The sequence below is a fragment of the Danio aesculapii genome, chromosome 12 (assembly GCF_903798145.1).
Source record: "Danio aesculapii chromosome 12, fDanAes4.1, whole genome shotgun sequence".
NCBI classification, from domain to species: Eukaryota; Metazoa; Chordata; class Actinopteri; order Cypriniformes; family Danionidae; genus Danio; species Danio aesculapii.
Window position 1 is genome coordinate 32,039,159 of NC_079446.1, and position 144,179 is coordinate 32,183,337.

The 144,179-nt window shown below is 34.7% G+C and overlaps 9 protein-coding genes across 13 annotated transcripts in view; 3 read left to right on the forward strand and 6 right to left on the reverse strand.

The window, feature by feature from the left end:
- Positions 1-278: 278 nt before the first annotated feature.
- Positions 279-42,697, reverse strand: nhlrc2 (NHL repeat containing 2). The gene is made up of 11 exons (XM_056469385.1): positions 42,533-42,697; positions 39,602-39,754; positions 28,120-28,575; positions 25,387-25,508; positions 25,122-25,251; positions 18,462-18,546; positions 15,142-15,373; positions 12,796-12,918; positions 8,483-8,692; positions 6,923-7,151; positions 279-3,554 (listed from the first exon to the last, which is right to left on the reverse strand). Exons 1-11 carry the CDS (start codon positions 42,693-42,695, stop codon positions 3,298-3,300), a joined length of 2,160 nt encoding a protein of 719 aa, XP_056325360.1. The 5' UTR covers positions 42,696-42,697; the 3' UTR covers positions 279-3,297.
- Positions 42,698-42,925: 228 nt separating this feature from the next.
- On the forward strand, positions 42,926-58,507 carry dclre1a (DNA cross-link repair 1A (PSO2 homolog, S. cerevisiae)). The gene is made up of 9 exons (XM_056469884.1): positions 42,926-43,541; positions 45,144-46,475; positions 48,289-48,422; positions 50,020-50,138; positions 50,295-50,438; positions 53,554-53,699; positions 54,152-54,306; positions 55,876-56,014; positions 57,991-58,507. Exons 1-9 carry the CDS (start codon positions 43,151-43,153, stop codon positions 58,200-58,202), a joined length of 2,772 nt encoding a protein of 923 aa, XP_056325859.1. The 5' UTR covers positions 42,926-43,150; the 3' UTR covers positions 58,203-58,507.
- Positions 58,508-59,583: 1,076 nt separating this feature from the next.
- plekhs1.1 (pleckstrin homology domain containing S1, tandem duplicate 1) lies at positions 59,584-64,853 on the reverse strand. Its single transcript, XM_056469610.1, has 14 exons — positions 64,798-64,853; positions 64,213-64,247; positions 63,974-64,071; positions 63,775-63,890; positions 63,537-63,689; positions 63,399-63,444; positions 62,712-62,789; positions 62,503-62,619; positions 62,329-62,393; positions 61,652-61,765; positions 61,492-61,548; positions 61,231-61,320; positions 60,251-60,380; positions 59,584-60,169 (listed from the first exon to the last, which is right to left on the reverse strand). The coding sequence occupies exons 2-14, from the start codon at positions 64,232-64,234 to the stop codon at positions 60,113-60,115; spliced, it is 1,143 nt and encodes a 380-aa protein (XP_056325585.1). The 5' UTR covers positions 64,235-64,247; positions 64,798-64,853; the 3' UTR covers positions 59,584-60,112.
- A 5,789-nt stretch (positions 64,854-70,642) lies between these two features.
- On the reverse strand, positions 70,643-79,450 carry plekhs1.2 (pleckstrin homology domain containing S1, tandem duplicate 2). Of its 2 annotated transcripts, none has more exons than XM_056469903.1 (13): positions 79,362-79,450; positions 79,223-79,259; positions 79,075-79,133; positions 78,879-78,997; positions 78,673-78,807; positions 77,292-77,379; positions 76,804-76,971; positions 76,381-76,506; positions 76,199-76,290; positions 76,048-76,101; positions 73,085-73,177; positions 72,846-72,978; positions 70,643-72,764 (listed from the first exon to the last, which is right to left on the reverse strand). In XM_056469903.1, exons 2-13 carry the CDS (start codon positions 79,242-79,244, stop codon positions 72,699-72,701), a joined length of 1,155 nt encoding a protein of 384 aa, XP_056325878.1. In that variant the 5' UTR covers positions 79,245-79,259; positions 79,362-79,450; the 3' UTR covers positions 70,643-72,698. The 2 variants fall into 2 exon arrangements, with proteins under 2 accessions (XP_056325878.1, XP_056325877.1); XM_056469902.1 differs by having other exon boundaries at positions 76,381-76,512.
- A 1,925-nt stretch (positions 79,451-81,375) lies between these two features.
- plekhs1.3 (pleckstrin homology domain containing S1, tandem duplicate 3) lies at positions 81,376-87,708 on the reverse strand. The gene is made up of 14 exons (XM_056469901.1): positions 87,609-87,708; positions 86,876-86,912; positions 86,674-86,771; positions 86,451-86,578; positions 86,237-86,371; positions 85,920-86,004; positions 84,961-85,134; positions 84,784-84,872; positions 84,643-84,696; positions 84,188-84,259; positions 83,983-84,096; positions 82,457-82,549; positions 82,228-82,360; positions 81,376-82,141 (listed from the first exon to the last, which is right to left on the reverse strand). The coding sequence occupies exons 2-14, from the start codon at positions 86,895-86,897 to the stop codon at positions 82,073-82,075; spliced, it is 1,266 nt and encodes a 421-aa protein (XP_056325876.1). The 5' UTR covers positions 86,898-86,912; positions 87,609-87,708; the 3' UTR covers positions 81,376-82,072.
- Positions 87,709-88,591: 883 nt separating this feature from the next.
- On the reverse strand, positions 88,592-96,257 carry plekhs1.4 (pleckstrin homology domain containing S1, tandem duplicate 4). Of its 2 annotated transcripts, XM_056469640.1 has the most exons (9): positions 96,197-96,257; positions 95,515-95,559; positions 93,339-93,433; positions 93,056-93,171; positions 92,729-92,863; positions 92,467-92,542; positions 92,286-92,345; positions 88,949-89,042; positions 88,592-88,855 (listed from the first exon to the last, which is right to left on the reverse strand). In XM_056469640.1, exons 2-9 carry the CDS (start codon positions 95,519-95,521, stop codon positions 88,836-88,838), a joined length of 603 nt encoding a protein of 200 aa, XP_056325615.1. In that variant the 5' UTR covers positions 95,522-95,559; positions 96,197-96,257; the 3' UTR covers positions 88,592-88,835. The 2 variants fall into 2 exon arrangements, with proteins under 2 accessions (XP_056325615.1, XP_056325614.1); XM_056469639.1 differs by having other exon boundaries at positions 88,592-89,042.
- Positions 96,258-100,752: 4,495 nt separating this feature from the next.
- Positions 100,753-104,854, forward strand: si:ch211-28p3.4 (probable E3 ubiquitin-protein ligase TRIML1). 2 transcript variants are annotated; one of them, XM_056469342.1, is made up of 6 exons: positions 100,753-101,022; positions 101,120-101,194; positions 101,268-101,501; positions 103,586-103,605; positions 103,846-103,988; positions 104,147-104,854. In XM_056469342.1, exons 1-6 carry the CDS (start codon positions 101,002-101,004, stop codon positions 104,722-104,724), a joined length of 1,071 nt encoding a protein of 356 aa, XP_056325317.1. In that variant the 5' UTR covers positions 100,753-101,001; the 3' UTR covers positions 104,725-104,854. The 2 variants fall into 2 exon arrangements, with proteins under 2 accessions (XP_056325317.1, XP_056325316.1); XM_056469341.1 differs by having other exon boundaries at positions 101,099-101,194; positions 104,147-104,853.
- A 1,975-nt stretch (positions 104,855-106,829) lies between these two features.
- On the reverse strand, positions 106,830-121,835 carry casp7 (caspase 7, apoptosis-related cysteine peptidase). The gene is made up of 8 exons (XM_056469728.1): positions 121,713-121,835; positions 120,645-120,755; positions 119,337-119,462; positions 116,044-116,189; positions 114,907-115,035; positions 112,097-112,272; positions 111,766-111,904; positions 106,830-108,530 (listed from the first exon to the last, which is right to left on the reverse strand). The coding sequence occupies exons 2-8, from the start codon at positions 120,752-120,754 to the stop codon at positions 108,304-108,306; spliced, it is 1,053 nt and encodes a 350-aa protein (XP_056325703.1). The 5' UTR covers position 120,755; positions 121,713-121,835; the 3' UTR covers positions 106,830-108,303.
- Positions 121,836-124,508: 2,673 nt separating this feature from the next.
- nrap (nebulin-related anchoring protein) overlaps positions 124,509-144,179 on the forward strand; it is a 35,842-nt gene continuing 16,171 nt past the window's right edge. The window contains exons 1-23 of one of the 2 annotated variants that reach the window (XM_056469726.1): positions 124,509-124,806; positions 125,309-125,403; positions 125,528-125,615; positions 128,693-128,797; positions 128,887-128,994; positions 129,084-129,188; positions 131,219-131,326; positions 131,413-131,517; positions 131,599-131,706; positions 132,197-132,304; positions 132,401-132,508; positions 134,726-134,842; positions 137,185-137,289; positions 137,401-137,508; positions 139,214-139,327; positions 139,447-139,545; positions 139,621-139,725; positions 139,831-139,938; positions 140,024-140,131; positions 142,152-142,349; positions 143,148-143,252; positions 143,399-143,497; positions 143,581-143,685. In XM_056469726.1, the coding sequence (XP_056325701.1) occupies positions 124,735-124,806; positions 125,309-125,403; positions 125,528-125,615; positions 128,693-128,797; positions 128,887-128,994; positions 129,084-129,188; positions 131,219-131,326; positions 131,413-131,517; positions 131,599-131,706; positions 132,197-132,304; positions 132,401-132,508; positions 134,726-134,842; positions 137,185-137,289; positions 137,401-137,508; positions 139,214-139,327; positions 139,447-139,545; positions 139,621-139,725; positions 139,831-139,938; positions 140,024-140,131; positions 142,152-142,349; positions 143,148-143,252; positions 143,399-143,497; positions 143,581-143,685 (2,481 nt within the window). In that variant the 5' untranslated portion in view covers positions 124,509-124,734. The remainder of the gene's footprint in view (positions 124,807-125,308; positions 125,404-125,527; positions 125,616-128,692; positions 128,798-128,886; positions 128,995-129,083; positions 129,189-131,218; positions 131,327-131,412; positions 131,518-131,598; positions 131,707-132,196; positions 132,305-132,400; positions 132,509-134,725; positions 134,843-137,184; positions 137,290-137,400; positions 137,509-139,213; positions 139,328-139,446; positions 139,546-139,620; positions 139,726-139,830; positions 139,939-140,023; positions 140,132-142,151; positions 142,350-143,147; positions 143,253-143,398; positions 143,498-143,580; positions 143,686-144,179) is intronic. The other variant, XM_056469727.1, reaches the window with a different exon arrangement.

Below are 144,179 nucleotides of genomic sequence, written 5' to 3' on the forward strand. Positions count from 1 at the left end.
TACGTAAAACATATGCTGGAATATTTGGTGGTTCATTCCGCCGTGGCAACCACTGATAAATAATGGACTAAGCCGAAGGAAAATGAATGAATGAATAATAAATGCTGCACAAAATGTTGTTCAATGTTAGCATGTTCTAAAGAGTCATTGAAAAAAAAGCTGAATTGAGCTAAAATGAAACATCTCTGGTGGAACAGATGGTCTGCTGTCATTTACGCATTGGTCCTTGAGCGTAGTGAAGAGGATATGAAAACGCTAAACACATAAATGCTGTGAAAATAAACTTTATTATCCCACTGCATCCAATTAATCTGTTAAAGTGCAGAATTTGGAGGCTGTAAAAAAGAGCTGCCCTCAGATGGGAGACAGATAAATTGTATTTTATTAAATCAGTTTATCAGCCACAAGAAAAGCAGGCAAAAACAGAAACAGGACAGTATTTTAGTGGTCATTTCTATACAAAGAATAACCTGGTCTGATTCACACTCTCCAAGCGCACGATTTCCAAGCTCATGATATATCAGCCAGCTTTAGAAATACACATTGTTAATGCATAACAGGCTGAGAGGATAATATTTCAGAAAACATTAATATTCAGATGTAAATGCCTCATGATTCCATTCAACAAAGGACGGAAAAGTGAAATTAATGTCACTGCTTGATTTCCAAAACATAAGTCATTAATATAAAGTGTATTGCTCATCGAAAAGGCACTTACGCCTGGTAAACAATAATAAATAATGGCAATAAAAATAGCATTAAGTCTGACTGATCATTTATAAGAACGTCTTACAGTATCATATGGTGAGGGAAAAAAAATTAAGTAATAATAATAATAACATCAGCCAACCCAACCATGAAGGGCTGTCGGAGCAGCTGACAAGGGCTACATTTTTACACTACACTGCATAATTTCATATATTATTGCGCGAGAGCATGTGAGAGAGTGAATGACGATGGCTGATAAAGATATCAGGCTATTAAACAAGGGCATTACACAAGCTTAATCATGTGAAACACCCCTAGCAGAAGCATAAAAATATTGCTGATGAGAATGAGGCACTTTGTTCAATATTTGTCAAGATGTAACAGTCAGATCCCGACTCCACAATTAGTACTTGCGATCCATCATTAGCATGATGACTGGCATGTGAATTGTCTGATTACTACAGTATGTGTTAGCCACAGGATGTGATTTGAGTGTTAATGGGATGTTCACCTAAAAATCATTCGCTCACACTCATGTCATTTGTGTCTTTCTTCTGCGGGATGCAAAACAGTGGGGGGGAAAAAGTTTGAGTCAGTGGAGCCCAAAAACTATTCTATTGGATCTCTGTTTTTTAAGGTTTTAGACACATAAATAATATAAATAAATTAAAAACAAATAAACGTGAACATGTTTGGAATGACATGAGGGTGATGTGGGTACATTTCCCATTAAAGAGTTTCAAACCCATTGACTTTTGTTCAGTTTCAGTAGATGAATGAAGATATTTTTAATCTGATATCAGAGAGATTCCGTCCTTCCACTAAAAGTCTGTTCCCTGAAAACTCTGATGGTTCAAAACTTTTATTAAAGGGTTATTTCACCCAACAATGAAAGTGACAATTACTTGCATTCATGTCTTTCCAAACACCTGAGACCTTAGTTCATTTTCAGAACACAAATTAAGATATTTTAGATTAAATCAAAGAGCTCTCTGGACTTTTATATAAAGCAACAACCCCGAGACATTCAAAGTCCAGAAAATCAACTGAAGACATTGACAAAACATTCAATGTGACTTCAGTGGTTCAAATGTAATCATATGAAGCTTCATGAACACTTCTGTCCACAAAAAAAACTGTAAATATGACTGTTCGCCTATATCTTCTTTTTTGCATTAGGTTGTCAGGGTGCGCATTTACTACAGGCAATACAATGCAATACTATTAGATTAGAAGTCTGTGCAGGACTGTTTTAAGGGAAAAAAAACAGTGCCACGCAGACCTCTAATCTAATGGCAGTACATTGTATTACCTGTAGTAAATGTACACAACCTGATGCAGAAGATATATATAGGACAGCACATCCAGTTCATCACTCATCGACAACCTGTCTGTCTAAGAGCCGTTATGCACATGGTGAGTGGGCAGACTCACGAATGAAATGCAAGAAGCAGATAGCACTGGTCCATCCATGCAGGATGTGTAAACTGTCCTGAGTACAGACTAACTTTGGTAAAAATGAATGAGTAATGAAAAGCCTCCACAACTCATGACGCTGCGCTCTCAGTCAAGGTAGGATGATGTTAAAAGTGCATATATGCTTTTCTAAAAGGACATCTGGAATTGGATAGTCTTTTGTTTGACCACCCGCTCCAGTTCAAATTACACGCCTGCATTCTATATGGAAAATGTATCCTAAAAAATTCAATCTCATTGGTTCTTAAGCATCAAGCAAACATGCTTGAGCTTCTGTGACTAAATTTGTATACTGTAAAGATTGTTCGTTGATCAATTTGAGAATAAAAGACTAAATCAGAAATCTGTTCATCTTACAAAGCTTTTTACTTATGTCTCTTTAGAAGACTTGGATAAACCTTAATTTACGTGAGCTCTCTGAACATCCATATAAAATCAACAATCCTGAGACATTCAAAGTCTAGAAAATAAACTGAAAACATTGTCAAAATATTCCCTGTGACTTCAGGGTTCAAATGTAATCATACGAAGCTTCATGAACACTTTTATACACAAAAAACTGCAAATATGACTGTTCGCCTATATCTTCTTTTCTGCATCAGGCTGTCAGAGCGCACATTTTTATTAACAATTTTTTCATCTGCTTTTTAAGGACGTCTGGAACAGGATAGTCTTTTGTTTGACCACCCGCTCCCATTCAAATTACACGCCTGCATTCTATATGGAAAATGTATCCTAAAAAATTCAATCTCATTGGTTCTTAAGCATTAAGCAAGCAAGCATGCTTGAGCTTCTGTGGCCAAGATTGTTCGTTGATCGATTTGGTAATAAAAGACTACATCAAAATTCTGTTCATCTTACAAAGCAATTATGTCTCTTTAGAAGACTTGGATAAACCTTAATTCACTTGAGCTCTCTAAGGTTTGCATTAGCAGACTTTCAACAGAAGGACAGCAATCTCTCATTTCAGTTTATAAATATCTTAATTTTGTCTTCTTAATTAAACAGAATTTATATGGGCATAGAACAACACAAGGGCGAGTAAATTATGACAAGTTTCATTTTTGGCGTGAACAAACCCCTTTATATGTGCTTTAAATATGCATGGCAGTTTTAAAAGGCATGCTTAAGTGTTATAGCAACAGAACCTTCCTGAGATGTGGAACCAATCAGAAGTGGCTGTTTGAAAGACAGTTCCTTCATCATACAAGCACCACCCTCAGAAATGCAGCAATAGAGCCAGATGTCGAGCGTCAGCGTCGGGTCAGGGGACACAGGGGCTACTGGGATGGACAATACGATGGAGATGGGTTCAGAAAGATCATCAATGCTCCCCATTACTGCTCGGCCTTCCAGTAACCACTCATTACCTGTCAAGGAAAATAACATAGTTTAGTGTGTGGTCGACGGATGATTCCTGTAATCTTTGATATTCCTGGCTGATGTTTGTTTGGTGAACCATGTGTTTGGGTTTAAAATGAAAAACCTACACACTTGCCAATGCAATTAAATATTTTTATGGCAGTCGATGGGGACTTTTCAGGATGCATAGAAATCAGAGGGAATCATGTGTGGAGAAAGGAAACGCCTTTGGTTAATGGTTCTGCAATGCAGCGTGTACCAGGTGTGTGTCACTGGCCTTGAGTCAAGGGCAGGCTACTAAGACAAGTGCCAGAGAGAATTAGGACAGTGTCCAATCAAATGATCCCCAGTGAGAGCAAAAAAAAGAGAGGACGAGAGCAAAGGCCTTTAGGGCTGACCTACGCAAAAAGCAAGCAGAGTGCACAAACCATGAACTGTCAGAAAAATGTCTTACAAAAGGGCAATACCAGTCATTTAGAGTATTATTTCAGGGGGATTTGTGAGGGCATATTTATTCAACGATTTTTTGTGTTGCTTTACTGTTCTTTTAGCAATTGGAAATCATTTTTGGGGCAAAATTATTTTATTAGAATTTATTATTATTTTAAATATATTATATTATTATATATTAATAATTATTATAAACAATTATATTATTTAAAAATATGCTATTATCGAGGAATATATTATTTTAAATGTATATTCAAACTTTCATTAAAAGATTTGTTTTTTTATTGTTATATCCAACAAAAATATTTTAGAAATTTTGTTTGGACAAACAGTTCACCCCGGCGCAATAGCCTAGTGGTTAGCGCGCCAACATATGGTGCAGTAGCACATCAGGGCGTCCCGAGTTCGAATCCCGGCACGAGGACATTTCCCTACTCTACCCCCTCTTTCTCTCTCCAACTTCGCTTCCCGTCTCAATACTGTCCTATCTAATAAAGGCCAAAAAGGCCAAAAATAATTCTTTAAAAAAAAAGAACAGACAGTTCACCCAAAAATTAAAATCTATTAATTTACTTAGAGCCATCCTAATATAGATGGTTTTTTCTAAATAACACTGTAATTAACGCATAGACTAATCAACTTTCTTATAATACCTCAATAACATCATTGGGAGCTACATGTATTTATTAATTAAAATTTATTTAGCTAAAATATCTCTTTAAGTGTCCATATACTTGCTGTTACAATTACACCATATTATTTAAGGAATACATTTTAAATAACTAAAGGCGTATTAGCCGTTACTAATAATTGAAAAAGTAAATGTGAATATACAGTGCTCAGCATATACGAGTACACCCCTCACAAATCTATCTTTTAAATTCATATTTTTAATAGGAAGCTATACAATATTATATTTGTGCATATACATTAGATTAGTCAGTATTGAAGACAAATCTGGAGCTTATCTAACAAAATAACTTACGATAACGGTCCAAAAACTAGTGCAGCCAAATTTATATGTTATAGAAAAATATTAAAGACAAATTTAAAAAAAGGAAAAATCAAAAGAAGCAAAAAAAAAAAAAAAAAAAAAAAAAAAGGAAATATTTGGTTGAAATTTTGTAGGTTGTAATTTGTTTGTGATATTTTGCTTGAAATTAATTGTATTATCTTTCAATTTCTAAATATGTTTGGTGACTAAAATATTATTTTAATAAAAATATCTGTTTAATAAATCTGTTTTGTTTAAATCCACCAAAATACATTGCCTATATTCACTGAGAAATGGAGAAAAATATTCATTTTCAAACTGGGGTGTACTCAATTATGCTGAGCACTGTAAATGTAAGCAGCGATTTAGAAAATATAATAACATTAAATTATTTATACATATTTAAATTACTTAAATATATAATACCTACACTATGGTTCTTTGTTCAGATGAACAGCATTTTTGTATCACTATAAATGTCTAGCATAGGTCTCAAACTCAATTCCTAGAGGGCCGCAGCTCTGCACAGGTTTGCTCCAAAAGAGTCATGAACACCTTCATTAGATGGATCAGCTTTGTTTGATCAGGGTTGTAGCAAAACTGTGCAGAGCTGCGGCCCTCCAGGACTTGGGTTTGAGACCTATGGTCTATATGGTTTCTGTTGATAATTGTAATGCATCCTTGCTCAATAAGTACTATTTTATAGACCATTTTAATGTTGTGATGTTATTGGCACATGAAAATTTCCTTCTTGTCGTCAAACTATTTCATTACTGTAACAAGAGGTGATTCAATCATAACCTAATGTTAAAACAGCTATCATAACATTATTTATCAATATGGGGACCCTTTTGGATTCCCGGAACGCTATGAAAATTAAAAATGTAAAACAGGAAATATGTTAGGACCATTGTTATTGTTTACATCCCTCAAAATGGTCTATTTATAAAGAATTTACTGACCCAAATCTAATCACAAAAAATTTTCAAAAAAATAAAAGAATTGGGACATATTTGTCTCTCTTGATGCCACTTTCCTGATTCCCTAATAATTTCTGACCCTGCTGATATAATTATTTACATAATGAATTACATGTTCCAAGAATTCAGACACCCATTTGTATTTACATCTAACAAACAAAACAATTACCACTGTTAACTTCTACTACACACAAAGCCACCCACAAACAAGCATTCTCTGTAATTTGGTCCATAATTACATTCAATCAATCAAAGTCAGACACAACTATTAGTCGCAGTTTCTGAGTATTTAACGCCCACTGACGCTCATGCTTTTTATGGTCCTAATGGGTATCTTTGTTGTCACTATGCGGAGTAGGCCCCTGGGACTTTCTGTCACTTCAGCTACAGCCACTTTCATGAACTAATTAGGTGCTTGTTTATTGTATGGTAAAATGTTCTGGTGCTGCTCATACACAAACAGCCAGTATGATGAGCAGAAGTCGTCTCCGGTGACTGAGTTGATTATCGCTCGTGAAAGATGTGCATTCGGACACGGTTGATGTCTTTGTGGCGAATAACCGAGAGAAAAGACGACAAGAAAGACAAATGTTGCAGCAGAAGGACAGAGGGTGAGGCAGAAATGTTGATGCTAAAAAAAGAGAAAGGAAAGGCTAAGATAGAACAAGAGGTTGACTATGCATTGGGATGCAAAGAGAGAAATTGTTTATTTATCCTTGGATCGACTCCCAGTACGGCCAGCTGGTCCCTAAAGCCTGCTGAAAATGTGTGAGCACAGCAATCCAGCAAACAAAACACTACATTTCACCCCATGGAGGTGCCCCTTAGGCATAGTGTACAAGGTGCGAACAACCCCCATGTAAATAAATGCGTTTTACACAATGTGCACGGCAAGTAATTGAAATGGAAAGATAGTAAAGATGCACTTATATAGGTATATTGGATTCCGTACCTTCTGCAGATAGGCTCCAGAAACTAGGGGCTTCTTCTGTTAGCTTGGTCCCAGCTGGTAACGCCAATTTCAGCAAAAGAGTGACTGACTGCCCTGAAGATATGCTGATTGATGGCATAGCAAGCACAGGGGCTGATTTGGAAAGCTTAGGGCACTTTTTGACCGCAGATGTGTTATTGGTGGTGGTTGTGAGGATCGCATCAACATCTTGTTGCCCTACAATGGGAAACTGGTACAAAAATAGAGAGCCAGTGAGCCAAAAATTCCTCCATCACACATACAAATGAAGATCTGCTACAAGGATAGGGCGCCTGTACTGAAATGTAAAACAACAAAGCTCCTATCCTGTTTTCAGTTCATTTAGACGTCATTAATTAATACTGTGATCATGTTTTAGTCAAGCTGCACCAAAGTTTGTTTACAGCAAACTGAGACATTTTTTTTCCAGTGTTCTGGGTTTGCTTGTTTGGTGTGTATAAAGGTTTAGTAGGCAGCGTTCACACTTTTTCAAATAAACATTTATCAGAATGGTAATGCATATTATGTATTGCTCTCATCATTAGACAGACTTAAGCTTGATTACATTATAAACAGCTATTGTAACAGCTACCTTTCTACCAAAAAAAAAAAATAAATAAATAAAAAAAATAAACTGATATTAAAAGCTCCCTACTGCAAGTTGGTTAAATGTTTGTGACAAATCCACATTGCTGTGATCAGATGCTTTCTTGTCTAGTGTTTTCTCACTGCTGTAATTTTTTGTGTGTTTGTTTTTTAAGAAAAAAATAGCACATTTCAAATGACTTTGGTCACTTTATTTTGATGGTCCATTTGTAGAATTTAAGTTACATTGCATCTACATGCCAACTAATTCTTATTAGATTATAAGTAGACTGTTAGGTTGGGGTTGGGTTTAGTGTAAGTTGACATGTACTTGCAAAGTCAGTTAGTTGAATGTCTTTTGAAGGAGCATATCAACAGATATTAAGCAGACTAAACAGTCTACTAATACTCAAATGGACCATCAAAATAAAGTGTTACCAAGGGGCCATTCACATAAAGTGTCTAAAACCCTATTGGAAAACACGAGGTAATTACTGTCTGAGGTAATTAGTCTTCCATTATAACTGAAATGCTGTACAATACATACACAGGGTAAAGCTTCTTGAATCTGAAAAGTTTTTAACTTGAGCATGAAAAAAGTGAGCATGTCACTTTCTATTTGCAAACATGTCTCTTTATTCATGAGTTAATGGCCCCTAAAGGCCCTGAAATGTTATGAAAAAAATATTAAATCACTCTGTGTGACTCTAGTGGCTCAACCTTAATTTTATGAAGTAACCGGAATGCATTTTGTGCACCATAAAACCGGCAAACAAATATAGCAACTGTATACTTCGATTCATTCACTTCCACTAGAAGTTAAATATCTTCAATTTAGTGTTAAGGATCAACAAAATTCTTAGGTGTTTGAAACAACACAATGGTGAGACAACATATTTTTTTACTTTTTTGGTGAACTAACCCTTTAAAGATCTTTAAGAATGAAAACTGACTCACCAAAGAGACAGTTTTGGTCTCTAGGTCCAAGACTTTGATGTGATGGTTGTTGGTGTCTGCCACATACAGCAGCTTTCCTCCCTCACCAACACACAGGCCTCCGGGTTCGTTGAAGCTGGATTCTAGGAAGCTCGGGCCAATCCCGTTTCCAGCCTTCCCTGTTCCTGCCAACACCATGCACTGCTTAGTCTTTGGATCCACCACTTTGATCTGCAACAGAAAAGCTCTTAGACTCACTGAGTTATCAGTAGTTAAAACTAGGTGTTCCCCTATTCAAAAACATGCACCGCTTATCTCGCATTGCAAATTGAATCTAAAAATAATTGAGGAAATCTGTCAATATTCCAAAATAAAATCAATTAAATTGAAAATAATATAGAAATAAGTGTTTTATTCTGTTATTGTGTTTTGTTTTAGTGTTTTTCATTAAAACAAATCACAATTAGGCTGCAACCATGATGGTTGTCACTCCAAAATGAATGTATCCCTATTTGGAACGCTGCAACAGTTTAATATTTTATCTAATCGAATAACATTCATTTTTTAAATGCTGCTTAAGTGCTGCTTAAATATGTATTGGGGCCACTGCACTAGAATTCATTTATGCAGATAAATCCTGAATATTTAAAAGGCTGTTACCTATAAATAATAATAAAAGAAATTACCACCGCTGCATTCCAATTGACAGGCTCCCTTGGCAGTGTTCACTTTCCCCTATTCCCTGAGCATGGGACATCCACTTAATTTACAAAAGGCACTCATTTGGAACACTCCCAAAAAGCCTTCACACATTTATGACGCACTACGCTTTTGTAAATGAATATAAATGTAAATTACCATATGTCTGTGTAATTAATAATGTAATTTACTTGTGTTTTAGAGACTTTTTAGACCTGTATATCAGTTGCTTTCTTCTGAAACAGAGATATAATGTTACATTTACTTGCATTTTTTTCTTGGTTCCAGCATTTCAAAGCACTACAGAATGGTTTTATGCATGTCAAATGTAGTAGTACATGTGTAAATTGTTGCTTTTATGACACACACATAAAGGTGTGTTGCTACATTTCATATTAAATGAACTTGCAAACTATAGACACAGTGCATCCGGAAAGTATTCATAGCACTTCACTTTTTCCACATTTTTTTATGTTACAACCTTATTCCTAAATGGATTAAATTCATTTATTTTCTCAAAATTCTTCACACAATACCCCATAATGACCATGTGAAAAAAGATTTTTTGAAATTGTTGCAAATTTATTAAAAATTAAAACCCTGAAAAATCACATGTACATAAGTATTTACAGCCTTTGCCGTGAAGCTCTGAATTGAGCTCAGGTACATTCTGTTTCTACTGATCATTCTTGAGATGTTTCAACAGCTTAATTGGAGTTCACTTGTGGTAAATTCAGTTGATTGGACATGATTTGAAGGCATACATCTGTCTATATAAGGTCCCAGGGTTGATAGTGCATATCAAAGCACAAACCAAGCATGAAGACAAAGGAATTGTCTGTAGACCACGGAGACAGGATTGTTTCGAGGCACAAGGCTGGGGAAGGTTACAGAAAAATTTCTGCTGCTCTGAAAGTTCCAATGAGCACAGTGGCCTCCATCATCTGTAAGTGGAAGATGTTTGGACACCATGACTCTTCCTAGAGCTGGCCGGCTATCTAAGCTGAGTTATCAGGGGAGAAGGGCCTTAGTCAGGGATGTGATCAATAACCCGATGGTCACTCTGTCTGAGCTCCAGCGTTCTTCTTTGAAGAGAGGAGAACCTTACAGAAGGACAACCATCTGTGCAGCAAACTAACAATCAGGCCTGTGTGGTAGAGTGGCCAGACGGAAGCCACTCTCTGCCTGGAAATTGCCAAAAGGCATCTGAAGGACTCTCAGACCATAAGAAACGAAATTCTCTGGTGTGATGAGACTAAAATTGAACTCTTTGGAGTGAATGCCAGGCGTTACATTGGAGAAAACCAGGCACTGCTCATCACTAGGTTAATACTATTCCTACAGTGAAGCATGGTGGGGGCAGCATAATGCTGTGGGGATGTTTATCAGCAGCAGGAACTGGAAGACTAGTCAGGATAGAGGGAAAGATGAATTCAGCAATGTACAGAGACATCCTGAATGAAAACCTGCTTCAGAGTGCTCTTGACCTCCGAATGGAGCAACGATTTATCTTCCAGCAGAACAATGACCCAAAGCAATTACACAAATTACACAAAATTCTGAAACCAAGAGGTGTTCGTTGCTTTACAACTGTGACAACAAATGTCCTTACTCCCATAATCAGACACTGCAGCTTTTTATGTAACACCTTTACCGTTTTGATTTAGGATATCACTTGGCTCGTTGGTTTGTGGGATTGGACTGCATTCTTGCCTCATTCAAATGGTTCAATGCAGCATTTGGAGGCAGTCTCAAATTATTGCTTTGGCGTGGATCAGAGCATCATTGCCCTGTTCATATACAGCCATGTGAAAAAGTTATGACACCCTATGAAATTCCAAATTTTCCATAAAGGTCATTCAGGTTGTCAGATTTTAAATTTAGATCTTAAATTTGGGAAAAAAACTCGATTGTACATGATTGTATGCCTAAACAATGCATTACACCAGATTTCAAAACAGGTGTGAAACGTGCTTTAATTAAATGATCATAATGATATTTGCATTTTAATCGTCACGTCTTGCACATTTGTATCCACAAACAGCTCCATACAAATCACATCTGGCACTAATTAAACACAATAATGGCACCTGAGTCTCAGCACTGTTATTTTATTCATATTTACTAGAGTACTAGAGTGATGTGCAGTGACTGGTGGGTAAATTTCCCTCTCTTCTTTCTATGAAGGGATACATCAGTGTTCCCTTGATCCCAATGTCGCTGCAGTGCTCTTCAAATGGAACGTGCACTTTCTTCAGACTGACATCTCACTTGGGATGGCAGAATACCCTGTTAAGTTCAATTTGTAGTCCATTTATGGATGAGTAGAATGCACAATTGCTTTTCTACAGTACATAAACACAGCAAAAACACAGCAATAGGAATATTCTCCCGGTTTGGAAAAATGTCACTGATTGTAACAAAACCTTGTCTAAAAATGAAACATCATATTCATTCTTACCAGCCCTTGCTATAATATACAGTTCAAAGCAAAATTATTAGCTCTCCTGTGATTATTATTTTTCTCTTTTTCAAATATTTCCCAAATTATGTTTACCAAAGCATGGAATTTTCACAGTATTTCCAAAAATATTTTTTCTTCTAGAGAGTCTTATGTGTTTTATTTTGGCTAGAATAAAAGCAGTATTTAATTTTTTTCCCGCCAGCCCCGGTCTGCCCTAATAAACCTGTTTTATCACCCAAAAAGATGCCATAGCCCCCGTTCTTCGCATACATATGCTTAGAACAGTGTATAAAAGCTTGGGATCTCGACAGCTTTTGGGCTGGAAACAGTCAGCATCATCTGGCAACACTGAGCGCAGATCTTCTTGTGCGCTCCCAAATAAACGCTGCTGAAGTGTGATTTAGTGCGTTTATGTAACGAGTATGTCTCCAACATTTATTAGATTTGCTAGGGATATTTATGAATGTCTCCAATAGACCTACAGAGCAGTATTAATGCATCCTGAAGTAAAGTGAAACGGCTATACGTCGTGTTAGCTGGCCCCACGCATCTTCCAGTCAGTCAGTCAGTCAGCACGTAACCTTAAAGGGTTAAAAAATGACGCACAGCACTACTACGGTCGGTTACAGAAAAGTTCACGCGGTTATAATTCACTTACCCTTTAATACGTTTTGGTGCGATTATCACCCGCTATTAAAAAAATAAAATGTTTTGAATGAAAAGCTGTAATATAGCCGTGGCGGGATGAATTTTGGCGTGGCGCCCCGCCATGGAAGAAAGAATGTAGCGAAAACCATGAAGCTGCCCCAGAATTTGACAAACAAATCTTGCCGCTTTTTTTTAAATGAAATGCATTTTTTTTCCCCAAACGCACATAAGATGGCACTTCTTTAATCCACATGGAAGTAGAAGGTGGTTTATAAACTTTCCACCTCAAAGTTATACATTTTATGGCTGTTAGTAGGGCTAGTCTGACAAATCTCAAATTAATGCTTTGTTGATCAAGTTGTGTAGTATCTCCTAAAAGGGTAAGCCTAGGCTCTCTAGGCACATTAGTACCTACAATTATGGCAATAACCTCTAGGACCTCTTTCCAATATTCTTCAGGGCAAGAAAGTATAAAGTTTTAAATAGACTATTAATTAGTATTTCTTGAAAGTACAATACTGACCTTGTGATTGTAAGAATCGGCCACATAGAGAACGCTTCTGCCCTCATCCCAGGAAACTCCTAATGGATGCTGCAGTTTAGCATCGATGCCTTTACCATCAACATCTCCAAATGCAAACAAGTTCTGGTCAAACAAAGAAAAAACACAAACTTAAAGAGCCATGCATGATTTCTTGACAGCTTACCCATGAGAAAAAACGTTACGCTTTACTGCAAAGTTGTGAGAGCATATAAATGAGCCATTTCTGTATATTTACTCAATCACAGCACAGCAGTGGTGGTCTAATGTATAAAAAATAAGCCACATAACATCACAAGGGCAGGAATGAAAAAAAAATCTCATTAATCCAGTGACCAAATATGGCAAAACCCAATCCATTCTCATTCTCTGCCAAGAAAATCCTGTCTACTCGAAGGAAATCTAGCAGATCTGAAAAATGCCTTGCCTGTTTCAGGAGTGGAGGAAAATAGTTTCTTAATCAGATCGCCTAGGATCATTAAATGATAAAAAATTGCTCCACGACTTCATTTATTTAACGTCTCCTCGCATTACACTAAGTTTTGGGATCTTTTAGTGCCAAATAAACTTGCTTTGCACTGGATGCAAATGTGAAATGTAATCAACTGTGATAATTTATGACCCCATAAAAATTCAAATCTCTCCATGTGTTGTATTTTTCCTAATGTGAACTAGATAACGACAAGCTCCTACCCTAATAAAGTGTGCAGGGAAGACAAAGTGCTCAGCAGGGAGAGAAATGATCTGATATGGATCAGAAAAAAAACATCTTGAAGAAGGAGTCGACTCCTCACGGAAAGAGAAGCTTAACACCTTTAAAATCCACACTTGGGATCTGTTTGCTTTAACCACAGACTGTGGCTTAGACATAGATCACAAGCTTTCATTTAACTGATTAAAATGGAATCCCAAAGAAGTTAAATGTTATTCATAATTTAATATACACATAACCACAATTTATATTATTATAAAAATAATCATGTTTATGTAAATACTCTAAATGGTGAGGACTTGTCTCCTCCTCAATCCCAGGTCTAAATGCAGACACAATGGAGCAGTGCAGCAGGTCTCTTGCCCTATCTATTTCAACCATTAGCCCTGCTGGTAATCTAAAGGCATTTTGAACATAGGTGAACACTAGCAGCACGGATATAGTGTCAATGTGCCTGAATGGTAACGAACTTAACTGATAAAAGACAAAGTCTGCCATTCTCCAGTTCTCGTACAGCTCTCCTGCAAAAAATGTTTTTGTAAACAAACAGCTTTGCTGTATTGGCCCTGACAGCATCGTGGGGAAAAACATGCAACAAACCCTGTGGATTATGGAAAAAAACACATACGACCCGTGCTGTGTGCAGACGCGGTCTCACCCAGTCATTGGGTCTCACAGCTTGGCAGGTCTGCCTTGCCTTTAGAAAGCATGTGCTCTCATGAATAATTAAGAAGCAGGGTCTTCTCATAGGATAAGAAAATGAATATGAATAATTCATTTATTTTCTTTTCTCATTTGTCCCTTTATTAATCTGGGGTCGCCACAGCGGAATGAACCGCCAACTTATCCAGCATATGTTTTGCGCAGCGGATGCCCTTCCAGCTGCAACCCATCACTGGGAAACATCCATACAAACACATTTACACACATACACTTCTGACAATTAAGCCTACCCAATTCACCTATACCACATGTTTTTGGACTTGTGGGGGAAACCGGAGCACCCAGAGGAAACCCACATGAACACGGGAACACGGGAAAACTCCACACAGAAATGCCAACTGACCCATTGGGGCATTTCTGTGTGGAATTTGCATGTTCTCCCCGTGTTGGCGTGGGTTTTCTCTGGATGCTCCGGTTCCTCCCACAGTCCGTGCGGTATAGGTAAATCGAATAAACTAAATTGGCCACAGTGTATGTGTGTGAATGAGTGTGTATAGGTGTTTCCCAGTACTGGGTTGCAGCTGGAAGGGCATCCGTTGTGTAAAACATATGCTGGATAAGTTGGTGGTTTATTCCGCAGTGGCAACCCCTGATGAAGAAAGTGACCGAATAAATGAATAAATATTTAGAATTTAAACAAATTAAAATTACAAAAACTAAAATGAAACTAGAAAATGCATATCACATAAAAATAATAAATTAATGCAAATTTAAAATATGAATGATTATTATACTAGTACATAAAGTACTTTTTATAAATACTAAACTTTCTATTATACTATCTATAATTGAGCATCAATATTTTATTAACCTATTATGGGGCTACATAAAGGTTATGCAAACATGTTAGACAGTTCAAGTTTAGACCTGTAAACATGTCACATAAAGCTTACCAGAGGGTCTCTCTCTCCCCCCACCACATGTTTGACTGCGCCATCCTTCAGTGAAAGGCTGCGAATGGTGCTGCTCTCACTGTCAGCGATGAAGAGACTCTCCCAGGGCTCCATCGGGGCAAGGGCCAAGCCTGATGGTTGCGCCAGACCTGCTTTATGAGGGTACGCGTTATTTCGGTTCTCCTCATTTCCACTGCCCGCAAAGCGCACACATGTTCCTGCTTTGCTGTCGCTGAAAAGCCATCAGATAAAGTCTGATTAGAACAATCATGTACCACTTACTTTGCCTGAATCCAAAACAATACTTGTGATAAAATGGACAAAATATCTACAGTTAAGATCTAATAGCATGTGAAAGTGCCAAAAAAGTATCATTATACTTCATTTTTCAGAAAAAATTAAATCATATCATTAAAACTTTTTCTGTGTTTACGTGCTGTAATCATGTCCTCTGTGCATCTACCAACAAAGAAAATGTAAGAAAAGAAATCCTACTAACTGCTTTGGTAAGCCTTTTTTCTCCAAACAGTCTGTTCAGATTTCGCTCTATAAGTAACACAGGAAGGGGATCTTATTATGCATTACCAGCCCTTAACCTGCATGTTTACACCCACTTCAGTACTTTATATTTAGAATGTCTGCAGCAGAAAGATAAATGTACCAATGAACATGAGAGTCTCCACAATATAATACCAGCATCCAAGCCACTGAGGTCATAGCGATCGAATTACATTTTTGAAGTAATTCTGCTTTTCCACTGCGGTTTTGCTTTCTTGGTTTGCATTACCACTGCAAACGCTGCAATGGTAAACTGCAAACCACTTAATGTGGGTGGGATTGCACATGTCGCAAATCTAATGATGCTGGTAGTGGCGATTCTGTCTGACCCATCAGTGATCAGAAGAGTACACAAAACATTTTGGTAACAGAACAGCATCCTTGGAACCTTATTCGAGGTGGTACTAAAAAAGTACCACCCCCAAAATTAGCTGTATTGAACCGAACCGTGCCATACCATGCTGTGGAAAAGTGCCTAAAATGTGTTGAAGAATGTAATTAAAATGTCATATATTTGGCAAAATATAATTTTTGCCGAATTGCTTAACCAACAATGGTAGTTCAACACAATTTCTGAAGGACGGGTCAATACCTGCTTTAAGCTACAACTTCATATATAATACAAGTCACTTATTTTTCATAATGTGCTTGTTAACATGATGTGGTGATGATGTGGCTAAAGCTGACTGTATTCACCGAGATCAGAGTGATGTCATTCATTTTATTCATAAAATGCTCACCTTCAGCATAATTCATCATCACAAATTTATTATGCACTGTTATATTCTGGTGACAGACTTTTTAAACTTTACAGATTTGAGAATTGTATTAATAATGTAATGTTTACTTGCAGGAGCCAGCACATCTGAATAGAGTTTACTCCACAACATCTATTTAAATATATCTACAAACGGTTCAGAAACATCTTGGTTTAGTCTAGAATTGGTAACCTCTTCCTCTCCATCATTGTCTGACTCTGTATCAACAACAATGCAAAATCTTTTGCAGACGTAAGTTTGTTATTTCCAGTAGAGCCACACGTGCGTATTCCAGGCATGCCTAGTTGAAAACATCTCAACTTTTCAGAATGTCACAACTTTGTTCCACACTTTGTATGGAATATACACATTTCAGTTGACTAATTACCTGAGAAAAACACATAACACCCAATCACTGCAGTGCTTTTTAATTTTCTTCAGAAATGAAACTTGTATTTGTGTGTGTTGAGCATCAGTTAGGACAACGTTAGCAGCTGTCAGCTTTAATTGTGGGGAATACTGGATAATTTTGAGCTTTTGTCAGCTTATTTCATCTTCCGGGTTTAAAATCATTTTGGGGGGGGGGGGGGGGGGATTCACATTAGTGATGTAGCGCGCATCTGATAGTGGAGTGATGATGCGTCCGTTTCTTATTATTGTTCATAGCTGAGTTTTCTTATCCTATGAGAAGACCCTGCTTCTTATTCATGAGAGCACGTGCTTTCCAAAGACAAGGTAGACTTGCCAAGCTGTGAGACCCAATGACTGGGTGAGACCACGTCCGCACATGGAACACAATATTTAGCCATTCATGAAGGGTCGCATGTGTTTGTTTCCATAATCCACAGGGTTTGTTACATGTTTTTCCCCGCGATGCTGCCAGGGCCAATACAGCAAAGCTGTTTGCTTGCAACAAACATTTTTTTTGGGAGAGCTGTATGAGAATTGGGGAATGGAAAACTTTGTCTTTTATCAGTTGAGTTTGTTACCATTCAGACACATCGCCTATATCCATGCTGCTTTCCTTTGGATTACCGGAAGGGCTAATGAAATAGAATAGAAACAATTGAAATAAATGGGGCAAGACACCTGCTGCACTGCTGTCCACTGTGTCTGCATTCAAACTCTGGGATTGAGGAGGAGAGAAGTCCTCCTCATTTATAGTTTTTATATAAACATGATTATTTTTATAATAATATAAATTGTGGTTATGTGTATATTAAATTCCGATTAACATATGTAGCAGGGCATTAAATGACTTATTCTTTGCATTTTAACTTCGTAAACTATAAAATCATGGTTCTCCTCACAATTTGTGTCTGATTTTGTGAGCCAACTGACCACAGTTGTTCGCTCCGCTCTCTTTCCCCTGCTCTCCCAGCCACACCCACTCCTCCGTCTGCTCGCAGAGTTTCCACGCTTATCATGATGCATTTTTAGAAAAAATTTTGAGGTAGACTTGAACCGAAAGAGAAGCCTTTTAAATTGCTTATTTCTGACATTTTGGCAGCATTCCCAAGTTTTGTTGTTTCTGTAGTGTTAGAATAATATGTAAAGACTCCACCCTGTTCTGGAAAGCAGCATCTCATTTGCATTTAAACATGCATGCTTACAATGCTTATTTTTGCTCACACCCAAATAGGGGCAATTTGGCAAGCTATAATAAGTGAGCTGTGGCCTATTTTGAGTTGAAACTTCACAGACATGTTCTGGGGACACCAGAGACTTATTATGCATCGTAAGAAAAGGGGCATAATACAGTATGTCCCCTTTAAAGCTGTTATCAGTGTTTACCGCGGCTCTTTAAACATCAAGAGAAATGCTACATCTGCGAACAGCACATAAAATTAAGAGTGCATTTTGTATCAGGACGATCAGAGCAATTTCCGCCAACAGTGAACTGTGTGGCTGCCCAGAAAATTACATCACTTGGGCAGCCCCATGGCTGCTTTATGTGAATGTTGCCTCGTCTGTACAGAACATGACACATGGAGAGGAGCTCACCTCCCTTTGGGAAGCTTTCCGTCCTCCAGGAAAAGAGCCCAGATCTGATGCGTTCCTGCCATAGCGATCCACAACACATCCCCTCCTGCATAAACACAAACACAGTATAGTAAACATGTTACCTTCTCTGAGATATATTGACGTTGAGTTGCTTGCTAAACATAACAGAGCCAATTCTTTATTAAGTGTGCATGAGACAAAGGTAAACAATATACTCAACCTGTAACACTCACAACCTTCATATCACTCAATATCCTTTTAAGCTGTGTGGCAATCAATTTATTAGATCTTTTTGAAGAGATAGTTCAACTAAAAATAAAAATGTCCTCACCATTTACTCATACTCAAGTGGTTCTCGAAACATTCATCCGAGTCTTTCCTCTTTTGAACACGAAACAAAATCTTCTGATTAAATTTGTAAACCTAGTAGCCATTGACAACCCTGGTATAGAATCAAAAGGAACACGGAAGTCAATAGCTGTTTTTTCTCCAACATTCTTCAGTATATCTTCACTTGAGATTAACAGAAAAAAGAAAGGAGGGTGGAGGGTGAGAAATTGATGACAGAATTGTATTTTTTGCTATCCCTTTTCATGCAAACTTTCCTTTTCACGCTCACATACGTCTTTCCGCATAGTAAACAACTCTGCTCATATCCATAAAAAGTATGGTATATGGCAGCAGATGTATATGTTAGGTGCCTGTCTCAAAAATATGTCTTGGTGCTCCTTTTAAAGTCATACACAAAACTTAAACATTGGCTTTACAGAGAACTAACTGACCAATGGAAAAGTCCAAATTAAAACATCCATGTATTGTCTCAGTACACGGTTACGGGACAAAACATGAACTAATAAATAAAAAGAATCATTGTAATCATTTAAAATAAGTAACAGTAATATTAGTTTTAGAAATATTTTAGAATAATATGGAAATGTTGATATGATTCATTTAAAATACAGTTTGTAAAGTAATATTTTCTGTCTTTTAGTAGATATATTAAGTATATTCTATATTGAGTATAGCAGAAATATTAAATATATTCTTTTAGTACATATACATGAGAGACTTACTTTTTTTACCAAACAAGTGGTTCTAATTGGAGTTGCACTGCAAACCTTAAATACAATGCAACAATAAGTTATGAATTTTTTTATTGGATGTGGTAAGTTTTTAGTTATTATACTCTCAAAATAGTTTCAAAGTTATGCACAGAAGTTGCAAGAAATGTCAACAGATTCTGTCTGGCCCTAATAATAATAATAATAATAATAATAATAATAATAATAATAATAATAATAATAATAATAATAATAATAATAATAATAATAATAATTCTTTCCATTTATATAGCACTTTTTTGGACACTCAAAGCGCTTTAGACATTTTTGAGGAAATCTCCTCATCCACCACCAGTTTGCAGGATCCACCTGGATAAAACAACAGCAGTCATATTGCGCCAAACCGCACACCAGCTAATTGGTGGAGAGAAGCCAATTATGACATGTGGATGGTTAGGAGAGGCCATGATTAACAGAGTGGGCAACTTTGGCCAGGATGCCGGGGTTAAACCCCTAATCTTTTTCGAAAGACATCCTCAGATTTTTAATGACCACAGAGAGTCGGGACATTGGTTTAACGTCTCATCCGAAAGACAGCGCTCACTGAGCAGTATTGAGTCCACATCAATATACTGGGGCATTAGGACCCACACAGACCGCAGGTTGAGAGCCCCCTGCTGGTCTCACTAACACCACTTTTGGCAGCAACCTAGCCTTCCCATGTGGTCTCTGCTGAGCCCTGCTTAGCATCAATGGGCAACCATGTGATTGACAGTTGCAAAGAGCTAGCTGCCGGGTGATATAATAATCTCAGTAATACATAAAATCTATTATAAAATTAGCAATAGAAAAATTATTTGTAATAAATTAACATGTTTTATTAAATATATGTATACAATATAAATAACAACTTAATTCAACATATACAATATGTCAGATGACAGTTTGTCCAGAATTGATCTAAATCTATCTCTATATTGATCTACTGTAGGACGTTTTGTGCAAACCTTGCTCTAAACTGCATTTTATCATTTTTAGAGTTTACTATTTTAGTATTTGTCTAAAGGATCAGAGCCTCCTTTCACTGACCCTTTGTTGAAGAAGAATGAAAATGAAGCCCTATTTTTGTGTCCTATTCGTGGAAAGGAAGCTGCGAAAGACAAGAACTGAAATGCTTTAGAGGACTGAAAATAACAAAGTATACAATGCAGTCCAGCACAGAATGACCTAAAGTGACGAATTTACATCTGAAATCAGCTTAAGTACCGCGTGGAGGTTGCACAAATACTCAAGAGTATTGCGCTGCGTTTTCTCCATCAGGAATCAGGAATAAGAGGCTCTGTACTTGTGTCTAACAATAGACCTCTCTAATGGTTCTGTGCTTATCAGGGACAATTTCTTTGCTGGGCTGGAGCCTAACAAGACGTATTCATGAAAGAGCGAGACAGAGGGAAAGAAAGAGTGAGGGAAAGAGAAATGGAGAAGGACTGAGATGGAGAGGAAGGGAGTAAAACTCTCCTCATGCAAGATTTCAAAGGAATCGGGGACGGATGGAAGGTAAAAAACGCAGAATGAGCCAAAGTAGATGAAATTTGTGATGAAGGACAAAGGCGCACTGCGGTATTTCCAAATTAAATTGAAACTCAGAGGAGGAAAACAAATGAGGCAGGAAAACGCAAACCAGACTTCTTTAGCCAGGTGATTAAACCAAGATTATCAATGATGAGGTGGCATATACAAAACTTAAAGCAGGTATTAGTTTGTCAGACAAAATGGGTTAGATAACGTCTGCTTGACCTTTTAATAAAGGAGATGTCATTTTTTTTAAAGTACAAAGTAACACACTAATATTTTGCTGGACCGTCTTTATAGTTTCATTGCAAAAAAATGGATTCTATCACAAATATCTAAAATTCTTAAATCAAAAAAGTATGTTCGAGACAAGGAAAACAATATTGTTTATCTAAAGTTGTTTTCAGAAATAATAAGTCAAAATTAAGTTCATTTTTTTGCTTTGGGGTAAACAAATACCGTATTTTAAAAAACTTTTTTTCTTACTAGAAAATGGTTCTTGGTTTAAGAATTTTAAAACATTTGTACTAATAAACAAGTAAGAAAAGCATTTTTGTGCAGTGTTTGATTGTGCTGTGCATTCATCATGGCATTGTTCTGACAGCCTTATGCAATTTGACTTTCAATAGGGTTCAGGTCAGTTGGTGACCAATTCATGTGTGAAAATAAAGAGTTCTTTCACAATCCTGGAATATAGCCATGGGATACATCTTCTGACATGGGTTGTTTAAAAAAAAAAATAAATGACTGCATCAGATAATAGAACTTTAGGCAAACATATGACAAGCCAAAAACGTATTAATCAGCGCAATAAAGATCCAATCTTAAGAGCTGCATGAAAAAAAATCCAAATATAAATTTTTCGTGAGCAAAAAAAAAAAAAAGGGCTAGATTTTAGAAGTATCATAACATCATGTTACGCATATTTCAAAATAGAAAGATTTGATGGTATAAAAAAGTATTAAGGATCACAGTGCAGCTTCACATACATATTAACTGTCACTTTAAATCTATCAAACCTCTAATTTTACCGGTTTGTCTGCAAGAATTATTTAATCATTTAAAATACAGCACTTATTCTTATATACAGAAAAGGGTTACAACACTTCAGATTATGTACAGTGTATGTTGTGTAATTTTTACATAATGAATAAATGAATGACTGAAAAATATAGATTATTAACAGATCATTACAATGGAACTTACAACTGTATAAACTTCAGCTCTGATAACTGGACTGACACAGTTTCAGTTTACTAGAACTTCTATGTTAAGCTGATTTGACACAATCTACATTGTAAAAGAGCTAAATAAAAGATGAATAAATTTTTTTCTTTTTTGCCGAAAATCATCCTAACAATCCATTACAAACCTTGAAAGTAATGGAAGGTTTATTTATCCAGCTTAATTCACAGGATACACACAAAAAAATACTCTTATGACTGGTGTTGTGGTTCAGACTCAAATATTCTATTACATAATTACTGTATATCTGTTGATCTGTTTGTAAGAGGCAGCTGCATTGCCTTGAACCATTTCGACTATTGAATGCAAAATAATTAAATAACATTTCGCTAAGCTCAAAGCAAAATGCTGAAAACATAATGAAGAAGGTGGATTTACATGAGATGAAATTGATAGAGATGAAAAATCTTAATAACAGTGCATGAACGCCGTCAACACTGACTATCTCAGAAAGCCTACTGGATGAAATTTCTAATTCAAGACATGAAATCTCTTCACTTTAAGAGATTCATTCAAAACGATTGCTACAATAATACAAGAATGAAATCATCACATTTTATGACTGGATCGGTGCTCATCAATCTGGCCAATCTCATGAACCGACAGCAGGTGTTTGTTTACAGCTTTACATACAGAAAAAGATGCGTACTGTGTTTTTGACAACATTGCAAGTTGACTAAAACGTGGCTGAAAACTTCAATTAATTTTTTTTTTAAATATATATTTCTAAACTTGAATATTTAATAATATACCATTTTGTAATATATTTATTGCAACAAAGTTGTATTCACAGGTGTGCATTTTTACTTCTTATGCATCAAATATGCACTGTTGAATTGTCAAAATGTTGAATTCTTCTTCAATCAATTGTTTCTAAATTGCTTTGTTAGTCATTTTTCTAGCCAATTTTTTATCTGTTTTATCTATTATTTCCTGTAAAACTTTTTCTGACCCGTCCACACTAGGGTTGGGTCGATAGATGATGCCATCGTCCATCGCCGATGGACGAAAGACATCCCAATGCTGAGCTGGCATTACGATCCTCTGCCCCACCCCTGCAGCAACCCGCTCGCGAAAAATACACACGGCCCCGTTGAAACTAATACATCTTAGTTTTAAAATGGCATTTTAGAACGAAAGCGATCTACGTCCACACTGTCGTTTCATCTAGCAATTTCTTAAAAGTCCTCCTTCCACACTATACAGCTGAATGCGTATCTGAGCTCCAGCAGTCAGCGAGTGCCTTGAACACAAAACCCCAGAGAGCTGTGCACGTTGGACAGTTTATCATCAAGGATGTACCGCTGGATCGCATTTCAAAATAGTTGTCAAACCTGTTATTTAGTTAATCTTGTCTCTATCTAACGACTCTTTGGTCTTTTGAATATATCAGGTAACGTGTCACAGTGCCAGTACACTGCTTCGATCTTTCGCTTTAACGCTTATATTTAGTAATTTTAGCGAAAACCTCAGATACTGTTGGTTGGACCATGTTGGTTGTGATTGACAGGTGGTAAACTGTGTGTAACTTATCTTTATTTTTTATGATTTGGTTATGGGTAAAACAAAGACCATGCGGGTCAGGTAGTTGAAACAGTAGGCTACAAATAATTAATTTATTATGAATTAATTAATTATTAATAAATAATTAATTCACCTATGATGCCATTGTCCATCACGATGTTTCACATTAGACATTGTACGATGCCAAATTGGTCAACATCGCCCAACCCTAGTCCACACTAAATGATTATAAGAGACATGTTTAAGAGATTATATGCAATATCCTTCATTTATTCTCTTAGGTAAGGAGAGATTTCCACTTAAGTATCATACTTGAAGGGGAAATGTGCTTAATGCATTATAAGGCTTAAAGCATCAGAATCGTTAAGTATCGGCTGCAAAAATCCTGATCGGAGCATTTCTAGAAAAAAACATACAAATATAAAGTATACAAAAACAATTGTATTTTCTTAGAAGAAAAACCTGCAAGAAAGCAATCTGCAGTTCAGGGAACAAACCTAATGCACAGCAGGGATCATCAATGAATGTGCTCCAAACACACACCGACTAAATCAAACACACACTCCACTTTAAACCTCTCTCACTCAACTGATGCAGGCCAACATCCGTTTCTTCAGCCGTTTAATGGAACGATATGACTGAATAATGCAGGCTGATTTAATAACGCTGGCAAATATGAAGCAGGAATTTTAATTACGCTTCAGAAGCATGTTAAATTCAATTTCCTAGACCTGTGGGATATCTTGTTGGCAAAAAGAGATATCACCGCAAAACGAAAAGAGGAAATCTTTGACGAAAACAGAAGCACCACTTCTTTGAAACCACAGCCGGCCACATGAGTGCTTTCTGATCATATCTTTTCTTCAGCGTTATGGGTTGAACTCAGGCAGCGCCACAACATTCGGCTCTGTGTCTCTGGTTAGCAACTGACGGACCACACAATTTACTCCAGGGCCCCTTCCAAACAACTAGAGGGGGTTTTAGCAGAACAAAGATCTTTTTTTGCATCGTATACACTTGTGAAAATCAAAGGCGAATGTGGTATCTACAAAGCCAAGACTTCTGAGAACAACCTGATTGAAGATTCCTAGATGGACAAGACAGATAGGGAGAAGATGTGAGAGGGAGAGAAAGGGGTTTGTAGAAAGTGCTCCGGGTGGAATAATAAAATGCAGAATCACAAGATATTACGCTTTATGAGCAATGCAGGAATAAAGGTAGATGGAGTGATCTTAAATTCTATAAATTCTAAAATTACCTGCGTTGCCAAGGGTAACATCCCAGGGAGAGCTGATTGGCTGTTGTGGTCCCAATGCTCCGCCTTCTTTATCAGTGCCTTGTACGCCAATGCCTGCTAATGTTGAGACTTTTCCTTCTGTAAGGTTGATCTGGAGAAGAAGAAAAAACTAATGAGGACAAACACAAGTGCTATCGTGACGACTGTTTTTCAAGCACCAATCAGAGTGGATTTGGGTTAGAGTTAGCAGCGGGAGAACTAGCTTGACCTGATTCTGCTGATTTACCTTTCTAACAAGGTGGTTTTCAGTGTCAGCCACGTAGACGGTGTCTCCCTTTATGAACAGCCCTTGTGGGGAGCTGAACTGAGCCTCGGACAAATTTCCATCTCGTCTCCCACTTGAGGGACCTAAAAAAAGGCAAAGACAATCCAGTGTAAAAGTGGACCAAAATAGCATCGAAACACTCACCAAGGAGAAAATTAGCAGCCTTTCTAAACTTATAAAACAGGCTTTGCCAACTGCTCCATATTTTATGAAAGCTTCCTGCATTTAAAGGGATAGTTCACCCATAGATGAAAATTCTGTCATCATTTACTTGTTCCAATCCTGTTTGAGTTTCTTTCTTCTCTTGGACACAAATGATGATGTTTTTGAAGAAAGCTGGAAACCTGTAACCACTGACTTCCATAGAATTTGTTTTTCTTACTATAGATGTCATTGGTTATTGGCTTTCAAGCTTTCTTCAAAACATCATCTTTTGTGTTTAACAGAATAAAGGAACTCATAAAGGTTTATGACCACTTGAGGGTGAGTAAATGGTGGGTAAAATCTTTTAAGGGAAAAAAAAAACTGCATTTCACATTAAATAATATTTAAGGATGTGACACTGAAACAGCTAAACAAATTCACACTTGAACGGTTGTGCTTAAAGTAATATATTAAGTGATTTAAACATTTTCTGTGGCATAAAATAACAAAGTTGCCATATTTTCAGACATGTTATATATATATATATATATATATATATATATATATATATATATATATATATATATATATATATATATATATATATATATATATATATATATATATATATATATTTATCTTTATAAAAGACAATACCCATTTTGGGCCCACTTTACATAAAGTGTCCTTACTATGTACTTATGTCAAAATATAAATACAATGTGTTCATAATGTATAGCAGAACACTTCTGGTGCCCTTGAGTAGGGTTAGGGTCAGTTTTAGAGGTATTGGTAGGTTTAAGCGTGGGTTAAGGTGTAAGAGATGGTCAACAATGTAATTAAAGAAATTAATATCAGATGTATTTATTCAAGCATAATTAAAATGTAAAGGCATGTTTTTACACAATAAGTACGTTGTAACAAATTTCTAATTTCAGTATAAGTACAGATTAGTTAAGGCCACTTAATATAAAATGGCACCCCAATTGTAGCTTCAAAGTGGTTAAAAATTAAATTTTTCAAATTTCAATTTGTTCAAATTTCAATTACCACAAATAAAAACATTTGCAATTCTGATCAATTGTTATTTTTTTGGCAAAATAACAAAGATATAAATGTCTATATCCATTTTTAAATTGGGACGAAATGTTATGAAACCTTTATATGATAAAAGATTAACATTTACTCACACCTATAACAAAAAAATACAGTAAACCCAGAGAAACAGATTTTTTTGAATAGTTGCATGTATATAAAATAGTGCTGTCAAAATATTATTCACATCCGAAATAAAAGTTCATATTTACAAAATATATTTGTGTGTACTGTGTATATTTTTGTGCATATAAATTGGCCTGATTGTTTGTGCATATAAATTAAAACAATTGTTTTTTATATATATATATATATATATATATATATATATATATATATATATATATATATATATATATATATATATATATATATATATATATATATATAAATACAAATGAATATTAATAAAATAAATGTATATGTAAATATATTTTGTTTGTAAATTTTTGTATTTTATGTACAGTATGAGTGTATATTTATTCATATATACATAAATCGACATCATACACATGTATATATTATGTAAATACAAACTTTTATTTAGGATGCGATACACATAAGATTAAAGATATAAGATTCTGATGGTAGGATAACCTTGAAAAAAATATAAGAGTTTCTCAGTATTGTTACTTATATACTGTATTACTTGCCTAAAATAAGTTATTTTTAAATGTCTGGGGAAAACAGCTGTTGTTCTTTTACCCAGACATTTAAAAAAAACATATTTTTAATATTTTAACACAAAATATTTTATTTTTAAGATACTTTTAAAATGTTTTGGAACAGTAACTATGTCAGGCTAAATAATTAAAAGGAAAGCACTGATTTCTGCTGTCTTTATTAGTTTCAAAACACAGATTTCTTTAAATTTTAAAAGGCATTTTTTCCTTTCTTTGGATATAAAGTAAAGCCACTGCACTCTTCAGGTCCATAGCGTGCTTGGATGTTGGTTAATGAGCAATTTGTATTTCAAATGTTCCCTGAATCATTGGTAAACCTGTAGCTTTTGATGTGGAGGGTCCTTTTCTGCTGGAGACACTTTTACCCTAAAAAACTAAATAAAATAGTCATAAAAACAACTTAAATATACCGTAGGAACGGTATAACAAAAAATAGCCATTTGACTATTTCAAACCACAGTAAACCTTGAAAGTTACAGTCCCATGACTAGGATGCGATTAATCGTTTGACAGCACTAATATCTAACCTATATATCTATATTTAGATGCCTTACATTCACTGTTATATATTATTTTTTGTTCTATATATTAAAAGAAAACATTAGAAGAAACATTGGAACAGTATAATAATAAAAATATACTCCAGATACTAAAAGGTTCCTGTTTCTAGTGCAATAAATCATAGTCTCTTAATTTCTTAAGAAAATAAACAGCAACCTCAGCATCTTTTGAATTTTGTAACTCTATCCAAGTGTGCATGAAGAGGCCTCACCTCCTACAGTGTGCAGCACCTGCCCAGTATTGGAGACCACTAATACCCTGTGGTGTCCTGTGTCTGCAATAGCCAACTGCTTGCCGCTGGGGTCTATGGCTATTTTTCCAGGGAAAGAAAGGATGGAGGGAGGCAGTGAGTCCCTGTACAGTTTGATTCCCACATTATGGTCCTTGAGGAGCCCTTGTTCTCTATAGTGTTTCAGAGCCGCAGCAGTGAAAAGGAAGAGATGTTCTCTGTGCCCTTCACCAACCAAGGAGAAAAGCAAGTTTCCTCTAGGTCCCAGCAGCACCAGTGTGGGCCAGCAGGACACCTCCAGCTCCTGCCACAGACGGGCATCGCTGTCATTCACTACAGGATGACTGATGTCGTATCTCAACACCGCACTCTGTACGTTCTGCAGGACTTTCTCATTGGGGAATTTAGCCGAGTGAACACCTACAACAATCAGGCCATCTGCAGAAATGAAAAAGAAATTAATTCACAGGCTTTGATACTAATGTCAAAGTAGAAAGACACTCTGCACTCATTGTAAGTCTGCACTCATCAGTATGTGAATCTATATAATGCAAGTGTATTGTGGATACAAAGTTGACATTTCGAAAGTTACACAAAGTAAATATTACAGAAATCCACATGACCCCAGTTGATGTACAGTACCAGTATCTTATTTATTTATTTATTTTAACTATAGATTCTATCCTAGTACTGGGTTGCGGCTGGAAGGGCATCTGCTTTGTAAAACAAATGCTGAAATAGTTGGCAGTTCATTCCACTGTGGTGACCCCTGATATAAATAAGGCACCAAGCCGAGGAAAAAATTAATGACTGAAATGAACTATAGATTCCAGCAAACTTTCACATGAGCTCTTGATATGTACAGTTGAAGTCAGAATTATTAGCCCCCCTTTAAATTTTTTTTCTTTTTTTAAATATTTCCCAAATGATGTTTAACAGAGCAAGGAAATTTTCACAGTATGTCTGATAATATTTTTTCTTCTGGAGAAAGTCTTATTTGTTTAATTTCGGCTAGAATAAAAGCAGTTTTTAATTTTTTATGAACCATTTTAAGGTCAAAATTATTAGCCCCTTTAAGCTATATATTTTTTCAATAGACTACAGAACAAACCAGCATTATACAATAACTTGCCTAATTACCTTAACCTGCCTAGCTAACCTAATTAACCTAGTTAAGCTTTTAAATGTCACTTTAAGCTGTATAGAAGTGTCTTGAAAAATATCTAGTCAAATATTATTTACTGTCATCATGGCAAAGATAAAATAAATCAGTTATTAGAAATGAGTTATTAAAACTATTATGTTTAGATATGTGTTGAAAAAAATCTGCTCTCCGTTGAACAGAAATTGGGGGAAAAAATAAACAGGGGGCTAATAATTCAGGGGGGCTAATAATTCTGACTTGTATATATATTTACAAAGTTTTAAATTATTATTTAAAGGTCCCGTGAAATTAAAATAACGTTTTTTAGATGTTAATTTCAGTTTGTCAGCTTTAAGGATATCTATTAACTTCTGTGCTCCAAAACGGTGACAAAATTCCCATTTATAAAATATAAAATTGATACAAGCAACCAAAGCCTGCAGTTTGTCTCTTCCACCTAAATGGATCAACAATTTATTTCATGTCACCTCATATTTCAGTTTCTCATCAAATCTTGACCAATCAAATGCTCTCTAGTATCTGACATGCCCTGTCCCCATCAAGACACTTCTCATTTGCTTTTGATTTTATGTGCTTAATCTCAACAACTCTTACAAACAAAACACTATTGGCTGTTCTTTTTAAAGGGGAGGAGCTACTCGATGTCCCACCCTCTCTTCATGTTTCAGCTGAGATTACGTCAAACATGGAATAAAAAAGTGCACATTTCAGACATTTAAAAAAAAAAAACATGCATTAGAAAAGATGGTCGTCTTCACTTTTGCATTTCTCACATAGGTTTCACGATGTTCTTACATCACACTTTACAACATTGTTTTTCTAATGATCTTTTTTTGGGTTTATCTGGTTTATCTTTTCTTTAAAAGAAAGAAAAATTCATATCCTTATGAAGAAAATCACAAGACCACATGAAAATGAGCAATTTCTCTGGAGTTATTGGATTTATTTATTAGGAATGGCTTTGACTAAAACGTCAATATGTGTTTTATTTTATTCTGACAACATTTCATATAAATTTCAGAAAATTACAACTGGTCAGAATAACAACTGTTTTCATTTGCTGTGATTTAAATTCAGGTTGCCTCACAGAAAGAAGGTCGCTGGTTCGAGTCCCGCCTGAGCCAGTTGGCATTTCTGTGTGGAGTTTGCATGTTCTCCCTGTGTTCATGCCACCGTGGCGACCCTTGTTGAATAAAGGGACTAAGCCGAAGGAGAATGAATGAATGAATGAATGAAATTCAGGTTTATTCCACCAAATATTTATTTCTTAACTCTTTTGAAGTTAAAACATTGATATTGTGAATATAAAGATGTATGAAAACATGGCACCATTTTGTTATTTTATGTAAAAAAAAAAAATAAAGATAAATGCTGAAATGACAATATTTATATGTCATCAGTAGTTTTTGTGGAACTATATTTTTTTTATGAATCGTTTATTAATCGTAGATAAGAAAGAAAATTTTGAAGTGGTCCCTTGATTATTTCTATAGCTGTAAATCAAAGAATTTTAAGTTTCATGTGGAGTATCGCTTAAAAATGGACTTGGAAGAGTAGCAGAAAAATCAACAGCACAACAAATTATGACATTTATTTCTATTAATATTAATAATTATTATTCATTCATTCATTTTCCTTTGGCTTAGTCCCTTTATTCATTAGGGGTCACTACAGCGGAATGAACTGCCAACTTATCCAGCATATGTTTTACACAGCAGGTGCCCTTCCAGCTGCAACCCAATACAGGGAAACACCCACACACTCTCACATTCACACACATACTCTACAGCTAATTTAGTTTATTCAATTCATCTATACCACGTCTTTGGGGGAAACCGGAGCACCTGGAAGAAAACCACCGCAAAACACGGGGAGAACATGTAAACTTCACACAGAAATGCCAAATGACCCAACCGGGACTCAAACCAGCGTCTTTCTTGCTGTGAGGCAACAGTGCTAACCACTGAGCCACCGTGTCACCCATAATAATAATAATTATAAGAATAATTCATATTATTATGCCGTTTTCAGCTAGAACCTTTTTAAAGACAATCTGTAATTGGGATGAATCCCCTTAAATACTTGTTGGCTTTAAAAGAAATTTTATTAAAATACCCTGAAGAGGTTTCATAGTTATTCTGAAAGAGAACGTTTATAAATTAATAAATGTTTAATCTTTCTTAATCTTGCCCTAAATCAAAAGAGAATGATAAAAGAAAAATGCCACTAATTAAATTACTTAAATTTATATTTTGCCTAATTAAGGTTTTTGCAGACAATTTTTGTTCATTCTAAGACAATCCATTCAGGTCACACAAAGCTGTTCATTCTTATCTCCTCAAACATTGTGTGGAAGCATGTTGCGTTGGTGTCTGCTTCTGGCATGTTTTATCTAAACCCTTGAATACTGAATATCCCAAAGAACCATCTTTTGTCTGTGTGTCAGGGCTTTGAATGTTTTCAATAGTACTAAAACTCAGTCTTTGTGAGTCACAGTTTCCTTTTTAAATTCCTTCAATAAAAGAACAACAAAGTCTATCGAGCAAGAAAATGTCTAAAGGGGACATGAGAAACAGGATTTTGCTTGCTATAAGAGACCTAAATGTACTAGACATACTGTATCAATCGCATTGCACAACACACCCAGCAGAAACTGGCCAACCAAACCAACCTTGTTACTCATTAGTAGGGCCAGACAGAATCTTTGTTACTTCTGCAGAGAATTTGGTAAAAAAATCTGCGGATTTATGCAGATTTATTTTGAGAGTATGGTAACAATAAACTTAATATATGAAATAAAAATAATAGCTTTTTAACTTGTATTTAATATTTACAATGCAAAGCTATCTAGAGCTACTTATTTGGTAAACAAAGCAAGTCTATCATATAATATATCTACTAATAGACAGAAAATATGACTTTAAATAGTGTATTGTAAATAAATCAAATGAACACTTTCATATTAGTCAATAATATTACTGAAATTAATTTAAAAACTGACAAAATATAAATTTACACACATTCACACAAGTAAATAAATAGACTCAACAATGGGCTAAAAATCTGCAGATTTCTGCACGCACAGATACCGTGTAGGCCTAAAATATCCAAAGAGGTTAGCCAGTAATAACATAGGTCATTTAAATTGAACAGTCAAAAACTTGCAGCACTGTGCCCTAATATACAGGATGGGATAGGTCTGGATATTGTGATCTACAAGTGTAGCATATTAGATCATTATTATTATTATTATTTTTTTATGGATGGCAGTGATAAATGTAAATCTGCATTCCATCAGAGCTCCTGTTACTTTTAACTTAAGTTATACTGTCAAATGTGTATTTCTAAGAGACCAAATTTTTAGTAAGATTATTCATTCATTCATTTATTCATTTATTCATTCATTCACCGCCAACCGCCACCTTATGCAGCATATGTTTTACGCAGCGAAATTACCATACACTCTTGCATTCACACACATACACTACGTCCAATTTAACTTTTTCAATTCACCTATACCGCGTATCTTTGGACTGTAAACCCACGCCAACACTGGGAGAACATACTAACTCTACACAGAAATGCCAACTGACCCACCTGAGACTCGAACCAATAACCTTCTTGCTGTGAGGCGATAGTGCTATCCACTGCTCCAACATGACTTTAGTAAGATTAATAATTAATAATTAGAACTTATAGCTGGGGAGGTTGGGAGTTCATCCGCCCACTGCAAAAAAATGTCTCTTTATCCCAGTCATGACTCTTTTTTTGACCGCTTTGCCATTGCAAATTGCGAAAATAACCATTTGACAAAGGCTTTAGGACTAAGCGGAATCCTTTGCTGTATGTCGCTCAAGCTTCACTAGCACTCATGCTATTCACTGTCACCATCCATGTTTTTAACTTCAGCAAATCAGTTTTTTTCAATGCAAACAGATTTCATGAAAATCCAGCAGGAAAATGTGCAATCGGAATGGAACGTGATTAATCAGAGAAGTCATCTTTCACTGTTGTAATGTTGTTAAATAGAAAAAACATTTACAGGTCACTTTTAGAATATTTTTGGAGCTTATTCTTGAAACTAAATGACCGATAAAAGACCAAAAGAAGCCCATATTAGATAAGTTTCTTTTAAAGGGGACCTATTATGTAAAAAATCACTTTTATAAGGGGTTTAAACACAGGTATGTAGCAGTAAATATTTTACCCCTTTTTCTAGATTTAAGATAAGTCTTTTGTGTCTCCAGAATGTGTCTGTAAAGTTTCTGCTCAAAACACCCATCAGATTATTTATTATACCTTTCAGGATATTGGAGGTTTCTGCTCTGAACACAATGTAGCTGTTTTTGTTGCCTGTGCCTTTAATGCTAGTTCTCCCCCTCCACAGTTCCCAAGTGCCTGTCAGAGCGTGCCTCAATCTTGACAGTGACAGACAAAAAGGAAGCAGAGCTCACATAACGTTTGACCAAAGAGCTTACAAAAGAAAATTTTCATCATAGATGCCCTTTAAATAATTCTATTTTTTAATAAACACACTTCATAAAAACAGTTAGCAAAAACACTTTGATTGACATTCTCCATTTGTACATGTCATCAAAGGGGGAAAGTCCTACCCATTAGTGACCATCTCTCCCTCATTAGCATAGATAGCCCTGAGTCAGAAACAGCCGTCCAACATTCGAGTTTCAGCACTGTACCTGCCAAAGATAATGTCAGCAACTAAGAGGAATTATACAGTGCTGAGCATATATAAGTAGAACCCTCACAAATCTATCTTTTAAATTCATATTATTACTAGAAAGCTATACAATATTATATTTGTGCATATACATTAGATTAGTCAGTACTGAAGCCAAATCTGGAGATTAACTAACAAAATAACTTAGGATAACCGTCCAAAAACTAGTTCTCCCAAATTTATATGATATCCTCTTAAGGCCCATGGTGTTTTTTTACATGTATTTTTTATTTCTCTTTGCTATTTGGGCTTATTGAAACCGGATTAGAATAAAAATCTAAGTATCATCTTTTGATACGATGTATTTTTAGAGAAAAATTATGTCTATATATGTGGACTTGTGGTCCGAATTTACATCAAACACTTTTTTCCTGAATTTGTTTTAATGCATTTTTTTAACCTTGCTTTGACCATCAGAGAGAAAAAAATACATTTTTCCCCCATTTTAGACAGTTAAAAAGAGTGTTTGGGACATTTCATATGCTGCAAAACAGTTGCAGGATGACACTGTATGTCTGTAACAAAATATAAACATTCAAAGTAATTTAAATAGCCACTTAAGAGTTAAAACGTGCTGTTCACGTATGTGGACTCTCAAGCCCTAGGAGATAACAGAAAAATATTAAATACAAATTTAAAAAAAAAGAGGAAAAATCAAGAGAAGCAAAAAATAAAATAAAATAAATAAATAAAAAATAAATCCAAACACTTTAATTGTGACATTTTTTTGCAATATTTTGCTTGAATTTATTTTGTATTATCTGTCCATTTCCAAATATACTTATTGACTAAAATATCATTTTAATAAATGTATCTTTTTTGTTTAAATGCACCAAAATACACTGCCCATATTCACCAAGAAATGGTTAAAAATGTTACTTAATTATGCTGAGCACTGTAAATGTGGAGTTTTAGGATGCACAAATGAACACCGTTGTCTCCAAAGACTACCTTTTTCTGAGCCACATTTTTTGACATTTTCAGTGTTTCACAAAGATCACGCTAGTCCTGTTTTTGAATCTGGCTGGGAGCACAATCTCATGTGAATTTCAAGTGACAGTCACCAAAAACAGCACGATTTGAATCAAAGCCTAAAAGGGGCCGTTTTAAAGAGATATAAAAAGTTATTTGTGTGGTATTTAGAGCTGAAACTTCACATACTCTAACACAGTGTTTCCCAACCCTGTTCCTGGAGGCACACCAACAGTACATATTTTGGATGTCTCCCTTTTCTGACCCATTAACTTCAGGTGTTGGAGTGTCTTCTGATGTTATGATGAGTTGATTCAGGTGTGTTTGATTAGGGAGAGGTTGAAAATGTGTACTGTTGGTGTGCCTTCAGGAACAGGGTTGGGAAACACTGCTCTAACACACACTCTACACACTCTAAGGACATCAGAGACTGATTTTACATCTTGTAAAAAAAGGTACCCTTCAATGCTAAAACATAATTAGGCTATTGTTATTATCCATGAATTTTCACATTATTTGTCACAATTAAAATTTTGAAAGCAAAACAAAAAAAGCATTTTATCATAAATAATAATATTATTCAGATGGTCAAATTATGATTTCTGAGTCAAACAACTGTGCAGTGCTGTGGCTCTACAGGAACTGAGTTTGACACCTGTGCTCTAAGGTGGAAACGGGGCCTAAATTTTGGTTACCTGGATTTTCAATGTTCACAATTTTCTCGATTTTCAAGTGACACTTCTCATATTTAATTAAAATACTAATTGAATTTTGTCCGTAATATCCCTATAATATATATATATATTTTTTGAGGATGAACCAAAATACCATGACAGGAGAGTAAATGATCACAGATAGTAATAATAATAATAATAAAAGTGTAGCAAGTGTAGGCCCCTATAAAAAGAAACAAGAGTATGAATCTGAGAGGTACACATCCTAAAATGGGCAAATGCATGCAGAACGTTAAATCCAATCGAGAGAAACACGGGGGTCTTGATTGAGAGCTTATGCAGCCCCTAGGCATTCCATTATAACCAATGCGCTCTGTTTGTCTGTTTGTTCCAGTCTCCTGCACTGTGATATAGTGTGCGCTTGACTTTGTCTAATTTAGCAAAAATGTCAACCAAACTTCTCCGCCTTGTCACTGAAAGTGACATTTTCCCATTGTGTATCCCTGGGGTAAGCAACGCAGCCACTGATGATTGAAGTCGACGGACGGTGGTTTTTAAATTCCGGTTTCAGTCGTCCATCAGAAGATTAAAATTCATAGGATCAGCACTAGAGACAAGAAGCACATGCACGGGGGACCAGTGTCCCTTTTCAGTATGCTTTCAGTCTGCTTCCCCTGCACATAGAAATGCATTTGAATCACATCTGGCACAGTCACAATGTGATCAATGTTTTTCTATACTTTTCCTCATGTCTCCCTTGCTGATTTCCCCTCAGGGGATTAAACACATGGTAGAACCAGCACTTCTACTTATGATGAGAAATATGAGAGTTAAGGTGTTGTAAACTATGAAAAAAATGCAGGGCTTTCTAAATGACAAGTGTTTCTTTCATTTTTGTTTCACTGCAATTGAGTACAGATCAGACTGTCAAAATCAGACTTATAATTGTTGATAATACACGTGTTGCTAGTCTTAAAATATTATAATACAAAAAGGGCACCTGATGAAAATCGACTTTTGTAAGCTGTTTGGACAAAACTGTGTGTAGGTATAGTGTGTATTATTAAACACAATAAGTCTCTTCTTTAAATTTACTGACATAAAAATAGGACCCAAGTCCCAATGAGACGTACTGTAGGAGTGCGGTTTTTCCCACTGATCGATTGATTGACAAGGGCCATGTTTCTATAATGTATACACATGTCCACAGACATTTTTTTGCAAAGAAACTGGGATTTAAACATATGTGACAACTCTCTGTGATTAGCTGCACCTCGATAATTAATTTTATGAGTTTAAAACGTTTTTAAAACGGGGCAGAGTTTGTAATAAAGACAGTAAAATCGCTGTGTAATTCTTAACCGCTATAAGCACCAAAGCTGCATGGTGTCAGTAAACATCAATATGTGTGTGTACTGCAAACAGCATTTGTGTGAGACTCATCGTTTCAGAAAGGCTTGAAGAGACTACCACAAATACATCAAATAAACTTACTTTGTATTTTTGACTCGTGACTTCATCCATGTCTGTTTCAGGCACTGACAACTGTTTATCTGACGTAATGCATGAGAAGCAGGCACGCACGTGGGAGCGGTGGACGGGAATAAGTAGCTCACTTGCATTTAAAGCCACAGGTTACAAAAACAGCTACATAGCCCTCAGACACAAAAATTGCCAGACTATACATTATATTATAAATAATCAGATGGGTATTTTGAGCTGAAACTTTACAGACACATTCTGGAGACACCAAAGTCTTATCTTACATCTTGTAAAAGATAATTACATTTCATGACTCGATTGGTACTCGTCAATCTGGCCGATCTAATGAACTGAGCGTAAGTGTTTGTTTATGAGTGTTTTGAAGTGCTGTGATACGAGCAGATCGATCGCCGCTATCTATTGTCTCAACTGTATGGCCTCTCCCGGAAGCTCCGCAATCATAGGCCTCTTCGTAGTGGCGCTGTGATGCCCTAGAATTAAATAAAGTACCACAAAAATCATGGCGACAAAAGCGAATGAGCAAGAGAACAGATCGCAAGAGGCACGGTGATGTTCTAAGCATTATATGTGTTAGATTAAATGAATAGTGCAGTAAAGGAAATCCCCGCTCTTTCATCGAGCTGCTGTGATGTCTGGAGCTGCGATCATAGAGCTGCTGTCAATAGTATTATTATCATTAAATAGTATCATTAAATAGTATTTAATGGCCTTGCATGTATTTAGGCCTTTTAACATACAAGAACTGAAAGTTCTGTGTTTTTGTTAATATGGCAAGTTTACTAAAACCTGGCTGGAAATTGTAATAAATTTTTTTTTTTTTTTACTTCTTTAATAATAGTTTATCAGCCTATTTCCTTTTAGTAAAGAAGTAATGTATTAAGTTGTGCATTTTAACTTCTTATGCATCAAATATAGCCTACGCTCCAAACTTTTTCTTTATTGAGATATGTTGAATTCTTAAAAAAAAAAAATAAAAAAAAATAAAAATAAAAAAATCGATAGTCGGTATCGACCGATCACCATGACAAGGAATCGGTACTTGGTATCGGCTGCAAAAATCCTGATTGGAGCATCCCTAATTGAAAGTGTATTAAATGTAATCAAAGTGTCTAAGCCAATGCTAATCTAATCTACTTCTAAATCTGTCAAAATAAGTTTTAAAAATGTTCTATCATCATCACCACGTGTAACATATGTTTATTTAAAAAGTTTATTACAAGGCATAATAAAATTACAATCAATAAGTATTTTAATATGTTAGCATGATTGTTCTAAGTTTGCCTGTTTTTTTTACACCGAATAACATTTTAGTGGGCGTCTGTTGTAAATTTTGGTAAAAATGTGTGACAATTATTAATCATTACTCAGAAAAAATTAACTAAACAGGACACATTTTATAGAAGTAAATATCAAAACAAATACTTGTCTTGCTGTTTGAAAAAGGCTAAATAAATGTATTCATATCTTATAATAAATCACACAAAAAGCATTGGATAGGGATGGAAGTTCTAAAATATTTACTGTAAAATTTACATACAAACTTAAAAAGCTCTAATATAAAGTTATAATATGTACAAAATATGTTGCCAAAAATAAATCTGAATTTGAGTGTTGAAAGCCAATAAAAATACTGACAAATCAAAAGTAGAATTTGAATTAATTTCTGTAATAACCTCCGAAAACCAGCACTATTCAAAGTGCATAAAAACAAAGTATATGCATAAAACTGAAAGGCCACTGCTCTTCAATTTAACAACAACAAACTCTAACAATAATCAACTCTAATAATTAGCAAGACACTGGGAATAGTGGTGAGCTCCTGTAACAAAGCAGTGGTAACAGAATGTACCAAAAGCAGTGCCAGCATTGAGGTATGTGTGAGATATGCCAGCGAGTGGGCTGACGGCTGCCTTGCCAGTGGCCCTGGATGATCCAACAGGAGTGGCTACTGATGGGCTACTGACAGCTGGAGCTGATAGCACTGGTCACAGAGCTGCTATAATAAGCCGCAGACCAGCAGAATGGTGTATCTATGCAAAACTCCCTGCCCTCAGGTCCGGTCCCTGGATATTTAAAGCCCTATATCCGATAAAGTTATATGATAATACCAATGTGTTGCTGGACCAGAAGAAAATAGTTATCAAGCTCCAAAAACATCTGGTCCTGTGATCCCATGGGAATGATCTACTACGTGATTGTATGGCTCAAATCAAAACAGCCAAGAAACATTCATCTGGATTGGCTGTTTTCATATTAGAAGATGCTTTTCATTTATTGAACTGTGTAATATATACATTATTGAAGCACTAAAAATAAACGAGTCAGGCTAGATGCCATAATGCAATCTATCACTCACATTCTCATTTACATTCATGCCAAAATGTAATGCCCGTGCCTAACAGCTCTATGTACCTTCTACGGAGTAACTCTTCTCCAGCTGATGTAGATCAGGAAGTATGTGGATGCAGTTTATGCAGCAGTAGGTGAAGAAGTCAAGCAGCACCACTTTCCCTGACAGTTCCTTCGTGAGTGACAGTGGACTGTCTGTGTTTAACCATTCCAGTCCTGCAAAATAACAAGGAAATGCTTAAAAAATTCAAGTTTTCGATCAGCGGTCCAATCTATACAGTATATTACAAGCAGAAATGTTGTTGCCACATATAATAGGCATGTAAAATGACTCTTTAACCCTTTAGCTTCTACTCTAAGAAAACAAAAATGTACATTAAATTTGGTTAAACTGTGTTCCTGACACTAAGCAAATTTTAAGTTTGGGTTTTAATTATAAGCTATTGAGAAAAAATGTCAACTGGGTGGTTACGATTCCAGTTAAAGGGTTGGTTGAATGTTTGAATTTTTCCAAATATCTCTTGGGTGAAGTAATGTTTTTTAGTCATTCAGCATAACAGTTAATCTTCATTCAATCATTCACTTTACTTCAGCTTACTCCCTTATTTGTCAGGGGTTGCCGAAGCGAAATGAACCACCAACTATTTGAGCATATGTTTTACGCAGTGGATGCCTTTTCAGCCGCAACCCAGTACATACACTACTTCAAGTTTTGTTTACCCAATTCACTTATACCACGTCTTTGGATTGTGGGGGAAACCGGACCACCCGGAGGAAACCCACACAAACTTATACCCACAGAAATGCCAACTGGCCCAGCTTGGACTCGAAACAGCAACCTTCTTACTGTAAGGTGGCAGTGCCAACCACTGAGCCACCATTACAGTCTTCATAGTACATTTTATTATACTTTAAAAACAGGTGGCTTGAAGTAGAGCGGCAAAGCTTAAAGAACTAAATTTACAACAAATGAGTATTTTGGGGCTAAACACAGTCATTTAATGTCATCAATGATTTGTTTAAAACATGACTGACATGAATAATTGTTGTGTAAACTGCTGATTGTAGGCCTGTCATGGTATCTATTTTTTGTTGTGCGATATATTGCACCAAAATATATTGCGATAAACGATATTCTTGTCGTTTTAAGACCATTTTATGCCACTCATTATATAATGCCAGGATGACAATATAATGTCATCACAACGCAAGAACACTCTTCCAAAGAACATATAATATTTTAGTCCAAAGAATATTTAAAGTAACTATAGTCATTTTGACAACTTAATAACTAGGCAGTGGAATGAGAATGTGAAAATGCATATCCAAAATAAACAATAATAAATGTTAAGAAAAAACTGCACTGTATAAAGGAGATATCTGCTACCAGATTTATTTTCAGTTGTTAAACACCCACATGAAAATATACTAAAGCAATTTATAGCACTAGTAATATTAGTGTTTTTTTAACCATACTTACATTGACACCTCTGATAGAGATAGAGATGTTGCACAATCAGCTACATTGTTGCTAGAATTGGTTTTATGTATGGATGATATATATTGCATCACCAAAAACGATTTAGGTCATGTCCATGTGTTGTGAGATAAGTTGATTATTGAGACAGGCCTAGTTGTTTGTTACTTATTTTATTAGCTGTCTTAAGTATATAGTGGTAAAAATGTACACTACCTGACAAAAGTCTTGTTGCCTTTCCAAGTTTTAGGAACAACAAATAACTTGACTTCTAGTTGATCATTTGGTATAAGAAGTGGCTTATATGAAAAGCAAAGGCCCCTATATTATGCTTATTTTACCAAAATAAAATATGATCATGTCTTGATTTTTAATTATTTATTTAGGACAGTAAGGTCTGACTTTGCTTAGACAAAAGTCTTGTTACTTAACAGAAATAATGTAGAGTATAGAATATAGTCATGGTGCAGTGGGAAAAGAATTAATATTGTGTATGACTCCCATATGCTTGGACGACTGCATCCATACATCTCTGCAATGACTCAAAAAACTTATTAATAAAGTCATCTGGAATGGCAAAGAAAGCGTTCTTGCAGGACTCATCAAGTTCATCAAGATTCTTTCCATTCATCTTCAATGCCTCCTCCTTCATCTTACCCCTCACATGCTCGATAATGTTCATAACTGGTGACTGGGCTGGCCAATCTTAGAGCACCTTGATCTTCTTTGCTTTCAGGAACTTTAATGTGGAGGCTTAAGTATGAGGAGCGCTATCCTGCTGAAGAATTTGCCCTCTCCTGTGGTTTGTAAATGTAAAGGGCAGCACAAATGTCTTGATACCTCAAGCCGTTGATGCTGCAATCCACTCTGCAGATCTCTCGCACACCCCCAAACTGAATGTAACCCCAAACCATGATTTTTTTGTAACCCCAAACTTGACTGATTTCTGTGAGATTCTTGGGTCCATGCGAGTTCCAGTAGGTCTTCTACAGTATTTGTGATGATTGGGATGCAGTTCAGCAGATGAATTATTTGAAAAATCTACCTTCTGCCACTTTTCCAATTGATCAACTAGAAGTTATTATTTGTTGCTCTTACAACTGGGATCAACGGCAAGACTTTTGTCAGGCAGTGTATAGTAGAATAGTCTCTAACTCTATATGAACACACTCTTAATAAATTACTAAAAATAACTATTAAGTCACAATATATGTAAATTAATCTTTTAATTCAGTTCTCTCTGTAAGTTTTTTTTTAAACCAGTCAAACCATTTGTTCATTAGATTACTTTTTACAGCAGTATGGCTCACTTTTGACTGAATACAACATTACAGAGTAATAAACAACAGTCAACTGAAATCTGTAATCGACGTGTCATGTTTTATGTTGTCAGTCTTTTATCTAAAACCAAGAATCGATCTACGATTAAGTTATGCTTAAGTTTTAAAGCCACTCCTATGAGATACAATCACTGTATACACTCCCACTGCCACTGAGTGTGTTTATTATACACTTGCCTTCTTCAAAATCCGGTATAATCAAATCCTCCTTTTCATCTGTTTTGAGCAAATACTCATGTACGAGTTTTTCCTTCTCCTCTTGACTCGTTGCGTCCTCTAAATCACAGTCTAGCTGGCTCTGAATAAGGAAAAGATCTGTCAGCTTACTGTAAGACGCCATGATTCTCACAACAACACAGAAATTACTCTCGGCACTTTCGACAAACATATCGCGTCAGCATTCTTGATAAACAAAAGAAAAAAACTCGTTTGTATGTAATTAGGACATTCAATAAATTATTTAAAAATAATCTACGTATTAAATGTATAAATAAACACTCCATATGTTTTATGTAACGGAAGAATCTTGCAAAGTGGAAAATGCTAACATCAATGTGAAAATAAATACTTTCAACATTGGCGGTAAGAAACACTCGGCTTATTTATCTAACGTGCAGTTTTTTTATTAATATACTGTAACAAAATGCGCTTTTATGAATGTTTTTATGCTTTCTGGACAGATTTCTGTATGATACAGCTTCTAATCGATGCTTTATTTTCCTAAGAGATCATGAATGTGATGTTACAAAACTGCTGTATTCAAAACACACCAGTAGGACCTATTAATGTTTACAAATGTCCCAGAGCGGGTCTGAGAGTGACATTTGGGACGATAAACCTCTTAAGAAAAACAAAAAACGAAGCTGCAATTCACAGGAATCAAGACAACATGTGACAAAGAGGAAGAAGAAGAGCAAGCCTGGGACATCAGTGCAAACAACAGTCAAAAGTGCTGAAACACACACTGATTTAGACCACAAGATTGGATGTAATGCTCCTAATAACACAGTGAACTCAGGATCCCAGGATGTGAATCATGGGACAGTTTCTCGGGATGTCCCCAATGCAGACCTTCAGTCAGGAGGTTTCTGTCCTGTCTGTCAAATGCCATTTTCCATCCTGGTTGTCCAGTCTCAACAATGGCATGTTGCAGAATGCTTAGATACAGCTGCTGACAACTGTAAAGGTAATGGTTTTAATTGTTAATACTTTTTTTTTGGTCTCCTAAATGTCAAAAATGTACAATGTGAGGAGGACATCTCAATGTCTTAATGCAGGGGTTTTCAAACTGGGATTTGGGTACGCTAAAGGGGCCAAAGCAGAGTGCTAGGGGGTCAGTTTATACCATAGTCTATACATCCGTTAAATGAAAACATTATAATGGTAATGGAAAAAATGCATTTAGAAAATAATTAATAAAAAAATAACAATTTAATTAAGATAAACACACATTATTTAAAAAAAACTAATATTTTGGAACCATAATAATTTAATCAAATAATTTAACTTGTGAAAAATAAGCAAAAAAATAAAAATATACATTCAAACAAATAAATGTGGAAACTGATGAAAACATATAAAATGATAAAAAAAATCTTAAATGTTAATTTGTACAATAAAACAATGTTTAAAACTTAAAATGAATGCAGCGACGTAGCGGAGATTTTAAAAGTGGGAGGACAGCTGTATGATATCCAAAAGTTTACATTCATATAATTATTAATCACCTGTTTTTAAATGGTCTGTCTCTAAAAGTGAAGGGGACATATCACCCCTGTCCCCCCGGTTGCTACGCCCCTGCATGAATGTAATGTTAAATGTAATACTTATTTTTTAGACCCATTTATGCAACTGAATTTTCACAATTTAAAATTGAGTCTCTGTACAAACCTTACTGAAGCCTTTTACATTTTAGGATGTCGTTTGCATCAGGATGATCATGACATTTAAGAGACTGAATCCCTGGTCTAAAATCAATTCAGTTCAGCATATTATAGGATTCCAAACTAGCTGGAAATATGACTGAATAAACATCAACAACAAAAAAGATCATTTTAATGAATCATATCACATTTTTCATGTTATCTTGATTTATGAAATGATATTACTATTTTAAGATTTTAACACCTACAAAAATATTTAATGCAAGTCAATAATTAAAATGTATTATATTTACATAACATTTACTATAAAAACAATTGTAAATGTCACAAAAATTCATTGTTAATAAAGTTTGAGTACCCTGTCATTAGTACAGTATTTCCAAAAATAATATTATTGTGTAATATTAACAGGGTTGAATTTCAGACATATGGATTCAAGGCCTGGAACGTTTTTAAAAACACACACAAGTCCTTCAAAGTGCTTGAATTATACTTGAAAATAAATTTGTTTGTTCAACATTTGTACACAATTGTCAAAAACAGAATGAAAACATGAGAAATTCTTACAATTTAAATGAAAATTTCTAAAAATTGTAAATTTAAATCTTGAACAATAACACAGACAAATAATGCACATTTCAATGTTTCATAAACCACATTTGTATGTCACCAGTATTGAATTCTGACATTAAGACATTTTTAATGTAAATAATAAATGAAAGTGAAATGTTAAGTACAGTAAGGATTTTCATGGTGCTATATATGCTGGGGTATGAATTACTAAATTGCTTGTCTTAAAATTAATTGTGTTTTAAAAAGTCCTTGAATCTGCTGTTCATGAAAGCGTGGAAACCCTGTATTAAGAAAAGGTTGGTTAACACTTTTTCTGCCTTTTGATGTTACAGAATGCCCAGATGGTCTTCAGTGTATGTCCACCATTCCCAGTCATTATAAAAGATACAACCACTCTCTGCTGGCACAGAGTCGAGCGCTGAACGACTGCTCAGTCCAAGCCATCTCAGACTTCAGCTTGAATTCGGTAAATAATGTCGCTTCCACATCTGTTACGGAGAGTTCATTAGACAGCGCTGTGAATGTATCTGCTTCATCTAGCCAAAGTTCGTCTCCTGGTGATAGACTGAAGGGAACTCCCACCAAAACCAATGCCTTGCTGCTTTTGCGTTCCCCCAACACCGGGGATATCAAGAAAAAGAAAGGCTGGTCACCTTCAGTCAAAAGATCTCAGTCACAGAGTTCTTCCCAGGAGGCCAAAGTCAAGATTTCTGCTCCAGGTGAAAAAGTTCAGACGCAGCCTAATGAGGTTAGAAAAGAGCTGTTTGAATGCAAAGATGATGACGATTATATCTCTTACTCCCCACTTTCTGAGCTTCCAGAAGTGGATGAGGAGCACAGGGTGAAAAAATCCAAAAATGAGGTACTTTTTCATAGTACTGCATTGCAGGAGGATGATGATTCTCTTACTCTTTTCAGTGATGATGATGATCTGTTCTATGATATGATGGACCAGTATGAGGAACATGGGCCAGACAAAAGCTCATTAGACACCTGTGGGAAACGGCAAACATCATTAGCACCAGAAAGTCACCTGACTGCTTCCAGTTCCACAGGTGTTTCATTTCAACACTTCTCAACAAACAACAACAGTTCAAACTCCCAGCTACAGTCACCCCAAAGCTTGGTATTAGAGCGTCTTCGGGACCGCATATCTACTCCTGCACATGTCAAGAGCTTGACTTCATCTTTTGAGGAAGTTAACTTCACTCAAACAAACCAAGAGTCGTCTTCCACCCAATCAGATCTATCCACAACACAGTCGATGGCTCCTAGGAGGACTCAGACAAAGGCAGGACCCTCTGGATTGAAACAAACAGACATTGGGGTGTTTTTTGGCCTGAAGCCATTGTGCGAAAAAAAGGCTGAGGAGGAAGTAAAGGCATTGGTCAGAGAGGCCGATCGGCAAGAGTCTAGAAGAGTGAGGGTTTCAGAGGCTCAGGGGGAAGACGGTAAGGGTCAGGGTAGATGGCGTAGGAAGAGCAAAGCTCCATCTGAAGGGTCCGGTGTCTCGCCTGCTGTAGAAGATAGTGTGGCTTTGCCCACGCAAACAGAAGGAAAGAGAGGAGGGAGGGCAGAGGGGCGGAAAAGATGGAACAGAGGAAGAGCGACAGATGGAGGTCCCGAGGAGCCCAAACGCTGTCCATTCTACAAGAAAATTCCTGGTTTGTGAATGCTTTTTTTTTTTGACCTACTTAGAAATAATTGTTATGATTGCATAAGCTAGTATACTAGCAGCTGTACCAGAACTTTAATGTACTTTTTAATCTACTTTTATTATAGTAATACCTCTATTGTTATTTACTTTATGGGACAGTCTTTTGGTCTAATGTAATTTAGGGTTCATAATAGGGCTGAACAATACAGTGCTTAGTGTAATTGAGTACACCATTTTGAAAATGAATATTTTTCTCCATTTCTCAGTGAATATAGGCAATGTGCTTTGGTGCATTTAAACAAAACAGATTTATTAAACAGATATTTTTAAGAAAATAATATTTTAGTCACCAAATTTGGTGACCATATTTAGAAAATGAAAGATAATACAATTAAATTCAAGCAAAATATTGCAAAAAAAAAAATTACAACCTACAAAATTTCAACAAATTTTTTCCCCATTTTTTTGCCTCCTGATTTTTCCTCTTTTTAAAAAAAAATTGTATTTAATATTTTTCTATAACATATACAGGGTGGGCCATTTATGGGGATACACCTTAATAAAATAGGAATGGTTGGTGATATTAGAGTCCTCTTTGTGGCACATTGGTATATGTGAGGGGGCTTGTAAATAACTAAAAAAAGTTGCATTAAAACCAAGCACACTATTGTTTTTTCTTGTGAAATTCCCAATAAGTTCATTAAGGTGTATTCTTATAAATGGCCCACCCTGTACATTTAGGTGTACTAGTTTTTGGACCGTTATCGTAAGTTATTTTGTTAGATAAGCTCCAGATTTCATTTCAGTACTAATTGCTAATCGTTGTCAGTACTAATTATAACTTTCAGTTCTAATGTATATGCACAAATAGGGCTGTGCGATTAATCAGAAACGAATCGTAATCGCGATTTGAAATGTTGCGATTAGCTAATTAGCAATATTAAATGTATATATATTATATAATTTCCCCGACCCAGAGCAAATGTGTGACTGCCGTCTATGTGTGACAGTCATACTAGCCAATTGGGTGAGCACACTTTTGTTCTGCCCAATCAGTATTGCGTAATTGACCTTTGTGGAACGCCCACAATAAAAACAAACAAACAGGAAAGTGAGATGATGGCGACAAATTTGTGTTTAATTTCTTGTGTTTAAGTTCTGCATTTTAGCAGTAAGAAGCTATGATCCAGAATATTGAGCTGAACCTTGCCCACGAAATTAAATCTCAGATCAAATCGAAATCGAAATATCTGTTAAAATTTGATAGTTTCCCAAATCACACAGTCCTATGCACAAATATAATATTGTTTAGCTTCCTATTAAAAAATATTAATATAAAAGATAGATTTCTGAGAGGTGTGCTTATATAGGCTGAGCACTGTATATCGTTTGAGCATTGATATCACAATGTGTGTATCTGCAGTAGCCACATCGCAGGATTTGATTATTTATTAAAGGATAAAGCTGTTATTAAATATTATTTTGTATTATTGTATACAACTATTTATACCATGCTAACCATGTTATTTTGTTTGTTCAATGTCTATATTTCAATGCTCTTAGACTCCCCAGAAAACCATACAGCACTGTTTATTGTCGTTTTTATATATGCCTGTAATTTTCTATTATTTATGTAGATGCACTGCATAGAAGAAGGCTTGATCACCCCAGTCGATCTAATTAACGAAATCATTCCAAATAGAGCTATATGAATCATCTGGTGAAGTTATATTCATATCGCTGCAAAACAAAATATCGCAATGTCAGATTTTTCCAATATGATGCAGCCCTAGTTTATAATAAGTTATTTGTCTGTTCAGGAACTGGCTTTGCTGTGGATGCTTTTCAGTATGGCGTTGTTGATGGTGTCACAGCCTACTTTCTCACTCACTTCCACTCTGATCACTATGGAGGCTTGAAGAAAGACTCTGCTCTCCCTATCTACTGTAACAAAGTATGTCTTCCTGTCTCAGTCTTCTGACTTTTACTATGTAATCAGTAAACTAAGGGATAGTTCACATAAGAAATAAAATGGGTCATTATATACTCTGTTATTCCAAATATTTATGCAGTTCCTTCTGCAAAACACAACATTTGTTGAAGTGTGTTGGGAAGCATGCAACTATAAGTCATTGATTTATATTGTAGCTGAAACCACAGACCTTTCTTAAAATATCATCTTCATGTTCTACAGAAGTGGATTAATGACGAATATGCAGTGATTGTAATAAAATTTTTTATTGAGTTTTCTGTACAGGGGACCGTTTCTGAAAACCATCGTTAGCCAACTAAGCTCGCAAGTTCTGTCAATACAAACATAGCTTGTTGATTTGGCGTTCTAATGAACATTCGCAAACTGCGTCGCAAACTTGTACGATTGCAGCTACACCTGTAAAGCTGTAGTTGGTGACCTTTTATTTAAAAGCGGAATTTACATTGTCTGCAAAGCTTGTGAAAACAAAAATATATAGAATACGTTAATGGTTTTAATTTATAGTAGGTTGTTTATTAAGAAATATATCACTATATGGCATATTTGAATGTGTTAAATTGTAAAAGTTGACATTAACAATAAATAAAATGAAATAAAAAAAAAATAATAATAATTCTTCTAATTATTATTAAGTAGGATTTTTTTATTTTTTTAATAAGTAGCCTTCTGTAAATTACAAACATTAACGATTTATATATGAGATTAAAATACGTATTAGCTAGTTCATGTTTTAGAATATAATATGGAACATTCTCACTAACATTCAATAAAGGAAACATAGGCCCTACATGTGCCGTTTACATATATTTTGGTTAATATGGAAAGCGAGTGCATGGTTTTTACTAAAACTAATATTGGATTTTTTTTTTTAAATGCGTATTTGTGTAAATAATTATAATTTGCACAACAAATTTTTATAAAAAAAAAAAAAAGAAGTTGTTACCCACCCTGATTACAGCGTCATTATGGACGTTTAATGTTATTACTAACGTGGTTCAAACGATGGATCTGCGTCAACTACACTTTTGGGAAATACTTGTCACTACATAGTTCTTTTCCCAAACGATGCATCGTACTATGATAGTTCAGCCGCAAGTTATGTCGTTATTTGGGAAACGCACTCCGGGTTGGTTAATTTTAATAAAACCTCAGTGTATTATAACTCCCAAAAGGGATGGTAGCCATTGGCTTTATACACATCACCAATGAACACAGTTTCAGAAAATAATCTTCTTTAATGTTTAACTGAATAATAAATTCACCTACATCCTTGATAGCTTGTGGGTGAGTAAATTAATAGCAGATTTTCATATTTTGGGTGTACTATCATTGTAACATAGAAGCACACGAATATACTTATATGGTTAATCTAAGGGTCAGATTGAAGGTGGAAAAGGAAAAACTGTGCATTAGAAACTTGACTAATATTATAAATGGGATTGGGAAGTGTGGAAACAAAATACCCGAAAACGTGTGATGTTTTTATTTTAAGTGATTATGTAAGGGGGGATTGGCTAAATCTAAAATTTCATGACTTTCATGGTGTTAATTATGACAGGTGACTAGTAACCTGGTGAAGAGCAAGCTGAAGGTGGATGAGCAGTATATTCATGTTCTTCCAATGAACACAGAATGCATAGTTCAAGAGGTGAAGGTCACTCTCCTGGATGCCAACCAGTGAGTGTATCTTTTAACCAATGAACATTTAAGACCCATTTAATTCTTCATTGCAGATCGCTATGTTTTCCCCCATTTTGTAGTTTCTTTTTTTATTATTTGGACTGTTCACACAGAGCACTAAGACCTTAATTACTATGACTGTTTTCCCCCCAGCTGTCCTGGGGCAGCCATGTTGCTTTTTGTGCTGCCAGATGGCCAGACGGTGCTCCACACAGGTGACTTCCGGGCTGATCCGTCCATGGAGCGCTACCCAGAGCTGCAGGGTCTCAGGATACAGACCCTCTATCTGGACACAACGTGAGTTCAAAGCTACTTTTCAGTGCTGCAAGTGCTGCATTATGTCTGTGTTAATGAACTCCTCAGCATATTCTCGCATAAACAGGAATGGATGTTAAAAAAATACATTTTATGCAGTAAGTCCCCTTTATTTAAAGAGTTCAGCTGACCTCCGTGTCAGGTGGGAACATCTTTAGCTTAGCTTAGCATAAATCATTGAGTCTGATTAGACCATTAGCATCTCACTCAAATATAATATTTTCCAAATATTTTTCCCATTTAAAGCTTGACTCTTATGTTTCTGCAGCAAAGTATGTTGCAAATGAACAACTATTCATTTTCTGTTGGTCTTAGTGCCCAAAACTACGAGGCAAGCTTTAATAGGAAAATTATTGAAAGTGTTTTTTTTTTTTGTTTTGTTTTTTACATTTTTGATTTGAGATGCTAATGGTCTAATCGGATTAAAGGATTTGTACTAAGCTAAACGTGACCAAAGAGATTGGATGAATGTATTTAAAAATAGTAAAACTCAACTTTAACTGTTGGTGACTTGTAAAACTTTCCCCCAAAATGTTCCTTTTAATAGATTAGAAAAACAAAAAAATATATATTTTATATATTTTGATTTTGGCTGGCAGCTAGCTCTCTGCATTTCTCTCATGGTCGCCCACTGAAGCTAAGCAGGGCTGTACCGGGATGGGAGACCACATGGGAAAGCTACACTCACTGGTCACTTTATTAGGTACAGCTGTCCAACTGCTCGTTATCTTAAATTTCTAATCAGCCAATCACAGCAACTCAATGCATTTAGGCATGTAAACATGGTCTAGACGATCTGCTGCAGTTCATACCGAGCATCAGAATGGGGAAGAAAGGGGATTTAAGGGACTTTGAACATGGCATGGTTGTTGGTGCTAGACGTCTGAGTATTTCAGAAACTGCTGATCTACTGGAATTTTCATGCACAACCATCTCGAGGGTTTACAGGGAATGGTTAGAAAAAGAGAAAATATCCAGTGAGACGTCAGAGGAGAATGGCCAGACTGGTTCGAGCTGATAGAAAGGCAACAGTAACTCCGTTACAACGGAAGTATGCAGAAGAACATCTCTGAACACACACAGCATCTCCAACCTTGAGGCGGATGGGCTACAGCAGCAGAAGAAAACCACACTGGGTGCCACTCCTGTCAGCTAAGAACAGGAAACTGAGGCTACAATTTACACAGGCTCACCAAAATTTAGAAGATTCAAAAAACGTTGCCTGGTCTGATGAGTCTTGATTTCTGCTGCGACATTCGGATGGTAGAGTCAGAATTTGGCATCAACAACATGAAAGCAAGAATTCATCCTGCCTTGTATCAACGGTTCATGCTGGTGGTGGTGGTATAAGGATGTGGAGTATATTTTCTTGGCACACTTTGGGCCATTAGTTGACAGTTGAACATGAGTATCTTTATGACCACAGTGTACCCATCTTCGGATGGCTACTTCCAGCTGTATAACGCACCATGTCATAAAGCGTGAATCATCAAAGACTTGTTTCTTGAACATGACAGTGAGTTCACTGTACTCAAATAGCCTCCACAGTGACCAGAACTCAATTCAATAGAGCACCTTTCATGTGGACCAATTTCTCTGAAAAATATTTCCTAAATAAATATGATATGAACAAAAGCAAGTGATGCATCAAAGTTTGATTTAAAAAAAATCTTGAATGGTTATAAAAATCTTTTATAATAGTTATAATAAATGATAAAAAATAATAAAAATCAATTTGTTTTAAAATCTTCAATGATATGACCTAGTTCCGCAAACCTTCTACTTCTGTTTATCAGTCTGATTTTACTGTCTACTGTTTTTTTTGACCGCCCCCTGTCATTTAAAACAATATCTCAATGGTGAACGCGTCATGTATAAAAGCCTTGTCCGTTTCGTGAGGTGTGCGATGCAACGGCAGGCGAAAGTATAAATCAGCCTTAAGATGTTTGTTTGTTTTAGTTTTTTCTGTAGTTCAATGGTGCATCTAACCTGTCTTTCGTACTGTTCAATTTGAATACATTTATTTTACCACAAATTTTGTGATTTGCATTTTCTTTTAATGTGTATGCATGTTTTTGACATTGTGATATAGGTCTTAAATTTAATACTTAATGGTCTTAAAAACCTCTTAAAGTCTTAAATTTGACATTATGAAATCTGCAGAAACCCTGTGTTAGAGAGACCAGCAGGGGGCACTCAACTTACAGTCTGTGTGTGTCCTAACGCCTCAGTATATTGACGGGGACTCTATACTGCTCAGTGAGCGTCTTTCGGATGCATCCCAAATCGCATACGCATTTGTAGTATAAATAGTGTAAGAAGTACGTTCACACTGAAAACTCTAAAAATAATAAGTGCACTTTAATTAACCGGATGATGCTCTCATTCAGTCGATATAATGTGTAGAATGATGAACACTTCACGTACTCAACGACCGCAGCTTTGCTCACGTAGCGGAAGGGGTGGAGCTATCGGGCGCACATGTTGGATAACTTATTTTAATTTGGATAATGAAAGCAAAATTTTCCTACGAGAGTGATTTATAGCATCTTCCGATGGTGAATGCGGTTATACTCATGGCAAGTATTATTTGATATTTATTTGATTATGATTATTTGATAGTTTGTTCATTTATTTCACTGATTTGGCAACTGTCAAACGTCATCAGGAAAGCGGTTTTAATTTCCGCTTGGTAAAAAAAAACATTAGTGCTCCATTTGGGATGAAACTACATACATATACTATGCTGTTGAGTGTGTAAGTGCATAAGTACATAGTACATTAGTGCATAGTGTGCCATTTGAGATGCAGCTTAGGTGTTTAACCCTGGCATCCTGGCCAAATTTGCCCACTGGCCTCTGTCCATCATGGCCTCCTAACCATCCCCATATCATAATTGGCTTAATCACTCTTGTCTCCTCTCCTTCAATCAGCTGGTGTGTGGTCTAGCGCAATATGGCTGTTGTCGTGTCATCCAGGTGGATGCTGCACACTGGTGGTGTGATTCCTCCCAAAAATGTGTAAAGTGCTTTGAGTGACCAGAAAATTGCTATATAACTGTAAGAAATTCTAATGAATTATTATTATTTATCCATAGGTACTGCAGTCCAGAGTATACCTTTCCAACCCAACAGGAAGTCGTCACTTTTGCCGTAAACGCAGCTTTCGAACGGGTCACTCTAAACCCTCGTACACTTGTGGTGTGTGGCACGTACTCCGTTGGGAAAGAGAAGGTCTTTCTAGGTGAGAAAGCAATGTTGTCCTGCTTTGTCCAGGCCTTGTGCTACTTTATTCGCTCTTGAAAGGACAGATTGTTCGCTTTTCTATTAACCGTGACCATCATGAATGAGCCTGTCATAAAACGAGTGTTTACAGAGGTTTGCAGATGCTGTCCTAACTTGACTTTGAGATGACGTTCTTCTTTAATAGTTTGTCTTACAGGCTTATTGTTCTTTTTATAAATTACATCTATGATTAATGTCCTACGCCCATTTATTTCTACAAGCTCCGATCACATAATATCCTGCTGTGGGCCATTTCCTCAGTTTACAACTAATGTGAGACTAATGTGTTGACTGTCTTTCTGAACTACAACTTCTTTCCAAATCCCAGTTACTAATTTTCAATAATTTGTTTGTGAATATAAAGATTTACTCATTTTATTTTATTTTTTACTCTCTCACTTGTTCTTTTAGCTGTATCAGAAGTGTTAGGCTCTAAAGTATGTTTGTCCAAGGATAAGTACAACACTATGTGCTGCCTGGAGTCTGTGGATATTGGCCAGCGCATCACTACGAATTGGCAGTCGGCCCAAGTGCATGTGCTTCCTATGATGCAGATCAATTTCAAAGTGAGTTAATCCGCACATAAAACTTCCGTGACTCTATAATTCTGCTTTAAATTACGAAATGCATTTTTACGACCTGCAGTTTTTCCCTGTTTGAGTTCATAGGTGTATAAAAAGAGCTGATTATGCTAAACCCAATCAATGAGGCTGTGTTTACTTATTCAATTTGGGCTTTAAAATTCATACAGCGTTCAGTGTTATCTTTAATTTTCCTTGACAGCGCGTTTATGCTAATGCCAGAGGAAAAAAATACGATTCTAATTACAGAGACCAAGTGCCAACGCAGCAATTCTGGCAACGGTAGCACTGATTGAGTCTGCGTGACTGAAAGTAAATTCTAATGAGACAATCGCAGATAATAAAGATCAGCCATTTGATGTGGCCTAAACCATCATAAGCAACTTTTCTCACCCATGACAATGTGGATGTTGATTCAAAAGCAATTTCGGAGCTGTTCCCAATGAGAGAAGTGTTTAAATGGTTATGACAGGAAGAGGGGGACATATAAAAAGGTTAATTGTAGATTGCACTGTATTTATATTTGCAGCAACATTGAAAAGTCATTATGTAAATTGAAGGAAGGAAGTTGATTACAGTGTGGCATCATTTGACTGTGATTACTCTGACCTTTTTTTGCCCTATACACTACCGTTTGGGGTCTGTAAGATTGCTTAATGGTTTTGAGTCTTGTATGCTCACCAAGCCTACAATTTATTAGTATTTGAAAACTTATCTATTTTACTAAATATTATGATAATGCTATATTCATATACACTAACCGGCCACCTTTTTAGGCACACCTGTCCAACTACTTAGCCAATTACATGGCAGCAACTCAATGCATTTAGGCATGTAGACATTTTCAAGATGATCTGCTGCAGTTCAAACCGAGCATCAGAACAGTGCGGAAAGGCGATTTAAGTGACTTTGAACATGGCATGGTTGTTGGTGCCAGACTTGCCGGTCTGAGTATTTCAGAAACTGCTAATCTACTGGGAATTTTATGCACAACCATACCTAGGGTTTACAGAGAATGGTCTGAAAACAGAAAATATCCGGTGAGCAGCAGTTCTGTGGGCACAAATGTCTTATTGATGTCGGAGGAGAATGGCCAGACTGGTTCGAGCTGATAGAAAGGCAACAGTAACTCAAATAATCACTCGTTACAACCGAGGTATACAGAACAGCATCTCTGAATGCACAACACATCGAACCTTCATGATGCTGTCATGATGTTCATCGAACTGCATGATGCTGTCATGTAGACCAAAATCTCTGAAGAATATTTTCAGTACCTTGTTGAATCAATGCCATGAATGATTAAGGCAGTTCTGAAGGTAAGGTGTACCTAATAAAGTGGCCGGTGATTGTATATTAGTAAGCTGAGATTTCAGCAGCTATTGCTCTAGTTTTAACTGCCACATTAATCTGATTCTTTATAAAATATTGTAATATTCTAACTTTGCTGTATTTACATTTAGTCAATTAGCAGATGCTTTTGTCCAAAGCGTTGCACTTTCAAATAACTTACAAATTGTTTAAATGAACAGATTTTTTATTTTAACTGTACAGAATCTTCAAACACACTTAAAGAAGTTCTCCAAGAAGTATGATCGGCTAGTGGCCTTCAAACCCACAGGCTGGACCTTCAATCAGACCGTGGGAGTGGACGACATTCTACCTCAGACTCAGGGGAATATCAGCATTTATGGTGAGTGTAAATCAGTATTTATCAATACATTTATTTACTTGATTCCTGTAAATGTCTGAAAAGATCTCACACTAGTGTCTTAGATGTAGGGCTGGATGATTAATAGAAAAGTAATTGAAATCGACATTCAAAACCAATAATCTATCAAATTTTTCTAGGTCAATTATTTTCAATTACTTGCCTTACTGAGTGTGGAGTCACATGACCCTGCACTGTTTGTTACTGTTGCGTTACTTTGCACTACATTGACGAAGCTGCGCCAGAGATGCCTTGAGACAGCATACTTTCCATTATATTACATTTATTGCTTACAGAATGCAAGACATGCTCTGTTATATTGAAAATAATTTTATTTTGTTTCCAAAAGAGCAAGTTATTTATTTTTACTTTTTTTAAAAGGAAAAAAAAAACTATTTCAGTTGTTCAGCGTTGATGTTCAGTAAATAATCATAGATAGTAGGTAGTGTGTCTCCTTCAATTATTTTAAAATGAAGTAATGAACCCTTTATTCAAAAATCTCTTTTTACTATATTTACTGTACAAAACCTGTCAGTGAACTCTGGGGGGGGGGATAAATGAATAAATAAAATAATTGTTCATTAATCGTAATTTAGTTAAAATGTTCAATTAATTGAGATTTTGATTTTAGACCAAATCGCCCAGCCCTACTTGGATGTTAACATGAAAGGTTTTTGGTAAAACCAGTCAAGATTGCGTGTGTAGGGCTATATTTATATGTAATAATTTGAGAAAATTGGGTCACTTCACTTTGAAAATGAAATTGCAACTCCAAATGAACCCTAATCAAGGGAAGTGCGTGTACACCAAATTGTGTTGTTTTTGTAATACTGTTTTTGCATTCTGAGGGAAAAAAAACAGTCCATTTTGTCTGGTTTCTTTAAGAGCTCTGGGCATAATGAGTGCATATTTTTGTCATCATTTCAAATCAAAAAGAAAACAAGACATTTGAAAAAACAAATAAAAAACACCTCATCATTTTGCACTATTTGCTTGCATCTACTATGGCCAGTTTGATGTGGTTTTATAGTTTTGTCCATTTTACGTAATGCTCAGCCTACAGCAATAAAACAAAAATGCAGAAAACACGTATTTTATTGATATGTCACGCCATCCCTTTCTGAATAAGATCTTAAAGAGGATTGCTTTCCATTAAACTGATTTTCGGTGTAGAGACAACACAGCCTTGTCATTCTGTTCCACTAACTGACAAGATTATACCTAATGGCTTCGTATGAGGAATGTAATTACATTTTATTGATTTTTTTTTTTTCCTGCAGTTGTTAGAAATGCTGAATGTCATTTCAGGCTAAGAACAGCATGTTCTTATATTAACAGAATCAGCAGATGTGATTTGACCCAGTGAAAAACTCAAGATGTCAGGTTTTGCAAGCCCAGGGTTTTAATTTCAGAATATCAGCGATCTGCAGCCATACCAGGTGCTGCCTCAAGCAGTAGATGCGTCTCATTTCACAAGCTCCACTGGAATCTGAGACGTCAAGCATGGGTTTTTGTGGGAATTTGTGCTTGTTAGGTCTTCACACAAATACACCATATAATTGCTAAATAATTGACTGCTTAAGCAGCAGTTTCATGAATCAGTTTCGTCCTACACTATATGACACACTATATGTACTTATATACACTTATACACTGTGAGTTTAGTGTCTTTTTTTTTTACTAAACAGAAATTCAAACTGTTTCCCAGTTGAGGTTTAATCATGGATAAATAAATCAAATAAATCAGATCAGTTGAAAATTGCATAATCCAGGTGTTTAAAGTGAACTTATTTCAGTGTGAATGCACTATTCTGCACCATTATGTTTTATAAATAGTGTAAGTATGGCTATTGTTGGTCTGTATTTGATTGTGGCAGAGTTATTTTTGTATAAATAGCTTTTTCGAGGATCTCCAAGATTTTGAGAGCCTTTGGCTTCTCTATAATTATCTATTTCAGGTATTCCTTACAGCGAGCACAGCAGTTTCCTAGAGCTGAAGCGATTTGTTCAGTGGCTGCGGCCGAAAAAGATCATCCCCACGGTGAATGTGGGCAATTGGAGGAGCAGGAAAGCCATGGAGGGCTTCTTCCATGAGTGGATGACTGAACCCAGAAACCTCAGCTCAACACCATGCACCCTCAGAAGCTCAAGCTGTGGAACAAGGCAATAAGTAAACTGACAACCACAATGAAATCTACTGACCACAGTTAATGGTGCCTTTGATTGATTGGATCTGTTTTATTCAGTGGACCAAATGTGGGTTTTGGCATCTGCCTTATATTTGAAAACAACATGACTTCTAATCTGCCTTTCAAATGCAATGGTTTAATGGTTACAAGTGTTGACTTATACTATTGATTATTTTCTACTTGCCAGTAATGCTGAAATGGACCACATATGCTCTCATTTTGAGCATTTTTTTAATCTGATGGTTTTATACGTGTTTAATAACATAAATAAATAAATAAATTCAAATGCTGCTAATAACTCTGCTTTCCGTATATTAGAATGTTGCTGTTATTTTATGCTTTTGCATCTTTTATGTTTATTACACATCAGCATCAATATTTTTCAGTAAATTCTTTAAAATATAGTCATTTGGGATTAGATTAAGCAGTTTTTTTTAAATATCTAAATCTCAAAATGAAAAACAAATCAAACAAACATTTGGATTGTCTATCAACATGACCAGTTTCAAAGCAACAGCATGTAAAATGCAGGGTTTCTGTGAGTTGCAAAAAGTGTAAATTCTCCCTTCCACAACTTAAAACCTTAGAAATGTGCTTAAAACAGAACAGAAAGCATAAATTCTTAGGGGTTGATTGATGATTTAAATGTTGCGTGCACTGCAAAAAATAATATTTTTCTCTGTTTGTTTACCCTGGGTTTCCATTAGAAACTTTAGAGATTTATTAGATTACATTAGAGATCCAAAATGAAGACATTAAGTAATTAAAAATTTTTTTTTTACTTAAACTAGAACATATAAGCATATTATGATTATTATGCATTTATTAAATAACATTTGAATTGATGTAGTATTATTATTATTATTATTATAATTATTATTATTCTTTATTAGCTAGTTAGTGCATGATAGTTCTTGTTCAAACTTGCTTCATTTTGATCAGTTTCACAGAAAAAACTTAGAAGACTACGTTATTTTACTCAAGTAAATATTTTTTTTTTTAAATGTCTATATATTTGATATGAAATACAAGAGATAAATATTGAAGAACATGTAAAGCTTTTAACAATGTGATTAATTGGTACAGAAAAAGACTTTTTAATGACAATAAAAACAAAATGAAATTGGTACAAATATAAGTGTGTAAAAAAAACCTTTAAAGTCAACTAATTAACTGCTCACTGTATTTTTAATATTTAAAAAAAGCATACTTATGTATTGTTCTTTACTTGATGTATTTTTGTTTTACTTCATCTTAAAGTCTTATGTATTTATAAAACTTGCTGAAACCATACATATATTAAATTAAAGAATGCCTTGGTATTAATTAGCTACTGAGTCATGAGAATTGAAGAAATAAAAATAGCAAGATCAACTTTTAATTCAGTTTGTATCATTCTGCCACCATGTGGTTATATAATATACTGCAATTAAATGCAATTTAATTCCGGACAGATTCACCAGCATGTAATATTGAAACACTGTTAAATGTATCTGTAATGCTATGCAACATGTGTTTACTTCTAAAAGTAGATTCTGTTAATGCATACAAATCTGTTACCCTATTAACCTCAGTCATTTCAAACAAGTACAATAAAACAGGTATTTTTTAGATTTAATTACAAAGGTCAACAAGCCTTATTGTAGACATAAAAACAGAGGCTTAGTGTTTTACTGTTGACAACCTGTACAATTTGTCACTAATATTTCAGTTACAAAAATCACCACTAGAAAACCGAGGAGTTTTGCTACATTAGTAAGTATTATCAGCTTACTCACTGGACTGAGAAACAAAAAGAAACAATCCCTGATTTTAATAAAAGTGAAGGGACTAGCAAAGCAGCTCAAGAAGTAAAACCTTATGAGATTAGGCTGTTTTGTTTTTGTCATCTTCAGCTTTCGGAACACATAGGAATGGAGTCTGGGAGCCGCAGAATGGTAAATTTTACCTGAAGGGGAAACAACAAAATGTCAGTATCACGTTGTAGCTGTGATCACACAGTGGAAAGAATTGATCTACTCATGACTACCTCGCCCTTGAAAAGTTTTTTTATGTATAGATGTATGTCCTCCACTGTGTATGTCAACAGGTCATTGACAGCCAGGATCTGATCTCCCTCATGAAGCTGGCATGACACCTCGCGCTTTTTACCTTTCATGCTGTAAAAGAAATGAAATGTGGAGAAAAAGAGCAAATGTTAGAGGTAGTATTTGTAGTTTCTGTCTTTATCAGCCAGGATTGTCAAAAAATATGTGCAAAAAATTAAGAGGGCATTGGATTTACAGTTTATACATGTGAGAAACATAAAACATTCTTCTAAATTTAAAATTAAACTTCATTTTTATCTTACATGTTTTATGCAATGTAAAAATATACCCAAAAAACTAACAAAAACTGATTTTAAATCACAAAAATATAAAAACATTTTATTCTGATCAACTGTCTTTGTCTAAAAAAATTGTGGGAATTTTTAAGAAATGTTATCAGATCTTTATAGATTAATACACATAATTTTGTACCCACTTGAAATGTTCTAACTCATTGAATGGGCTTATCAGTGGTTATCAGCTGATAGATATGGGCCAGTAGGGGCCTTCTGCGCATCCTCCATCCACATGGTTAATCAGCTATACTAATAGAGAAGACTCCAGATCTGTTTTTACACTACTGTGACGGTAGGGTTTAGGGTTGGGGTAGGGTTAGATGTTAATAAAATACAATTAGTGGGAAATTTAATAAATGATATGAATAATTCTCGTTAACCTCCGGCTGCAGCCAAATGTGATCTATAGCTAATTAACCATTTGATGGATGATGACAGCCTTTTGAGCCTACCAGTAAGCCCATATCTATCAGCTGATAACAACTGATAACGCCCATTCATTCGAGTGATAACATTCGAAACTGAAATTTTGCCCAAACCAATGCTTAATAAATACTGAAAATACTATATGCACAGCACAATTATTTATTATCAATAACTTTAACATCAATTTGTTATAGTTTTACCATAGTCTTCCTGTCTCCTCTGAAAAGACCAGGTTCCTCAGTTCACATGCACTTAAGCTGATTTCCTTCTCAACAAAGGTATGTGTTTCACTGGGGAATGGAACATAGCGTAAAAATGCAGATAGATTCCAAAACAACAATTTCATAACCATAGCTGATTGACAACTGAATTCTGCAGGGTTTTAGGGGGGGTTCAGACAGGTGTTTCAACTGAATCGCTCTCTAAAGAATATAGATAGATATGCTTTTGAAATAAATCACCTGTTTCCACTGAAGTCAGTACAAGAGTTTGTATTGGTAGTGTCGCTGATGGTGGTGCTGAAAGAAAGAAAATAAGCAATAATTGGTTTACTTCTTAAAACTGAAACTTTTATATTGAAATATATATTCTGTTGATGTTTAATAAGTTAATTGTTTTAACCTTTGTGTTATGTGATTGTCACACTCGGTGGATTCTTCCTGTGTCTTTAAATTATTGAAGACTTGCGTCACACAGGTCAACAGACTGTCTTCAGATGAACCGATCCCACTCTCCCTTTAGGGAGCAAAAGCAAATATTTCTAAATTGATTATTTATAGAACTGACATTTCTGCACAACGCACGAGTCTATAAAACTGTGAGTCAGCAAAATCAAGGGAACACAGCGTACATTTATAAAAACATTTTCAAACTGCAAAATGACACTTGACCACTACAAACAAGCTTTCATACACTCCAAAAATTGATGTTTGCTGTTTGTTCAAATTACTAATTTAAAACTATCTGCAACAACATAATTCTTGAGGTTTTTTTTTGGGCACACCTTAATTATTTTATGTTCAATCTACTTAAATTATTAAGTAGTTAACTTAATTCCTTCATATTGTCTCAACACAAATCGGTGCAAAACCCAACAGTGTACATTGTAATTGTGTACAGTGTACAGTGTAATTATTAATAATTTCAAACAGCTGAAATCAAAAGCTGCAAATCAGGCAAATGATTCTATCGCACCACTTTTTCAAGGACAAATACAGTAGTTACAAATCGAATGGTTTATTTTACAATTTGACGATAAATTACTGTACATTTAAATCCAGAATGAGAGTTTGTCTTACTCTGATGACAGCTCCTCATTGCTTTCCTCTCCAGTCTCATCAAGACTTTCTTCTTTTTCAATCACCTGAACACGTCAAGCAATTGTATTTAGATTAAATATTTGAATTTCATAATCGATCATGATTCAAGTGTTTGGTTTTAGTGGCAGGGTTAGAGTTACAGCTATGCGATACCTTTGTTTCAGAGCGGTTTCTGTTGGGTGGTTGCTGGCAGCACTGTTCAGGATGGCTGGTAACAATTTCAAAAGACCTCGTCCTTGGAGGCGCTGTGGGTCGACTGACAACTTGACTCTACAGAGAGAGAAACAGGAAGAAATATTTCAGCTTGGAAGTGAGTTTAAATCACACAAGCATATAGTGAGTAATATTGAGGATTTATTTACCTTGTCGGTGTCACAAGGGTTTTTGTCAGTAGATTCTGTCATGGTCTGTGGTTTGGTTTGTGATTCAGTTTTAAAATTCTGTGAACACATTTAAAAAAATGTTTAGGATGATTTTTTTTTTTTAAGACTTTGAATACATACAATTTTATTTAGTCATCACTGCATTTACACACATTAATAATAATACATTAATAATTACTCTTATTATTAATGTATGTAAATCATGCATTAATAATAAGAGTAATTATTAATGTAGATTTTAATACTTTAAATTAAAAATCTTAAAATAAAAGCACGAAATCTGAGAATTACCATTATTAACCCCATTGGAATTCATTGAATTTTCTTTTTATTTAAAACAATTAAGATTGATCAGAATTGAACACAATATTATGTATTACTTTGCACAATACATAAAGTTTTCAAAGTTTTAGACTAGTAACTTATCAACAGTACATTTATAAAACATAATGTGTGCTTTTTAGATGAACAAAATTTATCAATGTATACATGAACACATGTATACAATGGCTTCTCAATAGGCATGCATATACCTTTTTTTTATAAAGGTTATGCAATATATTTAATATCAATTCAGTCCAATTTTAAAAAATAAAAGTGAATCATTTTAGCATTTATAAGAGAAACTGATTACAATTTTACACATTAAAAGTTAGGATGTCTTACCTTCAGAACTCCAAATATAGCATTGAACCATCTATTCACCTCTTCACTGAAAACAGATTATTTGTTGTAAATAAACGTTCATTCATTAAGTTACTTTTATAAAGTAATTAAAGTTCACTGAAGGTAATCATGACAAACCTGGAGTCTCCAATGAAAAAGTATTCCCGCTGCACCTTGTCTGTTGGATTTTCTGCTTTCATGAAGAGCACAGAGGAAGAAGAGCACTTGAAGGTTTTAGAGATCCATTCAAAAGCCGAATGTGATTCAGGTCCCACATAGAGCAATGTGATGCTTCATGGGAAAAACAAATGTATATATTATAGCATAATCATAATAATCCATTTAACTGAAAAGTATTGACCAACTTTTGTCTTACCTGGAAACCTCAATGGACTTTATAGCTTTGTCTTTCTCAGTGGTTTTGTAGTATTGTAGTTCATGACTGCCGTTGTTTGTCTTTTCAAGCACAAAGAAGCGACGCTTCCAGGATTTCTGCAGTGGACGATGAAACTGTTTATTTGAAATGCAGAAAAAAAACAGCAAAAATGTGAGTTCACAAAATCCAAAATCCATACCATCTTTCTTATTTGGCCAGAAGGAGGGGATTTGTATAGGAAACCGGAACATAAGTCCTTCATCTCAGCTGCTTCACTATGGCTTGAAGCAGTTGAATCTGTTGCAGAAGAAAGCAAACAGTGAATTACAGATAAATAACTCATCTCAATATCTATAAATTATGTTAGACAAATGTTTTCTGGTAGTCTAGTGTCTTCTCCAGCTATTCTGGTTCCTGTCGTTGTGTTTTGAGGCATACCTGATTTTTTTCTGCTGTACATTTGGATGATGTTTCTGTGCAAATGAAGACATTAAATAAATTATGAATGCACTCATCAAACAATAGTTAAGCAATTATTAATGGAAACAGTTCTAATATGTAAATAAGTTGCTTTTTATATAATAAAACATTACTAGAAATGTTAACCTTAAAGGAATATAATTAGTCCAACCAAAATGAAAATGTTGAGAGTTTTCTCACCCTAAATGTCATTCTAAACTATTATGCTTTATTTTGTGGCACACAAAAAGTCAGGTCTGTTCTGTTATTTTAGATTTATAAAAGTGGTTTTAATTTAGAAGTCATAAAGCTTCGAGTACTTTCGTTTGAATGATCCCTTTTCTGCATTCTGCAATTCTGTCTATGATTCATAATCTATTCATTTCAAACCAAACCAAAGATTAACACTGAAAGCACATGAACAACTTCTAGTCAAATAGTTAGTGCAATATATAAAAATGATAAACTTGCCAGAGAGATACATATTAACAAAATGTAGTATGCAGCTACACAGTCATAATATCTGCTCAAAACGGACTGTGCTGTACATTTTAAATGCATTACCTGGAATGTATGTGTCTCCTTTGTCCAGTTCTCAAAATCTGTTACAGTATTTTGAAGGAAGACTCTTTTGTTTTTGAAGGAGGTGGAGTTTCTCGTAAAGTCCTCATAGAGTCCTCCCTTTGTTGGAAACTACAAAACTCATGGGTCACCAAAACTATGATTTTGAGAATTGCTAGATTACTGGCAGTGACGTGAAATCATGCTGCATGGGGGTTGCTTTTCCTGAATGTCTCAGATGATTGTAGTTATTTAGATAAATTCTCTATTAACTGAGCTAATAAACATCCACATGCGACCTTTAACATCAAATGTGCTGGTTACTTTATTTTATTTTTTGTAACATTTTTATATCATACACAATGATAATATCTAATGAGTAATTTTTGGCCTTTTATAACTGAGTATATTTTTGAGTAGAGGCCAGACTTTATTTTCATACACCGTGAAAAAAAGTTGGGTTCCACACAATTCATTCATGTTGTCCCAACATATATCAACTAAGTTAACCTAATTGCTTTACTAATTTACATGGATTGAACATAAAACAAGTGTTGTCCCCAAAAAAATCTTAAGAATTGTGTTGTTTCCGCTCATTTTAAATAAGTAGTATTGACAAGCAGCATAATCATTTTTTGAGTGTATGAGAGTAAAAAAAGTAAAAAAAAAATGTGGTTGCCCTCCTCATAGAAATGAGATCAGATTAATTATTCCGACACTGATTAATTTACAATCCTCGATGTGCATAGCTTTTACATCTTACAGCAATTGAATCAATAAACTACTTGCGCTTGGACTATAAATCAGTCATTAGCTTATCAGCTAGAATCAGTTTACACTTTTTTTGTTTGTTTGTTTGTTTGATGTTTTTTTTTAGAAATTCTGTGCATGTGTTTTTCTGGGAACACGATTAACACGAGGAACTAAGATGAAGTCTGAAAATTCCAATACATTCCGTGTGCGTTTTCAAAGATGCAAACTTGACTTTGGCTTTGTGCCTCAATGTTACACAACAGATAATGCAAGTAGTCATCTTGCAAGAATTGCATACATTTTTAAAAGACCTTCTCCCTAATTTTTATCTGGAGTATGTGTTTTCACATTTAGAGACTTTGGTTTAAAACCTGATTCTCTACCTGAATGAAGAAAACTCTTAAGCCAATTTATTGGGTGCCAAAGTGAAAAAAGCACAAGTTTCAATCCAAATGACCAACTAACCAACTGGTTGTATAATTCATAATGGAAAATGTGCAACATAAAAAACAGTGGTGTTTGATTGTGTAAAATCATTTGTTCAGAGTTCCCCAAATGTCCATTCAATACAAAAAGAGCCTTTTTTAGTTCTGGTCTCAAGAGGCTTTTTGTTCTTGTCGAAACTGTTAATGATCTTAAAGCATTTTCCACTATAAAGAACCTTTTGTGCAATGAAAAATTTCCATTAATGTTAAAGATTATTCATAGAACCAACAATGCCAATAAACAACTTTTATTTTCAAGGTTGTATAAACTTTAAAATGAATTAAGTACAGAATCTTTCAGTTAAGATTGGGACTGAGGCACTGTATAACTGTGCATATCACACCATGACATAAATCCACAATAAGCCAATCTGTCAGCCTTGATGGATGATGCCAAACATAAACATATGCACTCTGATCAACAATGAGCAGACAGTTTTACTCACAAGTGACTTGCATGAACACTTTTTAATGTGTGTTCAAATGAGTTTTTTAGAGCCAGAAAGAAAATTCAACTTTGCAGCGAAGCAAACAATCTACAGGTCTAAAAAATTCACTCACTGCAGTTTTAGAAATCACCACTAGAGAGTCCTGCTCACTGTAGACATGTTAGACTTGCTTACAAATTTATCACGCTGTCGGCCAATAGCATCTGGCAGCACACTTGCACAGGTGCTCTCAGGCCCATGCACTCAATATAGAGCAAATTACATCATTGTAAGGCCAGGGGCTATTTGTTGATATTAAAAGCCAATAGTAATTATTACATTTTTGTACAATGCCATTTTTGAGGAAAGACTTGATATCTATGTAGTTTGAAGTCTGATATTTGAGGGTCACTAATATAAATGTAATATATTTTTATTCATTTTTACTGAACTGTATCTTTAATATTAAACCACCATATACCCTATAGCAGTGTTTCTCAACCCTGTTCCTGAAGGCACACCAACAGTCCACATTTTCAACCTCTCCCTAATCAAACACACCTGAATCAACTCATCAGAACATTAGAAGAGGCTCCAAAACCTGAAGTTAATGGGTCAGATAAGAGAAACACAGAAAATATGTACTGTTAATGTGCCTCCAGGAACAGGGTTGGGAAACACTGCCCTATAGTGTGACATGGAAAAAGTAAGAAAAACAGCTTTTAAAAATATAGAAATAGCATGAAAGGGATTGATCTTCATTTTTGGACACATATCGCCATTTATAGTGCCGTTTAATTCATTCAGCACTAAATGAATAACATTATTATTCCTCCGGGTGCTCCTGTTTCCCCCACAGTCCAAAGACATGCTGTACAGGTGAATTGAGTAAACGATGTTTTCTGTAGTGTATGAGTGTTTATGGATGTTTTCCAATACTGGGTTGCAGCTGGAAGGACATGCGCTGTGTAAAAACATATGCTGGATTAGTTGGCGGTTCATTCTGCTGTGGCAACCCCTGATTAATAAAGGGACTAAGCCGAAAAGAAGATGAATGAATGACTTTTCAGACTTGTTGGAACTATCTATTTAAGTTGAAAAAAAAAAAAAACACCAACTTGAAGGGGTTTTCGAGTTCACTGTGACGAATCATCTATAAATAGGTTGACCAGACGTTTCAGTTTACCAGAGACTTGCATACCTCTAAAAAAAACTCTTTATACCACAGACTTGTCAACAAGGACTAATGAGCTTTGCTAATCAGTTTAATTCTGACCACTTAGGGACACAATGCAGCATTTACACAGCATTTTGTAAGCTGCATGTTTTGTTTCTATGTTTTGGGAGTTTATGTCAATTAAACTTCTTTGTGAAAGAGAGAGAGGAATAAAACTCTAGAGATCAGCCTTTAGGCATAAGATGACGACAGACCTCTGATTTATGCTAAAAAGCTTCTTTAAAAAAAAAAACTTAAAAAGTCTATGCTGTAAGGCAAGGGTGATCAGGGCAATGAACTGATGATAACATAAAAAAATGTTCTTTCTTTACAAAAAAACATGTTGTTTTCTGATGATTGTACACTGTGAAAAATGATGGGTTCCACACTATTACTTCATGTTGTCCCAACACAAATTAAGCTTACTTTTAACATTTTTACAAACTGAAGTATACTGAAAAAAGATGATTCCTTGGATTTACAAATTTTTTTAAAGTGGTTGTAAACAGTATTTGCGCTGAATTTAAACAAACAAATTAAGTTGAACATTACTAAATTGAATTTGTTTGTTTATATTCAACACAATTGAATTGTTTGCAATAATTTTGCTGACATTTTTTTCAGTGTAGATTGAAAATAAAATAATTAAGTTGTCCCAAAAAACAAAAATAGTGTTGTTTCAACTTATATTAAATGAATAATTTGAACAAGTAGCAAAAGTCATTTTTGAGTGTATATAATGCATTTATGCCAAATTATTTTAAAGTAATTGTGAAAAATATAAATAAAAACTGATTTTCAAATATACAAAAATGGATTATGACCATGCTGAGTGATAAAATCTTCATACGTCAGTCAACAATCAGTCCTGTTTTAAAGGCAGGTTCGATTTTTAAAAACACTGACATCACTGACGGGAACAATGAGTGAGAATGAGGAAGCACTTTTCCAAGATGAATCATCTTATTATATGTTAATTAGTGAAGAATTCAAAATTCTGGCTTCAGAATATACTCTCCTTTAAAAGTTCGGTGTTTGCGATGTAGAATTAGAAGAAATCTCTTATGCTTACCATTTAGTTGGTCAAATGTAAAAATGTTACTATTGTGAAATAATATTTCTAATAATAATAAATAACAATATACTTTATTATCAAATTATTATGGCAGGATTTCTGATGAATGGAAAATTAGTAGTAACAAAAATTTGTACTTATCTTCTAGAAATCTGAGAATGAATTCTAAGATTAGCACAAGGTTTTTTACAATTAAGCTCTGGTTGAAGCAGAAATTCAATCTTGATACAAAATGATGTGCTTTATGTAAATGTTTCTAAATATATATTTGTCTTCCAGTAAAGTTTGGATGCAAGTCAAAGAAATCCTGACCAACCTGCTTTCTCCAATGAGGAAATAGCCTGTCATTTTCTGCGACAGATAGGGTTTCTACAGACCTATTACCATGTCATATACAGATCAAGGCAAGTTTCTGCTAAGAAAACTCACAGATAGCTTTTGAATAGGTGCAACTTTAATATTTCTTTAAATGCATTAGTGCATTTATACATGCATGTGCAATACACAAGTAAAGGCTTTATAAAGCGATATTGTTTTGCACAATGTTGCTTCTGTGCTGTAGTTCACATGAGATGCATTGTGAGTGTCACCTTACTGCATGCCAGTGACAGATACTTAGTAGAAGAACACAAGAAGAGTTTGTGAAAATAACTGATTATCTATATTTTCCTAGAAATGCATTATCTCTGAATTCTGTGAGTCCAGTTACAGATCACTCTGGTTTCTAATAACACTGTTAGTTTTCTATACGTTCACCCTTTGTTTTAGTGTCATTGTGTGTATTTTACTTTTTTGTCCTCTGTGGCATTTTTTGTTCCTAGTACTGTTGAGAACAGAAAGCTGTGATTTTGGTTAGGCTTTCAGGTAAAACAGCCCTCTGCCAGTCACAAACAACAACATCTCATTTATCATCCGTTTGCATAATGTTGTCAAAGCCACCACATAATAAATATGATGTTGTTTATGTAGCATTCAATTTTAGTTTTCTGTTAAGCACTACACTGTAAAAACTGATGTAAAATTTTCAGTATTACTGGCAATTTTGGTTGCAAGTTATACTGCAAAATTTACAAGTGCAATGTAAATTAACAATTACAATTTTGCTGTAAATCTACAACACAGTTGTAATTGGTAATTTACAGTACGCTTGTAAATTTTGCCAGTAATACTGTAAAGATTGCCATTAATATTGTAAAAATGACCAGTAATACTGTAAAATTTTCAAGCGCACTGTAAATGTTAAAGTATTACCGAAGTAATACTGTACATTTTACAGTAATTATTTTACGGTATAGTTTAATACAGTAAATAAGTATGATGAAATTCAGTGTACACCTAATTGATGAGGCATATCATGTAGATTTACCCAGAATATTAATGTATGCTATCTTAAAAAAACTATATTCAATAATAATAAATACAAACAATAAAAAAAACTTAATAAAATATCATATTCATTTTCTGTGTTCATCTGTTTGCTAGTATGCATCATCATCAGTGCAATATATAATTGGTTTGATCTTTTTAATGCAGCAGATGCTGTATATGGTTTGTTAAATGGCTAAAACGTGCAGATTGTTCTGACATATTTTTCTTTCATCTTTTGAAGGTGATCTAAATATTCATGGCTTCAAATAGATAGAAAATGAACAGGCTTGTTCTGCAGTTCTGTGGATGTTTTGCCCTGCTGTTATATTTTCCAGTCATTCGAAGATGGGATCGGAGTTGATGGAACAAATTGTAAATAAATACATTAGAATATGCAATGTTTCATTTTTTTCATTACATTCAAATGTTTAATGATTACAACAACAAAAAAGTCTTGTCCAGCAGGTTTGGAACACACATCACATACGGTTACATATTAAAAGACTCTATATAAAGATCACAGTGAATAATTGAAGTTCTCTATAATTGTTGGTTTCAATCCACTCTCCTTAAAACCAGTAGCATGTACTCATTTGGCAGCGAGAATTATGGATCATTTATATATATTGTATTATCATATAGGTCAGAATAAGAATGTTTATTTTTTATTTTTACATATCTGCTGATATACCATATAACATTATGATAATAATGATATTTTTTTATATAGCGCCTTTAAAACTTAATCCCAAAGCGCTTCACACAAAAAAGACACAGAGGTAAAAACAATAACAGTAAAACATTCAAAATAGATGAAACATTCAATATCCAGAATCATAAAACACACACTAAAAACACACACCTCACGAATAGGCATATTACATTACATTACAGATTTAATATCCTTCTTATGTATGTAAATCTCTTTTGTGCATTTCATTTGATGCAGACACCAAAATGGAATGTTTCATCTTTGATCTTTTTTCATGCATGTAGACAGTGTCAAATCATAATAATATTAACATAAAAACAGCTCTGATTGTAAGATCATTGTAAGATCATTGTTCATTGCGATTTAAAGACAGCAGAGTAATAGATAAAAATGTGTCATGTCATGTTCAGCTCTTCAAAATGCGGCTGTGCTTTTTTTTTTTTCAGCATGCGGAAAAAACTGGTTTTCAGTGCCAGTGTAAATAAATGAAGTTTACAAGGAAGCTACCGGTCTTTGTTCTTGACTGTAATGTGAAGCGTCAGTGGAGATTCAGGTTAGATGCTTTGATTTTAAAAAAAGTTTCCCTTGAAAACAACAACATCTGAGCTCATTATGATTGTATAATAGTATGTTTGTGAAAACCATCAATCATGCATGAATAAACATAGTTGATACATCCAAAACAAACAAAAGGAGCTTCGGCGTTAATAATGCATTGGTGTATTTTGGATATGCGATTCTTAAAAATATGCAAACAAACAATATATTCTATATGTTGTATGCAAACAAACAATATATTGACTTTGTATATTGTAAAGTATCTAACCAGTATCAATGTAAAAGTAAAGTATACTTGAGCTCTGTTCTTCAACCAGAGATAACTTGGCTTTGTATATATTGTAAAGTATCTAACTAGTATCAATGTCAAAGTAAAGTATACTTGAGCTCTGTTCTTCAACCAGAGATGATTTGACTTTGTATATATTGTAAAGTATCTAACCAGTATCAATGTAAAAGTAAAGTATACTTGAGCTCTGTTCTTCAACCAGAGATGACTTGATTTATTTTCATTTGTGTGCATTCATTATTCACATTTAACTGCAATTTAGCATCTGTTGCAATGCAATTGTTTTGTTATTGTCTTTTATTATTATTATTATTATTATTATTATTATTATTATTATTATTATTATTATTATTATATGAAATAAGATTAATAAAAAATTATTATTATATTTAAACAAGCCTGATGTTTGACTCTTCATGCACATTATGGCTTATTTTTCTGTTTTAGTCTAATATTTTGTATTCCTGTGCAAACAAAGAAAACAAAATTACTATGTACTAATTCACACTTATAATTAATTTGCATATTAAATAGGCTACAATAATCATCCATTTAATATCATCCAGTATCTGATACAGTTTAATCATTGCATAAAGATTTAGAGCAATAGTTAAGTGCTTAAATACACAGAAAAGTTGAAAGCATTGTTTAAATGTTGTAAAATGTAATACACAGAAAAGTTGTGTGTATATGCATAGTAAATAAAGTACATCTTACTGTAAGTGCAGCTTTAAGAAACTAAAGTTTAGCAATGTGCATTTTTCACAGTGAATTTATCTTCATACTTTTAAAGTAATACTTTGTCCATAAAAATATGCACTAATATTCCCACTAGCCAGGTATATTACATATTAATGCTGTTTTCCACCCTTATGATAAGAGTTATATGTAAAGGCTTGTGATAAGAGTCTTATGATAAGAGTCATAAATGTCAAAATCCTGCAGACTCTTTAATCTTAAACAAGACGTTCATAATCTAATAATTCAATGCAATGATTCTATTGAGAGGTGATTTTTCTTTCATGTCTCGTTGGATTCATTGCTCAAAGGCTGGGATCCTGGAAGCCGGCGAATAGTGAGTTTCACCTACAGGTAATTTCAATAACATTATTGATAGGTTTGTAAATGTAGTCAGTCATAAAACATTACTGTGGATCACCATCTTACCTCGTCCTTGCTTAGTCTTTTAAGGTATGTCTGTATCTCATCTAATGTGTTTGTTAGCAAGTCATTGAGGGCCAGGATCTGATCACCCTTGTGGAAAAGATGTGACTCCTGAGTCTCCCGACACTCAGACACACTAGGAAGGAAAACATGAGATACAATGTAAGTTTTTATATGTTAATGTTTTCTTTGTCAGGAAGCATATTAATACAGTAACTGTCATTTATTAGTGAGAGTTGTACCATGGTTTGCCTTCCTCCTCTGTTAAAACCAGATTGTTCATCAGACTCTCTTGACTAATGCAGATCTCCTTTTCAACATGTGTTTCCGTTTCACTAAAAAAGCAGAAAAATCATCACCATATTCTTAAATATATTGGAAGATTTTAATTATGAAAGAATAAAATGTCATCCAACAATTGACAGATCATTTTACACTCACACAACAGCTGTTTCATGTAAGACGAAAGGGCCCTTGCTAGTAAAAAATTACTATTAGTTACAAGTTTATAGATTTTGTTTGCTTTTTTGTAATATTTTCACTTAATTTGTTTTTGTGGGCCTTCCCGGGCATCTTAAAACATGTCCTTAAATGAAACATCATGATGACTGCATCTCTCAGGTATGCTGAAACCTTGCCAACTATTTGCATAAAATGCAACAATCATCTAAAACCAGATCTGTTCAGCGAGTCTCAGAATGTTGCAATTCTCAAAACAGCAAAACACACAGTTCACAGATGCACATGTAAGAACACATGCAACAGGGTTGTTTTGATGTCTTTAAGAAAGAAATATCTATTGAGGCAAGGTTGATCCTGGACCATCAAATTAAAACATTTACTAAAGTTGATCAAGGACCATCAAATTTGTAAATTCACTAATGCTGATCCTGGACCATCAGATGTATAAATTCACTAATGTTGATCCTGGACCATCAAATTTGTAAATTCACTAATGTTGATCCTGGACCATCAAATTTGTAAATTCACTAATGTTGATCCTGGACCATCAAATTTATAATTTCACTAATGTTGATCCTGGACCATCAGATTTATAAATTCACTAATGTTGATCCTGGACCATCAAATTTATAATTTCACCAATGTTGATCCTGGACCATCAAATTTGTAATTTCACTAATGTTGATCCTGGACCATCAAATGTATAAATTCACTAATGTTGATCCTGGACCATCAAAGTTATAAATTCACTAATGTTGATCCTGGACCATCAAATTTATAAATTCACTAATGCTGATCCTGGACCATCAAATTTATAAATTCACTAATGTTGATCCTGGACCATCAAATTTATAAATTCACTAATGCTGATCCCGGACCATCAATTGCATAAATTCACTAATGCTGATCCTGGACCATCAAATTTGTAATTTCACTAATGTTGATCCTGGACCATCAAATGTATAAATTCACTAATGTTGATCCTGGACCATCAAAGTTATAAATTCACTAATGCTGATCCTGGACCATCAGATGTATAAATTCACTAATGTTGATCCTGGACCATCAAATTTGTTATTCACTAATGTTGATCCTGGACCATCAAATGTATAAATTCACTAATGTTGATCCTGGACCATCAGATATATAAATTCACTAATGTTGATCCTGGACCATCAAATTTACAATTTCACTAATGTTGATCCTGGACCATCAAATTTATAAATTCACTAATGCTGATCCTGGACCATCAAATGTATAAATTCACTAATGTTGATCCTGGACCATCAAATTTATAAATTCACTAATGTTGATCCTGGACCATCAAATGTATAAATTCACTAATGCTGATCCTGGACCATCAAATGTATAAATTCACTAATGTTGATCCTGGACCATCAAATTTACAATTTCACTAATGTTGATCCTGGACCATCAAATTTACAATTTCACTAATGCTGATCCTGGACCATCAAATTTACAATTTCACTAATGCTGATCCTGGACCATCAGATGTATAAATTCACTAATGTTGATCCTGGACCATCAAATTTACAATTTCACTAATGTTGATCCTGGACCATCAAATTTACAATTTCACTAATGTTGATCCTGGACCATCAGATGTATAAATTCACTAATGTTGATCCTGGACCATCAGATGTATACTGTAAATTCACTAATGCTGATCCTGGACCATCAAATTTATTAATTCACTAATGTTGATCATGGACCATCAATTGCATAAATTCACTAATGTTGATCCTGGACCATCAATTGCATAAATTCACTAATGCTGATCCTGGACCATCAATTGCATAAATTCACTAATGCTGATCCTGGACCATCAATTGCATAAATTCACTAATGTTGATCCTGGACCATCAAATTTACAAATTCACTAATGCTGATCATGGACCATCAATTGCATAAATTCACTAATGTTGATCCTGGACCATCAAATTTACAAATTCACTAATGCTGATCATGGACCATCAATTGCATAAATTCACTAATGTTGATCCTGGACCATCAATTGCATAAATTCACTAATGTTGATCCTGGACCATCAACTTTATAAATTCAATAATGTTGATCATTAGACCATCAAATATATTTTAATACAGTGTAAATTAACTGATGTTGATCCTGGACCATCAAATAGATTAAGTCATCAAAGTTGATCCTGGACCATTAAATTTAAAATTCACTAATGCTGATCCTGTACCACCAAATACTGTATGTTTTATTACAGTGTAAATTCAATAAATTAGTGAATTTATAATTCTGATGGTAACAAGTCTGATTACAATTTAAAATTACTGAAGGAAATATCCATTTGCAAATGAGTCAGGGCTAAGCAATTCAATCTTAACTTAATGCTTAAACAGCTATCATAACATAATTTATCAATATGTGGGTCTATTTGGATTCTCTGAAGCCACTGAAATAAAACAAATGTAAAACAGGAAATACCCTGGGACCATTGTTTTTGTTTATATCACTCGAAATGCTCTATATACTCAAAAATGCTCAAAAATATACTCAAATATATGCAATATTTACATGTATGTATTTATTATTACGTAATGAATATACACAGCACACAATAATTATAACTATTATTATTTTGAATGCGATTAATCACAATTCATTTTTGCCCAGCACAAAAAAAAAACATTAAGTACACATTGAAACTTGACTCACTAACATGATAACTGAAAAGTTACAAATTTAAAATTACTTTGTCTTCGTGCGTTCGGTGTCTGCCTTCTGGTCATCCTCCAATGCCATTTGCCTAATCCCAAAATACCATAGAAAAATAATTAAAATAAAATGTATATAAAAAAAGAAAATTAAGCCCGATGTGGGGAAAAGTGTCCTCTAACACTCACACTTTTGCCATGGAAATGTATTCAGTGGCTTCCTCTGGAGATTCATCCTCCTCCTCCTCGACCTTCTCATCCTTGAGATCGCTCAGAAACCTCTGTCAGAAAGAGGTTTGAGTTATGTACTGTATAAAGAGGGTAATATTCTGTAATATTTGTGCTTGTATTGAAAAAACATAAATATGTACCTTTCGCGGTTCTGCTACTGGAGCTTTGAAAAGAGTGCGAGGACAGGCATAGTAGCTTTGAGGTGATGAATATGTTGACATTAGAGCAGGTTCTTCTGACTTTCTTTCACCAGGCTGGTCTTCAATCTGTGGCTTTGGTGGTACATTCAAACTTCAACATTTTCTGGCAAAATTAGCTTAATGCTCCTTTAAGATTTAAGCGTTCACTAATAACTATTAGATAATTGAAGTATCAGTCATTAAAACTGTATTTGTTAACCACTAATCTCAATATGGCGAGTACAACCCTGTTAAAACTATGATCTGACTGATTGAAGCAGATAAAACGACTAGTAGCTTTTCCACAACTGCCATGATCTTAGTAAAACTGACATATGAAATATTTGTGCTCATGTTGAAGAAACTCGGTGTGTAGATATGTACCTTGTGCTGTTCTGCTACTGGAGCACTGAAAAGACTGCGAGGGCAGGCATAGTGACTTTGCGGTGAAGTTGACATTAGAGCAGCTTCTGAATCTTTTTCATCAGGCTGGTCTTCAGGCGTTGGTTGCCAATAGTTCATAGGTCCAGATATTGATTTGATGCCCTGATTCTGTAGGAAAAGGTTAAATATTTGTATCCTCTCAGACATTTTTTTGTTGTTATATTTAATTGAATTAAAAATGCATAAACAATCTAACCTGCCTATTTAACATAATCATCTAGATAAGCCTTTAAATTTCTGTATTCTAGAATTGTTATTATTCTGTATTCTAGTATTCTATTGTATTGTAAAAGTATTGTTTAAACGTGTTGAAAAATTCTTTGCTTCATTAAGCAACAATTGGCAAATATTTTTAAAATATTTTCAATTTTTAATTGAATAATAGTAATAGAATAGAAAGAGCGATAGGGAGAGATTTTAATGTTTACCTTATTATCTTTATCTGTATTTTGCATTTTGTTTTGTGAGTTCTGCAGTGCCGTGGTTATTGCATTGAGCCAGGAATCCACATCATCACTGAAAGCACAAAAAAACCCTTTAAAATGACTGTTTTTGGAAAATGTAATTGTTCAAAATCAAACCTAAAAGTTTCAAATTAAATTTGTATACAATTTTCTCTATACACTGTCTGACAAAAGTCTTGCTGCCAGTCCAAGTTTTAGGAACAACAAATAATAACGACTTCTAGTTAATCATTTGGTATCAGAAGTGGCTTATATGAAAAGAAAAAGGCCTCTAGAGTACACTTATTTTACCAAAATAAAATGTGATCATGCCTTAATTTTTATTTGTTTAATTAGGACAGTAAGGTCTGACTTTGCTTAGACAAAAGTCTTGTCACTAAATAATGTAGAGTATAGAATATAAAGTCATGGTGCAGTGGAAAAAGAATTGATAATGTGTATGACTCCCATGAGCTTGGACGACTACATCCTGCAATGACTCAAATAACTTTTTAATAAAGTCATCTGAAATGGCAAAGAAAGCATTCTTGCAAGACTCCCAGAGTTATCAAGATTCTTTGGATTCATCTTCAATGCCTCCTCCTTCATCTTACCCCAGACAGGCTCAATATTGTTCATATCTGATGACTGGGCTGGCCAATCCTGGAGCACCTTGACCTTCGATGCTTTCAGGAACTTTGATGTGGAGGCTGCAGTATGAGGAGCGCTAACCTGCTGAAGAATTCAGAAGAAGGTCTTCTGCAGTATTTGCGATGATTGGGATGCAGTTCAACAGATGATTCATCAAAAAATATCTACATTCTGCCACTTTTCCAAATAATCAACTAGATGTAAAGTTATTATTAGTTGCTCTTACAACCGGGATCTTTGACAAGACTTTTGTCAGGCAGTCTATGTTCATAGTATATTGATAGTCACTACATATACAATTGAAAAGCAGATGTTTTTGCAATTATATTTACTGTTTTTATCACGTTCTTTTCTTTGAGTTCATGTATTTAATTTACTTTTTATTAAATTTTTTTGTTTTAATAGTTGAATACCATCTAATTTATATGCAGATTTTTAAAAAGGTGATAACTCTGCCAGTTAGTCTTTGTTAGCACATTCTGAAAGACTCTATTTCAAATCTGCAAACAAAAGTTGATTTTTATAATTTCAAATTCTGCGCTACACCTTATGCGTACACATGGCTTCAAAATCAAAAGACCCGAATTAAAATCCACAAAACAATCTTCATTTTATGGAGGCTTTACTTATTATCTGTGCCTAAACCACACTGGCATTCACAAATCTTTTGCATGTTGTAATAGTAATGATTGATATGGTCAAAATGGTGGCAAACCTGTTTTGTCCAATGAGAAAGTAGTCTCTAGTTTCCACCGTCAAGAACAGCACAGAGGATGGAGGACACTTGAAGTGTTTCTGGATCCAGGGCCATCTTGAATGTGCCTCTGGGGCAGTAGACAACAAGCTGATTCTTTAAAACAGAAATACTTTAATATGGGATAAAATGCTTTGATTATTTATTAATGAATTATTCTCTTTTACTTTGCAAGATCTATTGTTCCCAAAGGTTTGTCTCTGCTTTCATTATTTCGATAATATGATAGGTGGTAGTCATCTTTATCCACCTTGGAGAGCACAAAGAAACGGCGCTTCCATGATTTCTGTAAATAAAGTGTCATTCGTTTCATTAACAAAGCAGTGGGTTATACTGATAATTCAGGTTTAATTTGAGACATACAATGCCTTTGGCCGGTGGAGATTTGTTCAAGTATCCAGTGTGGATTTCCTCCACCATTGCTGAAACACATTTAAAAATGATGATTGCAATAGAGTTTATTCATTGCTTTCCTTCATTACCCTGTGTCTCAAATATATCTTAGACTTACCTGATTTAGTTGTGTTGCTCATGTTGTTGTCTTATTGCTGAAATAGATGTGAATTTTTAGGTGAAGTCAGAATTATTTCTGTCACACGTATCACAAAGCATAATCATATCATTAGCCATATTCTATATTATTGCCTTACCTTGTGTCACAAAAAGTAGTGTCTTCTGTTCAGATCTCAACTTTCATTTTATAGCAGCTGTTTAGAAGGAAGCACAAGGCTTTTTGTTATTTCCGCAGTTATGTCAGGAGGAGTTATACCTGGTTATACCTGTATGCAAACTCAAGATTAAGGTCCCTCCTTAATTTGTAAAAATTACCAGACAGACAAGGTACAATAATGTCTTTGAGTTTTTATGAAAACTTAAAAAAAAAGAGTAATTTCTTTACAGCCACCAGTTTATAAAGCAGATTTAAAAATGGCCACAGACTTGCCAAAGTGCTGTACAGGTAAGACTAAAAAGATAGACTAATAGCATGCAAAACAGATAAAACATGACACTTATTATTAAAGAATAAATTAGTTTTGAGACAATTCTAGAACAACGTAGAAGCCAATAAAACATGGGAGTTTGTTCCACAGTATGGGGTCGGCCACTTTAAATGCCAGATTTTCCAGATAGACACAGAGATGTCACATATTATAACTGCCGGTTAACTATGTTTATAATAAATTAAACTGATAAAGTTATTAATAATCAGTTATTAGTTAGTCAATTAGTAAAAGTTATTACTTACAAAGTTATTGTAACTAATAACCTCAACTTTTCTAATTTTGATGCATTTGACTTTGCAATGCAATAATGTGCACCTTTTGTAAAGCTGCTTTAAAACTATAATTATCATGAAAAGAAAATTATAGAAATAAACTTAAAACTTGGAAAAAGGGGCTAATTCATACAAAGTAGTACAACTTTTTCAACAAATATTTAAAAGGAGACGTGCCTCCGATTTGATGAACATGAAAGTGAAGTTGAATATCTCCCATGGCCTGCAGAGTCACCAGAGCTAAATGTTATTGAGCCACTTTGGGGTCTTCTGGTCACTGTGCAGGGCTTGTATCTGTCATTCCTAAGACAAATTATTTTGGCCGCAAAAGGAGGTCCTACACCACACTAATGAAGTGTTGTGCTCTATAACCAGGCATTTCAGTTTCATTGTCCAAACCCTGTTTGTGTGTGTGTATACACACACACACATACACATACACATACATACAACAGTTCTGTCTGGTTCTTGAATCTGATTGGCTGATAGCCTTGCAATATTCTGCAAATAGCAGCACTCATACAGCCTCTTAACCCTTCTCATACAGCCTGTCAACTCTTTGACAAATATTGCTGCTGTAGGACAACATAATGTACTTTTGAGTTTTTTTAATGAAGAATATAGTTGTTAAGATTATAACTATGCTGTTTATTTATAAAGATTGTATCTATTTTGAATATTTATAATTTCAGAGAGACAGTGTGTTGGCGGCCGTTAGTCTGTCATTGAGCAAAGACGGTTGGCATTGTCCATCCACAAGATGGCGATAGAGACTGCATAATAAGCCCTTGGGGGAGAAAAATAAAGCATAATTTCTAACTACAGCTGATCAAATCATTATTAAACTGGTAATTGACTTTCTGAGTCGATCTCTGTTGTATTTTGTAGTGCTGTATCTATACCATATAATTGTAGTGTATTGAGTGTGAGATTGGATTTATCATCAGGAATGTGTGTTTTTGTGTTGGCCATTCTTTGTATAACACTAAGTTACTTTTTGGTTGGCCATCTGTTTATTTCTAATGAGTTTCCTGTTTTCGTTACTGCAGGGTAGTTCAGTAAAAAGAAAAAAGAAAGACGTCAGCTACAGATGTAAAGGAATGGAGGAAGAAAGTAGTTCCTCATACAAAAGGGTTTGAGGACTTGATTTTTTTTAATAAACACGATTATGCCATCAAACTGTTGTATAAATGCAATATCACACTCGTAGCAGTGCGATATGGCTGAATATGGTCACTGGTGCCTCGAGCCAACGCACGCCTTCCTCCAGTGCTGATATACAGCCATACATAAATGCATACATACATACATACATACATACATACATACATATATATATATATTTTATATATATAAAATTTCTTTTTTTTATTAAAATGCTTGCAGAAAATGTTTCAAAAATTTTAATAATACTTCACATTGTAACAGTGTGCAAACACATGTATTTCTACAGCATAATTCATCTGCATATAAAAATAAACTACATATTCTTCAGTGATCATTTATCAAGAGTAACTGACACATTTTAATCATTGATTAATCAATAATAGCAAAACATCATTGTTTAAATGCATTGCAAAATATAATACACATAAATGTTTATATACACAGTATATAAAGTATCTCATACTGTTAGAAAGTGCAGCTTTAAAGAGCTTATAATATATGAACAGTTTAGAACTGCGTATTTTGCTGTGAATTATCCTTCATACTTGTTATAAAGTAATACTTAAGTCTTGTTTTTCAAATAAACAAACATTAACTCATATTCCCACTACTGTCTCATATAGTACATACAGTATATATACAGCCAGTTTCTTTTAAGATCAGTGACTTTAAAAGTCAATTTACATATTTACATGCTTTATGTACAGTACTGTACATGCACAGAGGACAAATACTTTGGATAACCTCATTGCCTCTTCTGTAACTTATTAATGCTGTGTTTTCCTCCTTTATGGCTGGAATCTAAAGAATAAATGCCAAACAACCTGGAAGTCATAACCTTGAACTACACTTGTGCACAACATTTCTGATATCTCAATGGTTGCTGTCGAGAGATGATGTGATGTTTCTGTCATGTCCTTAGTGTGATGGACAGGCTTCACTGTGGAGAGGCTGGGATCCTGGAAGTCGCCGAATGGTGAGTTTAACCTACAAGCAATTTCAATAATGTTATTTATAGCTTTCTGAATGCTGTGGTGATTTATTTATTTTTTTTCTGTAGATCATCATCTTACCTCATCCTTGCTGAGTCTTCTAAGGTATGTCTGTATCTCATCTACTGTGTCTATCAGCAGATCGTTGAAGGCCAGGATCTGATCACCCTTGTGGAAAAGACACGAGTCCTCACTCTGCCGACACTCAGACACACTGGACAGAAAAACATGAGATACAATGTAAGTTGTTTGTGCTTGGGATTTTGAATACTACATAGTAATAACTGTAATTTATTAGTGAGAGTTGTACCATGGTTTGCCTTCTTCCTCCGTTAAAACCAGACAGTTTTTCAGGCTGTTTTGACTAATGCAGATCTCCTTTTCAACATGTGTTTCCGTTCCACTACAGAATAAAAATATGCATTAATAAAATGACAAAACACGCAAAAACATATTTTTCATAACCTTATAGACCAGGGCTGTCCAAACTCGCTCTTGGAGGGCCGGTGTCCTGCATAGTTTAGCTCCAACTTCCTTCAACACACCTCCCTGAAAGTTTCTAGTACACCTAGATAGAGCTTGATAAGCTGGTTCAGGTGTATTTTATTGGGGTTGGAACTAAAATATGCAGGACACCAGCCCTCCAGGACTGAGTTTGGACACCCCTGTTATAGGCGATCAAATGACATAGAAATTTTCAATATTTGTTTGCACTCTTAGAAGTAAATGTCCTCTATTTGTGCTTGAAAAAAAACCTTTAACATCAATGGTAATATTGAATACATTCTTTAAGTATTTAGTGAAGTTTTTTTGAGCTCTTATTCATCTTAAAAGGATGCCATTTCAAATACATATACAATGTTGTCATTTCATTTCATATGCAGAACAAAATTCTGTTGTTATGAAGCCTTGATTCTGGCAATAAATATATCATATATTTCATATATCATTTAAATGAAATAATATGTATCATTAATTAGCTGGAGGGGGAGTAATGGCTACATACAATAGTTACATACATGTTTCACAACAGCTACAAATAAGGCCTGCCGAGTGAACTTGTCAATCCATTTTAAAGGATGACGCAAAAGAATGTAAACAGGTGCAGTCTGACCAGTCAGAGTACAGCTTTACCTAAACGTGACTGACATACACACATAAACACATGCGATTTAAATTGTTGCCTTGTTAAAGTCAACTGAACCAAGAAAAAAAAAATGCTATTTTGTTAAACTGTTTGATCCCAACCGATCTCCAGGTCTAAAAAGCCCTTAGTGTTATTGTTGAAGTCAGAATTATTAGCCCTTCTTTTAAAAAAAAAAAAAAAAAAACCCATTTCTCGAATGATGTTTACTGAAGCAAGAAATTTTTCACAGTATTTTCAATAATATTTTTTCGTCTGGAGAAAGTCTTATTTGTATTATTTTGGCTAGAATAAAAGCAGTTTTAAATTTTTTAAAAACCATTTGAGGGTCAATATTATTAGCCATTTTAAGCAGTATTTGATTTCGATTGTCTACAGAACAAACCATCATTATAAAATGAGTTACCTAATTACCCTAACTTGCCTAATTAACCTAGTTAAGCATTTAAATTGCACTTTAAGATGAATATTAGTATCTTTAAAAATTTCTAGTAAAATATTATGCACTGTCACCAAGGCAAAGATAAAAGAAATCAGTTATTAGAAATTAGTTGTTAAAACTATTATGTTTAGAAATCTGTTAAAAAATATTTTCATTAAACAAAAATTGGGGGAAAATATACAGGGGGCTAATAATTCTGACTTCAACTGTATATTGAGAAAGCTGGTGGATATGAATGAATTAAAATCACCTTTTGTTTGAAGGTGCTTTGTCCAGCTCAGTCGATGCATGGTTACCATTGAAGTTGTGATGACGTGGTTGTGAATGCTCACGTGAATCAGAATTTCTCTTTTCTTTATTCGTTCTAAGGAAAATTAATAGAAAGTGAATGAAGCTGCTCATGCGTATTTCATGTTTGATTTTCAATGCTGTCATAACATTGCCAAGAGATTTACTTTTGATTTTCGGCATCTGTTTCCTCGTTGACTGCGCCATTGCACACAGACGGATCGCGACCATCAATGCAACTGAAAAAGACATGCAAAAATAACACAACGTTAGTCAAGTTTAGAGTTCTGGTCAAATATGATTGCATCTTTCAGGTATCAAGATGCTAAAACCATGTCAAGTGTTCTAATCTTAACATTCGCCCATGACCAGACCTGTTCTGCAAGACTGGAGACATCTGAACAACAAAACACACTGTTCAGCAGCACTAAGATAAAGAGTTGTTTTGTAGTCTTTAAATAAACCAAGAATCACATCTATGTGTAGCATCTGAGGCACAGAGTGCAATGAACTTATGGTGAACGTGCCAGAATGTCTCAAAGGCAATACACAGCAAATTCATCCAAACTTTCGCAACTGAGACAACAGCAATGTCATTGTGAGTCAGAGACTTTATAATTACCTTTGTGCGCATGCAGTGCTTTTCTCCTGCTGGTCATCTTCCAAAGCTATTTGTCTAATCCACACACAGAAAAAAGAGCAATTCAATTAAAATGTCTTTTCAAACTTTAAAATAAAACTAAAAATCATCTCAAACACTTACACTGATGCCATGCACATATATTCACTGCTCTTTTCTGGAGATTTATCTTCCTCCTTTGTCTTCTCATCTTGAACCTCAATAACTGAGAGCTGTCAGAAAGATGTGTGGCTTTATTTTGTGCTTGAGTATTGGTGGGCATACTGTATGTTAAAGAATAGATGTATAAGCATGTCTAACCTTGCGCTCTGCCGGTACTGAAGGTTCACTGAACTTGCGAGGGTAGTCATAATGGCTTTGTGTTGAAAAGGAAGCCGACATTAGAGCAGGCGCTGACCATCTTTCATCATGGTGATCTTCAACTTTTGGTTCTGAGCAGTTTAGAGGTGCAGATATTGATCTGATTCTGTTGTCCTGTCGAGAAAAAGTTAGTGAGCTTACACATCTTTCAAACCCTTGAAAGAGCACTGAAGTGCTTAAAATTAAATAGTACACAGATATAAACTACAATTAAAGACAAGCCCCCCTAAGAAATTATTATTTTTTGGATTGAAAACAAACTAATTAACCTAATTATTATTTTTAAATAATTCTTTTTTAGAGGGTTTTCATCTTTAATTGAGATAGGACAGTGGAGGTTACAGACAGGAAAGTATTGAGAGCAGAGAGAGGGAAAGGATCGGTAAAGGACCTCGAGCCGGGAATTGAACTCGGGTCATCGTGAGCACCATGGTGCTATATGTCAGCGCGCTTAACCACAAAGCTATTATTATTAATTATTCATCATTAATTCCTAATTAATTTTACTTGGTTATCCAAATTACCCTGGTTAAACCTTTAAATTACACCTTAATCTGAATAGTGTCTAACAAAAACTAGTAAAATATTATGTGCTGTCATCATAACAAAAGATATTAGGCATTAGAAATTATTTATTTAAAATATTATCTATAAAAATGAGTTCTTCTCTTCGTTAAAAAGAGCTTGTAACATTTTTAGTGGTAATAAGTTTGCCCTTAACTGTGTCAACCTTGTGAATTTAATAATAAGTAAAAATAAAGAATTATGTAAAGGAATAATAAGAAGAAATCTTAGCAAATGTTGAATACTTTAAAGAAACTACATTTGCTCATATTTCATTTTTATTTCAAATAATTGGTAATAATACAAAAAAGAGAGAGATTCTTTTTAAAGTTTACCTGCGGGGGATCATCTGTATTTGGTTTACATTGTGATTTCTTCAGTGCAGTGACTATTGCATTGAGCCAGCCATCCACATCATCACTGAAAGCAGCAGAAAAGATTGTACTTTAAACACAAAAAATAACAACTCTCAGACATGTCTAAAAAGAGCGACATCTAGTGTAAATAATTTTTAATTAGTGAGGAGTCTTTGAGACTCCATGAGCTCAATTGTCGGAAGCTTTGAATAGTTTTTTGCCTGCATCATGCTGGCTTTCAGAGAACTATTTTTATGACGGTAATGATAGACATGGTCAAAATGATGGTGGCAAACCTGTTTTGTCCAATGAGAAAATAGTCTCTAGTTTCCACCGTCATGAAGAGCACAGAGGATGAAGGACACTTGAAGTGTTTTTGGATCCAGTCCCATGTTGGATGTGTCTCTGGGCTAGTAAACAACAGGCTTATCCTTTAAAACAGAAACACTTTCTCGTTATACTGTAAAAATACTTCATTTATTCACAGTATTCATGTGTCTTTTTTCTTACTTGGAAAGATCTATCTTTCCCAAAGGCTTGTCTCTCTTTTCGTTGCTTGGATAATATGTCAGCTGGTGGTTATTATCAACAGTCTTGGAGAGCACAAAAAAACGCCGCTTCCATGATTTCTGTGACAGCTAGAATATGTTAAGCGATTAGTTTCACTAACAGAGATCTGCTTTTATTAACTTGCAGATATTTCAATTTCACGTTATTGCAATATTAAACTTACAAGGTTTTTTGCAATGATCGGTGAAGCAGGAGATTTCTGCAAATATCCAGTGTACATTTCCTCTACCATTACTGGTTCCTTGTAAAACTTTGCATTCGCTGTGGCAGGAAAAAAAACTAGTCAGAATTAAATACTCAGATAACAACTGAACTTACAATTGAACTAAAATGTCCTTCCTCCTTATCCAAGATTTTAGACTTACATGATTTAGTTTTGTTGCTCATGATGATGCTTTAGTTCTATAATAGATATAAGAATAGAAAAGTTTGTTATTTTACTGTAAGCACTGACAAAAGAGACTAAAAGATGTAAACAACAAGGTTCCATTGGTTATTGTTAGCTTACTAACATTACAAACAAAAAAATGAGTAATACAGTATTGATTTGTTTTATTATTAAAGAGCAATACAGTTGTTCATTGTTAGTTCTTGCTAACTCTGCATTAATGTTTACAAGCATACGCTGTAAAAATGCTGGGTTCCACATAATCGAATTGTGTTTGGACAACATGAAGGAATTAAGTTAGGTTTGTAATAAGTTATTAGTTTTTGCAAACCTAAGTAGATTGAACATAAAACAATTAGGTTGTCCCAAAAAAACCCTCAAGAATCGTGTTGTTTCAGCTTGTTTTATGTAAGTAGTTTGAACAAACAGTAAATGTAATTTTTAGTGTAAATTTAGATTTGAATAATGTGTTAAACTTATTAAATGTTAAACCTTGATTAATAATTATAAGTAATGCTCTACAAGTAGTGTTTGTAGTGTAAGTTAATAAATACATTAACTTAAGGAACCTTATTGCAAAGTGTGGTCAAAACAACAGTTTAATACAATGTCATTGCAAAAGTGGAAACTAACTGTCATGTTATTATTATATCTATGCAAGCATCACAAAGCAGAATAATCAAATCAGCAGCTATAGACTGTTCCCTTACCTTGTGTCACAGTAAAAATAGTGTCCTCTAAGTTATTCAGCTCTCACAAAGTGCAACTTATAGGGAAGCTGAAGGATTTTTGTTTCGTCTAGAGAGTAATACCGGTAACAGGAGGAGTTTCTGGTTATACTGTATGTAAGCTCAGGTTTAAGGTCCCTCCTATTTGATTGTGTCAGACAGTTTGTGGAAATTACCAGGCAATCCATTCGTAATGGCTTTGTGGTTTTATGGTAAACCTATAATGCTAAAAAAAAGAAAGTTTAAGCATTACTTTGTGATTGAAAATCTGCATAAATCTGCAATTATACTAGAGAATGTGGGACTTTTCAGTCAGATAACAATGGATTTGTGCAGTTGGAAGCTCTTGGATTTATTTCAGGAATGCATGAGGTCACTTAATAATCTACTTGAAAAACAGATCTGTAGCTTTATTTCCCCGAAAGCTGCCTACTGGGGATTTTGGGGGAATTTAGTAAACACTCCCAAGGGTAATTGTTTTTCTCCCTTTCCTGGATTATTTACAAGTGTAACATTTGTTTTGGTGCTGTGGGTTATATGGTTATATTATTACCTATGCTGTTTTGTCTTATTTTAAAAAGTAGGTTAAGTAAAAACAGTGAATGATGTCATAACATTGTTAGAGGCAGTATATTGTTATAATATTTTAGATTTTATATCGAAAAAAATTCAGATATTTTAAAGGATGTGTAATTGAGAACGATTTCATTGTTGCATTTTTCTTATACCTGTAACATACTTACAATATTCAGAACGGGTTTGTCTGTTTTGTCATCTTAAATCTTATACACAATGCATAGATACTGTAAAGATCAGTTGATTTTGTGGACTTGAAAGACACAATAAAAGAATAAGACTGAATTTGTTTGAGCAGACCACTGTTTTAGGATACCAGTGTGTGTGCATATATAAGGTGGTTTTTATACATTTTTGCTAGAGAATATAAAAAGTCAGTGAAACAATACTTTGCATACCAGAATATCTTTTTATTAAAATGCAAAATTATACACATATTATATGATATTATGATATAAAAGTTTATGATACACTTATAGTCAAATGTCAAAGTAAAAGTGAAATATATTTCATTAAAAAAATGATTGAAATGGAAAAATAAACCAAAAACATGTTTACAACAAATATATCATGCATTCAGTCTTGTTTTCAGACTGTTGGTCTGTTCTGAAAGTTGGATCTCGGTCGTCATCTTCATGATTCACTGTTCAGTTCTGTTTCATCATGAACAAAAAGAGTGAAAATATTAGTGTCTCTTTGTGTGTGTATGTTTGCGCTATGCTTTTTATTTGTATCCTTTATTTTACTTTTGACTTTTTTTGGAGTGTCATAGATGGGTTCTTGGGTCACGACTGGCGGCAGCTCATGTACAACATATTTAGTTTGACCCCACTGCGCTCCCTGTAAGTACAATGCAGGTGAGGAAATCATTGCCTTGTTTTATGAATTTATTGAACAGCTACAGTACAGCCAGAGCTGGGTAGATGTGATTTGTATTTGGTAATAAAATCATGTGAATAATATGAAATAAAGAAATTCATAGAATATAAATAAAAATCAATATAAGTATTTAAAAACAGTTGTTTACTCTAATTACAAATGATTTTTGAATCTGATTGCATAATACAGATTATATATAATGTGTTACTGCCCAGCTCTTGCTACAGTCCATTAAGAATCAAGGTGTGCTTCTACTTAGCTGCTTTGGTACAATTATAAGTGAACTATTTTTGTTTGAATAAGTGATCTAAACAAGAAGAAAAACATGGGCCTCAGTTCACATGCAATTTTGGTGTTTGAACACCACATGGAACAAAGACATCTAAACGAACCAAAAACAGTACATCACTAAATGCAAGCATTAAAATTGACAGTGCGCACCTGTTTTATTTTTCATAATAGTTGCAATGTTGCAAAGTACAGTTTAATGGTGTCATAAACATGTCTCCTTTCAGAAGATGTTTTGCTTTAGAAGTTTCAGGTTTTGACTCCTTTACACATTTTATGAGCTTGTCAAGTTCTCAACTAAAAAAGTCATCATGTGTATGCACGTGTATTGATTTACATGCAACTTCCCTTGCCACCCCATGCAAGATGCTACCCTAGGCAATCATTCATATTGCTTATGCCACTGGGACCAATACTTGATTAGTTAGAATTGCATTAGTAATAATAATAATAATAATAAAATTAATAATAATAATAATAATAATAATGATAATAATAATAATACAAGTTTTGTTTCTTAGGAACTCATATTTGACAGCTTGACTTAAGAATAGCTAAATTAATTTTCATTTGCAAAATAGTACCATCTGTAAAAAAAACAGCTTATATTTTGTACATTTGTAGATTATCATGCGCAATGATAACATCTTCACTACCATAGTGAAAGTAGCATATATATACTATTGTTTTTTTGATGTATACTAAGAAAGAGGAGAAAGTATATCACTAGTAATTATCACCATTTACTCACATCCTAGAGCATCGTTTGATAAGTTCCATTGCAAAATGTGACCCTGACCTGAAAACCTTTAAGTTGTATGGGCACAAACCCTTAAGTTGCATGTCAATACTGCATTATAAAAGTCAAAATGATAATTTTTAAAATTAAATAAAGATTATGCTCCATGAAGGTGTTTTATAAATGTCCTACCATATCAAAATGTAATTTTTGCTTTGTAAAACGCACTGCTTACAACTTAATTTCTCAGTATTTAGATTTTCAAATAGATGTATCATGCACCCTAATTAACCATACACCACTGGAAAACCTTTAGCTTTCAGATGATTTAATAAATCGCATATTAAAAAAACCCTTATTACTGGTTTTGTGGTCCATGGTCCACACATACAGAATGTTATAAAAGGCATTTAGTTTTATATCTTTAAGTTTGGTCTTAAAAATGACGATGTAAATGCTAAGCAAACCATGAGCCTGTTTCAGTAAGGAGGTTCAACCAACTCTGAGTTTAAACTTGAACTCTGAGTTAACTTACTGAGAGATTAAAAACTCAGTTTCAGAACAGCTGATCTGAATTAGGTCAGTCAAGTCTGAGTAGACTAATTCAGAGTTAAGTGTGCACATCGTGGCTATAAAAAGGCATTATTAATGAATCGCAGATATTACGAGTCATCATGACATCTGAAAAAAAAAAGAGATCAACGTTTCTTTCTCCAGCTGGACTTGATGTGCTCATGCAAAGTTATAGCAAATATCACCATATATTTAAAACAAAGGCAACACCATGACAGAGACAGAGACAGTTAGTGTTGGAAAACATAGTTGCTCAAGTAAATGCGTAAGTTTGCATTTAAAATATTAAAAATATTTAAATATTTAAGTATAAAAAATAAGTGATGTAATGTGTGGCATTTATATACTTTTCACTTGGGGAAAAGTGGGGAATTGGGCCTAATTTTAAAGTTATTTCAGATGTAATTGCATTAAATTACATAAAATAGGCTACTTGACAAAACAGGAATGCACATAACCTTAACTTAATGTTCAGTGGAAATGTTTCATTTAAGGTTCTCACTTTTTCTCACAATGATCAGTTTAAGAACATTTCTAAAAATGAGTTTTTAATAGATTTAAAAGTGCACTTGTGTGTCTGCCTTTTTATTGTGCTAGAGGTTGATATGACATTTACAATGTAAGAAATGTAAAAAATAGTTTTTAGAACGAGTAATAATCCCATTAATCTAGTTACAGTACTGTACATGTGTCTGTCGAAGGTCAGTGAATTTGAGCTAATTATTCATATTTTACAGTAATAGCAAAGGTAAAGCTTAAAACTATGGTATTGAATCTAATTGTAATTTCCCCAAGAAAGGACAAGCCATTCTCGTAACTTTGTTCTTTGTGTGACTGAAATGTAGACAATGAATGACTAAGGCTAAGGCGAGTAATGCTCTTCATCTTTAAAAAAAGGGGAGGAGACCGACAGAAACTCTGAGTTTAGAGAATAAAACCTGCTCCTGACTGTTCACAGAGTAAGTTACCATGGTAACTGACTCTGAGTTAAAGTTACCTCTCTTTAGAAACAGGCTTGACTTACCCGGCTTTCCCGACAAACCTGCCATTTTGAAATGGAAAACCCAGAATTTCTCTCATTTCAGGGTTAACATACTCTGGATGTTCACCTAACCTCCTTTCTAAAACGAGGCCCAGGATTAAATATAGTTTTCTTTTTTTATTTTGTTCTGGATCAAACACACTAAAGAAAACCAAAGAAAAAAAGGTGGAAGAAGAAGTGCAGTGATCGCGCCTTGTTACAGTAACTAAAAATATATTCCATTACAACAACAAAAAGCAAGTTTCTAAAATTAGCAAACCAGTTTGTCTCCAAATAACCAGAAATTAATCAGCTTTTTGTTTGATTTATTGAGTATAACTGTACAAAAGCATTTTAAATCTACCAATTGAAATTATTAGGATTAAATTGTCAGTCAGTTGGGTGCTAAAATAAAAAAAATATTCTCAAGAAAATTTGTCAAACTTTGCATTGGGCAATAAATAAAGTAAAAAAAGAGAGACATCATTTAAGATCATAAAACCTGTAATACCAGTTGGTGACATAACGCAGATCTATTTTTAGCAGACAGCCCCCTTCCCTTCCAAGTGTCAACATACTGTACCTGCTCATTGTCTTTTACTGATTGCGGAGGTTCGCTGATGCTTCTCATTGACCCAAATGTCTGTTTGATAGATGTTTAATTCAGATCATTCAGTTGGAAGATAATATAATGCACATCATATGCACACATATAACAAAATGCATAAGACATAGTTATTTCTGAGACAAAATATAAGTGTTACCTTGGGATCCAGCAATTTGTGTGGACGAAAATTTAAGATGGTAAATAAAGCATTGAACCATTTCTCCATCTCCCAGCTGCACACAGTTTATGGCATCATCAAACCATATTTTTAAAATCAGATTTAAAACATCTGTAAATATTGTTATGTAGACATACACATTTATAACATTTCTAAAGTACTGTGCTCAATATATAAATAAAAAAAGGAACAACAATAAATCACTGCCGTAAACAAAGCAAACTCATAAATCAGGACAAACCTGTTTTCTCCAATAAGGAAGTATTCTCTTTCTGGGACTCGAATAAACATTACACTAGAAGGTGAACATCTGAAGTTTTCATGAATCCATTTCCACATTGCGTGCATCTCAGGGTTCAGGAACATAAACGTGATCCTAAAAGACAGACAGAAAATCGGACATTATTCCTGTAGGCTACTGTACAAGTGACATTTGTTAGGGTAGCCTGAATAGATAAAATTGTTGCTAGCATGTAGGGGTTGACAGACCAGTTTTTAAGGGTTTAATGATCTGATAAAGTAAGCTGGATGAGTTACTGTATGTGAAGTGTGCAATTGTTGAACATACTTGGACAAGTCAATGTTTCCCAGTGACTTGTTTGTCTCTTCGTTTTTGTAGTAATTAAGCAGGCATCTGTCATTGCTGTACTTTAGGAGAACAAAATACCTCCGTTTCCACGATTTCTGCAAAAATAGAAAGGAACAAATAAAGTTTGACAGAAAAATCGTGATTTACTGAAATATCCTGTTCTGGTCTTGGAATAAAATTTAAAAATTTTCTTAGAAATTTCATTTTTTTTTAACGTCATTTCTTTGTTTTTGTTTGATAAATGTATTTGCACTTTTCTTACCTGGTTCTTCAGGTGTTTTTCTGGGGGAGATTTGTAAAGGTATCCAGAACACAGTTGCTCCTCAGCTCCATGTATGTAATAAGTATAATTTTTATCTGCAGACATAAGAAAACTGCTTAGTCTAATTAGACATCAACAATCAGCTTAAAAAGAAACGGTAATTCCTTTGTGTTTTTGAAAATACATCATTGTGAAAAAGATACCCTTTCACACTAAAAAACAACTAAAAATACTGCATTATGCATGCCAGGCCAGAAGATGACGACTTCACTTTGTTAAAAACAAACAACCAAACAAAAAAATTATGCACATGCACTGTTATTTTATTTACCAATAGGCCAAACATATGCAAAATTGAAACAATTAATTTTTTAGTTACACTTAGACTATACCGATAATGTAAATTTTGAAAACATTCCCGTTGAAACCCATTTCCAAATTTCTGGCCCCAATGGGCAAAATGCACTTTCACAAGTATGGAAAATGCATTTTTGGCTCTGCAGCGAGAGGACTCTAAGCTCGTCGAACTAATGTTATTCCCCTTTTTAGGAGAGAGAGGAAGATAGGGTTCAGAGCACAGTGTCTAGCCAGACCTCAAAGCGCTGCACCCACTCCTATTTAAGTAGGAATCTGGTGAAGGGATGCTGAAATTCGAGGTAGGACCAACATGATCTTACGGTAATTTGTAACTTTTTAATTTAGTGGCTAATTTGTGTGCATTTGTACGATCTCATTTGTACAATTTAGTATGATTTGCTCATCCCCCAATGACTGTTGTGTTTAGGGGCGGGGTTGGGTGCCACGCCTCTTTTTTTTTAAATCGTACATTTTCATATGACTGAACTTGTACAAATTAGCCACTGAACTGACAAAACGGAAAATAGTTATGTTTCCTCGTTAGATCAGCCTAGGTAGGACATGCTTGACTGATAATAGATTTATCAATGATACCTTTATTTTATCATTAATCCTGATTTATTTTCAATTTTTTATGAAACATCACAAAACATTTTCCTTTTTTAGTTGAAAATGTTGTCTTGTTAATGTACCTTATTACACAGCTGTCTTAAATAATCTATTCTGATTGGTCAGTTGCAAAGCTATCCTAGGCAATTTGTAACTTAGTGATTAAGTACCATCAGATGGCTAATCCGTATGAATTTGCACAAACTCATTTATAAAAGTACGATTTGCTCATCCCCCAGTCATAGTTGGATTCAGGGATGGGCTTTGGGGCTGATTTTACGTTTCCTCTTGGAATAAGGCTTGATATTCTAAGGCAGGGGAGACCAATCCTGCTCCTGGAGATCTACCGTCCTGCAGATTTCAATTGCAACCTATATCAAACACACCTGCCTGTAATTATCCAGTGCTGTTCAGGTCCTGATTAATTGGTTCAGGTGTGTTTGATCAGGGTTGGAGCTGAACTCAGCAGGAAGGTAGATGTCCAGAAGCAGGGTTGAGCACGCCTGTTCTAAGGTATGTTATTCTGAAATAACAACCACTTAATAACACAGGCTCATCCAGGAACTTCGAAACATCTTGTAAATAGGTTCACATCCATATACCTACATCTACATTTATATGTAAATGCTTGTCTGTCACAGCTAATTTTTTTAAGTGTTTGGCGCCAACTTGTGAATGAATAAAATGTAATGTAGGCAGTGTTGAATTAGTAAAATGCAAGGTCCTGGGACAGATCAGAGTAACGAATCTGGCGAATGGGGCGGGGTAGGGGTGTGTGTGTGAGGAGGATCTGTAAAATGAGGCGTTCCAGCAAAAATTAAGCCCTGACTGTAGGTTAGTATATGCTTCATTGGCATGGTTTTATTTCTGCTAGTTTTGTGTTTTGTGTTTGACTCTTTAGTGCGTCTTGTGACTAAATAATGCCCAGGTTATTGTATGCTTCATCAGCTGTTGTTTCTGTCAGCTTTGCGTTTAATTCAAGATTTAATCAACTATTACGACTCAGAACTATGTTTTGTGTCTAATCTTTATGTTTTGTGGCATAGTAGCTGTGCAATAAGCAAAATAAAGTAGGGGACAGTTGGTTTCACAGAATATCAGATTTTATTCTGCGATAACAAGCTCCTGGATGTACTGTACTTTATCCCTAACCTAGCCTATATCTAACCCATCAGTCTTGTTGCTCTCAGACATGTACAAAAAAACATACCTGCCATTTTACAGCTTTGGTGCACAATGGAATGCTGTCAGTAACCTGAGAACAGAACAAGATGTTGTTGCAGTACGTTTTGCATATTCAGCATGATGAATTATTACAAGTGCCAAAGGCTTGAAACTCAAGATGTTTTTTAAAAAGTACAATTAAAACCGATGTCTGTTAAGGGCCTCCAAATGCTCATCCACATGGCCTGAAACTACAACAGGAGGCGTGACACCATGACCCTCAGTACACACACGCACACACGCGCACACACACACGCACACACACACACACACACACACACACACACACACACACACACAGTAGTGTGATCTGTGTTTGCACTTGTACGTTTTTTAATTAGCAGCCAAGAAAAACAAATATTGTGTTAGATGCCATAGGAGATGCCATTTTGAGCAACACAAACATGGAAACACAAACAAGAAAAAATTATATAAAATTAAAGCTATTCCTGAACACACCTAAAAACATCTATTTTTTATCAATTATTTATGCAAATAGTATAGGAATAAATCACTATAATATTGACTCATGATGTAAACTATCATCGATGCTGCCATTAGGTAAATCACTTCTAAGCTTAACATTTACATCTACAGCAATCAAAATGACTCAGATATTTCAGAAAGTATGAATGTAATATTATTTACACTAAAAAAAGTGTCTCTACCTGATATACAGTAGATGCTTCTTGTCTGCGAGAACAGAAAATGTGGTTAAAATAATATGAGGAAGTTGACAACAAAGGTGAAAAACCTTAGAAGTGATGTCACAAGGAAGGCGGTGATCTGAGACACGTTTATGCACTTGAACAAGAAAAACAAGTCAAGTACTTGTCTAGTTAAAACCAATTTTGTGTACTTATTATTCATATAAAGTTAGACTATATTATCTCTGTAATTTACAGAATTGGAAGAGGTTTGATGCTTTTAACAGACCCTGCAGTCTTTTCGCTAAACTCAACTCCTGCCTGTCTGCCAAGATTGATAACTCCACCCTGAACTCACGCTATTGGCTGAGACGGTTTATGTTGCTATGTTAATGTGCGGAGTTATTGGGATTCTCAAAGAAGCAGAGCATTGCTTTGATAGAGTTGACAACCAAAGAAAGTGTTTTACTGTAAATTTTACAACAGAAATCTTTGTATTTGATTTCGCGTACAAATTTGGTAACCTATATTTTTTTTAACATTTGCTACTACTACTTCAACAACCACAACCGATACTACTACAACAACAATTACTACTACTACTACCCTATTTTTTTTTATCTGAAAGTGCATTAAATAGCACATTAGCAGGATTCTGTTCAAAAACACAACGCATAATATGTTAACGTACACTTACCGGCCACTTTATTAGGTACATCTTAGTAGTATTGGGTTGGACCCATTTTGCCTTCAGAACTGCCTTTATCTTTCTTGGCATAGATTCAACAAGGTACTAGAAATGATCCTCAGAGATGTTAGTCCATATTGACATGATAGCATCAAGCAGTTGCTGCAGATTTGTTGGTTGCACATCCATGATCCAAATCTCCCGTTCCACCACATCCCAAAGGTGCTCTATTGGATGTCTGGTGACTGAGGAGGCCATTTGAGTACAGTGAATTCGTTGTCATGTTCAAGAAACCAGTCCGATATGATTCATGCTTTTTGGCAAGGTACGTATCCTGCTGGAAGTAGTAGATTTTCCAATTTTCTATTGTACAATTTTGATGAGTCTGTGCAAATTGTAGCCTGAGTCCTGTTCTTAGCTGATAGTAGTGGCACCCAGTGTGGTCTTCTGCTGCTGTAGCCCATGCGCTTTAAGGTTTGACGTGTTGTGCATTCTGCGAGATGCTCTTCTGCATACCTCGGTTGTAACGAGTGGTTATTTGAGTTACTGTTGCCTTTCTATCAGCTCAAAACAGCCTGGCCATTCTCCTCTGTCCTCTGGCATCAACAAGGCATTTGCTCCCACAGAACTGCCTTTCACTGGATATTTTTCTCTTTTGGGCCATTCTCTGTAAATCTTAGAGATGGTTGTGAATGAAAATACCAGTAGATCAGCAGTTTCTGAAATTTTCAGATCAGCCCGTCTGGCGCCAACAACTATGCCACCTTCAAAGTCACTTAAATCACCTTTCTTAATGTACACAAGGTTTTTTTTGCTTTTTGATTGGAAAAGTTTTGAAAAGCTCTTATATACAGCTGAGATATACTGAAAATGCTCATTTAGAGAGGAACATTTAGATAAATATTGAAAAATTCATTATAAATATCTATAATAAAAAGACTTTATTAAGATAATTAAAGCCTTTGATGTGGATATTTGCACAAGCTCCTAATTCATGACATGAGGTCATTAATAAAATTACACTGTGATGGTTTATAGAATTTATATTATGAATCTCTCAGTAGTTATTCAGCAACCCACTGCCCTTCATCATTGTAAATGAAAATTAGCTGCTTCAGTTCAACATCTACATTAGCAGGATGTTGAAGATTAAACCAGAGTGGAGATTTCAGCAAGACAATGACCCAAAATACAGCCAAGGAAACTCTCAAATGGTGTCAGAGAAGGAAAATCAAGCTGTAGAATGGCCCAGCCAATCACCTGATGCGAATCCAATATAGAATATAAATTAAAGATCCGATTTAATAGACGAGACCCACAGAACCATCAAGATTTTTACACTCTGTTGAAAACTTTGATAAAATCAAACCTGAGCAATGCATGACTTCATTCTTTTATATAAAGTAATTAAGTTTCAGTAGTTCAGTACTTTTTTGTTTTTGTTTTGGTATTTGTTTATGTTTGTATTGTTTGGGGTTTTCGCCAAAATCTGGTTCAATTTCAGCTCTAATATCATTCCCAGGACGAAACATGGCATGTTCAATACTTATTTTTCCCACTGTATATCTGACAATATGAGACTTTGAATTAAAGTGGTAGTTTGCCCAAAAAGAAAAAAAAATCTGCCATGATTTACTCATCCTCCAATTGTTCCCACAAATGAATATATAATGAAAAAAGAAAACCAGTCTTTTTTGTTCCAACAATTTATGACAATGGCTGTTTTTTTCCAATATTCAACAGAAGAAAGAAATAAAAGCTTGGAACCAGAGTGTGATAAGTTTGTTTGGGTGGTGAACTATCCCTTTAAAAATAATTGCATGTCACATATACATTACAGAACAGCTCTTTCTGCATTTATAATAGTATAAAAGTATTAGTTTCATTTGCCGTAGAATGGATGAAAGCCAACATATCCTTTTATAGAGTCCCAAAAATCACCAATAAACAGATTTTGTAAGTTCTTAATATATTGTTAATATTAAAGCAATTGATATGTGGAAAATCACTTGTTATTTACAAAATTCATATGGCCACATCTCCTAAATACGTAGCAAAAAGGGTGTTCTCATTTGCACCGTTTCAGAGAAAATGTACTAGGGTGTTTTGTAAAAAATATAGGCTTCAGGATCAATATACTGTAAATATAAACTTTTTAGGAAATTATTGTAAAGGATCAGCTATATGTCAAAATTAAGAAGACCTATAAAAAACCAAGATGTCAGATTAAAGTCAGTTTCACACATCTAAGAAAGTGCAGCTTCATCATGTTTTGAGGATTAATGCAATTGTGGAAACCAGTCAGACGTCTATCTTTTAGATTCCAGAAGTCAGCCTCAAAGAAACTTGGCAGCAACTTTATACTTGCTGAGTGTAAAAACCCCTGCCCTAATTTCCAGACAGGTTAAACGCTTGTGTATCAATCAAAGAGACACACTGCTGGCTCACGTCAGTTCCCACGCATGCCTGCTCCTCCAATGGCGTGAGGCTGAATAAACCATTGTTCACTGGCGCTGTGACAGGAAGTTGCCTGTGATGTATCCATGTGTTGTAAGACTATAGAAAGACAGCTGCAGGTGCTTTGGCACAGGCATCAATCCAAGCATTTCTGCTCACACGCCATTCACAGAATCTGTATCAGTCATTACAGGGCTAACAGGGTCAGGGCTAAAGCCTATAATTGGGTGCAACCTGCTCCATAAGTGTTTCTGAACTATTTGGAATGTGGCCCATTTGCAACAAGCAAACAGCAGCATTTAATTTAGAGGGGTAGTTCACCCCAAATTAAAATGTACTCGCTACACTGTAAAAAATACTGGGTTCCACACAATTGGTTTGTGTTGCAACAACATGAAGGAATTAGGTTAAATTTAGGTAGATTGAATATAAAACATTTTAGTCACCCCCCCCCCCCCCAAAAAAAAAAATATATATATATATAAAGGATTATGTTGTTTAACCTCAATTAAAAAAGTAGCTTGAACAAACAGTAAATATAATTTTTTGTATTTTTTTGTCTATTTAATCATCCTTCAAACCTTTATGACTTCCTTTTTTTCCTGTTGAACACAACAAAAGATATTTTGAAAACATTTAGGAACCTGTAACTATTCACTATCATGGAAGCCAAAACCAATACAGTAAAAGCCAATGGTTACAGGTTTTCAGCATTTTTCTAAATATCTTTTTCTGTGTTCAACAGACGAAAGAAACTCGTTTACACTTTATTTTGATGGTCCATTTGAGTATTAGTAGACTGTCTGCTTAATATCTATTGATACTGCTTCTTCAACACACATTTAACTGACTTTACGAAACTTTGCTAGTAAATGTCAACTTACATTAACCCCAACCCCAACCTAACAGTCTACTTATAATCTAATGAGAATTAGTTGGCATGTAGATGCAATGTAACTTAAATTCAACCAATGAAATATCACAATAAAGCGTGACTTTTTTTTTTTTTGCAAATTTAAGTAGATTGAACAAAACAATTAAGTTGTCCACCCAAAAAAACTAAAGGATTATGTAGTTTCAGCTCAATTTAAATAAGTAGTTTGAACAAACAGTAAATGTACTGTTTTTTGAGTGTATTTAATCACCCTTCAAGACTTTGAGGTCCAAAAGAAGATATTTTGAAAACATTTAGGAGTAACCATTCATTATCATGGTACAGTAGCTAAAACAAATACAACAGAAGTCAACGGTTTTCATCATTTTTCTAAATATCTTCTTTTGTGTTCAACAGAAGAAAGAAACTCAAACAAGTTTATGACAAGTAAGTTTTGAGTGCACTATCCCTTTAAATGTCCAAATGTTAGATGTTTCCATATCGGAGTGTGATATAAATAGTGGCTTTGTTTGGCTAGAAGGGCTGCTTCTTTTCTCTTTTGAGGGCAACATGTGCTCAGACAAGCAAACCCAGTTCTGCTCCTTTAGTCCTTCAGCCAGATTTACGGACCTCAACGCAAATACTTCCCAGGGCACAGGAATAACAGATGGACCGTCACCCATCCTTGGCATCTCAAACGTACCGTATAAAGCTCAAGTTTACTACTTAGGCTAGTCATTCGCCAGTGGATAATAAGACTGGAAGGAAAATCAAACCATTAAAATAAGTGAAGAACTTGAACTCTCAATGATGAAGACACACACCCAGGTAAAGATTGGGCAAATTCATATTCATAATCAGCATATCGAGTGTTTTGGACTTGATTTCAGTTATCATATTTAAGGACACACCAACAAAACATCAGGAGCAACTAAGGAGACAACGAGACATCTTGGGTTTCCGAATGAAGAAGCTGTCATCAAAACAATCAGATTTCAATGTAAGTCAGTGAAACAAGCATTGACATACGATAAATGCCATATTTTTTGAGTATCTTTGATTTATTTCCACAGAGCAAGACGGCATCTCTAAAAGAGAAGATTAAGAAGAAGTATGATGACATGAAGAGGGTTTTGGACGAGGATCTGAGAATTACATTTAGTCAGTTGGATATTGAGAGCGAGGCCATTGAGAGAACGGTTGAAGACAGCATTGAGAATTGTTACCAGCTCACGCAGGAAATCGATCAGCAGCTCGCTGAACTGACGGCACAGATGGAGGAAGACCAGCGTCAGGGTCAAGAGAAGGTGCACTTTCTGTACTGAATGCTGTCTTGGAATAGCCAAAGTTTCCATATTTTGTTTTTCATTTATTTGTGAATGTGGATTGCATCATGTGACCTTGATCTCTGCTCTGTCATCTTTTGATGTTGAAAATTCAACTGTGCAGTTTAGTAAAGTGACTTTTATTGACATTTTAGTAGTTAGAAATAATATAATGGATAAGTCGCTTGACCGAGCCCCAGGTCAGTTGGTATTTCTGTGTGGAGTTTACATGTTCTCCCTACATGTTTGCGTGGGCTAGTCCAAAGACATGCACTATAGGTGAATTGAATAAGCTAAATTGTCCGTAGTGTATGTGTGTGAATGCGAGTGTGTATGGGTGTGTCCAAGTGTTGGGTTGCAGCTGGAAGGGCATCCCCTGCATAAAACATATGCTGGATAAGTTGGCAGATCATTCCACTTTGGTGACCCCTGATTAATAAAGGAACTAAGCCGAAAAGAAAATGATTGAATAAGAGATAATATATAGAGAAATAAGCGTGTAAAATAACAGAAAATGTACTGGCAGTTTTTGTAGCATAATATACACCAATCCAGACAATATATCACTTTAAACTATTAGAAATGTTAATAAAATTCACTTAAAAGTTAAAAGTTGTTGGAAGAAAGATCAAGGTCCCATAATCCAATTCAAAAGCATAAATAAACTGGGGAAAATAAAAACAAGAATCGCAAAATACGGGAAACAGCTCGTTTAGAAATAGTTTTTTACAGTGAAGATAGTAAATAAATGCTTTAGGTTTTAACCCAAGTTGTTCTTTTAATTCCAATTGAATGTACAAATTTGATTTTATAAATTTCAAGCAAACAACTGCACTTTAACAACTGAAAGATCTTTTAAAATAATATTGTTCAGCATTGTTATTGATTTATTAACTTATATTCATGACGAAAACATGGTACAAATGTATAGTCAGCTGAAATATTAAGTAAATGTATAATCATAAAAAATATTAATCAACTAAATCTATTTTAACATTGGTACTTATGATAATTTTTTCCTAAACAGCAAATTACCATATTAAAACTGATTTCTGAAGGCACGTTGAACTGCTGAAAATGCAGCTTTGCATCACAGATATAAGTTCAATTGTTAAACATAGAAAACATTTGTTTTAAAATTAATTTTATGATTTTTTTTTATAATATTGCTTTTTTAAAGATTTTTTAAACAAATACACATAGCCTTGGTGTTCATAAGAGACTTATAATCATGAAAAACCTTTAAGCACATTTATATTTATATATACATTTATTTAAAAGTGTTGGGTCATTTTATTTAGTTTTTAAGAAAATTATTCTGTTCATCAAGGCAGCATTTATTTAATGTAAAAAAAAAGGTTAAATACCTATTTATTAAATATTTATTTATTACTTTTTGCATGTAGTTTAAAATGAAATTATTACTTAAGTCATTCATTCATTCATTCATTTTCTTTTCTGCTTAGTCCCTTTATTAATCTGGGCTCGCCACAGCAGAATGAACTGCCAACTTATCCAGCATATGTTTTACGCAGCGGATGCCCTTCCAGCTGCAACCCAATCACTGGGAAACACTCATACACTCTCATTTACACACATACACTACGGCAAATTTAGTTTACCCAGTTCACCTATAGCACATGTCTTTGTACTGTGGGGGAAACCGGAGCACTCGGCGGAAACCCACGCAACCACGGGGAAAGCATGCGAACTCCACACAGAAATGCCAACTGACGCAGCCGAGGCTCAAACCAGCGACCTTCTTGCTGTGGATAAGCTTATTTTAAAACATTTCAAAATCCTACTGACTCCAAACTTTTGACCGGTAGTGTATATTTTTAGCACGTTTCACAATAATCATTGATTCAAAGCAGCTTTAAAAAAGTGCACATTATTGCGTTACAATCAAAACCAGAAAAGGTAAGATTATTAGTTACTTATTAATATGTAAATGTTATCACGCTTTGTGCAGTTTGTCATTAATTTGACAGTCATCATCTTGTCTGTCTTAATTTTCCTTCTCTTTTTGTATCATTGTTTTATATTTATTTAATTTTTCTTTACAGATGTCTGAGATAGAAGAAAGGTAAGTAGAGTTGCACTTTTGGGAATTTTACATGTGCGTGAATTCAGCCACACCAAGATTACTGACACAGTTTGTTTATTTATTTTTCAACCTTCATGACGTAGGCTTTCCCGTGGCATGAATGAAAAGCTATTAAACTGCCAAACTTGAAATCAAGCATGCAGTCTGATCTCTGCACCACGTTACTTCTCGTTCATGTGGCGAAAGCATTTTTCTTCACCAATTCTTCCTCATTTAAAGGATAGCGGAGACTTTGAAGAAGACAGATCCTGAATTAATACAGCTGGACGAATTTAAAAATGAACAGCTGCTCGGATTAACCATCAACCTGCTGCTGTTTATTCGCTCTCAGGTTCCCGTCACTAAGAAACTCTTCCAAAGTTGTAAGGATCTTCACATTTCCCCACCACATTTGCTCTTTTTTTAACACCTAAAGCAAGTTCAATGATGTTTTTATTGCAACACATGCTAAACCTGTCCTGTGCTCCAGAAATTGTTTCTAAATATAGTCTAATTTCGCATTGCTTTTGGCAATTTTCAGACGCCCAAGAAGTCATTCTGGATCCTAATTCCGCTCACCCAAAGCTGATTATTTCCCCTGAAGGCGACTCTGTCACTTACACTGATACCTGGCAGGAGGTTTCGGAAAACCCCGCTCGATTTGACACCACGTTGAATGTGATTAGTCGACAGGGCTTCACGGAAGTTCGCAGCTATTGGGAGGTGGAAGTCACTGGTAAAACATACTGGGAATTAGGCCTCACATACCCTGACATCCCCAGAAAGGGCCGCGAGGAGGACTGCTGGTTGGGCCGGGGTCCTTCATCATGGTGCATTGAGTATTTTAATGACATCTACACAGCATGGCACAATGGCGTTCCCCATTTGCTGACTGATGTTGGTGGAAGACGCTTTAAGCGCATTGGCATCTTCTCCAGCACAGAGGGAGGGTTGGTTTGTTTCTTGGGGGCTGACACAATGACGCCGCTATACAGTTTTTGCGCTGGCACCTTCACAGACTTACTGTTCCAGGCTGTGTGTCCTGGGCATGACAACCAGGGAACAAATGGGAAACCACTGCTGATTTGTGACCCCTCGAAATCTGCACCAATATTGTGATGGACAGACGATGTGGACTGGCGTTGTTAAATGTAGCTGAGTTTTTATAAAAAAATAATTGGGAAATGTGTTGAGTCTGTGCTTTAATTGTGAATTGGGTTCTGTGGCTTTATTATTGGTTACTGATTTGATAGTTGTCGTAAAAACCACTGCAGAATTTAATTAGAGCAGAATCATTTAGGATTTTCAAAATTAGTCTATAGAGGACCACATTTTGGCCTGTTTTGGATAAAATAAATTCTAATTTATTTTAATTTATTCGAGTGAATTTTAAATATACAGTTATTAGCCCTCCTGAATTATTATCTGTGTATATTTGTTTCAGCCCATTTTCTGTTTAACAGAAAAAGTTTTTTTTTTCAACACATTTCTAAGCATAATAGTTTTAATAACTCATTTCTAATAACTGATTTCTTTTATCTTTGCCATGATGACAGTAAATAATATTTGACTAGAAAATTTTCCAGATAGTAGTGTTCAGCTTAAAATGTCATTTAAAGGCTTATCTAGGTTATTTAGACAAGTTATAGGGTAATTAGGCAAGTATAATTGTATAATGATGGTTTGTTCTGTAGACAGTCGATATATTGCTTAAGGGGGCTAATTATATTGACCTTAAAAATAATAATTTAAAAATAAAACAAATATGATTTTCTCCATATACAGTGCTCAGCATAACTGAGTACACCTTATTCTGAAAATGAATATTTTTATCCATTTCTCAGTGAATATGGGTAATATATATTGGTGCATTTTAACAAAACAGATTTATTAAACAGATATATTTATTCACAGAACATCTTTAGCAATGGTTAGATAATACATTTAAATTCATGCAAAATATTGCAAATAAAAAAAATTACAAACTACATTTAAACTAAATTTGATATCTTTTTTGTTTCTCTTAAATTTTGCAATTTTTGAAAATATGTGTAATATTTTTTTATAACAAATTTGTGTACTAGTTTTCGCAAGATATTTTGTTAGATAAGCTCCAAATTTGGCTTCAGTACTGACTAATCTAATGTATCTGCACAAATATAATATTGTAAAGCATCCTATAGATAGCATCCTATATTGTGGGGCTGTACTCGTATATCCTGAGCAATATCTATATATATATATATATATATATATATATATATATATATATATATATATATATATATATATATATATATATATACTGTATATATAAGGTTAAGAGACCACTTGAAAATTCTCCAAGTGTTTACTAGATGTTTATACAGCACCTACAGTATATTTACTAGCTATGATTTTGAGTAAAACTGCTTTATTTTATAAAGTTCTGATAATGTTTTCTACGTTTATACTAGAATTTAGTTATTTAAATATTTTCTGGGCAGTTAGAATTTTTTTTTGTTTTTTTTTGTTCAGGGTTAGTCATTGTATAACAGTGGTTTAGTCTACAGAACATTAAAAAAAATAAATATAGTTAAAAGTGGCTAATAATATTGACTTTACAAGTCAAAACTGCTTTTATTCTAGCCGAAATAAAACAGATGACTTAAGAAAAAATATTTTAAGACATACTGTGAAAATGTCCTTGCTTTGTTAAACATTATTTGGGAAATATTTAAAAAGAAAACAAAAATTCAACGGGGGGCTAATCATTCTGACTTCAACTGTGTATATTGAAAAAATGAATGAATAAATTTCTATATTCATCAGTAATGGATTAAATTAATTACATCACACACATTTCTAATTCAAATTACACACATGATTTCTAATTCAAATACAGCCTGTACTTACATACTATCTATTACTGAGTCCTCAAACTAAATTCCACAATCATTTCCACAAAAATATTAAGCTGGCTTAATGTTTCTCAAGCACTCAATCAACATATAAGAATGATTTCTGAAGGATTATCAAACACTGAAACCTGGAGTAATGATGCTGAAAAGTCCATTTCATTTGGCTCAATAAATTAAATATTTAAAAATCTAAAAATAAAATTCACTTAAATTGTAATAATATTTCACAGCAATTACTGCTTTTACTATTTTGATTTTAATAGTTGAACTGTTTTTGAATACCAGTATAAAATAACTACTTAAAACATACACATACACACAAGATCAATAAAATCTTTTAATACAATAAAATTGGTCTTACAAAAGCATTCATTTGAAGTCATTTAAACAAAAAGCCCCACTTTATACAATGTAATAGTGACACATTGTAAACAAAAAATGTCAAGGCACTTGTTCCAAAAATATTCAATATTTTTGCTTTTCTATAAACATTACTATCATCACTGTAAAGCAGATCAGTTTTAAAACAGTATTTCATCAAATGAAAAGTAAAGTCTTTCAAAGCAAGTGGATCTACATCGTTAGATATAGTTGGAGCACATCATGCATAAAACAAGTCTAGTGGCAGTCATCTGGTGCACAGGCTGGCAGATTCAGTGTGTGATCTGAATGAACAATCAATAAGTGAGAATGAAAAATACAGAAAGAACCGAAAGAAAAGGAAAACCCATTAGACAACGAGCTCTGAAAAAATCAAATCCTACCGTTAAGGTTAAAACCGCACATTACTGTAGGTCAGATGGATGAAATATGGTAAAAATGCTCACCGGTAATATAATAGCTGCCTTTGTAGATCATAGACGGATTCAGCACTAAACATAATTAAACACCGCATGAACAGGCTACATGCATGCAGATGTAAATTCGTTTTTTTTTTTTACTCAGACAGAATAGCTTTTAAAACAGGCAGGTGTCAGCATTACTTCACTATTTGCCACTCCATTTCCATTCATGTCCTTTCTTTGACCCCCTTTGAAGGGCGTTCTGGAAGAACCAAACAAAACCAAACTAAAATGGCCGTTTATGCTTGAGGTGTTTTTCCTTTTATAGATATTATAATAAAAAGAACAACAGCAAAGGATTTGTGTGCTATATCTTTGTTAAAAACTCTTACAGTATATATATATATATATATATATATTTTATTGAGGTCCATGAGGGCTTTATTTATTTATGTAAGGTAAAAGTGGCAGCAAACTTTCAAATTTGGCAAGGCAACATTGATATTTGACACCGCCAGCTGACAAAGAGCAAATGAAATGCCACATCTGTGTTTTCTGAAATACTATGAACATGTACTGAGAAGGCAGTGAACTTGAACAGTGCGTAGCACAGAGAAATACCTTTTCGGTGCCTGTATGCCCAGCATAACAACAAAAAACTGCTTTCAAACACACACACACAAACTTCCAGCTGGGGATCATTCCCTGAATGTTGAATGTCGAGTCGTTCGGTCAGTCAGCAGTCAGTCGTTATGCACTTGATGAGTTTCTTCTTGCCTGCCATCCTGTGATGCGCACCGCTTCAAAACACTGCTTACATTTATGTAAAAAGATTTAGCTCAAGTATATTCGACTGAGGATTCCCTCCTTATGGCGGATCAGTGACAAAAAAGGATAACGGTTGGGTTAATATTTACTGTTAAAACAAAACAAATGAAAAGTGTGCTACTGTAAAGTTCTGCTGTGTAGTGAGAAAAAGCAGACAGGGCTCTGCGTGCGAATGTGGTCAACTTGGTTCAGTTGAAGTAGAGCTCTTTAGTCAACATGGACACCACGCAGGGTATCTGTTTCTTCTCGCTGAAACGAGGGTCCTCCGACCAGGACTCGAAACTGGTGGCCACCATGTAGTTGACCCGCGTGAGGATCTGCATGATCTCTAGTTGCTTGCCGAACTCACTGAGAACATTGCAAAGGGCCTGGACGAACCAGGAGCCTCGGCCCGGATTCCTCCACGAGTAGTAACCTGTCAAAACGTGTGTAACACTGTTAGTTTACTTCATGGTCTTCATCCCAGTGAGTCTTCCATATTTCACACCTATCTCCCACCTCCCTCCCGTTTTGTTATTTCTCCCGAAAAACACCCATAAATCCAACCACCTCCTCCTTAAAAAGTCTCCCGTATTTCACACCTATCCCCTGCCACCCTCCCGTTTTGTTAGTTCTCCCAGAAAACTCCCATAATTCCACCCCCCTCCTCCCCAAAACCCGCCTAGTCCTTAACTTTTTGGTACAGTCTCCAACTCCAATTTGTTTAATGCAAAGGTAGTTCCAGTCAGGTTTTTTATCAGTTAGAAATAAACATGTATACCTTAAACAATAGAAGTAACCATAGTCAATCAGTGACACTAGCTGGAGATTTTCCTGTCATCTCGAGAACTGCAAAGTTAACCAGGGAACCTCCAAAAGTTTTGCGAATAAGTACCTAATACATGTTACTACTGTTTGAGCTATTAGATATGCCCGTGTCATTTACATGCCCAATTTCTCTCGTGTGCGCTCTCTTACTGACTCTGCCTGTGATGAATTCAAAGTGGGGAGGTCTAACATGTTATAACTGGTGTAAATTCGGCCAAATATTGTGCTGCCAAAATTTTATTAGTTTTAACTTGTCAAAACTTTGGCAGTTGATCATAGAATAATTGGGATAATTAATGGCTTGCTGTGTGTTAAGTTATTCTAAATGAACAAAGTGAAGGCAAAGAACCACCTGACTCGAACCAAAGTGCATTTAAAATACTTTAATGAATGGCAAACTGTTGATTATCCCTTATGACATGTATGTTTATGACATGATGTTACAATATTTTTACCCAGGGCTGAGCAACCATGCCTGTTTCAGATTCACATAATACAGTGTTTCTAAACCACGATCCTGCAAAATATTCATAGCTGCGTCTGAAATCGCCTACTACTCAGTAGGTACTACATTTGAATTTAAATGTACTACTGGACTTTTAGAAACATTTGTTCTATACAGTATGAATGTGAGTAGTATGAATGGAACTCAGACATACTACATCTGCCATTTTGTCATCATCATGTGACCTACCCACATCAGTTGCATTGCTTCACTCCTATTCATGAATTCTCTTGTGGTGCATCATGAGATAGCATGGCGTCCATCGGATGCGCACATCAGAATCTCTCCGGAAGTAGTAGGTCATCCGGGTACTTCTTGTATTTTGAATTTTATTCGGACGTACTACTCAGCTCTCATACTGTTTTTAGAGTACTAGATAGTATGGAAGTACGGGATTTCCGACGCAGCCCATGCCTCTTTAACCAAACACACCTGATTCAGATCATCAGCTCGTTAGCAGAGACTGAAAGTCTTGTAACGTGTGACAGGCAAAGGAAACATCTAAAACATGCAGTGTTGGTGGTCCTCCAGGAACATGGTTAAGAAACACTGACATAATACATATAAGACTTGATAAAAATATATTACATTCTGTCTCGTCTGGCTATCTTTTCATTTTATGCCTATTTTGCCAGCATATAAAACACATTCTCTTTTAGCCAATTCTGTACATTTTATAGAGAAGCTATTAACTTTATGAAGCACAAGAATAATTAACTGTGCATGAAAACCAGGGGACAAATGGGAAACCACTGCTGATTTGTGATCCCTTGAAGTCTGCACCAATCTTGTGATGGACAGATGATGTGGGCTGGGGTCAGGTTGTTAAATGTAACTGTGTTTTTATAAAAAAAAAAATCATTGGGAAATGTGTTGAGACTGTGCTTTAGTTGTGAACTCGGGGAAATGTACTGCAGAACTTAATTGGAGGAGGATCATTTAAGATTCTCAAAATTAATTTGACAAGACCACATTTTGGCTTGTTTTGGATAAAATAAATAGAAATCTGTTTTAGTTTATTTGTGTGTATTTTATTTATATACACACACATTTTATAGAGAAGCTATTAACTTTACAAAGCACAAGAATAATTAACTGTAATTCAGTTGCTGTTTAACATGATAATCAACACAACACCCCTCCAAATGTTTTTTTTTTCACTTTTTTTAATGTGTGAATTTAAATACTAATTCTTAAAAGCAGCAAGATTTTTTATTTGCATGATATATGCTTTGACTACATACACTGTACAAAATGCCAGTGATATTAATGGTAAAAACTATACCTAATGAATGAATGTTGACAAAAAAGTCAGAAAGATAACCCATTTTTTTTGTTATAATCCACTGCATTCCACTGTTCATTAATTAGATCAGTGGTTCCCAAAGGGAAGGTCGTGAGACAATAGGGACAAGGGGGGGGATTCCAAAAATATCATATATTATTAAACTATTAGTAAACAAAGCCATAAACTATTACCATACTTTATCAATAACCTGCAGAAGATAAAAAATAGTGTTTAATAAAACATGCCTAAAAAACAACATGCAAATAGCCATTAGCTTTTCAATTGTTCTTTCATTGGATTGGGACCCCTGGGGTTATTACGCTATATATTAATGACCTAGCGGTCGTGTTAGTTGCAGCAGATTGATTTCACGGCACAATGTTAAATTTTGACACCTTCACGGCACCCACGTACATTAAAAATAAAGGCCACAACTGAACATAGGACAATCTCCAAGTGGCGGTCTCAAAAATTAAACCAAGAATAGTCTTGTGCTGTAAATATTGCCCACCATTCTCATTAAGTGAGGTTAATATTAAATTAAATGAATAATGACTATAAAAAATAAGTTGTTAGACCGTTGCACTTTTTTGTCTTGTCAATATGCTCGTTTAATATAGTTCCTATTGGTGTGTGCACACTGTATGTTTATAACCACCTCCGAGGATGGTGGGGGTCGCGAGACACTTAAATTGTCATTTTGGGGGTCGCGAGCTGGAAAGTTAGGAAACCCCTGAATTAGATGAGCGGATCAGAGTGTGTGCATTCAGCCATATTACTGGCATAGTAGACCTGTTGAGTTTCTGTTAGTGTCAAGGAAAGAAGGATGTGAAAACAAATCTACATTCTGTATCATTTTTATCTTTAAAATGTAAAAATGTCATACTTTTAATTTAAATATAACAATTTAAAATGGGGGATAATTTTAATAGTTCTTTTCTATTGTAATTATTATTTAATGTAGTGATAAATTGATCCATACTAATCAAGCTACATTTTATTGTGTGCAGGTCTCGAAGACAACTCTTTTGAGACAAGAAAAAAGGTTACCTGGCACAGTTGAGTACGCAAACAAGAAGTCTGCTTCCACTGGAATCTTGTGTCTTGGATTGGCATCTGTCTCTATTGTGTCATTGGGCGGTCCCGAGTCAGTCTGTACTCCATCGTCAAACTCCGAACCCCGACAGGCCTGCCAGTAAACACACAACGCCATGTCAATACCCGCCTAAAGTGCACTTTAAAAAAGGTAGGTTCACCCCGACTGAAATAGCATTAAAACAATAGACACCGTCGTATGTAGGTGCTCCATTTTCTCCTCCTTCACATCTTCCTCATCCTCCTCTCTCCTCCCCAAATCCTCCTGTGGCCCTGCTCCTCTTACCTGGATGAAAAAGAGCTTGGGCTTGCCCACGAGGCTCTTGCACACGTCTCCTTTGAAGAGCGAGGTCATGGTCTTGATGGGCATTGCTCCATCTGTTCCGTAAATCATGCCCTCCTCGCCGTGGCTCAGCAAGATGCAGGCGAAGCAGGAGCTGTCGCTGTGGTCCTCTTCTGACACTGAAACGCATACAGGTTACATACAGTTGAAGTCAGAATTATTAGCCTTCCTGTGAATTTTCTTTTTCAAATATTTCCCAAATGATGTTTAACAGAACAAGGAATTTTTCACAGTAATTCCCATATTTTTTTCTTCGGAAGAAAGTCTTATGTGTTTTATTTCGGCTAAAATAAAAGCAGTTTTTATTTTTTTTAAACCATTTTTCGGGCAATATTATTACCCTCCTTAAGCAATATTTTTTTTAAACAGAAATTGGGGAAATACATATACAGGAATAATTTAGGAGGGCTAATAATTCTGACTTCAATTGAATGTCAGAAGAAAACTCCCCCATTGACTTCTATAGAATTTCATTCTTTTATACTATGTTAAGTCACTCTGCTGCCACCTATTTTTTATTGACCAAAATTACTAAAAAGTTATACCTTATCTAAAAAATTTATTTGCAGTCTTTAACACATCTTTACATTTTTTTTTAATCTTTGTTTAAATGTGTTATTAGCCAAACAGTCAATGTTTCCTACTGACTTCCATAGAATTTATTTCTTTCATACAATGAAGTCAGTAGGAAACATTGACTGTTAATAACATTTAACCAAAGATTTAAAAAACCCGAAGATGTGTTAAAGATGGCAAATTTCATTTTAGGCGAACTATAACTTTTTAGTAATTTGGGTCACTAAAATGTAATGGGGAGGGAGAAGCGCTTAACCCCTTTGTGCTCTTTATTTAAAGTCTTTTGTCTCCACCACATAGTTTAGTAATCAAATTATAACCCAAAAGTTTAATTCATCCTGTGAAAACTATTTTAAAATTGGATATTGTGTTATGGCAGCACAGTGGCGCAGTGGGTAGCACAATCTCCTCACAGCAAGAAGGCTGTTGGCATTTCTGTGTGGATTGTGCATGTTCTCCCTGTGTTCACATGGGTTTACTCTGGTTTCCCCCACAAGTGCAAAAACGTGGTATAGGTGTGGTATAGGTGAATAGGCTAAATTGTCTGTGGTGTATGTGTGTGAGTGTGTGGATGTTTCCCAGTGATGGGTTGCAGCTGGAAGGGCATCCACTGCGCAAAAATATGCTGGATAAGTTGCCGGTTCATTCCGGAATTGGATAAAGGATTATGAGGGCAAATGCATTTTTACAAAATCATTCATAAAAAGCACAGCATAAATAAAAATAACAAGAGTATATTTTGATATGTTGGCTTTAAAAAACAGTTTTCATAGTACAACATTTAAAACTACATATTTTATAATAAAGCTGTTTTGTAATCTTGACGAAACTGTTAAAAAATGCTGGATGCTAAAAGTTTCACCTTTAAGGTTTCTGTTTTGTAATAGAATTGCTATTGTGACTCAAATTGGTTCATTTTTGACTAAAATTTGTTCATTTTTGACATGTTTGATACAGTATGTCTATCACCCAGTGGCTATTTTTTGATGTTTAATGCAAGTATAAAATCTCATAGGAATTTTGGTGAAATCAACTTTAAATTTGGACTTCAAAATTTCAAAAAGGCTTCAATTTCTGCAACATTTAAGGTTTGGGTTTTAATTTTTGAATTTTCTCTTGTCTATACAAAATATTTAATTAAAAAGGTCACATTTTAAATTCCAAAAAGTTAAGATGAGTTAATACATTAGCTAACTAATAATTCGCAATACTTTTGTCACAGTGTTTATTTTTGGAAATGTTACTTAATAAAAACTACAATTTTTTTCTCTAAACCTAAACAAACGGCTAATTTGACCAAGTACCACCCAGAGACATCACAGTTGTCATCAATTCCCCTACAGCAATGGTGTCCAAACTCAGTCGTGGAGGGCCGGTGTCCTGCATAATAGCTCCAACTACCTTCAACATGCCTCCCTGAAGATTCTAGTATACCCAGAAAGAGCTTAATTAGCTGGTTCAGGTGTGTTTAATTGGGGTTGGAACTAAAATATGCAGGACACCGGCCCTCAATGACCGAGTTTGGACACCCCTGCCCTACAGTACAATGATAGAAATTGCGTAAACATCTCTGGGATGTGTTTTAAAGAGTCAATACGCTAAACTACACATACTGTAAAAAAAATGTTGGGTTCCACACAGCCGATTTGTGTTGGGACAGCATGAAGGAATTAAGTTAGCTGATTTGTTTTTACAAATTTAAGTGGATTGAATATAAAACAATTAAGTTGTCCTCAAAAAAACCCTCAAGAATTGTGTTGTTTGAGCTCTTTGTAAATAAGTACTTTGAACAAACAGCAAACATAATTTTTTTGAGTGCATACTTTTAAAAGTTTATTTGATTTTCATTTATTGATGATTATGTCCCCCATATTGCTGGGTAGTTAGTGAACTGAGAAAGGTTCACTGGGTTTTTGAAACTTTACACAAACAACTATCATCAAAACAACATACACAATGATGCAATCTTCCAGGCAATCAATAAGGCAGTCCAACCACATTCTGCAAATGTTCCGTAACTAGTTTCAGATTTTTCGCTCTTACTGATATATGATCCCCACATATGTTCTTACAATTTTAACAAAACAGTTTCCCAGCAGAATTATGTAAGCCTCATTAGCCAATCACATTTGTGATTTTGATGCTCTGGGGTGAACAGAGATATTTTAGTCACTCACCTGCTTTAAGTAGCCGCTCCATATTCCTACAGGTCTGATCGTTGTAGATTGCAACATCAAAACCCAAGCTTTTAAAGCACTTGAAAAGCTCTCCAGCATCTCGATCTGTGCCATTACGTACATTCATCCCTTCAAAATAAAGCACAAAGGTTGACATTAGTGTAACTGAGCATGAATGGTGAACGTTTGAAAAACAAGGTGCTTTAAGTAGATAAGCTTTCCTTATTCATAGTCCAAAGACTCTTCAAACTTTTCATAATTATGAATAAATCTCAAAATCATCATAAAAAAATATATATAACAAATCACTGATAAAAGTTGTTTATGTTGATGAGAAATCTTTAAATAATGCAGAATGGTCAATAAAATAAATAATAATTAGTCATTAAAATATTATGAAAACTTACTGTAACAAATTTAGCAGTTTTTATGTAACAAATCAAGTTATTTAACATGTTTTCAGAAGAACAAGAAATATTTTGGCATCAAAATAAATGGCACGTCTATGCGGAATGTTGAAAAAATATATATATTTTTTTGTTATGTAAAGGAAATATTTGCACTATTATAACCCCAGTAAAATACAAAACGTAATAAATTCAAATAATTTTCATTAGAAAAAAATCTAATAAAATGTCGATATCAACAACAGAAGTCATTGCAAAACTGTGGATTTGGATTTGAATTGTTTCAATACAACTACTAACACTACTACACTACTACTTCACTGTAAAAAAATCCTGGTTGCCTTAAATTTTTAAGCTGAATCAAACTAATTCTATCAATGAACTTATATTATGTTAAACCGACTTAAAACAGCTTGTGTAACTCATAAAATTAAGTTAGAACATGATTAACAAGTTACAATGACCTAAAAACATATGCTGTCAGGACTAATTGATCATATAATTTTTTACAGTGTACTACTACTACTACTACTACTACTAATAATAATAAGATCAAATATTATATCCAAATTTACTCAAATAATATTTATTATTATTATCATCACCTCAAAGAACAGCAAAATGTACCAATTTCAGCTATTTGTAATGGATTTCCACATTAACTCATTTCGCAAATCACTATCGATTGTACAACATACAGTAAGATCATGAGATAAGGATGAAGACTCACCTGTCTTTTCATCAAAGTTCTTGTTATTGATGATGATGCACTTGCCGACACGCTGGTGGCTCATCTTATACTGGAATGTTGGTGAAACAATCCTGTAATGGCTTTCAGATTCCCCTTTTTCCTGCAACTTGCCATCATTCTTCTTACTGAGAGACAGAGACAACAGTTAACCAAACTACTACAGTAAAAAATAAAAAAAACTTCCTCCATCCCATACTGTACTTCCCCAAATAGGCTGTTCTAAGCATCATTAGGTATAAACTAATAAATAACTCCTCTGTCAGTAGATAACCAACCAAACCTCAAGCAAAACCCATCCAATGCCAGTCAAAGAACCAGGAAATCCAGGCTTGTGAACACAATTAAATCCTCTTATTGATCATAATACTAGCTTTTCTCAACCTTCACGATGTCCTAAAGAGAAATTAATCCACATGCCTGATGCAGAAATCTCACAGATGTCTCACATTGTCGAATTTCCAAAGGATCCGTCCAGATCAGTAGGCCACTGGATGTACAATATGTGCCAGTATTCCAGAAGAGCCTAGTCATCACGTTAGCCAACCACAACAATGGGCTCCTGCCTATACACTCTCTCCCACTCATGAACAGTACAGCGAATCACAGTTGTCCCATGTGATGCGGGCCATCAATCCCCCCCCCCTGTAACTCCCCCTTTAACTAGACTCAACCTCATAACCCATCTGAGCACTCTCCTACCTGGGCTCTTCATTAAACGGTACGCCACTCTGCATTGAAACGTGTTGCTCTTCCTTCCAGATCTGCAGAATTAACCCCAAATTTAAGCGTGGATTTTTTTTTTCCGTTTGGTGTGGTGTGGTGTGGTGTGTGCTGGGATCCTGACATGCTCTATACTCTATAAAGAGTGGAGCGGTGGCTCCGCTGGGCAGGGGCGGCGCACGCTACCTGAGTCAGCACACACGCCAGAGTCCCCAGAGCTTTCCAAAGGCCTATTCAAAAGCCCTCCGCCAGGGTCATGCAGGACACCAGCACACCTCAATTCACAAACATACTAGCATACTAACATACTAGGCCTATTACAGTATATAGAGCAAGCACACTTCATAGTGTCAAACAAGAAGTCACTAAATGTACATTTCTACACTGCTATTTGTGAAGGAACTAAATTTGGCAATTATAAATATGCAGGAACTTTCCTATTAATGAGCTCGAATATTATTTTCAATCAAAAGTTATTGTAAACATCCCAAAACGCATTCAAATGCACTTGATGTGAGGCAAGCCTTAGTTTGTTGGTCATTTACAAATAGGACTGTGGCACCACCTTGTGTATAACAAAAATAAATTCAAATTCTGTCCTTATTTGCTCAACCTTGTGTCATTCCTAGCCCATAAGGAATTTGTTTGTTGTATAGAAGACAAATAAAGACATTTTATTTTAATCAGAGAGTTCTTTCCCCCTTCTGAATGCCTGGTAACCTCAAAATGTCCATAAAGAAAAAATAAATCCAAATAAATCAAGTGGCTTATGCCAAGATTTATGAATAGACAGTCACACTCCTTTTATATAACGAATTGAATTTAGACTTTAAGTCACATGTAAATATTGGTCAGTGAAAAATTTTTGCAGTTCAAAATTGGTCATGGAAGATCAAGACACTCGTTCTTCCATATGAAAGAATGAGTTTAGTTCTTGTGTGTAAACCAGGTACTTTTGGGCTTCTGTTCAATGCTTATATGTAAACAAAAGCCAAAGTTAAATCTGTTCATGTTAGACAAAGCTCATGAATTAAACCACTCAATACATTCATTCTTTTCAGCTCTCATTCACACACACCTATAGCGCATGTCTTTGGACTTGTGGGGGAAACCGGAGCACCCGGAGGAAAAACACATGCCTCGGAGAATGCGGAGAACATGCAAACTCCACACAGAAATGCCAACTGACCCAGCCGAGACTCGAACCAGTGACCTTCTTGCTGTGAGGTGACAGCGCTACCCAATGCGCCACTGCATCGCCCCCCCCCCCCACCCTATTTAAAATACTTTTGATGGAAAGATGGACAAAATGTGTCTTTATTTGTATTATTAATATAATTCTGATGAGTTTAGAATGACATGAGGATGGATAAATAATGCAGAATAATTTAATGAAAATTTATTTTTATTATTTGCGCTGATGGTGTAGTGGTTAAAGCGTCAACAGTGTTCACAGCGACTTGAGTTTGATTTCTGCCTCAAGGTCCTATGCCGATTCTTTCCCTCTCTCTGCTCCCCACGCTTTCCTGTCAATACTCTCTACTGTCCTATCCATTAAAGGTGAAAACCCCCAAAAAATGATTAGAATTTTTTTTTTTTTTTGGACAGAACTAAACTGCAAAAAAAAATTTCTTACTTAGATTCTTTTGTCTTGTTTCTAGTCCAAATATCTAAAATTAATAAATCAAAAAGCATTTTCTAGAATTGCTTTGTTTTTAAGAAATAATATTAAAAAATAATAAATCGTAAATCAAAATTAAGTGACTTTTCCCTTTTAAACAAGCCAAATAATCTGCCAATGAGACAATCTAAATAATCTCGTTTTACGTTTTCACATAAGATAATTTTGCTTACCCCACTGGCAGATTAATTTGCTTGTTTTAAGGAAAAACTCACTTAATTTGAAATATTCTTACAAGGCACTATGTTTTGCTTGTCTAGAAAATGCTTCTTGATTTAGGAATTTTTAGATATTTAGACTAGAAACAAGACAAACAAATCGAAGTAAGAAAAGCATTTTTTTGCAGTGTAACCTTTTAAAGTCAGTGTAATACACAAGGTGACACTACTCAACTACTCACTGAATTCTGTGCCCTGGCAAAGTTCTACCATCATAAATAAAGTCCAGATACAATGTAAGAAATTCATTCAGCTGAATTTTCTTGAAAGGCATAAATCACTATATTAAATAGTTGGTCTGCAATAAATGGATCCTCTAGACAAAATGTCAAAAATGCAAACCGTAGATGTTCACGGGCAGCAAGTGAAACCCACAGGCTGACAATATGCAAATGTGTTACAGAAGTAAATCTGAGATTGTTTTGGCAGTTCAGAATTGATTCTCTCTTTTGGGAGACAATTAACTAAATTAAATTAAACCTTTTTTTTTTTTTAGAACTTTTTACATTCGCAAACAGCTACACTACATGCTGCATAAAAGGTAATGTTTAAAGAAAGCATAATTATAGGGCATTTAAGAAAAACAGGTTAGGTCACTATTCATGCTATCTGCACATTGATTGAATGGATTACATAGAAAAAAACTGTCTTACAATTTGCCAAAAAGCTTAAATCTCCCTTTGCGGTCAGGTTTTGCATCAGTCATGTCTCCTTCTCCGTAATTCTCTTGGTCCTCCTCCAACACCTCATTCTCACAAGCAAGAGCTTCTTGATCCATTCTAGAGCAACAATAAAAATAATGTCATTGATCGTTAACACAAGGTCACGTATAGGGAAATAAAGCTTAAAAACTATTAAAGAAATTAGTGTATCTTCAGACCATGCCCGCAAAATAGTATGGAATTCAAGTCTAATAATCTGATTGCACAAAACAACTTGTATACTGTATATGTATACGGCAAAAAATGCTCAAGTTTATATCTCCTCAACACTTTATCTTAATCATACAATCAGTATGGTTTTTGATAAGACAACCATGCATTGATAGTACCTACAGTAGTTTTGGCACAGTGCCGTCAAAATTTACTTTATACATATCCATTTTGCATCACTATTTCTTGAGTTCGCATATTGTAACTTAAGGGAAATGTTTCACTCAAAAATGAAAATTCTGTAATCATATACTCACCCTTTTGTTTTTGACAGTTTCTGACTCTGTTCTATTAAACAATGTGTGTATGTCCGACAGCTAGCTCTCTGCAACTCTCACATGGTCACCCACTAATGCTAAACAGGACTGTGCCCGGTCAGTCCCTGGATGGGAGACCACATGGGAAAGCTTTTTAAAGCATTAAAAATCCTAGGATGTGCTTCCAAAAGAGTAGGGATTTAACCCTGGCACCCTGGCCAAATTTACCCATTGGCCTCTATCCATCATGTTCTCCTAACTATTACCGTATCATAATTGGTTTCATCACTCTGTCTTCTCTCCACCAATCAGCTGGTGTGTGGTGTGCAATAAAGCTGCTGTCACGTCTTTCAGAATGTTGCACACTGATGATAGATGGAGGAGATTCCCCCAAAAATGTATAAAGCGCTTTGAGTGTCCAGAAAAGCACTATATAAATGTAAGGAATTGTTCTTAATTATTATGTGTGTGTGTGTGTGTGTCTGTGTGTTCATGTTCTATCAAACCAAGCACTCAAACTGGTTTAGAACATATATCAAGGCTGACTAAATGATGACAGGATTTTAATTTTTGGGTGAACTATCCTTGCAAAGATGATTTCAAAATTGATTCTCTCTTTTGGGAGACAATAAACCAAATTCAATTAAACCTTGAGAACGTTTTATGTTCACAAACTGCTACACTACATCCTGCATGTAAGTTCATGTTCAAAGAAAGCATAATTATGAGGCATTTAAAAAAAAAAAACAGGTTAGGTGACTATATATGGTACCTGTACATTGATTTTGGGTCAGGTTTTGCATCTGTCACGTCTCCTTTTCCGTAATTCTCTTGGTCCTCCCCCAACACCTCATTCTCGGAAGCAAGAGCTTCTTTATTCATTCTGGAGCAACAATGAAAAAAATGTCACTGATCGTTAACACAAGGTCACGTTTAGGGAAATCAAGCTTTTAAACTATGGGGAATTTTTGACTTTTGGTATTCAAAGTAATTTCTTGACATGGCCACACCTTTCCTTACTGAGGTCTACTTGGCTAATGTAACCATACAGTAGTTTTTTAACAAAAATTGTCTGTGGGTCTTTATGGTCTCCCTCAGATATCAAATTAAGAATTGGAAACTATAAAAACACCAAGATAAAGTAGTACTGCAAATAACTGTACAATTGTTTACAGGGGGATTTCTTCAAGTAGTTGCCCTTTCCAATGCTACTGCCACTTATCATCAGTTATTAAGTAATTAAGCTTTTACTTTCACTTCATAGTGTCACCTTAACAGTATGTTTAATTACATACATTTATTAAGTAGTAATAGGTGTATAAGTTTATAGCTCGGAGAACAATTTAAACGTACGTGTTTATGTAACGTTATGAATGTTTAAGCCTATGGTTTAAGCTAAATAAGTAAGCTTTGAGACATTGTGCAGACAGGACAACCAACGGATCACTGCTAACGTTAAAGTTTTAAAGCTTAGTTGTTAAGGTCAACATACTACTACTTAAATAACAAATTATAGATGATGATAATATAATATAGAGCCATTTCCGTTTTAATAACGCTTGAATAAATAGCGAAGGAGGTCTAAAACTCTCCGAGGGTAATTTGACCAGGTTAGTACCTGTATTTTTAACAATCATTGTAATTCGCAACATTTGAATATTATTAAAGAAATATAGGCCTACACAAAGAATGAAATCATTGACGCTTCATAATGCAATCGTTAGCAATGCAACACAGGTTGATACTGTACAGTTGATGGGCTAAACAACGATGGTTTAGTTAAGCATAACATAGGCTAATGATTTCATGATATTACAGTCTTCTAACTCATTAAACTTACATTTCTGACGGATCAGCCTCAGTCTTGTATACTGCTTTTCCAAATAAACGTAGTAAGTGCTACACAGAGAAAACGAAACTACTTTCAAACCTGCGATCTTCCACTTCCAGTCTGACTCAGACATCTGTGTATTTAAAGAAACAGGCGCTTCAAAAAAATTTGCTGCGCAACTTCCTGTTAGTGTTCCCGTTTATACACAAGAATAGAGTTCGGAAACATATGAAAGTCATATATATAAACATGGTTTTAGAAATATCATATATATATGTAAAAGTAGGCTATAATACAAAATATAAAAATTATAATATAATATAATAGGCCAATATTAGTGTAATGAGTTATCAACCAGACATCATGTCAAGGAACTGTTTTTCTTAAAATATTATTTATAAATTTTCCGATTACATAAAGTAAATATAATTACAAAAAATAAAATAATTTGTCTCATAATTAATGTTGTGGGATTGCATTTTTGAACTTGAAGAACAGCCCTGTGATGACTTTGACTTTGGAAATAATGTCTTGTATTATAATGTCTAAATATTTATTTATTCATTTTCTTTTCGGCTTAGTCTCTTTATTCATCAGGGGTCGCCACAGCGGAATGAACCACCAACTATTCCAGCATATGTTATTACACAGCGGATGTCCTTCCAGCTGCACCTCAGCACCAGGAAACACTCTTACATTCACATTCTCTAGCGCATGTCTTTGGACTGTGGGGTAAACCGGAGCACACCGGAGGACACCCACGTGAACACGGGGAGAACATGCAAACTCCACACAGAAATGCCTACTCGTCCAGCCGAGGCTCGAACTAGCAACCTTCTTGCTGTGAGGTGACAGTGCTATCCACTGCGCCACCATGTCGCTGTGTATTTTCCAAATGTTATATTCAAAATTGTTAACACCAGATATTCTCCTTAGCATCAACCACAGAAGCTGTGTATGTGTATTTTATAAGTAAGCCACCTTCAGAAAAAAATAATGCAATTTGGTACCATTTCAGCATTTACATTTAGAAACAAAATATTTTATATTCAGAATATCCCAGAAAAATATTATAGAATTTAAGTTATTCTAACTGCACAAAATAACTTAGCATTTGTCCTATATGGCAATAAATGCACACAAGTTAAGTACATAAGTATATCTCTGCAACACTTTAGCTTATTCATACAATCAGCTTGGTTTGTGATATGACAACCTACAGTAGGTTTGGCACCGTGCCATCACAATTTACTTTATGCAAATCAATTTTGCATCACAGTTCGCCTGTTGTAACTGATGTAAAATATTTCACCCAAAAATGAAAATTCTGTTCTCATTTAGTCACCCTTCATTTGACTTTGACTTTGTTCTGTTGAACACTGTTTTGGAACAAGTCAAGGATGAGTAAATAATGACAGCATTTTCATTTTTGGGGGGTAAACTATCCCTGCAAAGATTTTGAAAGAATCTATTTCTTCAGAATTTAATAGGTTTTCTATGAGACCATAGATATGATGACTGCACCTTGTTTTTAAAATTATAAGCATCTACTTTAAACTATGTCATTTAGACATAAAATCATAAAAATGCCTTCATCTAAGTCAGGGGTTCCCAAACTTTTCAGCCCACGACCCCTAAAATAACAATGCCAGTGGCTCGTGACCCACAAATTCCTCTGAGCTGGTTATAAATATACAAACGTTACTTATATTGACAACACAAAAAAGTGCAACAGCCTAACAACCATTACATTTTTATAGTCATTTATTAATTTGTTTAATTTAATTTTAGGGGCGACTCGGAGGCGCAGTGGGTAGTGGCTGGGTCAGCTGGCATTTCTGTGTGCCATCTTCTCATTGTTCGGGTGGGTTTCCTCTGAGTGCTCCGGCTTCCCCTACAAGTCCAATAAGTGAATTGGGTAAGCTAAAATTGTCCGTTGTGTATGTGTGTGAATGGGAGTGTTTGGGTGTTTCCCAGTGATGGGTTGCAGCTGGAAGGGCATCCGCTGTGTAATGCATATGCTGGTAATTGGCGGTTCATTTCACTGTGGCAACCCCAGATTAATAAAGAGACTAAGCCGAAAAGAAAATGAATGAATTAATTAATTAAATTTTTACCTCTGTTGGGCACAATGTTTTCAGTCTATTCTTGGTTTAATTTTGGAGACTGCCAATCAGAGGTCATCCTCAATGTTCTGTAGTGGCCTGTATTTATTTTTAATGTATTTGATTGCCATAAAGGTGTCAGAAAGTTTAACCTAGTGCTATAAAATTAATCTGCTGCAGTTTACACTATTGCTGTGTTTTTAATCTAACGTAAACACACCAATCCTATGAAAAAAAAAATTAAAAAGCTGATGGTTTTTCATTTGCCTGTTGTTGTCTTTTACTATTAAAAACTACTATTTTTATGGTTAAAATATGGTAATTCTAATAGTTTAATAAAATTCATTTATTTTGGAAATCACCAAGCTTTAGAAATCAGTAATGAACTTAATCACATTTTATATTATGTTATCAAATAATTAAATATTTCCAATGACCAAACATCAGCCTTATGTTTGAATATGATGCACAACCGCATGAACAATTAAATCTTATTTGAGAACATGACCGACACGCATGATGCCATACAGTGCACATAGGCTACTAGAAAGAAAGGATTTTATAACACGTGAACCGATCCAGCCGTGACTTCATTCACCTATTTAGAGCTCGTCTGCGGGCTCTGACTAATGTACTCAAAAGTGAACAACACCGTGATCACAATTCAGTGGCCGCTTCGACTATAACTGACAGCTGGTCAACCAGTCAGCTGATCGGCCACAGCTAAAGAGAGCTGGAACTGACACCCACTGACATCTACTAGACCGGCTCTCAATCCCAGAGCACATCTAAGTTTAACACAGGACAGAGACTGACACACGAGTGGGGACAAGGGACTGTCTGGGACGCCTTGCTGTTCCTGTACCGTTTGTTGGTCGAAGCTCTTTTATTTTTCTCTGGAGTTTGGCTTTTAAATTGGATGAAATATGAATGTTCAGAAGTGCGCCAGGTGTGGGTTTGTGGTATACCCAGCGGAGAAGGTCAATCTTATTGGTCAGGTAAGGCTTTAAATGTGTCTCAGTGCACTTACGAATTGAAATAATAGTTTTTAGATTATTGCAAGGACTTTTTAGTTTGGTATAACTATATTTTTTGAAGCAAACAAGACCATGAGGGATTAATTAAAGAGACAGTTCACCCAAAAATGAGAATTTATTCACTATTTACTCACATTAAAGTGGCTCCAAACTTTTATAAGTTTCTTTATTCTGTTAAAAACTAATGAAGATGTTTTAAAAAAAGCTGAAAATCTGCAACCATCGATTTTCATAGTAGGAAACCCAAATACTGGGAGTTAATGGTTACAGGTTTCCAGCATTCTTCAAAACATCTTTTTTTGTGTTCAACAGAAGAAAGAAACTCAAATAGGTTTGGAACAAGTAAAGGTTTCAGTTTTGAGCTAACCCTTTAAGCTAGACAGATATTTATGAAGAGGAAATTAAAATATATGTTTACTTTTTTTAATGTTTCGCATTTATACGTCCCTCTTTTCTCTTTCAGAACTGGCACAAAGCATGTTTTCACTGCGAGGTTTGTAAGATGGTTCTGACTGCCAATAATTATGTGAGCCATCAAAAAAGACCGTACTGCCAAGTGTAAGATTTTTTTTTGGCTTGGATCTTATTTTTAATCAATGCATTGTTTTTCAATGCTTCAATTTGCATCATTTAGTACTGTCATGTGTTGAATATGTAATAATTTGTCTCTCGTATCTCACAGGCATAACCCAAAGAACAACACTTTTACAAGTGTTTATGAGACACCAGTCAACATCAATGCAAAGAAGCAATCAGAGGCAGTCAGTGAGGTGAGGTTTTGTTTACATCGCAGACACCACAAAACATTACCAAGTACCCGATACACCGTTTCTGGTTTCTCTAACATTATTTGATTGTGTGATACTCTAAGGTAATTCATACCATTTCAATTTACTAGAACTTCTATGTTAAGCTGCTTTGACACAATCCACATTGTAAAAGTGCTATAGAAATAAACATGAATTTAATTGAATTGGCTCAATTATTAAAAATGAAGTAAGGTATAATGTACATTCAGCTCATTTTTATCTTACAGTAAACCCCCCTTTTTAAGCAATTTATTATTCTACATATTACAGTACTTGGCATTTTCAGAATCAGAATCAGAAAGAGCTTTATTGCCAGGTATGTTCACACATACGAGGAATTTGTTTTCGTGACAGAGCTTCTACAGTGCAACAGGATTACAGAGACAGGACAAAAAACAGATAATAAATATATAAAAAAATAAATAAATAAAAAATAGAATTAGTGAGTGCAAATATACAGATTGACAAGTGTATGTACATGTTTATTACTATATACAACGTTACAACCTTTTACTAAATACTGTATAGTACACTATATTTATTATATATATATATATATATATATATATATATATATATATATATATATATATATATATATATATATATATATATATATATATATATATATATATATATATATATATATAGTTATTATATAAGAAAGTGGACATTATTTTATCAGTTTTCTTATAGAGACATTACAAATATTTTATGTTAGATATTCTAATACTGTGAACTGCTTTTGAACACAAGAATATGAAACATGTAAATATTTAAAACAAAATATTAATAACTTGGAAAATTTAAGCTTTAATTTTAGGCATGCAATAACTCTAAACCAACGCTTAACCCCAAACAAAATATTTGCTGCTAATTAAAATGACACAGTGAGCAGTTAGACCTTCTTTAAAAAATATATATTTTATACAATGCTCAGCATATAGAAATACACCCCTCAAAAATCTATCTTTTAAATTCATATTTTTAATAGGAAGCTATACAATATTATATTTGTGCATATACATTAGATTATTCAGTACTGAAGACAAATCTGGAGCTTATCTAACAAAATAACTTATGATAACGGACCAAAAACGTGTTCACCCAAATTTATATGTTATAGAAAAATATTAAAGACAAATTTAAAAAAGAGGAATAATTGAAAAATTTTGTTAAAATTTTGTAGGCTGTATTTTTGTATTTGTAGGCTGAATTTAATTGTATTATCTTTTAATTTCTAAATATGTTTGGTGACTAAAATATTATTTTAATAACTATATCTGTTTAATAAATCTGTTTTGTTTAAATGCAACAAAATACATTGCGTATATTCACTAAGAAATAGATAAAAATATTAATTTTCAATTATGCTGAGCGCTGTAATCAAATCTAATCAAATTTACTTAATCAAAAAAATCATACAAATTCAGAGAAACCTTGCAGTTGAACTGTTTAGGCTGCCTCTTGGTGGTCCATGTATGTGCTGTCTGGCTATTTCTATCCAATTTACAAGCAAAAAAACTATTTAAACATAATGCAATATGGGTCGTTTTGCTTGTAATACCCCCTATATGAGCTGGGTCAAAGGGTTGTTTTTAGGAGAGCTCAAAGGCCCCGGTGACTCTACAGGTTTGGAATGAGAACTGCATCTCTCCGGTTATTTCAGTGGTGTGACACGATACTCTACTCGAGCCTTCTTTATGTATTTGCTGTTTAAATTTATACCACATGAACAGCCCACCTCTCTTCCTTTCTTGCTTCCTTTCCCTCCCTCTCTCGCTCCCTTTCTCTGAATCCCTCTCAGCTGCCTCCGTCTGTCAGTGGTCTTCACGCAAACGGACAGAGCGCAGACCACCATACTGTACTTCCAGATCAAAAACTATTTTCATTCAGATAACCACTGATGCTGCCGTTCTGTGAATATGTGAATATGGCCTGTGATTGTCAAAATCATACACAGATCACATTTTGTGAATGTTTTTAATTATTTTGGCAGTTATAACAAAAGTACAGGATATAATAAATAATTACAACAAAACTGAAATATTGTAATAAACATAAACGTATAGCAGTATGTTATACTGTACTTTAATATTTCCCATTGTACTTTATTTTTCTCATTGTGCAACTTTGACAACAGGAAGCCATCCTGTGAAATTTATATTATCATGCTCCCCAATGATTTTTAACAGAGAGATCTAGTAGATAGTAGAACACTATTTTAAATATAATAGTTTTAATGACTCATTTCTAATAATTCATTTCTTTTTGTATGTATGTATGTATGTATGTATGTATATTTTTAAGGCTTAACGAAGTTAATTAGGTTAAGTATATATATACACATTTTTTTCCTTTTCTTTTTAATCCTGGAGGCTAATTATTTTGACCTTACCAATTTTCATTTCATTTTTCATTCTAGCCAAAATAAAAGAAATCAAACTTTATGCAGGAGAAAGATATAGTATAAATATAAAAAAGAAAATTCACAGGGCTAATCATTTTGTCTGGTCTTACTAAATCAATGGTTGACAAATGGGTAAATTTAAATATTTAAATTGACAGTAATTTAAAGATTATGTCATCAAATTATTCTTGTTCTGAATAAGATTTTTTATTATTTTTATTTTTTTGAAAGTTTTATTTATTTATTTATTTTTCCTTTTTTCACGGTTTTCCTTAATATGATATGGCAGTATATAAACACTTTTATACGAAAACTATCAAGTTAAACTTGCTATAACTTAAAAAACTTTGTTGAAACCACATTAACTTATTAAAATAAGTTAAATCAACATAAAATATTTGTGGTCTTGACTTTTTGTCATAAAATCTTTTACAGTGGGTATTATGTAATCTGCTCGGTTAAATTACTATCATTATTGTTACTACTATTATCATTTTCCTTTAGGTTTGGTTTCTGTATGTTTGTTACTTGCATTAATAATAATAATAATAAAAAGGTTTTTATATAAACCTTTAACCATTTTGGACCAACAGTAACAGCTCTTAATTAATATCTCTCTGTTTTCCAGAATAAGTATAGGGAAGAAGGGGAGCGTTTTATGTCCACGTTCCACTATGATATGAGATCCAAAGAAATCGAGCAAGCTCGTAAGGCCAGCCAGCTTGCCAGTCAGGTGAGTAACCACAAAGACTCTGTAACTCTGTAGGAATAAGAATAAAAATAAGGCTTCAACATATGACAGGTTTCTAATCTTTCTAAAAGCAGCAAGGTTACCAAACTGAATTTGTGGGCCAGCAGTCATTTTACTCGGGCAGTGTTACGAGCCAGGAGATCGTACGTGTGTCACAAACACAGAAGACCATTAGTGACGTGAGTGATTTTATTTGATGAACAAATGCTTTACATTTTTCTGCATTGTTTAACGGATAAGTAATGTATTGTGGACATTTGGGCTGCAGGTGGAATATAAACGAGGCCATGAGACGCGAATGTCGCAGTTTACTTCTGTTGCAGACTCACCCGAGGTGTTGCATGCCAAGACTGGAGTATCACTGGCCAGTGATGTAAGGATTTATGTTTCTAAAAGTTTCTCTTTTTTACAACTTTTACAGTTTATTTGAAGCAGTAAAGTGTCATGTTATACAGTAAATGTGACAGTAATAGCAGTAATAGCAATTTCTTTGTCATATTTCTCAACTGTAAAAAATACTGGTTGCTTTAATTTTTTAAGCTAAATCAAATTAACCTCATTTGAAATTAACCAGTAATTTGAACTTATTTTATATTGAACTGACTTAAAACAACTTGCATAACTCATAAAATTAAGTTGAAACATGATTAACTTGGTTTAATAAGTTACAAATAACTAAAAACATATGTTGTCATGACTTATTGATCAATTAATTTTTGACAGTGTAAAAACTGTCAGTCATACAGTTGAAGTCAAAATTATTAGCCCCCCTGAATTATTAGCCCCTCTGTTCATTTTTTCCCCAATTTCTGTTTAACGGAGAGAAGATTTTTTCAACACATTTCTAAACCTAATAGTTTTAATAACTCATCTCTAATAACTGATTTATTTTATCTTTGCCATGATGACAGTAAATAATATTTTACTAGATATTTTTCAAGACACTTCTATACAGCTTAAAGCTTAAAGTCTTATTTGTTTTATTTTGGCTAGAATGAAAGCAGTTTTCAATTTATTAAAAACCATTTTAAGGTCAAAATTATAACCCCCTTTAAGCTATATATTTTTTCAATAGTCTACAGAATAAACCATCGTTATGCAATAACTCGCCTAATTACCCTATCCTGCCTAGCTAACCTAATTAACCTAGTTAAGCCTTTAAATGTCACTTTAAGCTGTATAGAAGTGCCTTGAAAAATATCTAGTCAAATATTATTTACTGTCATCATGGCAAAGATAAAATAAATCAGTTATTAGAAATGAGTTATTTAAACTATTATGTTTAGAAATGTGTTGAAGTTTTTTTTTTTTTATCTCCGTTAAACAGAAATTGGTAAAAAAAAATAGGCAGAGCGGCTAATAATTCAGGGGGGCTAATAATTCGACAGTATATATACATACGTGTGTTTATGATTAATATGTATTAATCTTGTAAAGTTTATTTAAATAAGTCTTTTATAGTGAGCAAGGCTGCATTTACATGCATTTGTTAAAAAAATAACAACAGTATATTTAGTTGTATTGTGGCTTATTATTACAATTAATTTTTCTATTTCAGTATATTGTAAATGTAGTTTATTACTGTGATGGAAAAACTGAATTTCTCCCCTGACCTCTCATTATTGTTTTTACATTTACATTTACATTTATATTTAGTCATTTAGCAGACGCTTTTATCCAAAGCGACTTACAAATGAGGACAAGGAAGCAATTTACACAACTATAAGAGCAACAGCGAATAAGTGCTATAGACAAGTTTCAGGTGTGTAAAGTCTAAGAAGCTAAGCATTAGAAATTTATTTATTTATTATTTTTTTTTTTTGGGAGAGAGTACAGTTAGTGGTATAGCCAGAGAGGCAGTTACAGATTAGGAAGGAAAGTGGAGACTAAACATATCCTTTTGGTTCTCATAAAACATTTCTTTTCATGACTTGTGCTAAAAATTAATAATAGTTAGTTAGATTTCTTTAGCAAGTGCATTTTAAATATATATTCAGGTGATCCTGAAGCCATTTCTTTTATGTCATGAAAATTAAATTACAATAAAAACTGTTCTTTTAAATGGTACGTTCATCAAAGAATCTCAAAAGAAAAACATAATTAATGAAAAAAATATTTAAAAACTATTTTTAATAATAAGCACATGCAAACCAACATTTGCGGCATTAAATCAACATATAAGAATAATTATTATGAAGTGACACTGAAGAAATGATATTGAAAGTCTACTTATAGCAATCAAATACATGAATTTTATTTTATTTTTTTGTAAAAATATGATTATACAATTTTGACTATTGTTCATCAGATAAATTCAGCCTTGGTAAACAGATTAGATAAGACTAGATACTATGTTATTGCACAAACTGTGTTTCTAATCAGTGTTTTCCTGCTGATTTTCAGGTGAAATACACAGAAGAATATGAGCAATCTAAAGGAAAGGGTAGTTTCCCAGCCATGATCACCCCAGGATATGAAATGGCAAAGAAAGCCAATACACTGGCTAGCAATGTAAACGTAACCATTTAAAAAAAAAATTTACACTTATGTGAGTATGAGTGACGTGATATGATTTATTATGTCTGCTTTTCATTCAGTTGGAGTATAAGAAAGGCCATGAAGAACGGGTATCAAAATACACCACTGTGACAGATACTCCTGACGTACTTCTAGCTAAAACTCAAGGGAAGATTGTCAGTGATGTAAGTGAATGGAATATTGATGTTCTTTGTAGCCACATTCTGTATTATACATACATCCTAACTGCGCATCATATTAAATAGCATGTCTACACTGAGGGCTATGAACAGCAGAGGGGCAAAGGCAGTTTTCCTGCCCACTTCACTCCAGGATACCAGGTGGCCAAAAAAGCAGGAGACATGGCCAGCAAGGTAAGTGTCCAATAATGTGTCAATTTCATGTGCATGTGAAGAATCATAGTTTTTTTAAACACTGTCTTTATTCATTTTTTGGAACTTTTAACATGTACTAAACAATGGAAAACATAAAATAATAATAATAATAATTTAAAATATAAAAAATTACAATTACGTGTATATAAATAAATGCATGTATATACATATACAATATTAAGGTATCAAAGCAATGGTATATTAATAGCAGGTGACACAAGATACAAGTTATATGGACAAAGGATTCATCTCATCTTCCTTCAAGAAATCCTACAAAGGGATTCCATATGGGATTCCATATTTTTTGAAAAACGTCCGGTTTTCTCTTTATCTAACTATATACATACATTTTTCTAATGACATAAAATGAGACAATTCTTTGTTTAAAAGAAGAGCTTTTATAAGCTATTATAAGTTTTGCATGTAATAAACATGCAGAATCGTGGTTAGCAGTGTTGTTTTTGTGCAGGTGAAATATCAACAGAAATACGAGCAGGAGATTAAAGGCAAGGCCAGCACTGAAGCAGGAGCTGCTGAATTTGCTTTGGCCAAAGAAAATGCAGAGCACTTCAGCCAGGTGACACAGTGCTCTTCTGTATATTGTATACCGTGTTTTTGAAGTTTTTTACATCATATGTAAATGCATCATCATATATGCCTCTAATTCCTTTAGCATGCCTATACTGAAGAATATGAACAGCAGAGAGGCAAAGGGAGCTTCCCTGCTATGATTACCCCTGGATACCAGATGGCCAAGAAAGCTCATGACATCGCCAGTGATGTAAGTGTCCACACTGTTTAAGGGGTCTGTCGTTTTAGAAGATCTACATTTCACAGTTGAAAGCAGATCTGTTCTGTCTCAGCTAGGATATAAACATACACTGTAAAAAATGCTGGGTTCCACACAATCGATTTGTGTTGGGACGACATGAAGGAATGAAGTTAACTCAGTTTTTACAAATTTAACTTAAGTGGATTGAACGTAAAACAATTAAGTTGTCCCAAAAGAACTCAAGAATTTTGCTGTATTAGCTTATTTTAAATAAGTAGTTTAAACAAACAGCAAAAAAAAATATATATATATATATGTTTGTTTAAACTACTTATTTAAAATAAGCTAATACAGCACAATTCTTGAGTTCTTTTGGGACAACTTAATTGTTTTACATTCAACCCACTTAAGTTAAATTTGTAAAAACTGAGTATATATATATATATATATATATATATATATATATATATATATATATATATATATATATATATATATATATATATATATATATATATATATATTTTTTTATTATTATTATTTTTTTATATATAGATTATTTTTTAAGGGGTGTCACAATCTCAGCTGGGTCAGTTGGCATTTCTGTGTGAAGTTTGCATGTTCTCCCAGTGTTCACATGGGTTTCCTCCGGGTGCTCTGGTTTCCCCCACAAGTCTAAAGACATGCGATGTAGGTTAATTGGGTAAGCTAAATTGTCCGTAGTGTATGTGTGTGAATTAATGTGTATGGATGTTTTCCAGTGATGGGTTGCAGCTGGAAGGGCATCCACTGTGTAAAACATGTGCTTGATTAGTTGGCTGCTCATTCCGCTGTGACGACCCCAGATTAATAAATAGACTAAGCCGAAAAGAAAATGAATGAATGAATGAATGAATGAATGAATATATATATATAAATATTTTGAGAGTTCAGTATATGTTGTCATCTAGGCAAGGCAAGTTTATTTGTATAGCACATATTATACATAATGGTAATTCAAAGTGTTTACAAGCTCAAGAAGTTTGATAGATAAAAGAATTGTAAAATAAGCACAAAATAAACATAAATTAAAAACAACAAAGAATTAAAATGATTAAAAACTGATGTGAAAAATGTTTTCTACACTGTTAAAAAATCCTGTACACTGCTGAGTTCCACAATTCCTTCGTGTTGTCCCAACACAAATCAATTAAATTAATTGTTTTTACAAATTTAAGTGGACTGAAAACAATTACGTTCTTCCAAAAAAAAAAAACTCAATAGTTATGATGTTTCAGCTCATTTTAAATAAGTAGTTTAGACAGGCAGCAAAATAATTTTTTGAGTGAATTTTGCATAGAAACACAATTGGTTAAAGCATCAAAAAAGGCGATTTGAAGAGTTTATTTGCAAAAACAAATAACTCAATTTTGAATCACTTTCTGATATTATCTTTTTATGTTGTGCATTAAAGAGTACAATTGCAAAAACATGATTGAAAACTGAAGTTTGTTAGTAATTTTCTGAAATCATGTTTTTACATTGAGTTTTGAAGAAAACAACTGCAAAGACACGATTTCTGAAAAATGATTAAAAAAAGGGATTATACATTTTTGCAAATGAACACTTCATGTTTTCAGACAGGTTTTTATATATTTTTAGATAACACATTACAGATGTTTTAAATTCAGAGGAGTTATAAAATAATATTTGGTGGAATAACCCCAACTTTCAATCATAACAAGTGGAAATTGCGCAGTTGTCATTTTCTGCGAACAAATACTCTAAAGGGGGTCACACACCAGAAGCGACCTGCTTAAGTGACAATATTTTTATGTGAAACTTTGAATAAAAGCAATCAGAAATTAAAAGAATAGAAGAAATATTACTATATTACTCAAACCCATGCCTATATTATAATTAGTAAATAGCTGTTTTCCATAGCTGTATATACTGTTAGTAACACTAAAATAATACTGGTCCCAGTTAAAGCTTGACACCTTGACTTTCCATCGCCGAGTGGATTATGCACATTTTCTCTTTTCACTCCCTCCACGAATCCATTCTTGTCACTCTGGAGGCCTCAGGACACATGCAGACCAACATACCAACTGCCTAAATGACTGATTGTGTTTGTTCTGTCATGTCAAAGGAATTCAGGCATCCTGCACAGTAGATTGAGCTCTTTCTGGTATTGTTGTGTTTGAACACCTTCTTCATCCCCCTCTGTCCATTTTTAACCTGCAGCTGAAATACAAGAAGGATTTCAACAAGATGAAGGGATCTTCTGCATACCACACTCTAACCACCGATGACAACCTGGCTCTGATGAGCGCACGCAAAATCAACAAGCTTGTGAGCGAGGTAAGCAGCGTACGCCTTTGCTCCATGGCATTGTACTCATTTAAAGAAACCCTTAGGCCAAGTTTACACCAATCATTAAGATGAATTTTTGTTGATCTGTGGACAAGTACACTCTCAGAAAAAAAGGTACGCGAGCTGTCACTGGGGTGGTACATTTTCAGAAGGTACATGTTTGTACTTAAAGGGTACATATATTGGTACCTCAAAAGTATATATTAGTACCTACAAATGTTAAGAGGAACACCTTTGTACTTTTAAGGTGCTAATATGTACCCTTGAGGTAATAATATTAATATTCAAATTTGTACTTTTTGAAAAGGTAGTGACAGCTCGCGAACCTTTATTTCTGAGAGTGTAGAAGATGTTAAATACATGTTTAAATTGGGTCTGAGGTTGTTCACTTTTTATCACTTTCAGAAAAACTTGAAAAGACATTCAATCAGATCGTTTTTTTTTCATGTAGACACACGAAGCGAAGTCTTTTGAAGGGTCAGTTTGCCCAAAAATGAAAACTCTGTTTTAATTACTCGCCCTCATGTTGTATCAATCCTCTGATGCTTTTGTTCATCATTGAAACACAAATTAAGATATATTAGATGAAATCGAAGAGCTCTCTCATCCTCCATAGACAACAACGGTCACAAGATGTTCAAACCGAAAACATTGTCAAAACATCTAGTGTGACTAATGTTCAACTATAATCATACGAAGCTTCATGAACTATTTTGTGCACACCAAAAAAACTAAATATGACTTTGTTCAGATCAGATATGTCAGATGAGAGTGTGTGGTTACTATGGGCTATGCTGCACTTGCATGTTACGCTGCTGACTGTATTGTAATATAAAGTAATGTGCATTTATATAGTGCATTTATTGTGTTAGGGCATACATGGCTCTTTTCAGTCATGTCTGGGGGTCTGGGGGTTGATGTAATAGCAATAAATTGTACTGTCTATAAACATACACTCGAACCTGTTGCAGAAGATAAGATCCTGGCAGGCACAGGATGTCAACATGACGTCAGATTGACGTTATACTCTAATGTCATGGGTATGTTGCATTTTGTTTGGAAATAACATCGCATTGATATCAGAACCCAACGTCAGGCCAATGGCAATGTCCTACGTCCAACCTAAAATCAACCAAATTTCAATGTCTAATGATGTTACAGCTTGTGTGGATACCAGATGTCTATCAGATGTTGGATTTTGGTTGCCATACCTGATAAATAAATGTCAGAATTTGATGTCAGTTTAAGATGCTGGCTCAACGTTGGATTTTGGTCACTTTCCAACACATCCTAAAATCAACCAAATGTCAATGTCATTTGACATCATTATTGGATGTCAAAATAACATTGTCTTTAGATGCTGGGTAGACATTGAATTGTGGTCACCCAGCATCACGACCTAAATCTAACCTAATATTAATGGATTATGACATTGTGTGCCTGCTGAGATATAAGCAAACAACGTTGTTTATGAGGCTTCGTGATTACAGTTGAACCACTGAAGTAACATGCAATGCTTTGACAATTGTTTTTGGTTCACAGTCTAGACTTTAAATGTCTTGTGAACATTATTGTCTATGGACTATGAGTGAACTCCCAGGTTTCATCACAAATATTGATTAATTTGAGTTTCGACGATGAACAAATGTCTCAGGAGATTGAAATGGTATTAGGGTGAAATACTCCTGTATCTAAATATGGATGTGTTCTCCTCTTCTACTTGTATAATTGATTAGTTAGCTATGACGACAATTAACACTGCACCAATAGATGGCAAAAAACATGGACCATCACCAGATTCTGGTACGTTACTCTACAGTCATTCAACAAGTCAGCAAATGTGGACTGAACTTGTTTAACTGGCAAAAACAAGTGGCAACAAAGGCAACACACTAACCTAAGAAAATTGTCCATTGGTTGGCTTGTGTTTATTACGAATTGGCCTATACATTTGTAACATGATTTTCTGAGTAAGCTTTTTAGGATGCACAAGTGCCAAAAGTGAAAGAGAGGATCAGTATGCTCATCTGTCATCAGCTCAGCCAGACATAACGTCTCCACATCTGCATTCTTCACATCCCATGAACCCTCCTACTGAGCCCAGCCACACATGCACATAAACAAAAAACACATCATTGTTCTATTTTGACCCTCTCACATCTTTTTTGGATGCCAGTGTGTATACCTGATAACACTACATCCTCATCCTACCCTGATTTACAAGCAAATGTCAATTGGGCACATGGTTTTCTATATGCGGAGTAAGTGATAGAGACTTAAAGTTTCACTATATTATTGCCTACATGACCCAAATATCAAATATTATACAGGTTGAATACAAGAAGGACCTTGAGACCACCAAAGGCCACAGCATCAACTACTGCGAGACGCCACAGTTCAAGAATGTGTCAAAGATCGCCAAGTATACCAGTGATGTAAGTGCCTCATCAGTGATATGGTGGCTAAGAATGACAGCCTGTTCTATATTTATGCTGTTACTGTGCTGGGAACTTGTGCAAGCTCATTGTCTCTGTTTGTGTTTGCAGAATAAATATAAAGAGAATTACACCAATCACATGAAGGGCCACTATGAAGGGGGTGGCATCGACAAGAAGACCATGCATGCCATGAATGTCAGAAAGCTTGCCAGTGATGTAAGACGAAAATTATTTTAGGAACATTTGATTTTTCCTGTGTTTTTTGTTGCTCATGTTTAATTTTAAGAAATTAATGGAGATCATAACAGAATTGAAGTTAAATTCTTTATTATTATTATTATTTTTATTATTATTATTATTATAACCTTTATTTTACCAGGAAAGATTGAGATTAAAAATCTCTTTTACAAGAACGTCCTGGCCAAGATTAGGGAGTAAACATGTCACATGGGTCTAACAGACAACAAACAAAAAACAATTAACAGTTAACATGAATCACACATTGACAAACAAACTATTCAAAACATCATTTAAAAACATTAGGTGAAATCAATTTTTTAAACTGCAACTTTATTTGTAGATTATTCCATGTAAAAGGTGCTGCATATTTAAACGCATTTTCCCCCATCTCAGTCTGCATTTTAGGAACAGACAGTAAATAAATACCCTGTGACCAAAGGCTATAGCTAAGGACAGGTTATTGCTTTTACAAAAGTAATTCTGGTCATATGAATGGAGTAAACCCGATATAGATTTGTAAATGCCAATGCTTGAGCCTACAAATGGAAAATTAGGCCAACCTACCCTGCATACAATACACAATGATGAGTAAGGGATTTAAAATATGTTGTAAATCTTAGTGCACCATGTTAAACAGTATCCAGTGCATACAGACTCTGAGACGAAGCATGAATAAAGATAACATCACTGTAGTCCTCAGCATTCACCGTGATTCTGAGTATTCCATTACTTTTTAAAGAAATCACAAGTAGTATATAGGTTAATACTTTGATTTTTTTAAATTATTTTTCTTTATTTTGGATACCTTACTCTTTAAATGTTTGGAGTTTGATGTAAAAATAAGATTTATTTTATAGCAACAAGGATGCATTAAATAATCAAAAGTTGCTAAAGGTTTAACACTGTTTTAACACTGATTTAACACAATGTTTCTTAAAATTTTCATAAATAATGAATTATGTTTAAAAAAATTTAATAGAATTTTTTTTCAAAATATTGATGTTTTTATTTTTTTACATTTAAGATCATATCATTTTAATTAAATAATAATAATTTTTCAATTTGAGTACAATGTGTTTTTAATAAAGATTTTTAAATATTATTCCCAGTCATATTCCCAGTATTCACATATTTTCTTTTCTTTTTTTTATTGTTAACAAAGCATACAGGCTGAAAAAAAGCAATATAATAAAATATATCAATTCAACTACGCCCACTCCCATCCCCTGCACTCTGGGGAAACCGAAGTACAGTATCAAGTATCAATTATACAAAATAAGGCAATCATTCTGGATCCTAATCATTGTTTTGTGCATTAAACATGGAGATTTTGTCAGCAGCTGAAGTCAAGCTCTTTAATGTACCAAGTTCACTTGAGCTGTAGATAATTCCAACATCATAATGTCCTGACGTTGTACCAACCATTTGTAGGCGTCCAAATTATGTGCCAATGTTGGGCTAGTAGTTTTCTGCAGAAGTTAAACCAGCCAGCCAAACAGCTTTTTGTAGCTTGATAATGTTCAACATAGAATAATCACTCATTAATAGAATGGAAGGATTCGGCACAGGATTTTCAATCATTGTAGATAAGATAACACACATCTCATTCCAAGATGTTTGTACTTTTCCACATTCCCACATCATATGAAAAAAGATCTGATATGTTCTATCACCATTTCAGATTTCCTACAAATCAGAATATGAACAAGAGAAGAATGTGCAGGGAGAGTACAACTATCCCGCCAACATTACCCCGTCCTATCAGTCACAGAAAAAACTGGAGCCGCTCAAAGATGTAAGTATTTAATTCCTGTTGTTGCTATAAACCACATTAAAAGTCCCTTGAATACAAAAGACTTACAAATTATGTGTAAACGTGCAAACTTATGTGGATGTCCATTTTTCCCCACACAGAAAAACTACAGGCAGCATATCGACAAGCTTAAGTTCAGCCAGGTTACAGACACTCCAGAAATTGTGCAAGCCAGAATCAATGCCCATCAGCTCAGTGACGTAAGTATCAATCATTTTATGTTTAAATTAACTTAGCATAACACATATAAATCTTACTTATATCTCCTGTTAAAGCTGAACTACAAAGCCAACTATGAGAAGACAAAGACCCAGTATACGTTATCTCAGGATATGCCAGAACTTAAGAAAGCCAAAGCCAATGCAGAGCTCGTCAGTGATGTAAGCCAATAATCATACGCTCGTCGGCACATTGTTTGTCATCCATTTATATAGTTCCTAGGAGTTGATTGGACTGTTAAGCGCTGTCTTTCTGCACGTTCACAGATCAAATATAAAGAGGACTGGGAGAAAAACAAATCCAAAGCATGTGAAATTGGCCTGGACACACTGACTCTCAAAGCTGCCAAAGCCTCTCGAGATCTGGCTAGTGATGTAAGAATGAAATGCTTAATATCAAAATGTAAAACTTAACTGAATGTCTTTTTCTTGGATTGATTGGATTTCTTGGGCTGTACAGATTAAATATAAGGAGTCCTACACAAAGAACAAGGACAAAGCCATTGGAATGGATGTGAGTGACTCCAAAACACTGCACTCCCTTCAGGTGGCCAAGCTAAGCAGTGAGGTAAACACTTTAGGTTGGGTCAAGTTAAACAAATGTTTTTTTTTTATTTATTTATTTACATTTTTTGCATTAAAGGGGTTATATGTAGAATTCAGTAACCTTTGTTTTTAGTGGCCCATCAGCTGTGGTGTAAAGTAACAAATTACAAACACTCAAATTACTGTAATTAAGTAGTTTTTCTCAGGATATGAAATTAACTAAGCAGTTTTAAAAATGTGTACTTTTACTTTCACTTGAGTACATTTTTAGTGCAGTATTGGTACTTTTACTCCACTACTTTCCTTCAACCTGCAGTCACTACTTTATTATTTCCTGTCTATTGGTGTTAGAAATATCACTCCTGTGACTCCTGTCCAATTAAATTGCACATAGAAGGTAAATCGCATCATAATGAACTACCTCAAGACATGGCGATTCATAATTGCAGCAAACTGTTTGGAAGCATTAAAAGTGTCCAAGAAGATGTCCAAAATCTTAACACGTATTGACCCAGAGACTGTTTAGATGCATGTCACTGATGAGAAGATGACGGATATTTACTGTATGATTACACCCAGCAGCCACAGGACGTCAACATGACGTCAGATTGACATTGTACCCCAACGTCGTGGGGATGTTGCATTTTGTTTGGAAATGTAACTCAGGTTGATGTTAGAACCCAACGTCAGGCTGACCCAACATCCAACCTAAAATCAAACAAATATCAACATCTAATGATGTTACAGCTTGATGTTGTGGAGACGTTACCATTATGACGTCTATCAGGTGTTGAATTTTAGTTGCCATACCTGACGAATAAATGTCAGTATTTGACATCAATATGATGTTGGTTTTAAATGTTGGCTCGACGTTGAATTTTGGTCACTTTCCAACACAACCTAAAATCAACCAAATATCAACATCATTTGACGTCGTTATTGGACATCAAAATAACATTGTCCTTAGATGCTGACTAGACATTGAATTTTGGTCTAACCTAATATTAACGTCTTATGATATTGTGTGTCTACTGGTCAGTAGCTAAATTAAATTGCACTACAGAGTGTTACATTTACCCACATCCCCAAATTACATGTAAATGCATCAGCTTTTCACAGCATAATACTCAGTACTCACTACTCTTGAGTACATATGAAAGGCAAGCAAGGCAAGTTAATTTATATAGCACATTTCATACACAGTGTTAATTCAAAGTGCTTTACATAAACAGGAATAAAAATGACACATATAAATAAAATAGAAACAAATAGAAAAACAGATAAAACAGCGTAAAGACCATATTCCAAAACACCGGTGTATCATATTTTCTCATTTTACTCTGGGACTTCCCCATTCTGGTGATCACCCCCCCCCCCCTACTTTTTACTCATACTTTCAACACAGGCTCATTGTGAAAACGTAGCCCTGTGGACGTTTCTGGAGACAGTGCACTCAATCGATAAAATTGGTTGGGTTTAGGAAAGGGGGAGGGTGGGTCAGCCGATCGTTCGCTCAGTCAGTCAGAAAGTCTGTCAAAAAGGGAGTCGACTGCGGCCTCTGGTGGGTTTACGCGAGAACAGCAGGCGCGAATGGCACTCGCAAGGGAAATTTGAGATCGTAAAAAGCGTACACAGCGACCTCTGGTGGATTCGTGAAAACAAAAACTGCAGAAAAACGTGCCGCTGGGATGTATTTCGCATTCTCCAGAAACGTCCGTGGAGGTACGTTTTCAGAATGAGCCTACTTTAGTCTACTTTTTACTCCTACATTAAGCAATAACAGATACTTTTACTCTATTTGCAGTACAGTTTTAGGCAAGTAATGGTACTTTTACTTAAGTATGATTTTTCAGTACTCCTTCCACCACTGCCCATACGTTTTTTTGGAAATAGACTCATTTTACAAGTGCCCTAGAGTTAAACAATTGAGTTTAACCATTTTTTTTAAAAGCAATTAATACATACAAAATTCTTACACAACATTTTCAGACTAGTGCTATTTAGCCTAAACAATCTCAACCAATCAAATTTCTTTTCAATAGGTCACTTATAGAAAGGATTCTAAGGAAACTCAATCCAAGTGCCACCTGCCTCAGGACATGGTGAATCTGAGTCATGCTAAGAAGGCTCAAGCCCTGGCCAGTGATCTGGAATATAGGAAGAAGTTACATGATTATACTCTCCTGTCTGATGACATGAAAGTGCAACAAGCTAAGAAAGCCTACAAACTGCAGAGTGACGTAAGTAATGCAAGAACAAAATGGAATGATACACATAATGTTAATATACAAATAAAGGCACACCAACAGTACACATTTTCAACCTCTTCCCAATCAAACACACCTGAATCAAGTCATCAGAACATTAGAAGAGACTCCGTAACCTAAAATGAATGGGTCAAAAAAGGGAGACACCCAAAATATGTACTGTTGGTGTGCCTCCAGGAACAGGGTTGGGAAACACTGCTCTAAATATATATACAGTTGAAGTCAGAAATATTAGTCCCCTTTGATTTTTTTTTCTTCTTTTTTTTAAATATTTCCCAAACAATGTTTAACAGAGCAAGGAAATTTTCACAGTATGTCTGATAATGTCTTTTTCTTCTGGAGAAAGTCTTATTTGTTTTATTTCAGCTAGAATAAAAGCAGCTTTTATTTTTTTAAACACCATTTTAGGGTCAAAATTATTAGCCCCTTTAAACTATATATTTTTTCAATTGTATACAGAACAAACCATCATAATACAATAACTTGCCTAATTACCCTAACCTGCCTAGTTGACCTAATTAACCTAGTTAAGCCTTTAAATGTCACTTTAAGCTGTATAGAAGTGTCTTGAAAATATCTAGTAAAATATTATTTACTGTCATCATGGCAAAGATCAAATAAATCAGTTATTAGAGATAGGTTATTAAAACTTTTAGATTTAGAAATGTGTTGAAAAAAATCTTCTCTCCGTTAAAGAGAAATTGAAGAAAAAAATATACAGGGAGGCTAATATTTCTGACTTCAACTGTATATATATTATTTATACATTAGAACCAGTACCGATCAGACCTGAACTGGATGAAAGGAGTCGGATGGGAGGCCGATGGATGCCTGGATGTTGAACAAGCCAAGAAAGCAGGAGAACTTCTCAGTGAGGTTGGTGATCTCAAGATTGCATTACTAGACAATAATTTAGGCTTCATAACTAACAAAACCACAAAGTCTGTTTTGGTCTTCGAAGAAAATGAACTGCTGGACATTCAACTTTAGTTGCTAAGTGTCCATTTTCCAATTCTATACAGAAAAAGTATCGCCAGAAGGTGGACATGGTGAAATTCACACAAGTGGCAGATACTCCTTCCATCATGCATGCCAAGAAGAGCCAGGAACTGCAGAGTGGGGTAAAATACTATCCACCTGATTGGATATTACTCTCTTTTAACTGAAATCTTGTCAGATGATTGATTGGCTTTTTTTGGCGCAGTTGGCATACAAGGCAGGCACAGAACAGACAATGCACCAGTACACTATAAGCAAAGATGAGCCCCTCTTCAAACAAGCCAAAGCTAACGCAGAGCTTCTAAGTGAGGTATGGAACTGAATCATATAAACCTTTACATTGGTAAAAGGGATGAGTTACTTTACTTAAAAAAACAAGTAAAGCCTTAAATGCGAAAAGTTGACAACTTAAAGAAGTGAGTAAACCCATTGTAACTTGGAACTGTTATGTACATATCTCATTTATTTAAAAAAAATGTGCAAACCCATTGCCTTAAAAATATTAAGTAAGGTCAACTAAAGCAATCAATTCAAAAGCAATGGGTTTACTCTTTTATAGTGTGTACAGCTGAAGTCAGAATTATTACCCCCCCATTGATTTTTTTTTTCTTTTTTTAAATATTCCCAAATTATGTTTAACAGAGCAAGGAAAATTTTGTCTCATTTGTTTTATTTCGGCTAGAATAAAAGCAGTTTTAAAATTTTTAACACCATTTTAAGGACAAAATTATTAGCCCCTTTAAACTATATATTTTTTCAATAGTCTACAGAACAAACAATCATTATACAATAACTTGCCTAATT

Bases quoted from the DNA above. Each gene is read 5' to 3' on its own strand.
- nhlrc2 (XM_056469385.1), bottom strand. From the start codon at position 42,695: ATGGCGTCTTACAGTAAGCTGACAGATCTTTTCCTTATTCAGAGCCAG. The intron at 25,252-25,386 runs GTAAATCAGCAG...CTTCTTCTCCAG, and splicing joins AAAACCACCTTGTTAGAAAG to ATCAACCTTACAGAAGGAAA. The intron at 18,547-25,121 runs GTAATTTTAGAA...GTGTTTATGCAG, and splicing joins TGTTACCCTTGGCAACGCAG to GAGGGGATGTGTTGTGGATC.
- dclre1a (XM_056469884.1), top strand. From the start codon at position 43,151: ATGTCCCAGAGCGGGTCTGAGAGTGACATTTGGGACGATAAACCTCTT. The intron at 53,700-54,151 runs GTGAGAAAGCAA...TTGTTCTTTTAG, and splicing joins GAAAGAGAAGGTCTTTCTAG to CTGTATCAGAAGTGTTAGGC. The intron at 54,307-55,875 runs GTGAGTTAATCC...TTAACTGTACAG, and splicing joins TGATGCAGATCAATTTCAAA to AATCTTCAAACACACTTAAA.
- plekhs1.1 (XM_056469610.1), bottom strand. From the start codon at position 64,234: ATGTACAGCAGAAAAAAATCAG. The intron at 63,690-63,774 runs GTAAGACAAAAG...TTTCCCATGAAG, and splicing joins AAGTCCATTGAGGTTTCCAG to CATCACATTGCTCTATGTGG. The intron at 62,620-62,711 runs GTAAATAAATCC...CTCTCTCTGTAG, and splicing joins ACCCTTGTGACACCGACAAG to AGTCAAGTTGTCAGTCGACC.
- plekhs1.2 (XM_056469902.1), bottom strand. From the start codon at position 79,244: ATGAGCAACACAACTAAATCAG. The intron at 77,380-78,672 runs GTTTGCCACCAT...TTGTGCTTTCAG, and splicing joins TTTCTCATTGGACAAAACAG to TGATGATGTGGATTCCTGGC. The intron at 76,102-76,198 runs GTGAGTGTTAGA...TTTTGGGATTAG, and splicing joins TACATTTCCATGGCAAAAGT to GCAAATGGCATTGGAGGATG.
- plekhs1.3 (XM_056469901.1), bottom strand. From the start codon at position 86,897: ATGAGCAACAAAACTAAATCAT. The intron at 86,005-86,236 runs GTTTGCCACCAT...TGCTGCTTTCAG, and splicing joins TTTCTCATTGGACAAAACAG to TGATGATGTGGATGGCTGGC. The intron at 82,361-82,456 runs GTACAACTCTCA...TTTTCTGTCCAG, and splicing joins GAGGAAGAAGGCAAACCATG to TGTGTCTGAGTGTCGGCAGA.
- plekhs1.4 (XM_056469639.1), bottom strand. The intron at 92,346-92,466 runs GTAACACTTATA...TCTATCAAACAG, and splicing joins ACAAATTGCTGGATCCCAAG to ACATTTGGGTCAATGAGAAG. The intron at 89,043-92,285 runs GTACAGTATGTT...TTGTACTTACAG, and splicing joins CAGTAAAAGACAATGAGCAG to GGAGCGCAGTGGGGTCAAAC.
- si:ch211-28p3.4 (XM_056469341.1), top strand. From the start codon at position 101,002: ATGATGAAGACACACACCCAG. The intron at 101,023-101,098 runs GTAAAGATTGGG...ATCATATTTAAG, and splicing joins TGATGAAGACACACACCCAG to GACACACCAACAAAACATCA. The intron at 103,606-103,845 runs GTAAGTAGAGTT...CCTCATTTAAAG, and splicing joins ATGTCTGAGATAGAAGAAAG to GATAGCGGAGACTTTGAAGA.
- casp7 (XM_056469728.1), bottom strand. From the start codon at position 120,754: ATGAATAAAGAAGCTCTTGCTTCCGAGAATGAGGTGTTGGGGGAGGAC. The intron at 119,463-120,644 runs GTACCATATATA...TTGTTGCTCTAG, and splicing joins GACCCAAAATCAATGTACAG to AATGGATCAAGAAGCTCTTG. The intron at 111,905-112,096 runs GTAAGAGGAGCA...GTTTACTGGCAG, and splicing joins CCAAGCTCTTTTTCATCCAG to GCCTGTCGGGGTTCGGAGTT.